This window comes from Diospyros lotus, chromosome 1, assembly GCF_014633365.1.
Source record: "Diospyros lotus cultivar Yz01 chromosome 1, ASM1463336v1, whole genome shotgun sequence".
Lineage (NCBI taxonomy): Eukaryota > Viridiplantae > Streptophyta > Magnoliopsida > Ericales > Ebenaceae > Diospyros > Diospyros lotus.
This window is the reverse complement of record NC_068338.1, coordinates 44535979-44655965: the sequence shown is the minus strand read 5'-3', so window position 1 is coordinate 44655965 and position 119987 is coordinate 44535979. Positions and strand designations below refer to the sequence as shown.

At 37.2% G+C, this 119987-nt stretch overlaps 10 protein-coding genes across 16 annotated transcripts; 5 read left to right on the top strand and 5 right to left on the bottom strand.

Moving 5' to 3' along the window:
• Positions 1–6055: 6055 nt before the first annotated feature.
• On the top strand, positions 6056–8451 carry LOC127793905 (uncharacterized). The gene is made up of 2 exons (XM_052324686.1): positions 6056–6755; positions 6806–8451. Exons 1-2 carry the CDS (start codon positions 6056–6058, stop codon positions 8449–8451), a joined length of 2346 nt encoding a protein of 781 aa, XP_052180646.1.
• An 11345-nt stretch (positions 8452–19796) lies between these two features.
• Positions 19797–22994, top strand: LOC127812728 (oligopeptide transporter 6). The gene is made up of 6 exons (XM_052353255.1): positions 19797–20350; positions 20740–20837; positions 21025–21594; positions 21675–21933; positions 22044–22226; positions 22303–22994. Exons 1-6 carry the CDS (start codon positions 19889–19891, stop codon positions 22915–22917), a joined length of 2187 nt encoding a protein of 728 aa, XP_052209215.1. The 5' UTR covers positions 19797–19888; the 3' UTR covers positions 22918–22994.
• Positions 22995–27135: 4141 nt separating this feature from the next.
• LOC127800277 (MAG2-interacting protein 2) lies at positions 27136–60268 on the top strand. Of its 2 annotated transcripts, none has more exons than XM_052334808.1 (12): positions 27136–27796; positions 27893–27941; positions 28564–28737; positions 36487–36679; positions 36791–36993; positions 37539–38541; positions 39190–40166; positions 46242–46330; positions 54546–54905; positions 55700–56897; positions 57066–57331; positions 57434–60268. In XM_052334808.1, the coding sequence occupies exons 1-12, from the start codon at positions 27704–27706 to the stop codon at positions 60047–60049; spliced, it is 7221 nt and encodes a 2406-aa protein (XP_052190768.1). In that variant the 5' UTR covers positions 27136–27703; the 3' UTR covers positions 60050–60268. The 2 variants fall into 2 exon arrangements, with proteins under 2 accessions (XP_052190768.1, XP_052190758.1); XM_052334798.1 differs by having other exon boundaries at positions 36791–37002.
• Positions 60269–60777: 509 nt separating this feature from the next.
• LOC127804137 (uncharacterized) lies at positions 60778–63747 on the top strand. Its single transcript, XM_052340947.1, has 3 exons — positions 60778–60975; positions 62200–62359; positions 63146–63747. The coding sequence occupies exons 1-3, from the start codon at positions 60897–60899 to the stop codon at positions 63390–63392; spliced, it is 486 nt and encodes a 161-aa protein (XP_052196907.1). The 5' UTR covers positions 60778–60896; the 3' UTR covers positions 63393–63747.
• Positions 63748–64397: 650 nt separating this feature from the next.
• LOC127804059 (uncharacterized) lies at positions 64398–68148 on the bottom strand. Its single transcript, XM_052340818.1, has 8 exons — positions 67925–68148; positions 67167–67311; positions 66914–67082; positions 66186–66456; positions 65532–65797; positions 65228–65443; positions 64713–64818; positions 64398–64508 (listed from the first exon to the last, which is right to left on the bottom strand). Exons 1-8 carry the CDS (start codon positions 68073–68075, stop codon positions 64444–64446), a joined length of 1389 nt encoding a protein of 462 aa, XP_052196778.1. The 5' UTR covers positions 68076–68148; the 3' UTR covers positions 64398–64443.
• A 1209-nt stretch (positions 68149–69357) lies between these two features.
• LOC127789967 (uncharacterized) lies at positions 69358–76029 on the bottom strand. 2 transcript variants are annotated; one of them, XM_052319105.1, is made up of 7 exons: positions 75698–76029; positions 75462–75608; positions 74627–74725; positions 70918–71109; positions 70611–70730; positions 70229–70300; positions 69358–69968 (listed from the first exon to the last, which is right to left on the bottom strand). In XM_052319105.1, the coding sequence occupies exons 1-7, from the start codon at positions 75938–75940 to the stop codon at positions 69744–69746; spliced, it is 1098 nt and encodes a 365-aa protein (XP_052175065.1). In that variant the 5' UTR covers positions 75941–76029; the 3' UTR covers positions 69358–69743. The 2 variants fall into 2 exon arrangements, with proteins under 2 accessions (XP_052175065.1, XP_052175073.1); XM_052319113.1 differs by lacking the exon at positions 70229–70300.
• A 599-nt stretch (positions 76030–76628) lies between these two features.
• LOC127811861 (vacuolar protein sorting-associated protein 26B) lies at positions 76629–87314 on the bottom strand. Its single transcript, XM_052352052.1, has 12 exons — positions 87202–87314; positions 87012–87059; positions 86844–86918; positions 86279–86353; positions 85428–85500; positions 84673–84717; positions 84400–84511; positions 81305–81371; positions 79148–79192; positions 78438–78493; positions 77731–77906; positions 76629–77278 (listed from the first exon to the last, which is right to left on the bottom strand). Exons 2-12 carry the CDS (start codon positions 87012–87014, stop codon positions 77100–77102), a joined length of 906 nt encoding a protein of 301 aa, XP_052208012.1. The 5' UTR covers positions 87015–87059; positions 87202–87314; the 3' UTR covers positions 76629–77099.
• Positions 87315–88702: 1388 nt separating this feature from the next.
• Positions 88703–90748, bottom strand: LOC127790570 (AAA-ATPase At2g46620-like). The gene has a single exon (XM_052320146.1). The coding sequence runs from the start codon at positions 90360–90362 to the stop codon at positions 88914–88916; it is 1449 nt and encodes a 482-aa protein (XP_052176106.1). The 5' UTR covers positions 90363–90748; the 3' UTR covers positions 88703–88913.
• Positions 90749–95183: 4435 nt separating this feature from the next.
• Positions 95184–101653, bottom strand: LOC127813512 (uncharacterized). The gene is made up of 5 exons (XM_052354517.1): positions 101315–101653; positions 98320–98620; positions 96401–96559; positions 96024–96322; positions 95184–95738 (listed from the first exon to the last, which is right to left on the bottom strand). The coding sequence occupies exons 1-5, from the start codon at positions 101510–101512 to the stop codon at positions 95508–95510; spliced, it is 1188 nt and encodes a 395-aa protein (XP_052210477.1). The 5' UTR covers positions 101513–101653; the 3' UTR covers positions 95184–95507.
• Positions 101654–113249: 11596 nt separating this feature from the next.
• LOC127792524 (metal-nicotianamine transporter YSL3-like) lies at positions 113250–117618 on the top strand. Of its 5 annotated transcripts, none has more exons than XM_052323048.1 (8): positions 113250–113606; positions 114193–114574; positions 114848–115020; positions 115251–115348; positions 115440–115574; positions 115680–115869; positions 116003–116117; positions 116353–117618. In XM_052323048.1, the coding sequence occupies exons 1-8, from the start codon at positions 113604–113606 to the stop codon at positions 117282–117284; spliced, it is 2028 nt and encodes a 675-aa protein (XP_052179008.1). In that variant the 5' UTR covers positions 113250–113603; the 3' UTR covers positions 117285–117618. The 5 variants fall into 5 exon arrangements, with proteins under 5 accessions (XP_052179008.1, XP_052179033.1, XP_052179016.1 ...); XM_052323073.1 differs by lacking the exon at positions 113250–113606 and adding an exon at positions 113652–113888; XM_052323056.1 differs by lacking the exon at positions 113250–113606 and adding an exon at positions 113652–113932.
• Positions 117619–119987: the final 2369 nt, after the last annotated feature.

Here is a 119987-nt window from a genome sequence, read left to right as displayed (position 1 = left end):
ATATTTATATTCATATTGAGTTGTTAATTAAATACTAGTATTAGTTTAATTTGAATAAGAAAATGTTTATTTATTTGATTATTTATAATATCAAATTATCAGGTAATACTTCACTATTTATATTTTTGACGAGTTCATTAATTTAAATTAAATAAATTAATATAGTTAGGGCCATGCATTTGGGTCTATACCCATTTGAAATGAATTGAATTTGTTAGATATTTTTTACCGTGGTGTGGTCACTGAGGTGGGTATGCTGTTTCATTTTGGTACTTAATTAGAAAATAAGAAACAATGTTGCCTGAGAAGATAGCATGTGTTACGTGCTGTTTAGGATAGTTTTTATTCCCCAACAAAATTACACCTTAATAGTAACTTAGCAAATATTAATTATTGTGATGAGTTTTTATCTTCTTTTAACAAATTATTAGGATTAAATATATTATTTTCTGCTAATGATGTTTTGTTAGGTTTGTACGGTAATGGTAACAATATCCAACAGGGAGTGAATTGGGTTATTTAAAAATATTGATTGAACTTAAAAAAATTTTCAATGAAAAACGAGATTTTAGTGTAAGTGAGAATTATTAAAATGTTTAAAACAATAAAGGAAAAGAAAGTACAAGCAAACAAGAGACAAAATAATATATAGTGGTTCGGCTTAAATCAAGTGTAATTCACTAGTTTAGCTTCTCACTAAGAATTTTTCAACCAATTAACTAAATACCTCATATCTCACCAGATAGGCCCTCTAGTAATAACTTATAAATTTATAACCTCTTATTTAGACAAACAAACCCTTTAACATCAAACTAGGTATTACAAGTTCTTGCTTAAACAAACAAGTCCTCTAGAAACAAACTAGGAAAATAAAAAATAATAAAAGAAGAGGATCTAAGAGTAAACAATCTTAGTTACAAGATTTCTCAATATAAACACAAGACTTGAACAAGATAATACAAATGATAAACAAAGCCTTTAGAGAGAAAAATGAAGAACAAATGAAATAATGAATCACTTGAAGAATAAACACTTGTAAGCATGTAATGATTTCTCTTGGTTGTCTTGATTCATCAATTTGATCTCTATTTATAGAGCATCTCGAGCCTATTAAAAAATATAGCCGTTGGAGACTTAAACAATGGAGAATCTAGCTGTTGGAAGTTGTGTGGAACATAAACTGTCGACATTTGATGAAGAACTATCGACAATATTGAAGAACTATCGACATTTTTTATGCAGAAGCTGTCGACATTTAGAAACAGAGAGCAATGTTTGAAACTGTCGACATCTTGAAACAAACTGTTGACAGTTTGCCAAGATAAAAATTCACTGATTGCTTTGATGATACAATGCACAACATATTTATATTAAAAAATATTCACATTTTCTTTTATTTATATTTTATCTTCTATTTACTTTAATACATAAATGTAAATAAGAAAATACCCCTCATTTGGATTCAATAAAAATATCTAGAAAATCAAAATCCATAACAATAAGAGGGTAGAATTTGAGTTTTAGTATAAATTTAGAATTTTGCGATTTTATCACCTCCTAGATATACACTTTATATTTCTTGAAAAATTCGTTAAAAATTATTTTAACACTAATGAATGTTAGTTATTAAAATACCGGAAAATAGTTTTTCAAAATGAAAATATTTTTATATATGTCTCCTTATAATGTACTAAAAATTATAGATCATTTAGTTTTTATTTTCACATATATACTTGAAATTGATTTTTGTTGAAAACCATAAACTTGACTCATGACTTGGGGATCAAAACTAAATGATGTTTTTCATCATCAAAACTAATCACAAAAGTAAAACATTATGTTTTAGCCCACTGACAAGACACGAATTAGGAGCTTTGCGTATGAGAATTTTAAGTTACCTTCTTTTTGTTATTTTCAGTCTATTTTTAATTTTTAGTTTTCTAAAACAATGAAAATGTATTTATTTTGTCATTTTTAAAATACCTTTTCAAAAATAAGAAAAAAAATTATAAAAAAAACTCAAAATAACAAAATATTGTTTTGTTTGTTTTTAGTCAAAATGATCTCTAAATTCAAAATATGGAAAATACAATATATATTATATTGTATATATAATATAATATATATACAATATATATTATATATATTGGCTCTAAAAAAGAAAAGGGAAAAAAAGAAAAAAATTAAACTTAAATTTTAAAAATAAAATTATATATTTATTGAAAATTTAAAAAATATAATATATCTATATTATAATTAAAAATATAGGAAAACATATAATATATTATTAAGTATATTATATATAATATATTATGTATAATAATATTTAATATAAATTATCACTCAGATATCAATTAATCAAATTTATTATTTTATTTTAATACTAAAATTTTATTAAAAAGAGTTAATTTTATCATTTAATAATTAAATTCATTGAACATAAAATAATTTTTCTCAAAATTCTAAAATAAACATATTTTTAATTTTTAATTTTAATAAATAATTTTTTAAAATGATAAAAAAAACACATTTTCAATTTTTTAAAACAGACTATCAAAATAGAAAATTAAAAATAAATTTAAAACTCAAAACTAAAAATTAAAAATGTAAAGAAAACGCAACATAATATTTTTATTTTGTGCTAATTACTAAAAATTTACTAAACTGTAAAATCTTGAAAATTTGGGTTAATTTAACATTTTTAACATTTAATTTTTTAAGAGTAAATTGGTGAAATAGATAAATAAAATATATTTTTAATTATTTAAAAAAAAATTAAAGTATAGGAATAAATTAAATTATTTTACTCATTTAATTTATGTGTTAACAGAAGAAGAAGAGGAGGAGAAAAAATGAACGTGAAACAAATGAGCAAAATAAATTAATCATCTTATCTATTTATATACACACACATATATATATATATATACAATGTGTATAACATTTTTTGACTTCCTAAAGGAGTTGTCGGTCTCACTATTTTATATATTAGAAATAATTTTTTATTTTTAAATAAAAATTAAATAAGGATAATTTTAAAAAAATAGTATGAATTTCTAAAAATATTGTATTTAAACCAAACATAAAAATATAAAAATAATTCTCAAAAAAAATACCCAACATTTATAGGAATATTTAAAACTAATTAAACATAGAATTACATAGATCCTTAATTTTCAAGAATATTTTCAAAAATTATGAATTCCAAAAATCTAAAACTTCTCGCGTCCCAAACCATTCGTAAAGGTTTCCCCACTTCTTTGAGCTGCCTTTCTCTCTTGGGAAATTTGTAAAAATAAGATTTTCGGTACTAAACTTTTGAAAAATAGGACACTTTAAATTTTTTTGCAAAACTAAGACTTTTAAATGTGTATTTGACAAAAATACTCCCGCTTTTCAGTTAGCTCTCTTCTTAATTTTCTTTTTCAATGGCATTTCTTCTTCCTTGCTAATTAATTTGTTAAGAAGATTTTCAAAGTTCGCCACACACAGCGACTGTGCGTCTTGCTTTCTCTGCCTAAATTGTTATTTTATTATATATATATAGATTTTTTTTCAATGACGTTTTTTCTTTCTCATTGATTAATTTGCTAATAATATTTTCAAAGTTTGCCACATACAACGACTGTGCATCTTATTTTCTCCACCTAAGTTGCTATTATTCTTTTTCAATGGCGCTTCTTTTAATTTGCTGATTAATTTATTGAAAAAAATTTCAAAGTCCGCCACATATAGTGGCTGTGCGTCTTGCTTTCTCCGTCTAAGCTATTATTCTATTATATTTCTTTTTTATTTCTTCATATTCTGCAAGTTCTCCATCAAACAAGCACAAAAGTTGTCCAAATATATCAATTTTAGATATCGATTGTAGATATTTGATGTAAATATCGGTTATTGATAGATATAGGTTCAAAGATATCGATTATTGATAGATATCGGTTCAAAGATATCGATTTAAAGATATCGGTTGTAGATTTCTGTTATAGAATACAATTGTCCAAATATATTGATTGTAGATATTTGTTATAGATATTGAATGTAGTAGATATTGGTTGATTAAATATATATCAATAATAACAAAAAATGTATAGAAACATGAAATAGTTTCTATTATAAAGTTGGAGGGTCCCATAAAAGTGAAGAAAAAGTTACAGAAAATTAATGCTATTTTGAACCAATATCTATCAATAATCGATTTCTTTGAACTTTGAATCGATATCTATCAATAACCGATATCTTTAGGGAAAACATACAAAATAGCATTAATTTTCTGCAACTTGTTCTTCACTTTTATGGGACACTCCAATTTTATAATAGAAACCATTTCATGTTTATATGCAATTTTTGTTATTATTGATATATATTTAATCAATTGATATCTACTATAATTGATATCTATAATAGATATCTACAACCAATTTCTTTGGATAACCGTATTCTACAACAGATATCTACAACTGATATTTTTAAATTGATATCTATCAATAATCAATATCTTTGAACCTATATCTATCAATAATCGATATCATTGAACCGATATCTATCAATAAACGATATTTTTGAACTTATATTTATCAATAATCGATATCGTTGAACCGATATCTACATCAAATATATACAATCGATATCTAAAATTGATATCTTTGAATAACCTTTGTGCTTGTTTGATGGAGAACTTGCAGAAGATGAAGAAATAAAATAAAATAACAACTTAGTTGGAGAAAGCAAGATGCACAGTCGCTGTGTGTGACAGACTTTGAAAATTTATTTAGTAGATTAATCAGCAAGGAAGAAGAAGCACCATTGAAAAAGAATAAAAAAAATAAAATATAATAGTTGTAAAGGTGAAGAAAGCAAGATGCACAATCGCTGTCTGTGGTGAACTTTGGAAATATTCTCAATAAATTAATCAACGAGGAAAAAGAAGTGCCATTGAAAAATAATAAAGAAAATAGAATAGAATATCAGCTTAAACGAAAAAAGCAAGACTCACAATCACTATGTGTGACGAACTTAGAAAATCTTTTCAGATGTGCACACTTTCATTTCAACCCAATAGATACTTAACATTTAGCATAGCTAACTCTGTTATCCATCCCAACTTGCCAATTGCTATGCTTTTAACGACTCTGTCATCTCTCTATCTTCTCCGTTCCTCTAAATTGTATTGATTCAAGTTGCTAGCTTTAGTCTAGGAATGAATTGAAGTGTGAACTTAGTTGATGTGTTGATTAATTGAGATTGGACATGATTGATGTCCAAGAGACCATAGAATTGAAGTGTGAACTTAGTTGATGTGTTGATTAAATGATATTGGACATGATTGATGTCCAAGAGACCATAGAGAAAGAAAATGATGAAGTGGAGGAACTTTTGTAAATTGTATTATGTTTGATTTTTTTTTTAAATTTATTGTTTGTTTTTAATTATTAAGTCATAGTTCATGGATGATAGAACTTGTGATTATGTTTGTTTGAATGCGTTATGAATTTATGTTTATTTTTATATTTAATAATTATTTTCTTATAATTTTTTATATTAGAAATTATATTTACAAAAAAGTCTCTATAGATATTTTTTATTTACGTATTTTCCCTGCCTTTTTATTTCTTATTTTTTTTAAAAATGTTATTTCTCTACCCGTTTCATATCTATTTTCTTTTTTTATTTTCGCGCAACATAGACGACAACTAACCTTAAGTTTTACCAATGGCTGCAGAGAAGCAGAGGAAACCAAGGCAAGTTGGTGCCAAGTGGAAGAATGGAGTTGTCGGAGGAATGGAAGTCGTTGTGGCCAATCTCCTCCGTCTTCTCGGCACCTCTCTTCCTTTCATCCGGGCTCAACGCTCGCGGAGGCGGTAATTCTTCTTCATTCAAGTCGAAGCTCGGACCTCTCATATTCATTCCGTCTCCAGAAACCTTAGCGTTGCTCTTCTCGTCTCCATCTCTCTCCCCTTCGATTCCTCCCTCTTTTCCTGACCTTTCTCTTTCCCGCTTCTTGTCCACCCCACCTTCCTTCATCATCCCATCCATCGCTTCATCCATTGCTGCCACTATGGGTCCCCAAATCTTCGACCACCATTCCACTGTATTCAGACACAACCATCTCCAGCTGCTCTCCCGGCCTGCTACAAACTCTGTCATTGCCTTCTTCCCCACTGGAAACAACTCTGACCAAATCGGGTTTGTTGAGGTGTCTTTTTTGCAAGATTCTAAGTTAAATGTTAGAGACAAAGGAAGAGATGGTCAGATTTTCACGTCAGACAGACAATTTAACCATCGGATTGAGAGATTGTTGGTTAATCCTTTGGCATATTCTGGTAATTCTTCTACTGTGGGGTATCTTTTGGCTTGTACAATGTACTCTGTTCATTGGCTTAGTGTTAGAATTGGAGAGCTTGGTGTGGATACTGGGAAAGCTACTTTAAGTTTTTTGGGTAGTAAGTTGTTCAGGAGTTGTTCTGTTGTGTATGCTTGTTGGAGTCCACATTTTCCTGAAGAGAGCCTGGTACTGCTGGAGAGTGGTGAAATGTTTTTGTTTGACGTAGATTCTTGTTCTAATGGAAGCTTTAGTGGGAAGAAGCTGAGAGTGCCGTGGGAAGATTATGCTAGTTTGGGTGATGGCCAGTGGCTGAGCTGTGAATTTAGTTGGCATCCAAGAGTTTTGATTGTCTGCCATTCAAGTGCGGTTTTTCTTGTTGATTTGAGATGTGAAGGATTCAATGTGAGTTGTTTGCTGCAAATTGATGCATTGGGTATGAATGCTCCAGTACAAAAGATCAGTTTGTTGCATTCTCTAAGGCAGATTCTGATGATTTTTGTTTTGTGGTGGCCACTAGTTGTTTGTTGCTTGTTTTTGATGTGCGGAAGCCACTGGTGCCATTGTTGCAATGGACACATGATCTTTCTAGCCCATCTTACATCAATGCGTTTCCATTGTCTGATGTGAGGTCACATTACAAGAATGATCGTTTTAAGTGGGCTTCTGACTCAGGCCACTGCATTATATTGGGATCATTTTGGCACTCTGAGTTTAGTATTTTTTGCTATGGACCAACCCTTGGAGGAACTGTTGCTTCCGAAATTTCAAGATTTAGCAAATCATATTATGCATGGGAACTCCCTTCAGAGTTCTCCCTGTCTGGTCGTGAGTGTCACTGCGGTAGCTGTCTTTTGAGAGAAGAGTTCTCAAAGGATGCCCTTCCTGAATGGATTGACTGGCAGCAAAAAAAAGAAATAGTTTTAGGGTTTGGCATTCTTGACAAAGGCCTTCATGCCAAGTTGTCTGAACCAGACGAGTTTGGTGGGTTTACCCTGATTAGGCTGATGTCCTCCGGAAAGCTTGAAATGGAGAAATACTGTGCCTCATGGGAATTCATGAAAGTGCTGAAGGAAGGGCACAAGGAGTCATCTCTTCCAGAAGGTACTCTTCTGTATGCTATGGGCGATCAAGGTTATAATTTTCCCAAGAGATTTAAATACCTTAAACTTGACTACCTCTATGCGTATATGAAAGGTAATCTCGACAAACTTCTGTTTACAAAAGCGAAAAAGCGTATATATGGTCAGTTCATGGCATCTGGCTTCAGTAGTTTAAGATCATATCCTGCTGTTCTTGATATGCTTAAAGACATCCGACTACTAAGCAGCATACACGAGGTTGCTTTGAAGAAAATTTATGCAGGCTTCCCTGCCAATCTTAAGCAGCTAGCTTTTTGTTGCTACTCGGAGCTCGATGAAGTCCTTGTAGATGATAAGAAGGTGTCCTTGGAATTTCTAGATGTTCCCAGCCAGCCTCAGTTGCCTCCTTATGTCTTCCGGAGACCTTCATCCCGAAGCAGTAAGTGGACGCATAAAGTGCAGCCTGGTGTTGCTTTGGTGGGTCCGGTTCTTCCTACGCCTGTTCTGCTTAGTCTTCACAAGCTACATAACAAAGAAGGCGATGTCCTCTCTGCTAATGTTGAACTAAGGAACCAATGCAATGAAGTCATACATGTGGCTAGTGAAATGTCTTTAACAGGTGCTGCCACCGTTGTTCACAATGACCATGCTGTTTCCCTTGCTGACGACACAGATGAAATGCCTTACAGCACGATAGATAAACCCACTCTGTTCTGTTTACACAAACCGGCTGCTTTTGCTAACGAGCTATCTACAGCGGGATCGGTAGAGGAAAGTTTTGTTGGTGGCGATGAGAGATTTACAACCTTTATTTCCAAAACACCTAAAAGGGAGCTTGTCCCTAACTCTGAAATGGAGATGGCGGGACCAGAACTGTTCAAATCTCTGTCGCCAGTAGAGTTGGAGTTTGATGATTGTGCAATGCCTTTTGGGCCAAATGAACTGAAAGCTTTCAAATTGTTGAGGAGACAGTACTCAAATTTTTTACACGGTTTTAGTGCATATCAAGAATGTCTTGATAGCTCTAACTTCCAGAGACGGTATATTTGATATTCAATTTTTTCCAAGCTAGAACTAGAGAGATGAAAAATGGTATATTATATCATAAATAGACACTGCTTCTATCAGTCATCTCAGTTTTGTCAGCAGTGACCGGATCTTGTATCCGGAGCTGGCCCAACCAATTTGGGGCCTTAGGCAAAAAAAATTGTCTCTAAAAAATATTAATTTTTTTATAAAAAATAAATTATGCATCTTTTTAAACAAATATTTTATTAAATAAAAAAAATAAAATTTAATTAACTACTAAATATAATAATTTTTTAACGACAATAAATTTTAATTAAAATATAATGTCCAGAAATAAAAAAAAAGGTCAAATAATCTACTATAATAAATAAAGAAAAACAAAAGTATGTGTTGATAGCATTAAAAAGATAAAATTCATCAATAATGAGCAATTTTTTATTTTATAAATATGTGTTGAATTATATTTAGTCTTATGTAAAATTAATTTTTCTTATTTTTTGAGAGCTAGTCCAACAATCACAATACAATAACTCAGATCATAGATGACAGATATTGAACTGAATCCTGAAACAAGCAGTGAGTGTGTTGTGTGCAATGACCGTCGAATCCCACGCACATATGAGAGAGAGAGAGGGGGGGGGGGAAATTGGGAAGGGAATATGGGTTTTATGGGAATTGGAATTTGGGAACAATAACGGTAAAAAAATGAAAAATAAAGAAAAAGGAGAAGGGAAGGTAAAAAGATTTATTATGTTTTGTATTTAATTTTTTAATAAAATATTTATTATTAAAAAAAGTAAAAAATAAAAAATATATATATATACATATTACAAATTTTTAAAATTATGGGCTTTTCAATTTTGGGGGCCTTATGCCCAGCATATTTGACTTTACTGTTGGGCCAACAATACTTGTATCATTGGTACGTCGGTGTACACAATGTATATTTTCTCAAATATGCATATGAATTAGCTGTAATAAGGTAGAGATCCCCAAACTCTTTTGATCTTTGCTTTAATCGGTTCTGAAACTTGATAATAAAAAGAAATACTTTTATTAGAATTAAAAATAAAAAGTTTGTGTATTTTTGAGCGTCTAAGCCACTGGGGTCATTAGCTTTTGTTTGTGACATTTCTGGGTGCTTTTTTTAATTTATTTTTCATTCAATAGTTTTATAAAAATTATTATTTTTTGTTTACGTGAAACAATTTATGTATTTACGTGAAACGGTGAACATTTCTGTGTGCTTGTTTGATGATTCAAAAATCGAAAGGTCTAACAATTCTTTGAGATCATTTACAGAAAAAAACAATTCTTTGAGATCAAACCACTAGGATTGTGAGGGTCTTGACTTCAACTTAAACCATTTAATGTATCGAGATGAAAATCAATGTATCTCCTTTCTGATGGTCATTTTTTTTAGTGCAATTTTTTTTGTTTCTTAGCAGAGACAATAAGAGGCACTGTGAGCAATTCATCTCTGCTTCCAGAACAGCAATTAGTCAGTCGAAATTGAGTTTTTTTGTACTTTATTGTAGTAATTTGAGAGCCAATTTTGTTGTTATTGTTACAAAAGTTAAGTTATAGTCTGGGATTGGGATGCTTGTACCCATAGGGCTGCGATGGGGTTGAAAATTTGTACTCCTCTATGGCATGGGCAGATACGGAGAGTTGGGGTAAGGGATGGGATGAGCAAAACTCAATACTTCCCCATCCCATTGCCATTCCTACCGCTGAGATGAGACTGAAACATTTCTTACTCTATTTATGTCACGGCAGATTTCTATAGCAAAATTGTGCTAAGATTAGTCAGTTCTTTCCCTCATTGTCTTTGTCCAGTTTCCTCTGTATTTTTTCTTTCAACATACATATGTGCAAAGATTCTTTGTTTATAATGATTGGGGTTGACCCCAAAATTAGATTTATCCTGTTAGCAATGTCTTTATCAAACAACTTCAAGAGAGTATACAATATTATGAATCTCTTATCTAAATTCCTTTTGTATCCCTATACCAATATGCCTGCACACATATATACACGCACATACGTATGAGTGAATTGTAGCTGAAGAGTTGGTTATAAAATACTTTAGACTTATGTCTTTGACCTAGTTGGCGAAGACCTTGTACTTGATACAGAAATATATGATTTAAGCCAAAGTCAATGCGCTACAGGTTTGGTTTTCTTTAAACACATTGGAAAAGATTTTGATGTTCAGTTCACAACATGCTTCAAGCTCTCTATTAGTCATTCTTAAGGAGAAGACGTTGTTGATTTATATGTACATATATTTAAGTACATCCAAGAGAATATTCTCTCCCTATCAACAAATTATATTGTGCAGATAGTAAATTTGCATGTAGAAGGACATGAACAGTTGAAAAGGCTTATTGAAGTTCTGTTTTAGTGGTTTAAATGCAATGTGCAATAAACTTGAGAAAAAGAACATGAAAGATAAAATAATACTGGAATTGCTCTGTAGTCCCCTGCCCTTGGACATCACCCTTAGGATCCAGATTGCATAGCACTCAAACAAGCTTCAAAAGCTTGGTATTATATTTTGAGCTACCAATATTATTAGCTTTAATATTCAGTAAGGTATTGATAGGATATATAACTTTCTTGCAGCAGGTATTTCTCATTTTGATAGGGTTTAAATGCAAATGTTTATGGCTGCTTCACTTGTAGGTATTTTGTTCATAATTGATGAACATGGGAGAAAAGCTCTGAGCTTGTGTCCATTTTCAAAGTTCTCTTTAGAGTTCAACGTTAGATAGTCTTTAAGATGTTAATTATTAAACATTTTCCATGCTCTCAATGTGCCAGAACCTTGAGTTTCTTGTTTGACGTGTTGAAAATTGTTAAACTTATTCAACCACCTGCCCTGCTATGTCCTCTTCAGACATTGAAGAGTTTTACATCCTGAATGCTCTAAGTTACATGTTACTAACAATTTTAGGTGGACTATTAATGGTATCTGAAAATTTCATGGATACAATTGTTCTCTTATTTTCATCGGAAACATTTATTAAAGTTGTGTCAGTTTCTGAATATAGTTTCTTGAAGGGAAACTCAAGGAAAATAATAGAGGAACAAGTCTACAAAATGAGATCGTGTTGGGTTGAACATGTGGGCTGGGTTCCTCTCTGGTGTCTCAGTCCTCATACAGACACTCTTCAAGCTCCTTCTCTAGAGCATTTTTACCCCTTTAATAATTGAGTAATTTCCTATTCTTGAGATGGTTTTGGCCCCCGGTGGTTTTGGGGGGCTTACTGATTTCCTCTCTCTCTCTCTCTCTCTCTCTTTCTCCCTCTCCCCGCCCCATGACAATTTTATTTCAATTTTTTCCTTCTCCAGGCATTTATGGTGATCTTCTCTTTTTTTTTTGGAAAGAAAGTAATATTCTTATTTAATTGGAACAACACAGTCATTCACAAGCTACAAGATTCTAGAAACGGCAATATAAAATACATTGCATCCATAAACGTTCTCTATGATTCCATTGATTCTACCAACCCTGGTGTCATCAAATCGGAAAAGAAAATTACCTGTCCTACGAATCGACCATCCCGCCAAGTACGTTGATCATTGAATCCATACGATTTTAAAGGCAACCCATAATTCTTGTAAAAGAATCATACTTCCGAAAATTTGTTCTTAAGGTGAAATTCTGAAGAGAAAAAATAAAATATAATTTCTTTAAAGAAACTTTTTCTTTGCTTTAAAATAGTAAGCGTTAATGTTTTGCTCTTTCTTCACTATGCACAATTGCTCAGACTTTTTCCTAGATGTCGGCATGTTTTCCTTATACTTGAATTTAAGGCTTGTTAAATTGAGTTTTCTAGTTCAGTTAATGTAATAGTTACATTAATGTAATAGTTACAGGAAAGGATGATCCTTTCTAATACAAATTTAGATTTTGGAGCATTTCTTGATTTTTGCATCTCAATCGTGGATTTTCTTTTAAAAGATCATTCACCAGATATGCAATTATCTAAAGAGTTAACCTGAACGGGTGGTTTAATATTATTGGAAAGTTTGTGGACCATCTTGTTCTTCATTTCCATGTGGAACCTTGGTGTGAATCCACATTTAATTCAACTTGGGAATCTAGTAGATAATGCCAAGCTCAGTGGGGGATTTTTTTTGGTGTTAATCCAGATTTACAATATTGTTGTCTCTATTTGGGGTGAGTGGTAATGGGTATAGCCAAACTATTGTAATACACCTGTTTTGGAATGATGAGAATACAACAATAATAATCACAAACTTTAATCCCACTAGGTAAGGTGAGTGGTTATGGGTTTACCCAAACAATATCGAAACACCTTTATGAGTATACAATAATAACAATCACAAGCAATAATTGCAGTGGATGGGGTGATGCGTATTACACAAACAATTTTGTAACACACCTATCTTGGAGTGATGCATTTTAACAACAATACTAGAACTTTTACCAAAAAAGAAAAGAAAAGAAAAGAAAGAAAAACACTGTATTTAACACAATAACTTCTTTACTCTTCCAAAATTGGGAATTGGACTCTACAAAACCCATTACTTTGCTGTACTACAACAAAGTCATTTAGCATGTGCTGGAACCCTCTAGATCTCGTGTCTTGGTCACTAGGATACAGGTTGCACTGTGATACAACAACTCTTGTTTTTCCTAGTTTCCTTTAGGCCAGGTACATTAGGAAAACAGATTCACTGATCCCGACCAATCAACTAGCCTAGTGGCAATATGTTTAAGTGAATTTCAAGTGACAGTTTGGTATGAAATATATATATGTGAAGGGAAAATCTTTGGCAGGGAATGTGCTTGGAAAAAATGACTTTGAATAGGAAGTTGAGGAAGCTGTAATTTCAGGATTTGAACATTCAACGAAACCATGTCTATTACACGTGAGAAGGGCAGTCCATTATAACTTCTATAGATGAGATATTTCTGTATAATTTTTTTCCTGTAAATTATTTCTATATAAATTTTAAAAAAGGGCTCCATGATCAGTATTATGGCACCAACTTATACATATTATAGGCAGATGGAAACTTGATACATTCTGCTTTGGAGTGGAGGTACGGAAATCATCCTCCAGCCACAAGTGCTAAGCTAGATGACACCATACAATAGATGAACCAATAGTTATATAAAACATGGGTTTATATAGGCAGATGGGAACTTGGTACATTATGCTATGGAGTGGAGTTAATGGGAATCATCTTGCATTCACAAGTGCTAAACTAGATGATGCTATACAATAGATGGATTGATTGTTGGTTCATGGTTGATACCAATGGTTGAACTTTAACCATGGGAATTTATAGTATTATAAATAATACCTTTTATAGGGTTGAAATAATGTGAACTGATTCTCTTCTCTATGATTTTTGCTCAGGAGAACATTTGCCCGCATCAGGTGGATGTGTTCATTTGGACTTCTTTACGTTTGGGTGATCAGAAAAATGTTATGCAAAGCAGGGAGGTCAGTGTTTGAGAAAGAATTGTAGAAGAAACTTAAGTGGGAGAAGGAACAGCGTAAACAACAACAACATATCCAGCATTTATCCCACTATGTGGGGTCGGCTGTATTATGTAAAATATAAAATAAGCAATTGAAGTATGAAAACTGTTTGGAGTAATTAAGGTGTATAATATGAACTTAGATTTAGCTGGTTTTGATAGGAAAAATTTCTGCATACTGTGGACTATGGGACAAATAAATGGCACAAGTCCCTGGCCTTTAGGATGCACTATGGTGGCATATGAGAGGAGAGGTTATCTTTCTATTTCCTCTCCTTTCTATGATTGATGTTTTTTCTTTAGCTCCTCATCTTACTGTGGGAAACCATGTATTTGAAGTTCTTGAGGGAGGGAATTTTAAGTTAAATTTGATTAGCAGGCAGGCAGCTGATATCACAAACTTATCTGTGTGTGTGTGTGATCAGAAGTTAGAATAATTTGTTATCTGTATCGATATCTTAAATGTTTGAATATTGGCTGACAGATAAACCCATAGTGCGCTTCTTTCTTCTTTGGTAACCCATAAAAAAGGTGCAACACGAGGGTCACTTGTGATAAGTGTGCAATGCGTGGCATGGTGGGCTGCATGGGTGTCATGAAAACAGGGGTGTTGCACATGCCCTGTTGTAGTGCACAAAAACAGAGATGTTGCATGAGACGTGCATAGGCCATGTAAGACCAAGTCTTTGCTTATGTTTTTGTTGAATAACAGTGACTTTTACAGTAGGAGTCGTGGGTTAAGGGCCGCATAAAAATAGCTAGTTGTTTTTTTCCATTATTTCTGATTCTGTCTGTTGTGGGAAATATCCACTTTTGATTCCTGTAATGCATGGCTGTTAAATAGCCAGAATTGTTTTGAATTAAGGGATGATGAATTAAGTCCAAACTCTCTTTCCCTATTCTTTCTTCTTCCTTTCCTCCAGTTCAGCAAATTCTTTTATCAACTTGTCATACCACTGCTCTTACCAAAACATGCAGGACTTCGGACTAAGAGTTCCTGGGATCACCCATGTTGCACTACTTTTTAGGGGACAAGTAGATAAGCCCATGACCCACATGTTACTCATTTCGTGAGTGTCCAATTGGGTTTTACATACAAGTTCCTTTTTAGTGAGTTTTACAGTCTATTATGACCTTAGTTTTGGCATATTGTATAAAATATGATATATTTTTGCTGAATATATGAGTGAGAGTAATATTATGGCTGTCATTTATATTGTAGAAATTATCCACATCTATGATATATGAAAATGCCTCGAGGGTGCTGTTTCAATGATTTTGAAGTGTTTCCTATACTGAAACACCAAAAAAATATTTTTGGGTCATTTTTGCAATTTCAAAAAGTGTTGAAGAGGTACATGTTAAGATTGTTCATGTCGTTGAAGTACATCGCAACAAATGTGGTGGATAGGAACATAGTGCCATAAACGTTTTTTTTTTTGTGTTTCTTGGCGTTTCAATTCCAAAAGAGCACTCTTGAGGCAATTCCATACATCGTGGACATTAGATGTTGGTTATGTACTATTTTTATTGTTAATTTGGGAGGTTTTACGCCAAAGATATGTGAGATGATTCTACTAGTTGTTCTCACATTTGTTGCATTAATGTTTTCTGACTCTTAGCAGATAAAGAGGGTGTTTAGCTTATCAGTTTGATCGCTTATAAGCTGTATTAAAAAAAAGCTAGTAGGGGGAGCTTTTGCAAAACGCTCCTTATACATAGGTTGCGTTGACTAATGAAATTACCATTTTACTCTCGCCATTTTTGTTAATTTCCAATCATGTCCTTCTTCTTCAATCTTTGTCTCCCGTCGCTTTACTTCTCCAACTCTTCCGACCGCTATCATCGACAATCGCCGTCGCCCCTACTAGCTGTTTCCTATTGGCCATTGCCCCCATCTGCTTCAACTCTTTCTCAGTCGCCCCATCAACAGCTATCCGCCGCCACCCCCACCCTCATTGTCAGTTGTCTGTGCCCCCATCTGCTGCACATATGTATATATATATATATAAGAGTAGCAATATATTATATGTATATATATAATACATAAAATAATATTATATTAATATATTTTTAATAATTATATATACTTTACATCATTTAACACCATATCTATTTTAGTTTTTTTTTTTGTTAAGTTTTAATAGTTTATCAGTTCTTTCAAACCAAACATATGATTATTAATTGATAACTTAAAAATATATTTATTTAAATATATTATCAATTTAAATATTACTCAATTTTTAACTTAAAAGTTAAATAACTTAAAAGTTTATGAAAAAAATGGGTAAGCCACACAGCCTCAAAATGGTTTCCAAATAACAAAATGTATAGGGAGCTTAAATGTCTTGATGAGTGGAGTTATGGGCAATTGACAGGGTACTGTATCGATCCCGTACTTAAATTTGTAGCGTGTTTTTACAATGTATGCTATTGTTACTCATCTTATCACTATTATGCACGATATTATATCAGCTCTCATGATGATTTCCTCTCGCTCTAGCTTGTTTAGCATTTCTCAAGGAGATTTGATGTCAGCATAGGCGATTTTTGGCAATATTTTTATGGGAGAAGTTAATCACAAAATTTAACGGTAAGATTTAAACACGGGACCCCAATCAATTATATAGCCATTATAGTTCAAAGGTTTCTTAGGTTCTAACTCGTACTCACCCTCAATCGTTAGGTTATGTCCGTTAGAGGCTCTCAGTTTGATATTTCTATTATATAGGATAGGGACTGTCTATGAACACAAATTATATTATTATGTTGTTATACCATTGCATTAGGGATTACTATTGGTATAAATTCTTTTATGTCTTCCTATTGTATTGAAGGAGATCAGTTTGTTTCGATTTTTAAGTTTTAATTTTACTATTTAATTAGATAGATGTTCATTCCTATTATTAGATAGATTATAGTTTACTGTAAATACTTATTTATTTCACGAATATTTATGTGTCAAATGAGCTGTGACTAAATTTTGATTAATGGATTAATTTTATAATAAAATTTAAAATTATAAAATTTTAATTTTGTATTAATTTTACATTATCATTAAAATTTTCATAATTAATATGATGTATTCATTCTTAAATTTTTAAATAATTAAAAGAAAAATTAATAATATTCATCATGTAAATTTTAATAGTGTTGTAGAATTTAGCTTAATAAAATCAGTTATAAAACCCATCTGAATCGCCCAGATAGATGATCATATCAAAGCCCCCACTGCCTGCCTGCGCGACTTCCGACATCAACGCGGAAAGGAATACGTGTTAGTGTTACTGCAGGCCACGGCAACCAACAATGACTCAAAAAAGAAAGCTCTAATAACAACACTTGCACTAGCCAATAGCCAATAGCCACTAGCCAATAGCCAATCCAATAGCCAATAGCCACTGCCAAACCAGAAGAGGGAAGAAGGGCTACCATTTAGGATGACAACTAGAGTCTACAGCCAAGGGACATAGGAATGTAGGCTCCCAGGGAGAGCTGATTGATTTTTATTTTTTTTTAAATAACTCAAATTTTGACTTTAATTAATTTTAAGGACTGGGTGACTTTTTCTCCCATTTCATCGATCGAACTTTCTAAACATGAGCTCCATTACAGAGTCAGAGAAAGTTACATAAAAGGGGTAAAAAGACAAACTTGCCCCCTTCCCTTTCATGGAAACCCCCCGCTTCTGCTTCCCTCATCTCCTTCCTACGGCTGCTACACTAGCCTCGTCGTCGCCCTCGCTTTGCCTCGCCGCTACTCCTCCGTCGTCTCGCCAATCGCTACTATAGCAGATCGGTGAGGCGAGGTGACGATGACAGCGAGGCACAGTAATGAGGCGACGGAGACGTAGTGGCAAAACCAAGGCGATAAAGGCGACGAGGCTAGGGCAACGAGCATGGGAGGGGGATGGGAGAAGCAAGGGTGGGGGGTTTCCATGGGAGGGGAGAGGAGACAACAGGGCGAGGGCAAAATCGTCTTTTTGCCCCCTTTCTGTAAACTCGTCGGGCCTTCTAGCATTTTCCTCTAAACATATGTATCATAGGTTACTAGTCTTAAATATGTAACTAGTGGAAAAAAGTGATACTATTGTAGAATTCAGAGTGATAAGGGATATTTTTAAGTGAAAAATATTTTTTTGTCATAATAATATGGGAAATATTTATTATTTTTGTGAACTATTTTTTAATTACGAAAATTAATGTTTTATTATGGGTACAAAAATCATTGTTTAGGTAATCTTTTCGTTAATTTTGTTTTCTTAATTTTTTTGGTTAAAAATTTTTATTTTTATTTTGTGAAGATAAGATTGTCTTGTGTGCGTATATATATATATACAGATATAAATATTAGCAAAAATATATCATAATTGTCAATATCGATAAGGTATTAGACTTCTTACTCGTTCAAAACATATTAGCAAGGTATTGGTTGGGATTTATGAAAAAGAATAATATAATTTAAAAAACATATAAAGCGATAAACATAATCAATTTTTTAATTAAAAGTAATATAACATAACATAACCATACATACCTTACAAATACTGCATAAATAACCACATATATATATATATATACATATCCATGTTACTGAAAAGTAAAATAAAAATTAGAAAATCAGATTTAATTTTGGATACCTATTAGTTTTAGTCAAATTTTGTTATATCAACAGAAATACATCTACATATGTACAAGACATAAATATTATTATTTTTTCTTAAAAAGGTATTCTTTTGTATTAAATTTCAAAAATTAAATTATTTATATTGTACTCTAAAAAACATTGAGAGAGAGAGTAGACAGATTACAAAATCTACACTTAAAAGTAATGTAGTTTAAATTTTTAGTCATCTTCTAGGTGTTTTTTAATTAAAAAAGGATATTTATATTTTAGATATATAATTTTTATTTTTCTATCTAGATGTATATAGGATATATGTATCTAAATGTCTGGATTTTCTCCTTCTTATCCTTAAATTTGACAATATATATAGTACCTTATCTATTATGCTTTATATTTTTGAATCTTCAAATTATTTTATTTATCGTACTATCTATTTCTGTTTTTCTTATTTAATAACTTCAAAGGTTAAATGTAGTGGGAAAAAACATAAGTGAGGATATAAAATAATTTTTTGAACAAATTAAAAATTATTATTTTTTGAATTTTTGTACAAATTAGTTTAATAATAGTAATAGATACGTAAACTTTGTTGATTTTGTTTTTCGACCAAGGCGAGTACATAGACATAAGTAAAGTTACGCTATGGAAGCAAAAATAAGGGGGGGGGGGGGGGGGGGGGGGGGTATCCATGAAAATGAGAAGTAAAAATAGAATAGTAGACCAAAACAAAGAAAAGGGTATCTATTTCAGACTCAATCCGTAGGTTTCGGAGTTATTTAATTTAATAAAAAGGAAACAAAATTACTTTGACTTGTTCAAATGTTGTTAGGTGTTGGCCAAGGTTTAATGGCAGCATTAATTTGAATAGTGCTGGAAGATGGTTCCAACTTGAAACTCTCCTCACATGCAAAATTAACGTTGGTTCTTTTTTAGCTTTTTGATTTTTTTTTTTCTCTTTCTCATTCTATGAAACTACCCGAATTTCCGTTAAGATTCATACGTACGACCCGATATTCCAGCGTAATTTTCAAACCCAATGGTTGTTTTTTTTTTTAACTTTTATTTGAACTACAGCACAAGCCAACCTGTGAAAAAAAACCAAACATGGTATCTTGCTGCTTTTAGAATCCTTAAAATCACAGAATCCTAGTTGCATCCAAATATATAAATTTCTCCCAGTTGATGAATCGTGATCACGCCAGGATTCTCTCCTTTCAAACCTATCCTTAACCAGATTTATATATATATTATTCCTTGTATCTTTGCTCCGCGGTAGTGCATTTCGAACCGCCGCCAGACTGTAACCATATGGCGGATTTACGGGTAGACGATGAGATTTCTGACGAGTGTCCGGTGAAGCAAGTGGACCTCACGGTGCCGAAGACCGACGACCCGACGATGCCGGTGCTGACGTTCAGAATGTGGGTTTTGGGGCTGACTTCGTGCGTCTTGTTGGCCTTCGTTAACCAGTTCTTCTGGTACCGAGCGGAGCCGCTGAGCATCACGTCGATCTCTGCCCAGATCGCCGTCGTGCCGGTCGGCCACCTGATGGCTCGAACCATCACGAAGCGGGTGTTTCTGGAGGGGACTCGCTGGGAGTTCACGTTGAATCCTGGTCCGTTTAACGTTAAAGAGCATGTTCTGATCACGATCTTCGCCAACGCCGGCGCCGGCAGCGTCTACGCCACGCATATTCTCAGTGCCATTAAGCTCTTCTACAAGAAGCACTTGACCTTCTTCCCAGCGTTGATCATCATGGTTACTACACAGGTGAAATAATTAATTCTTATAGTTTTTCATGAATTTGGATGCGAATATATATCCAATGAAATTTTTTTGATTCCGATTTAACTGAAACAAGACTGAAGCTATCAGAGTAGTGGATCTAATCCCTCTCTTGCTTCTGTTCCTAACATAAATAGTTTAAGACACGATTCTAACATGTGCTGTTTCTTTTTCTTTTTCTTTTTTTTTTTATCGGTAAGTAATATGTTGTTTTTGTTCATTCGTTGTATGTACGTTGCATAAGATTGAGACGTTCATTACTGTTTACAGCTAGAATGTTGATAATTTATTCACAACCTATTTTTGTATAATAATTCTTTTTTTTTTTAAATTGAATTGGGAAGAAGCAACTAATTACTTGTACACGAATCTAGGTTTTGGGGTTCGGATGGGCAGGGCTTTTCAGGAAATATCTAGTGGAGCCGGGGGAGATGTGGTGGCCTGGTAATCTGGTTCAAGTCTCATTATTCAGGTACGTACGAATGTCCAATGTTGTTGCTTTTGTGAACTTTAATAACCAATCTTGAGACATCAATTTGTAATTGATGCCCCGGGGGGGTTAATATATACATAAGAAAACAAACATATGGATGTCCAATTTTGTTGTTTTTGTGAACTATAATGATCAAGTTTAAGACATGAATTTGCAACTGATGCAGGGCTTTACATGAGAAGACAGGGAGGCCTAAGGGTGGGACAACAAGGACTCAATTCTTCCTCATGGCCTTCATCTGTGGTTTTGCGTACTACATTTTTCCCGGCTTTCTTTTCCCACTGTTAACCTCGTTCTCTTGGGTCTGTTGGCTGGCTCCCAAATCGGTACTAGTCCAACAATTAGGCTCTGGCTTCCAAGGCCTCGGCATTGGCAGCCTAGGCTTTGACTGGTCTGCGATTGCATCATATCTCGGGAGCCCTTTAGCTAGCCCCTGGTTTGCCACAGCCAATGTTGCCGTCGGATTCTTCTGTGTGATGTACGTTTTAACCCCCATGAGCTACTGGCTCAATGCGTACAACGCCAAAAACTTCCCCTTATTCTCCAATGACCTTTTCATGTCAAATGGTTCAGTATACGATATATCAAAGATAGTCGACTCCAACTTTCGTCTTGATGTGACTGCCTATGCAAAATACGGGCAGTTACACATGAGCACCTTCTTTGCCATGACATATGGCTTTGGATTCGCCACGCTCTCTGCAACTCTTGTCCATATCCTACTCTTCCACGGAAGGTAATAATGCAACGTTTATATCGTCGATGAACAGATAACAATTTAGGCCGTAGCTGATTTGGCCTTTTTGGCAACTGCAGAGATTTGTGGAAGCAAAGCAGAAGCTCGTTCGGATCACACATGAAATTGGACATACACGGCAGGCTTATGAAGGCGTACAAAAGGGTCCCTACTTGGTGGTTTCTCGCCATTCTGGCGGTGAACATTGCTGCTATCTTGTTTGCTTGTAGCTATTATAGTAACACAATTCAATTGCCTTGGTGGGGTGTTCTGCTGGCTTGTGCCATTGCCTTGTTCTTCACTTTGCCAATTGGAGTCATCACTGCCACCACAAACCAGGTAAAAACCCAGTTTTGGTCCTTTTGGCATCCAAATGAAACGAAATATGTCAATGTTTTTTTGGTTCAACATGATGCTATACTAACTGGGTACTATTTTCTTTTGAACAGCAACCAGGGTTAAACATCATCACAGAGTACATTATTGGTTATATGTATCCAGAGCGCCCCGTCGCCAATATGTGCTTTAAGGTCTATGGATACATTAGCATGACTCAAGCTTTAACATTTCTAGCAGACTTCAAGCTTGGCCACTACATGAAGATTCCACCAAGAGCAATGTTCATAGCACAGGTAAGTTGTTACTGTCCATTATGCCTTGCCAGATTAACAGAAATGGCTAGTATATGCTAACTCGATAACTTTTTAGGTCGTGGGAACGCTTGTTTCAGTTATTGTCTACCAATCAACTGCATGGTGGCTGATGGGAACCATCCCCCACCTCTGTGACACCGAATTTCTGCCTCCTAACAGTCAGTGGACATGCCCAATGGACCATGTATTTTACGATGCCTCCGTCATCTGGGGCCTTGTCGGGCCACGCAGAATTTTTGGGAACCTTGGTCCGTACTCGAAAGTCAACTGGTTTTTCTTTGGTGGTGCCATTGCCCCTTTGATAGTCTGGCTAGTTCACTTGAAATTTCCTAAGAAGAACTGGATCCGGAAAATCCACATGCCAGTCTTGCTAGGCGCCACGTCGATGATGCCCCCAGCTACTGCAGTGAATTACACCAGTTGGATCATTGTTGGGTTCTTGTCTGGCTATGTTCTTTTCAGGTACCATCCAAAATGGTGGGAACGGTACAACTATGTTCTTTCTGGAGGGCTTGATGCGGGGACGGCGTTTATGTCAGTGCTGATCTTCATCTCTCTGCAGCTGCCTGGAGTTCAGCTCAATTGGTGGGGTGGTACTTCAGATAAGTGCCCGTTGGCTTCTTGTCCAACTGCCAAGGGAATCTCCGTTGAAGGTTGTCCAGTATTCTAATCTTAGAGCAACATCGATTTCACCCAGCATTTCACTTGATTCTTTTTAAAAAAAAAAAAAAAAAAAAAATTGTCTTTGTAAATAACTAGTTTATTCATTCGGGATTTCATTTTTATGGGGATACTCATAAACATTTGTTCTATTGTTCTTCTGGGTAATTAGTAACTATATGATGATTCTGGTCTCTGGATGGAAAACTGTGTTGTTTTATTAAAAGAAGCTGGTTATGGCTGTAATCTGAGTGCTTTTTGTTTTCTGTTGTTTCAACACTATGCCACTTGGATCATCATCGTTTCCCTTCCTTTTTCTTTCTTCCCCTTATTTGTTCTGATTGCAAGCGGCGATGAGTAATTAGAATCAATAGATTAATTACGAATTAGTTAGGATTAGATAAGCCTGTAAATAAGCATGCAATGTTATCCACTGATTATTCTCTCTTCTCTCTCCCTTGGTTTTGCTGCTTCTTCTCAATCTCTTCGATTTTCTGCAATCTTTTTTGTTGTTCTACATTACTTCCATCTCTAAACGCATCATGTTACAGAAAAGTTAGAAAATTTGTGTAAACAAGGAGTGTCATTTGCTGGGACGCCTTTCTGGCCTACCTTTTGCCAGCAGATTTAGAACATCCGCTCTCTTTTGGCACTATGTGCAGACAAGTACTAGAAATAGCCTCTTGGATTTTGTGCCATGAGCATCTTGCTTGATGGAATCTTCCCTGGCCCTTTACACGGCCACTCGTATTTCACTCCGGATAAAGCTGGTCAATAACATGAAAAACAAACAGAGACGAACTAGTTAGATCCTCTTCTAGTGCTAGCCAGATCAAGTCACGGGCTTACAAAAATACATGATGGTTATAAGGTGGGCCCTCCAATTTTTGTCTTGTTCCTAAACAGTAGCCGTAGCTTCAAATTAACAGAAGGGGAATTCTTTCAATTCTTTTATCTAACCAATCAATAAAACTCTATTCTCATGTGACTTGTCTTCAGATCACATGATTTTCTACCCATCCGTCATAGATGCTTTCTTGACAAATTTCGAAGGGCTAAAAACTGTTTTATAATGTGATTTAAGAAGTGAATAGAGTCAGCCAAGTTTGGCAATTTCAAGAGCTTAAAGAAAGTGCAAATTGTAATGCATTGAAACCTGTAAACGCAACACCATTTTTGCTGGGTTTTGGTACAAAAGAAGAAATGCTGATTGAACTTATGAAGCTATGAGCCCTTTTCAACTGATGGGAGGGAAAATAGCCAATGAGTTTGATCAGTTTGACAGGAAAAAACGAATCGAAAATGAGTTACCATGGCCATATGATCAGAGAAAGAATCCTGCTCACGGCTGTTGAAACCGAATCTTGAGGGGAGTAGGAATAGGAAACTGAACACACAAATCTGAAAACGAACACATAGAAACAGACCCTACAAGACAGATGCAGGAGAAGTAGGAACTGGAAGTACCACATCTGGGCACCGCGAGGACTTGTTTCCTTCCATATCAAGCAAGGAAGCATACAAGAGTGATATTGATTCGGCTCATCCCCAATCTTGTTGTCGAGTAAAAAAGAGATAAGTCGGATCAATATCACGCCATGTGTACTTCTCCCGGCAGTTCTTCTATATCTCTCTTACAATGCTTCGGGGAGTGCAGGCTCCTTTGTTTCTATGGAAGAAGGAAAGTGGATGGCTCTCCTGCAATCAGGGACTAAGATAAGGAATGAAAATGAAATGATAATCACAGAACATCTATATCTGTGTGTGTGTGTGTGGAACAAATTATCAAGATCAGATCGAGATTGGCTCAGAATAAGGAGGTGATTCGGCTTCAAAAGCGCCATTGGAGCATTTGATATCAAGCTATAAGTGTGGTTTTTGGGACAGATGAGGCCAAGTTTGGAATCTTGCAGGTTCAAGGTCAGAATTCATCATTTTAATATCATCACTAACATTTTCCTCTCCCGTTTTATCTTTTTTTTTTTCTCTAAATTTTTGTCAGGTCGGAACTTGAGTTAATTTAACATCTACTCATCAAGATAAACTATTTTATACATTCACGTGGAACAGATTTTTTAAAATATTCTCAAGATTATTACAAGAAAAATAATTGTTAATTTCATGACTTTCGTGCTCTTAAAAATAATTCATTTAAATAGTTGACGACAATATAAAAACTTCTTGTTTTATAAAAATGGTTAAAGAAATACAAGTTATAAAAGAATAATGTTAGTTTAGCAAGCAAGGGTGCCTCAAAAGAGTGAGGAACAAACAAATGAAGTTGTTTGGCACGGTGTGAAAGGAATGTGAATACAGAGGGCCAGAGGCAAACAAATGTAAAGTTCAAACTGCTTTAGTTGTGGCTCTTTGCCAAAAAAACTCCATGGCATCTTTAGTTACCACTGATGCTGCCGCTGGATCTGCTAAAATTAATTTTTTTTTTTTTTTGGGTGTCTTTTATTTCTTAAAGAATTTTAAAGTCCCTCCGACATGATTGTTTGACGACTTTGCGTTTATTTTTATTTATTTTAGTCTCATTCTCACCTCCTATTAACTCTTTTTTAGAGTTGTTAAGAGGTCATTTAAGTGATATTCTAACAAATTTAGATTGGAAGCAGATTTATTTTATTGTCTTCAAAGGGGTAAAATTTATACCTGTTACAGGTATTTCTCACTCTATTCTGTGTGGGTTGGACTTAATGTCATGATTTGGCCCAAACGCTCAAGGTCCAATAAACATCTAACTGAGCTCGTATAATGTTGGAGCCCAGCCTCAAACGTCAGGATCAAGCGAGCTCCCGGTGACGCCTCTAACTCATCAACATATTCATGCAAGCTCCCAGCTATGTTCTGAGCGAGTTCCCAGCGATCTCTGTAGCCCGCCGGGTCAGCTTATAAGCTCACATTATTGAAAGGGCATATGTCGCGGTATATCGGCAGGCTAAGGGTCGTCCTGACTGGATGGACTATTCAGGCCCATTTGAACGACCCATGCCAATCCCATTCTAGCCCTCTCGCAACAACATCATTACATCCGTGCTTGGGTTTCCGGGCGTCCACCTCAGATCCCATCCTCATTAATAACAGATCCCATCCTCATTAATGGCGGATCCCATCCACATTAATGAGGGTCTCGTCGACACCTTGCTGCGGTAGGGACGCCCCCGCCGGCTATTCTATCCCATCGCCTGTGCAAGTACGGAGCATGCAGAAGGGGTCATTCTGATATATATATCGACTAGCCCTCTTGAAGGCCGGGGTATGTACTTTTTTCTGCCAACTTACAAACACCTGATATACTTGCTTACTTGCTCACTAACTTGAGCTTCGGAGTACCTTGTAGGGGCGGGCTAGCGGCTTAACAGATCGGATTGGATACTTCACTATTCCTCTCTCGGATCTACCATATCGGTGCGGGCCAACAAATCTCCGTCGACCAATTCTGAACGTCGACAATACCTTATATGGGCTCTTTTTTGTAGTTTAATTAGAGAAATTATAGTTTCCTGCTTCTTAGATTATAGTTTCTAAAACTTAGAATAAGTTGTGAACTTGTTTGTTGCAACTTCTCAGAGATTGTAGTTAAGCAATTGTGGTATTTGATACCATAAGCTGTAAAATAGCTTATTTTTGTATAATTGTCCATAATACACTTAGTAATTATAGAATGATAATTTAAAAATTAATTAGTGTATATGTATAAGTTTTAAGTGTTATAACTAACGAATTATGAGAAGATAGACGTTTGATTGTGAGAGAGAAGGAGATGGGGAGAGAGAGAGAGGAAGAGATCTAAAAATGAAGATTGTTGTGAAAAAGAGAAACGCTTGATTGCGTGAATAAGAGAGTAATTCTTTGTTAAAAATAAGAGCAAAATTATAATAAAAATATCATTAAAATGTGACTGTTAAATCAAAAGTTATAGAAACTAGGGTACCCTAGTTTTGAAAATGTCAACTTTTATCATTCTAAAAGCTAATAGAAGTTATAAGATATAATTCTATATAAGTTAAAATAAATACTATATTTTTATTTTTTTAAAACTAAAAATTAAAAATTATAACTTTTAAGTTGCAGCTTACAGTCTCGTGGTCTCAAAACGTATGAGAGAATCTCCCCAATGTAAACCACGATTTATTATAAAGGGTTTTATAAATTGTTTAATTATTATTATTAAAAGGTTTTGTAAATAAACAATCAAGCAACATTTTCTCTTTTCTTTTTCGTAGTGACCAAACGCCATTTTCTTCTCCACCGGCAAACACGAAAACACGCCATTTTCAGTTACATTGCATTTACACCTTTTCGGCTCATTTTATTAACTTGGGATTGCCATAGCTACTCGGATAGTTTTCTTCCCAATCTCCGTTTTGTTCTGATCACCAGTTGCTCTATCATTTCTGATTTCTGGTTTCCCGAAACCAGATCCCCGTCTCTGATCACTGTTCATCGTCGAACTCGTCAACGCCGTCGCCGACTTGCAGAGATTTGTTTCCCGACGAGAAGGCTGCCGATCAGAGCTCGCGTCCGCCGTTGCAGCAGAGAAGGAAAACGCAACAAAGTCGGAGACACGAACATGACTGTTGATGCGGCAAGGGTTTAGCAGCTTGAAAATCGAACCGCTTCGGACCTGGGAAGTGGGAACGTACCGGCCCAATTCGGTTTAATCTTTGCGTAGCCGGTTCAAGTTTACCGAACCGGTTGCGAGTTCATCTCTCGCTCTAGTGTCTTCGCAATGAATTTTGTGCATTTCGTCTAGGGTTTGAGATCTTGGGAAATTGGGAAAAGATACCGACATGGAAGAAGGCGTTCGAGAAGTTCTCTACGAGACACGTTTTCACGCTTCCAGGCCTTACACTCCCAATTACCCTCCCCAACAACGTCGACAGGTCTCTCTCTCTCTCTCTCTCTGCATTTTTATACATACTTGTGACATTTTATAGATTTGAAGCTCCTCCGTCTGATTTTGATGTGCAACAATTCAGGAAAACAAAGGCGTCAAAGGGAGCCTTCTTTCGTTGCTTTCAACTCGAGGTACATCCAGTTTTCCTTTATCAAGCGTATACTCTAGTTCAATTGTCGAATTGTAAATGAATGCATTCGTCTATATGGTTGTCCGTGTATACAAGCGCACGGATCATATAGGTCAATTTTTGCTTGTTTTTTCTGTATCAACTGTGGTGTCGTACAAATGGGCTCGTTTACCCAAGAAGTCACGATGCCGAACGTTTGGCATTTCAACATATAAAGGTAGATTGGGGACAGGGTTCAGTGATATCAATAGACTCTCTACCTTGTTTGGATTAGTATGTCAATTGCTGTAACTTTTGATAAAATTTGGAGAGAGGAACTGCCAATTGTTCTTGTAGGCATTCCATGCATATATGTATTGTAGCATCACGTCAACTGCCATCACTTTTTTGAGGATTTTAATGCTATTAATTAGTTCATGGTTAAGTTGTTAAGCATTTTTGGGCAGAAAAGGAGATCAGCGGCAATTTCAGGGTTCTCTTCCAGCCAAAATGATGTGCACTGTTCCTTTCTATTTGTGTATTGATTCATCTGAAACTGGTTTGCCTTTGCAAGTTTGCAACCATATATATATCTGATAACCAATTTCTTTTTTTTTTGTTCTTCTGGTTGATATACGATGAAGGTGTTAGTCAACTTAAAGAAAAATTGAGTGGAATCCGGCGTCCTAAAAAGTTGCGGAGATGGATATCTTTGTTTATATCTCCAATGGGGAAACATGTGGCTGTGGCAGTTGGAAATCAAATAACAATCTTGCAGAAGGATGATGATTACCAGGAGCCATGCGGCATTTTCACTAGTAAGATTCACTTGCTTATTTCATGGAGCTAGGTAATACAAGCATGCATAAGAATATTATGCTGCAATGCAACACTGTGCATCATATCTTTCATGCTTCTACTTTTTGCTCTTGGTGATAATTCAGTATTCAGATTGATCCTTGGTGCCTTTCTCTTTTCTGATTTTTTTTTTTTTAATTCTTCAGTGTGAGGTGGATTGTCCTATAGTTTAGTTCATTGTTCCTTAAAGAAAAGAGATTTAAAAGATTGGGCAAGTACCCCAAGGTCTGTGGGATAATTGCATGGGTGAACATTTTATTTCGGACAGGTACAAACGAGTGAACATGCCTACTGTGGTTTTAGAGGCAGTTGTTTTGATGAGGATCGCTGGGAGTGAACAACCATCATAATGCATCCTTGAATACATTATCATCTGATACAACCATATGAAACATTTCTGCTGCCCAATTTTGTAACTAGGATTATGTCATGACCCTAGGAGCAATAAAGGGGTAATATGGTAATAGGCTTATAATAGTTGTTAGGAGATATTTTACAAGTTGTTAGGAGCACATGGGTGCTGTTAGGAATCAATTAACAGCTAGCTAAGGCCTATATAAAGGCTACTTGTAAGAGGTTGGATATGATATATGTGAAATGAAACTGAATTTCCTTTCCTTCTAATTTCTCTATCTCCCTCTCATTTCTTCTCTAATTCCTCTCCCTCTTTCTACTGATTTCTTCCCCCTCCAATTCTTCAATTCTGATTTCTTTCCCAATTCCTATCACAACCCTAACTAACCCTAGGGATGTGACAGATTACCATGACACCCTGTTAAAATGAATTAGAAATGGGTAGTAGTTAATAGTTATTATCATCTCATACAACTACACTTGTAAAAGAAATATAATATTCTTATATCTCTACCAGCCTTTGTTGTAATTAATACTATAACAATTTACCACATAACTAGTTGGATTTAATTCTTCAAGTTCTCCACTGATGAACTTGTTTTATAAGAATAGGCACATGTTTCCATAATATAAAGTTGATCTAAGAACAAACATGATTTGTAAATTGTTTCGTGATTCTCTTCAGAATGTCATTAATGCAACTGATGACACCAGCATGCTGAGTCTTGCATGAATGCCCAAGAATAAAAGATAATTGCATGTATGGAATGAACTAGCTAACGCGTACTTGTCATATCAAAATGGTTTACTGTTGAAATTTTAGTATGTACATTAGTGTTATTACTTAAAACCCATATTTTGATACGTACATACTATTTGTTGTGATAGTTTTGAGACATTATTCGAAAATACATTGGTAATAGTACATAGCACACCAATTAAAATAAAGGTATTGCTATCTGGTGCAAGATTTATGATTATCTTATAAGATCACATAGAAGATATGCGTCATTGTGTTTCCCATGCTACATCATACTATTATCAAGACATAGAAAGAGAATTTGAGGTTGTACCAAGTTGGACTGGGAATGACTAGTAGGACACCAAAATTGAAGTGCCAATATGCTATTGAAATATGGAGATTCACTTCAAGTGTTTAACAATTTGCAATTATAGACAGATCTCTTAGAACTGTTAGAAAGCAATGCCCTCTATCTCCCTGGAAAAATGGCCATCAACGATGTCTTTTCTCTTGGTTGTTTATTTCTTAATTCGTTTCTTGCTTCAAGTTTTTCTATCTACAGTTTGATTTAATGTGTCCCAAGTCTTGTGCAAGTTATTTGTGTCTGTGCTTGTGTGAGCATGGGATATGTGTAACCCCTCCCTCTACCCAGAACCAAAAAAAAGAAGAAGTTATTTTATAGCATATCTTAATTGTTTATTTTACCAGCAAACAACCAATTTAATTATCTGAACTGTCAGATTCCTGATCTAACAAGCAAAATTGAGAATAGCGAGAGAGAGAGAAGACTTGAGAGGATTTGGAGGGAAAAGAAGAGAGAAATTTAGGAGGGAAATGAATTGAGAAGGAAATTGATTTTCTAATTTCATTCAACATACCCATTAAGGCGCTCCTGATCAGTTATATATACTGATCAAGCTTGTTTGGGTGCCAAAAGTCGTTGGGTCTCGCCCATGTGCACGAACAAGTGGCCACGTGCACTTACAAGTGGTTATCGCGTGCGTTGGGGTGCGCTTCACGCGATCCAACATGCTGGGACATTCTCCCCAGCTAAGCTCAACGATTTATTTACATTTTAATAGCCCCATTATACTATTATCTCTACTTAACAGCTAGCTACCGTGACAATCCCGACCCCTTAAAATGTTTCTTGTCCGCAAGAAATATGTAGCAAGCTTGCCACATTGGGAAATTGCTAGAGAAGTTTTGGTAAGTACTCCCAAGTATTGTTGTCGGGATGAAGGGAAGACCATTGAACTAACACCTGGATCATAGGAACGCCATTGTGGTGTGTCACCTGTCTGTCCACAATGGCCATGGGAACTGCCTCTAGAGGTACGTCTCCCACCATAGGAGGTAAGTTTGGGGTAGAGCTTTGGTTGCCCACTGATTTCTTCAACAAGGATACATGAAAGACTGGGTGTATTCTTGCCTTAGTAGGTAGTTCCAGCCTATGGGCCACAGCTCCGATTTCCTCCATAATTTTGAAAGGGCCATAAAACTTAGGATTCAACTTTGAAATGGGCTTTTTCGTCAATGCCTTATAGTGTTGTGGATTGAGCTTCAAGTAGACTTCATCCCCTACGAAAAATTCTCGTTCGCTCCTCTTTCGATCAGCTTGTCGTTTCATTCGGTTACATGCCTTGGCCAATTCAGCTTTTACCATTCTTAATACTTCTTGTCTCCGTTGGAGGTAGGCTTTGACTGTAGCTACTGTTGTGTGACTTCCTAGGACAGGAAGTAAGTCCGGTTTGTAACCATAAAGGGCCTTGAATGGAGTCATCTTAAGTGAGCTGTGGAAGCTAGAATTGTACCACCACTACGCCATTGCTAACCACTTGTGCCATCCTTTGGGCTGCACAAAACTGAAGCACCGTAGGTAACCTTCCAGGCATTGGTTAATGCGTTCGGTTTGGCCATCCGTTTCAGGATGGTATGCTGTAGACATTAGGAGTTTGGTTTTGAGGCTTTTCATAAGCTCTTTCCAAAACAAGCTGGTAAATATTTTGTCTCGGTCAGAGACAATTGATCTGGGAACACCGTGTAGTTTTATCACATTATCCAAGTAGATTCGAGCCACTTCCTGAGCTGAGAACGGATGGGTTAGGCCGATGAAGTGGCTAAATTTTGTGAATCTATCTACCACTACCAAGATATAATCCTTCCCTTCCAATTTTGGTAGGCCTTCAATAAAATCCATAGTAACATTAATCCAAGCGCGATCTAGAACTTCTAGAGGTTGAAGCCAGCCGAGATGGGCCACTGTTTCATGCTTGCATCGTTTACAAACCTCACAACTCAAGACATATTCCCATACATACTTCTTTAGTTGCGGCCAAAAAAATAACTGTCTGACTTAGTGGTATGTGTTTTGGATACCCGAGTGCCCTCCGATGGGGGATCCATGCAACGCATGAATTATCCTATCCTTCAGTTCCTTACAATCACCGATCACCATCTTTCCTTTGTATCTTATAACTCCGTTAGTAAGTGAGTACCCTGGTTTGCTGGTAGCGTTCGCCGTTAGCTGTTCTAGGAGATCTTTAGCCCATCCGTCGTTGTGGTAGCTATTAGTAATTTCCTGGAGCCAATCGGGAACCACTCTAGACATAACTGCAGCCATCCCTTCTTCATGACAGCGGGATAACGTATCTGCTGCAACATTTTCTTTTCCTTTCCTGTATTGGATCACATAGTCTAAGCCTATGAGTTTAGACATACTTTTTTTTTTTGTAATTGGTTGTGCAACCTCTATTGTAGAATGTATTTCAACCTCTTATGATCTGTTTTGATTATAAACTTTCCTCCTTCCAAATAGTGGCGCCACCTCTCTATTGCCATTAGCACTTCCATCAGTTCTTTCTCATAGATGCTAAGGCCTTGATGTCTTGGGGCTAAAGCTTGGCTAAGAAAGGCTAAGGGTCTTCCATCTTGAGTCAATACCGCCCCTATGCCGGTGTTGCTTGCATCTGTTTCTAACGTAAAGGGCTTATCAAAATCAGGAAGCCCTAATGTAGGCACGCTGCCCAGGGCTGCTTTTAACTGCTCAAAGGCCTCTTCTGCCTTAGTGCTCCATTGGAATCCATTTTTCTTTAACATTTCAGTCAAAAGTTTACTTATGGAGCCATAGTTTTTCACAAATTTCCGATAGTAACCAGTAAGCCCTAAGAACCCCTTTAAGGCCCATATGTTTGTAGGTTTGGGCCAAGCCATAACCGCTTCAATCTTCTTCGAATCAGTTCCCACACCTGCTCTCGAGATAATGTGTCCAAGATACTCGACTTGGGGTTGTGCAAAGGCACATTTCAACCGCTTGATACATAGCTGATTGAATCGCAAGATCTCAAATGTAGCCATAAGGTGGGTAAGGTGTTGGTCAAAAGAAGGGCTGTAGACTAGTATGTCATCAAAGAAAACCAACACAAATTTTTTTAGGTGGGGTTCAAAAATTTGGTTCATAGGAGCTTGGAATGTAGCTGGGGCATTTGTGAGGCCAAATGGCATTACAGTAAACTCAAAATGCCCATGATGAGTTCGAAAGGCTGTCTTGAAGGTGTCATCAGGATGGACTCTAATTTGGAGGTATCTAGCCCTTAAGTCTAATTTGGTAAATATGGTTGCATGTTTGAGTTCATCAAGTAGGTCATCAATGATGGGAATGGGAAATTTGTCCTTAATAGTGATGGCGTTAAGCTGTCTATAATCAACACAAAAGCGCCAAGTACCATATTTCTTTTTTACTAATAAGACAGGGGAAGCGAAAGGGTTGTGGCTTGGGCGGACAATGGATTGATCTAACATTTCCCTTACCATTTTCTCAATTTCTGATTTGAGTTTAGGCGGATACCGGTAAGAACGGATGTTGACAGGTTCGGCTTGGGGTATGAGATGTATAGTATGGTCCAAAGAACGTTTAGGAGGTAAGGTCTTAGGTTCTATGAAGAGATCTTGATATTCATTCAGCAATGAGTCTAAAAAGGTCAATTTGTGTACCTGTTGCGTTGACCTTGAGCTTACTGTCTGGAATTGTTCCCCTCGCTGATTGCCGGCCTCAATGGAAAATAGATGAGCCACCTGTGCCCACTTCTTTCTGAACATTTGTTGTAATTTCTTGCCCTTCATCAACTTGCATGTTCCTACCTCTATGTGGCCTTGCAGAACCACTCTCTTCCCCTTTTTATTCAACGTTACTTCCATGTTATTAAAATCAAAACTAATGGGATTCACTTCCCACATCCAATCCACCCCCAACACAATATGGTAGCCCCCAGATCAGCCTGGAATTCTTCCCCTTGCATCTCCCACCAGAACCCCATGCAAGCTGATTTGCTGAGAACTTTATCTCCATTAGTTACCGTGACTGATAATGGTTGTGTTCTCACTGTTGGCCACCCCATCCTTTCAGTCGTCGTTTCATCAATAAAACTGTGGGTACTCCCACTATCGATTAACACCATGAGAGAATTATCGTGTACCTTTCGTTCTACCTTAATAACTTTGCTGTTAGCCACTCCTTTAATAGCGTGTAATGATATAGCTCCACTGCCTCCGCCCTCTTCTTCTTCCATTGCTGGCAACTCTTCTGTTTCATCCCCTTCCTCTTCTCCGTCCAACAACAACAGTTGTTTCCTACACTGATGCCATGGTGTGTACTTTTCTCCACACCTAAAACACAGTCCTGCTATCATCCTTTGCTCTAGCAGCTTGTCTCTGCTCAACGTATTTAGAGGGGGTGCCGGTAATGTGGAATACCTGACAGTAGGACCCGTCCTCATTGTCTCTCTTCCTGGTGGTCTTCCACCTTGATATAGCATTCCCCCTTGGACTCCTCTAATATGTCCCTTTTGTTTCCTGAGCAACGCATCAAACGTCATTTCCTATAGGTAAGCCCCCTCTGCTGCCTCAGGAACTGTCTTGGGTCTAAGTACTTGTACTGCTGATCGTAGCTCCTCATTAAGTCCTCCTATGAAGCTTGATACAAAATAATCTTCAGTGAGACCGGGGTTCTGATTGAGCATCAGGAACTTGAGTTCTTCAAACTTCGCTTGATAGTCCATAACTAAATCTTCCTGCCTTAAACGATTAAATTCTTGCACTATATCCAGCCAACCCCGTTCCCCGAATCTTTCATTGAAGCCTTTGGTGAAGTCATCCCAATTATAGTTCGCTCTTACCTTGGACCATCCTTGGAACCACACATCTCCTTCATCATGAAGATATGCTACTGCCAAGGCCACCCTCTGATTCTCTAGTACTTGGTGGATCTCGAACAACTTCTCACACCTTCTCAACCACCATTGCGGTTTGGTACCTTTGAAGGTTGGAAGTTCCAGTTTAGGTACTGGAAATCCCCGCCTCCTTTCCATTACTGGTTCATCACCTATCATTGGCTCTTCTTCAGATTCGACAATTCTCGCGTGCCGGTGTGGAATACCAATTCCTTGTAGGATTGGTTCTGTCTGTTCTCTAGGTGAAAAATCAGGGGAGATCCTTACCTATGGTTGATTTGCGAACATCATCATAAATTGTTGCAGCTGGTCCCGCAACAAATTCCCTTGATCTCGAACTTCCTGCAATTCCTCTCGGATTTGCAGGCGCATATTCCCCCTGAGTCTATCGGCCAGAGCCTCTAGCTTATTATCCACCGTCGATCCTATCCTTTCTTCCATTGTTTCGACTCTTCCTTGCATCTCGGATACTGTCGTTGTTACCTGTTGAAGTTGCATCTCCATTTGATGCATCCTAGTACCATCCGCCATTGATCTGATCGTCTTCAAGCAATCTGGCCCGGAGCTTGCTCTGATATCAATTTGTTAGATTCCTGATCTGACAAGCGAAATCGAGAATAGCAAGAGAGAGAGAGAGAGAAGACTTGAGAGGATTTGGAGGGAAAAAGGAGAGAAATTTAGGAGGGAAATGAATTGATAAGGAAACTGATTTCCTGATCAGTTATATATACTGATCAAGCTCGTTTGGGCGCCAAAAGCCGTTGGGTCTTGCCCATGTGCACGAACAAGTGGCCACGTGCACTTACAAGTGGTTATCGCGTGCGCTTCACACGATCCAGCATGCTGGGACATTCTCCCCAGCTAAGCTCAAAGATTTATTTACATTCTAATAGCCCCATTATACTGTTATCTTTACTTAACAGCTAGCTACTGTGACAACCAATTTTGCCAGTTACCTTCACTTGCTCCTCCATCAGTACATTTTCTAGTAAGTTTTTCCATTTCCTATCCAACCAATTTCTTGCTATTAGGAATCTGTATATTATTCTCTTTTTCCTGCAATTAGAGCTCTATCATACTTCTTCTTTATAATGTCATTCATTTTAGTGTTTCCTTCAAAAAAAGTCCATGCCATTTATGGAGACTGGTGATGTCTCTCCATATGTCATCAAAACTGAACTTGAGAGTCCTAAAGTATTTGCAATTGTCTACGTAAAAGCCTGCTACCTACTTGTATTTTTTAACTTGCATTGCTTTGGTCATCTATTTAGGCTTACAATTTAGTTGCCCTTGATATAGCCATTATATATTATAAATGAATGCACATGTTAGGTGCATTTTGTTCATATCTAACCATTATCATGACTTCTAATCTGTGCAATCAGGTAGCAGCACTGGCACTTTTACTTCCGGAATTTGGTCAGAATCCCATGATGTTCTTGGACTTGTTGATGATACTGATATACTTTATTTTATAAAAGCCAATGGCGAAGAGATAACCAGGATTAAAGAACAAGCTTCCTTACGAATAATAAGCTTAATTGTGCACAATGATTCTGATACGAAAAAATCTTGCTTGTAAGTTCCATTTTACTGCCAGCAGCCCTGCACTGAGTGGCCTTTGTTTGTGACTATCATCTCTTCTGTCTCTTTGATCAGTTCTTTTGAGTGGATAAAATTCTTTTACAGGTGTAAATTCGTTGTTATCACGTCAGGTGGTTGCCTTCATGAAATTGAGGTCAGTCGGGATCCAAGTGCCTCCATTTTATCTGCACGCAATGGCTCAAGAGTGAAGGAGTTTCCTGAGAATGTTTTCTGCTTAAATTACCATCCAGAACTTTCTTTGCTTGCTGTAGTTGGTGGCGCTGTTAGTATCCCGTTGGCCTCTAGTGGTAGTGCTGGTGCTCTTATGCTTCTTATTTCCTTTTGTTTTCTTTTGTTGCTTTATTGTTTTATATCTCCATGTGTGATTGTATGATAATTTGATTTCCCCTTTTGAAGGTTTTCAGCTTTGATAGACCTCTAGCTGACTGAATATTATATCCTGCATGCATGTGATATTTTGGTTGGCACCAGAAAATTAATGGTCTCAGTGACAAAGCTCCTGTAATAAATTAGTGACATAACGCAATGATGTTAATTTTTTGAGTGTTTCTTTGAAATGGTAAGGAACTTCAGAAGTGTATCAGCATTACTCCAGAGTAATTAAAAGTGTTTGTAAGATCTGGGTAAAGTAGCAATTAAAGTCCTCATGTCCAAAATTTCTATTTCCCTCTTGTTTACTAAAATTCTTTACTTGGTACTGAATCTTGTTTGGAAATATGGAGAGGATGATTTACAATTATTTGAAACCCTAGGCTTTTTGAAACAAGAAGTTTGTTTCATCAGAAAAATTATCCTCATAAAGTTATTAAAAAATCTTTCGTTTTCTTGTCAGGGACTTGCAGTCTTTCTCTTTGGCAAAGAAATAGGAACCTAGAATGGAAGTCTCTGGTTTCTACTCAGTTTGAAAGTTTATTCTCCAAGACAAAAGATTTTGTAGGTAGATTAACATATCCGAAGGTTTCAATCTCACCAAAGGGTAAGTTTGTTGCTGTTCTAGATTTGAGAGGACATTTGACCATTTTTAACCTGGATACCGAACAGTCTTCTCTCTCAAAGCTTTATTATGGGGAGAACTATGATTCACAAGAGGCTGATGAGTTGTCAACTAGGGACAGGGAATCTATGAATGATATACTGGATTTTGCTTGGTGGTCTGAGTATATTCTTGTTCTTGCAAAAAGTAGTGGCATTGTAACCATGATTCACATCCATACTGGTGTTAAGCTATTGGAGAAAGATCCTTTATACTCTATGCCTATTTTGGAACATACACAGCAGTTCCCAGGACATCTTTTCCTTTTAGAAACTACATCATCTGAGGACAACCAAAATTCATCCAATAGGAACGGGGTAAGTGACCAGCAACATTTGGATTTGGTTAATGAAGATAACTACAGTCAAGTTGACGTTGCTAAACTGCAATGGAGGTTATTGTCATTCTCAAATAGATCTGTGTCTGAGATGTTCAATATATTACTTGGAAATCAAAATTATCAGACTGCACTGGATTTTGCTACTAGTCACGGATTAGATAAAGATGAAGTGCTAAAGTCACAGTGGTTGCATTCTGTCCAAGGAGTAAATGAAATAAATATGTTTCTTGCAGTAATCAAGGATCGAGTTTTTGTACTTTCAGAATGTGTGGTTGGAGTTGGACCAACAGAAGATGCTGTGAGGGCTTTAATTGCACTTGGACTTCACCTCACAGACCAGTATAGATTCTCTGAAACAGGGACCAATGAGAATACCCAAATTTGGAATTTTCGCTTGGCAAGGCTTAAATTGCTTCAATTCAGAGACAAGCTGGAGACATTTCTCGGAATAAATATGGGCAGGTAATGGTGCTTTCAGAATTTATTTCTTCCCTTGTACAAAAGTAGCATAGTCAGCTTCTTCCTCCATGTACATATTTTAGTTCAGGGTTATGTAGGAGCCACATGATCTGTTGATGCTACACCAATCAAAAGCTTAGATATGACCATCTGATTATATACTACTAGTATCATGCATTTTCTCTTTTCTTCTTTTGGGTCCCTTCTGAGTGTGTCAATATTTTCAGAGCAAGATGAGTTTCCATGTGTATGCATGGATGTGTTATGCATGCATGTGCGTAACAAGGCAAATCTGCCTATATACTAGGTAACCTATTGTCGGTTATAGATGTTATATTCCATATAGTCAGCACTCTCTTTGATATTGCTAATGTTGTCCTTTGTATGTTTTTGGCATGGATAAGGAGCAATATTTGTTCAATTTGTTGTATTCCTTGAAGGGGTTCCCCATATATTTGCTGATGAATATATTTGAAAATACTTTTAAGCTATATTCAACAATGACATCCAGAAAGTGATAGATCTGGTTCCTTTTGTGTACGTACTTTTGTAAGACTGACAGAAACTTGATAATGGTTTTTCCTGTCTCGTAGGTTCCCTTTCTCAAATGATTTCTACTGACTCACAACTTAATGGCTTAGCATTTTGCAGGTTCTCTGTGCAGGAGTACAGCAAATTTCGCTGTATGCCTATAAATGAAGCAGCTGCAAAACTTGCAGAAAGTGGGAAAATTGGGGCCTTGAATCTTCTTTTCAAGCGTCATCCTTTTTCATTGACTCCTTTTATGTTGGAAATTTTAGCTGCTATCCCTGAAACAGTTCCAGTTCAAACTTATAGACAGCTTCTTCCTGGGAGTTCTCCACCATTAAGTGTTACTCTGAGAGAAAAAGATTGGGTTGAATGTCAAGAGATGGTAGCATTTATTAATAAGCTCCCTGAGAGCCATGAAACTGGTATTCAGCTCAGAACTGAACCCATTATGAAGCAATGCGTTGGTTTTTCATGGCCATCCACTGATGAGCTCTCCATATGGTACAAAAACAGAGCTAGAGATATGGATAGCTTAAGTGGGCAGCTGGACAACTGCCTTTCTTTGATTGATTTTGCTTGTCATAAAGGTATTCACGAGCTGCAGCAATTCCTCAATGATATTTCTTACTTGCACCAGCTCATTTATTCTGATGGCAGTGGTAATGAGGCAAGTTTTCACATGAGCCTCATCACATGGGAACAGTTGTCTGACTATGAAAAGTTCAAAATGATGCTTCACGGGGTCAAAGAGGAAAATGTGGTTGAGAGATTACATGAGAAGGCAATTCCTTTTATGAAAAATAGGTTGGATATTATGATGTTGAATTCTAGAGTTGTAGTGATGGATGATCATTCCACTACAGAAAAGAAGGTTGACTCGTTTCTGGTTAGATGGCTGAAGGAAATTGCTTCAGAGAACAAATTGGACATTTGTTTGAAGGTAATTGAAGAAGGGTGTCTGGACTTTCAAAACAATAGCATTTTCAGGAACAAGGCTGAAGCAGTAGATTGTGCCCTTCAGTGCATATATTTATGCACTAATACAGATAGATGGAGCACCATGACCTCAATTTTGTTAAAACTTCCAGAAATGCAAGGTAATTGTTTTTCCCTCATGCAGAGATGACTTTATATGACAAATGAGATCTATTTCTCCACAACTAGTTTGATAGGCTGATCAACGTTCAGTTAGTATGTGTGACAGTCATGACCTGGGAGCAGTCTCTTGGTCTTTCTTTTCCTCTACGTGCTGGTGGGTGGAATATATCATCTTATATCTTGCACATATGCATGAAATATAGAAACTTTTCCCATTTTTTTCTTTGTTATTTTGTTGCAGGACTGAGTCACACCAAAGCAATTACTAGCAACTTCAAGAACTTTCCAATTCAGTGCTGTTTGCTCATTACATCTATAAAACATTATTATTGTGTATTACCAACCTGTAGTTCCTACTACTTGTTGTAGTGTTTCCCTTGATAGATGTTACATGCACTGAAAACTATGCAATCATTAGAGTACAGTTCTATGCTAGTGGATACCTATTTGGTGTTCTATTCTCAGAAGGCTTCACCATATAGGCACTGCCAGCCTCAGCCTATTGTAAAGCGTGGTGGGGGGTTGGGATGATAGTTCTCTGTTATTGGTATAGAACCAGATGGACTCTGCTTGCTGCTAGTACTCTGGACAGTTGGGGAATCATCCCTTTGCATTTGTCAGGGAAGACGTTGCCCATAATGCTAAGCGGATGTCTCTGTGATGAAGTCTGGCATTACTTAAAATTAATCTTCCTCAAGTGTAACTTTATATTTGAGTAAAATTGAGGACTTCATAACAAGTTCACTTTAACTAAAAACCTAAGGCTATGACTGCTAGTTTTATTTTTGGATTGTAAAAAGAGCTTGAAATCCTTTCTTTTCACACTCGCCAAACCCTTTAATATTTCAAGAAGGTTACCTTTTAGCTTTAGAAATAAAGGGTGTCTAGGGCTTTCTATTTCATAAAACAAAAACTTAATATATTGTAGATTTTACCATGAAATGTTATAACTTTTTAAAACAATCTTCATGTCCTTAGGCATGTCTATTGTATATTCATACTCATGGATGTGCGTATCTGTTGTGTGTCCTAGACATAGAGAAAGAGGAGATTAAGCAGTAGAGAAGAAGAAGCAAAAGCAGAGAGAGAGAGAGAGAGAGAGGTGGGGTAATTTTTTTTATTACATCATAAGCCTACTTATAGGCTTAAATATCTAACTAAAATGTAATTAACCTAACTACGAGGGAGGGAGGATAAAGTCTAAAAATCTAAAATCCAAATAAAATAAGATAAATAACTTAATATCCTATAATAATTATGCCGGCTATACTTATCCTAACGTAATAAAAAAAAAAAAAAGTCATGAAAATCTTAAATCTAAATCTAAATGAAACCTAAATTTCTTATCATTCTCCCATTCTTCAAAAAAAAAAAAAAAAAACACACAAACTTGTGCTTGTGTTGTGTGTAGACATGTGTAGCAGGTAGTTGAGTGCCGTTGTCAACACCAACTTGTTCAAAGTGAATTTGCTGCTGCCATGACTTGATGGCTTTGACGATGAGGATTGTGATTTTTCACCATTGCTGTGGTGATGGTGGCTCCAATAGGTTCTGCAAGGCTGTTGATTTTCTGCAAGATGGATCAATGAAGATATTACCCATGCTGAGTGCTGTTGATGGCTGAGAATTGTGGGGGGTGACTGCTTCACAGTCATGGTAAACTGGTGGTGGATGATGGTTGTTAGTGATGGTCAATTTCGATTACAGTGGTTGTTGCTATGTTGAAATATTATTCCAGAAAATTTTGAGTTTCTGGCTGCTATTCTAAATCTGTTGGTGGTTATGCATAGATAGCATCTGCTATTACTGAAAGTTTTAAATTAGTTACTATTGATGTTGAAAAGGAAGGAGGCTTTAAATCCGTGCTTGATGGATTGTTGGAAGCTTAGAATTGATGTTTGCAATATGGAACAGAAAAAGGATTGCAGAAAATAGAAGAGAGAGAGAAGTTGAGAAGAAGAGCAGAAGCAAAAGCCAACAGAGAGAAGGAGAGAACAGAGAAATTTCAGGTGAAAACATCACAATTGTAAATATGATCAAAGGGGTAATTGCAGATAATATCAGAAAACTATTTATTGGCTGAAATCCTATCCTAACTGGAATATAATTAATTTAACAGGTAATTGTGTTACCTTAATATGTATCAGACATAGGTATGACACCCAAAATGGAGTATCCATCCCTTTAGATATTCACCAAATAAAAGATGAAGTTATTTTAGGAATTTATTTATTTTGCATAGTGAGGGAAGTGAGGGAAATTTTATTGTGTTCCAGTGTAGCGGGCAGGTTGATGTGGGTGCATATATAATGCCTTTAAAGTAAAATTAGTTTTGCTATTGATTGTGACGCAGTGTGTAGCGTGTGTGTGAAAAAAAATACCAAAATAAACTCTTGAAAGAACAAACTTCAATGGCCGAAGCTTGGCTCTCAAGAAGACGCAAAAACAAAACTGTTTTGCTAAGAAAACCCAAATATGTTACTGAAATTTGTATTGAGAAAACTTAATTACAAACTCTAGATTCTAGGCATATTTATAATGTTTGGCTAATCCAAATCCATCTAATATTTGTAAACAAAATCCAACTAGAATTCTAATAGAAATAAATCCTAATTAAAATTCAACTAGAATTGTAATAGAAATAAAAGCCTAATCAAACATGAAATAAAATCCTAAATCAAGTAGAAATATGAAGTAGAATCCTAAATCAAGTAGAATCCTAAAACATATGAAGTATTAAAATATTGTTTTGGCAATATTGTTCCGGCGTGGTCAGGTCGGCCTTGGGCCGGGTCTTGATTGGTGATCGCATCATTCACCTCCACTTGAGAAGAATTTGTCCTCAAATTATGATCCGGGTATGACAACTCAACATCTGGCAAATACAAAAAAAAAGATTAGCAACATTGAATGTTTTGGAAATATTCATATGATTAGGCAAATCCACAACATAAGCATTATCATTGATCTTCTTTGTAATCTTGTAAGAACCATATTTCTTTAACTTGAACTTGTTCTGCTTTCCTGCTGGAATCCGTTCCTTCTTCAAGAATATCATGACTTCATCTCCAACCTCAAATACCTTATACTTCCTATGCTCGTCAGTTGTCGCCTTATACTTTTTATTTGTGTAACTTTTGCTTGACATCTTCCTAAACTGCTTGAACTTTTCTGCCATGGGAACATGAGCAAAGACATTCTTCCCCCTCTTAGCCCTATCTTTGTTGGCATGGGTCCAACCATCACCATGTTTGTTGCCATCTACCTCCACTGTATTGTTACTGTTAGATTGAGGACGCTGAACATTCAATCTTGAGTGCTTCTCTAATCTGATAAATTTTATCACAGGTCCTCCTCTCATCAGCTTTCTTGATTTTGACTCCTCAACAGCTTTCGAATTCATTTGTAGATTTTTCTTGTCTGGAGAAGCATTTTTTTGCAACTGTTTTGAATAGAGGCTTATTCTATGACTACCAGCAGTCTCTCTATCACCTAAAGTATTGATGCTTGAATCCTTCTTTGGTCCAAGCACTTGATTAGCTATAGTAGCAGCTGCTGCAACATTCTTAGTTTCGGAATCTAATTTCGTATTAATACCGAAAACAATTGCACTACCTAAGTTAACTAGCCTAGGAGATCCAACACCCTTATCCACAAAAAGACCCCTGTGACCATCTTGTTTTTGTAATCGCAAAGGTGAATATGTTCCTATTGCCTTCAATTCAACCATACCAGAACCTGAATCAACTGTAGAAGGATCTGCTACCATAGCCTCCATCACCTTTATAGTCGCAAGCCAATCAGAAGAAACACCACCATCCTTGGATTGTGAAGTTATGCCTAAGCCCTTGGGAATGGAAAATAGTATGAGTCAATAACCTTGGAGTTTCTGTCATGTTAGCAGCATAAACCAGACTTGAGTTTGCAAACGTCGAGGTTGTTGGGACAACATAATATTCAAGATCAAGCTCCAAACTCACCAAAAAACCATTCTTTAGTTTGTATTCATTGTTTCCCCAATAGTTGTGTTGCTGCGCATTTCTCCTAACCCCTTTACCACTAGGGTTGGCTATCATACGATCAAGATCATCCTTATCGTCGCTATCATCCATCATTGGTCTTCTAGGATTAATGAGGACAGGATTAATGGCTGGTCTTCCCAGTTTAACGTAGCCGACTTGATTCACGCCATTAATTTAGTTCCGATTATCTTTAACTCATTGTAAAACGCCCAATTGGTTGCAGATTCGCTTCAATTGTTGTTGCATTGTACAAGTTATTTCCCGTTGTTCTTCGATTGCTCTCCAAATCGCGGGCAGCCCCCAATCACCTTCACAAGGTTGGTTGCTATCGTTAGCTTCAAGATTGGCCATCTGATTGGTTGATGAACCACTCTGATACCACCTGACGTAACGTGTAGCACATGTGTGAAAAAAACACACCAAAATAAACCCTTGAAAGAACAAATTTTAATGGCCGAAGCTTAGCTCTCAAGAAGATACAAAAACAAAACTGTTTTACTAAGAAAATCCAAATAGGTTGCTGAAATTTGTATGAGAAAACTTAATTACAAACTCTAGATCCTAGGCATATTTATAGTGTTTGGCTAATCCAAATCCATCTAATATTTGTAAACAAAATTTAATTAGAATCCTAATAGAAATAAAACCTTAATTAAACATAAAATATGTTCCGGCATGGTCGGGTCGGCCTTGGGCTGGGTCTTGATTGGTGACCTCATTAGATTGATAGGATAATATTGACTCCTCTATCTCAATATTCTCCTTTCTCATTATTAGTTTCATCTCTTTCTTCTTTTTCATTATTCTCCTTGCTCATTATTGGTTTCTCTTTCTTCTTTTTCTTCCCTTGTTTGCCTCTTCCTTTATTCCCTGCATGGTCTCTCTTTCTGTTTTTTTCTCTTTTTCTTATCTGGCTTCTTTGATCTATTTTGTTTCTGTCTATTCTATTTTATCTCTTTATGTATCTGAGCTCATCTAGTGAGATAAGGCTTGTGATGATGTATTCTTTCATCTTTCCTGTGGGTTTCCATCCGTTTTTCTTTGTTTTCAGTCCTCTATTACTTCTACATCATTTATACGGTGATGATGCAGTATGCTCATATTGTAAGTTACTTTCTTAAATCCAATACCAAAAACAAATTATACATGTTTGTTGGCACTACATTTTTTTTTTAAGAGAAGATTAACTTGCATCATTCTGTTACATATCTAACATGACCTTGCTTTTAATTTGGTCAATTACCACCTTGTGGTATGCATGGAAAGTGCATCATTCTTGTGTAGTCTAGATGCAAAGTGCAAAATGAGCTGTTTTTAATTGTTTCAGTAAGATGACTGAAAAATACAGATATGCATAACCCACTTGGTTTTCATGAAGATGTCATAATCTTGTATGGTTCAAATACTGTTTAGCCAAATTGGTCCCTGAAGCACACCCACTGATAAATGTATCAAGGTTTGGTAAGTAGAAGCTAAGATAAAAGAGCTTCGACCAATTTAAGAGCTTTTGCATCTAAATGACTTGCAGGAAAACTTCAAGTTTAATGTCTCTATGATGTATCCTTTTCACGTCACTAATTATTTAAAGGTCTTGTACATTTTAAGCTCTTCTCTTCTAGATATGTGATTAAAGAATTACCAATAGCTAAAAGAGAGGAGCATATTCTAATACTTGGATAGAATTTAGGAATTCAGAAATTTGAGGTTGAGTTGCAATTAACTACAAGTTTTATGTTACTTGTTTCTCTCTTTCTCTGTGTGTTTGCATGTCTAGTTAATTATTAGATTGAACAGATTTGGTCAAGATGGATTTGGCAATTTCTGTTCTGAAATCTAATAGAAAATTTTAATACATGGATACAATTTAGAGTTCAGAAATTTGAGGTTGAATTACAAATTTACAATTCACTACAGGTTTTTTGTTATTTTGTTGCTCTCCTCTTTCTCTGTGTGTTTGCACGTCTAGTTATATATTAGATTGTACAGATTCAGTCAGCATGGATTTGGCAATTTCTGTTCTGAAATCTAACAGAGAATATATGGAGTTTACAGATTCTGAAGAATGTGTCGAGGAACTCATAACCAGAACTAAACTTGCAGAGGGCCATATTGAAGCAGGAAGGCTTTTGTCTGTTTACCAGGTTTGTAGTTATTTTTTTGAGTAAGGATTTTGATTATTTTGTTTTTGATATAAAATTGCTACATCATCTGTTTCTTTCTTTTGTTGTTGTTGTTGTTGTTGTTCTATTTTTTTCCCTTGCTCTTTTTCTTTGGTTGACGCCAGAAAGCAACATTAAGTGCTGATAAAGGTCCTTTGAAATTGGTTCATATGAATGATCTATTTTATAGAAGAAGGTGTAATGCCTTGATATGCATATCCATTTCAACCTTATAATCTGGCAGCGTGTAGATTATGTGCAACCTTTACTAATTGTACAATTTAATGTGAAGCATGGCTAATAGAGTGATGTTGTGTCTTGGGGCCTCTATTGTTATTGTTATATAATTATGTTGTAAAAAGGAACCTAGAATGGTAAGAAAATCTGTTTTTTTTTCTTTTCGTTTTAGACAGACTTGAACATGGATATATTTTATCAATGGTTGTTGAGAAGAAAATGAAAAGAAGGATTTGTAAGTTTGATAGGCCATCGGTGCACTGGACCTACCAAAGACGCCACAAACAGCAGCATGCATGAAGATTAGAATAGGGAATCAACTCATGCAGGTGTAACAACCAGCATGTGCGCATGGGGGGTAGATTTGTAATCCACATGCTAAGAGAATAATTTGCATGTGGAAGGGAATTCGGTTAGAGGGGGGCAGAGGACAGGTACAAATAGCTGAGAAGAAGAGGGAGAGAGTGGCTGATTTTTGGGTAGAAGATTCTGGAGAGTAAGGGCCTCTCGAATGCCCTGGATTGTTCTTGTTTTCTTGCTGGAAATTACTGAAAACTATTGAGATTTGGTTACAAACCTGGTTAGCTATCAGGGATCTCATTAATTTGGTATCAGAGCCCGACCGATCTTCATGGTGAACTTAACAGAGAGAGTGGGTGAATTAGAGTCGAAGCCATGAGAGGCGACATCCAGGCGATGGAACGAAACGTGGCGATGATGGTAGAGCAGTTTGCTTTCATGCGAACCAAGTGGGACGAGCAGGAGCGAGAGAGGAAGAGCAAGACCAAGACCAAGGAGCAAGAGGGACCCTCGGGATTCACCATGGATTCTGAAGTAACCCCTGGGATTTTGGGAGGCTGTGACTTGGAAGGAGGAATCAGAGATGGGTATCGGTCGGAATTACGGGGAAGGAGTCTGGAGATGCCCATATTCGAAGGGGAGAATCCCGACGAGTGGATTTTTCGAGCTGGGAGGTATTTTGTGGTCAATCAATTAACCGAGGAGGAGAAGATCAAATCTGCTGCACTATGTTTTGAAGCTGCGGCTCTGGCTTGGTTTCAATGGGAGTCTAGGCAAAGAGGAATTCGAAGCTGGGAAGGCTTGAAGCAGGGAATTATGGCCAAGTTTTGCTCCACTCACAAGAAGGGTTGGAGGAGCGTTTCTTGGCTCTTTGGCAAGAGGGAACTGTTAAGGAGTATAGGTTGCAGTTTGAGATGTTGGTTGCATCCGTGCCAGATGTTCCGGAGGCGTTTTTGGAAGGCCAATTCCTAAACAGTCTCAAACCGAAGATAAGAGCGGAGATCAGGGTGCTGTAACCTCAGGGGCTCGATCGAATCATGGTGGTGGCACAAAATATTGAGGATAAGAATGCAACTCTTTAGCATAGTTCTGAAAGGCGCGAGGCGCAAAGGGTCCTGGAGCCTGAGGCGCGAGGTGCACGAGGCGAGGCGCACCTTTGCGAAGCGAGGCGCACCTTTTAAAAAAAAACTCAAAATCTTGTAAAATCATAAAAAACTATCAAATTATCAATAATAACACATGCATATCACTAATGTTTCATTATCTTCAAATTCTAAACTAACAACATCAAAGTTAATTCATTCATCATGCAATTTCTAAACTAGAAACATCATCAAAGTTCAAACTTAAAGTCTCAAACTCAAACAAGTACCAATCGTCGTGCAAAGTTCTAAACAAACATATGAACACTACAAGTCCACAATCAATAAAGATGTTTTAATCATCATCATCATCATACCCTTCACCAAATTAAAAATCATCATCTTACGGTGCCATATTTTGCTCATCCCTGATTCCCTGTTATTTTTCTTCTTTTGCATGTACTCTCCAATCTCTTGTTTTATTAATGGAGGACATTTTGGAATAGCTTTAGTATTCTCCACAATCAATAAACACTACAAGTCCACAATTAAGAAAATGCTTTCATTTTGAAAAATGCTATTTCTCTAGGTCTGGAAGATTAGCGCATTTTTTCTAAGTCTGGAAGATTAGGGCATTATAAGGAGACATATAAGAAAATGTTTTCATTTTGAAAAACTATCTCCCGGTATTTTGATAGTTAATATTCATTGTTGTTAAAATGATTTTTAATGAACTTTTCAAGAAATAGTAAGTACGTATTTTGAGGGTGGTAAAATCGCTAAATTCTGAGTTTGTACTAAAATCAAAATTCTATTTTCTTATTGTTATGGATTTTGATTTTTTAGATATTTTTATTGAATCCAAATGGGGGGTACTTTCTTATTTACATTTATGTATTAAAGTAAATGGAAGCTAAAATATAAATAAAAGAAAATGTAAATAAGTAGTGATGTATACATGCTGAAACTGAGAAGAGGGGATGCTGGAGAAGAGAGGAAGAAAGGATGCAGCAGGATGCAGGCGTGGGTTTCATAAGGCGCGCCTCAGCGCCTCACCTTGCAAGGCGAGCGCCTTGCAGAAACTGCCTCGCCTCAGCCTAGGCGCGCCTTTAATAACTATGCTCTTTAGAACTGTTATAAGGCAGCAAACCCACCAAAGAGTAGCTACCCTTTGGCACCATCGGTCACCACCCGATTGTCCTTGGTACTAGGGAAGAGTTTGGGTTCCTTCCAGAAGCCGGTGACCCAAGCAAGACCCAGGTATCACGCCTCTGTAAATGTTGGGAGCTTCCCTTTTAAACGCCTTAGTGAGGCTGAATGGAAGGCCAAGCGTGAGAAGGGCCTTTGCTTTCGTTGTGATGAAAAATAATAGGTCATAGGTGCAAAAACAAGGAGCTCAAAGTTATGATGATCTATGACGAAGAAGTAGGAGATGCTGTAAGAGAGGAGGAAACATTAAAAGGGGGCGAAGAGGAAGAGGAGTTGGGGCGTGGGGGAGAAGTGATCGAGCTATCCATGAATTCGGTTGTGGGATTGACTACACCACAAACGATGAAGCTAAGGGGACACATAGAAGGGCAACCGGTAGTGTTTCTTGTGGATGGAGGAGCAACCCACAACTTCATAGCGTCCGAGTTGGTGCAACGTTTGAGTTTGCCGAGGACAGAAACTGTTGGGTATGGGGTGATAATGGGGACCAGGATGGCTATGCAAGGAGCAGGAATTTGCAAGGGCGTGAAACTGATCCTTGATAACCTGCAAATAGTGGAAGATTTTCTTCCGTTGGAGTTGGGGAGTTCTGATGTCATCCTTGGCATGAAGTGGTTAGCTTCGATGGGAAAAATGAGCGTGGATTGGAGTAATCTGACCATGAAGTTCCAGGTTGGTGGAATGGCGGTGATTTTGCAGGGTGACCCGAGTTTAAGTAAGATGTTAGTCTCCTTGAAAGCTATGATGAAGGCATTTAAAGAAAATGGGGATGGAGTACTGCTGGAAATAGGAAGGGTGGCTGCCGAGTTCAATGAGTTGCAGGTGGGTCTGCCTAGGGGTTTGGAGGAAGTTTTGGCTGAATTCAAGGGGGTTTTTGCCAACTCGGAGGGACCCACCAGAAACAAGGACCATGCCATCAACCTCCTGCTCGATACTTCTCTGGTTAGTGTTCGGCCTTACCGCTACCCTTATCTTCAAAAAAATGAGATCGAGAAGATGGTACGTGAGATGTTGGCAGCTGGGATTATAAAGCCAAGTGTTAGCCCCTATTCTAGTCCAGTGTTGCTCGTGAAAAAAAAGGACGAGGGGTGGAGGTTTTGTGTAGATTATCGGGCCTTAAACAAGATAACGGTCCCCGACAAGTTCCCAATTCCAATCATTAACGAGTTGCTAGATGAATTACATGGGGCTACGGTTTTTTCAAAGCTGGATCTCAAATCTGGTTATCATCAGATTCGAGTCAAGGCGGGGACGTTCCAAAAACTGCATTTCGAACATACAGGGCCACTATGAATTCCTTCTTATGCCTTTTGGATTGACGAATGCACTGGCCACTTTCCAATCCTTAATGAATGACATATTCAGGGAGTATTTGAGACGATTCGTACTAGTATTTTTTGACAATATATTGATTTACAGCCGTGATTTTGAATAGCATTTGCGCTGTGTTCTAAAGTTGTTGGCTGAAAACCAGTTGTTTGCAATCAAGAAAAAATGTTCATTCGAGCAATTGGAGGTTGAGTATCTAGGCCACGTCATTTCCCAACAAGGTGTGTCGGTTGATCGCTACAAGGTGCAAGCCATGACGGATTGGCCCACACCCATAGCTTTGAAGGAATTGAGGGGGTTCCTCGGTCTCACGAGATACTATAGGAGGTTTGTAAGAGATTATGGCAAGATGGCGTGGCCCCTCATGGAGAGATTAAGAAAGAACAATTTTTTTTGGGATGTGGAAGCTAAGCAAGCCTTCCAGCGACTCAAGATAGCGATGGTATCCTTTACGGTTTTAGCCCTACCAGATCTCGATCAACCATTTATCATTGAATCTGATGCTTCAGGGCAAGGATTGAGGGCAATCTTAATGCAGGATCACAAGCCCATGGCATACTTTAGCCACGCTCTTGAGCTGTTGGAGAGAAAAAAATCAGTTTACGAGAGGGAGCTAATGGACATAGTGTTTGCAGTTCAAAAGTGGAGGCATTACCTTTTGGGAAGAAAGTTCATTGTTAGAACATATCAGAAAAACTTGAAGTTTTTGTTGGAACAATGAATGGTGAGCCTGGAATATCAAAGATAGATGATGAAGCTGATGGGGTTTCACTTCGAGATACACTATCACCCTGGGTTGGAAAATAAGGCAGCAGATAGTCTCTCGAGAATCAGTCACTCGGTAGCCCTATTAGTCCTAACGGTTCCAAAGGTGATTCAACTAGATCAGCTGGCCCTAGAAGTGGAAAAAGACGCCTACCTGCAGGGAATTATATGGGAGCTATAGCCGGATCCTTATTTCCAATTAGATTTCCAGCTAGTGGATGACCAACTCCTTTACAAAGGGCGGTTGCTCTTGCCTAAGGGTTCTTCCTTAATTCCATTATTACTCCATGAGGGTCACGATGGAAGTGTTGGAGGCCATTCAAGGTTTTTGAAAACGTATAAACGAATTGCAGCGAGTGTGTATTGGCCCGACATGAAGTGTGACATATGTTAATATGTGAGCCCGCTGTGATGTTTTCCAGCAAAATAAGTATGAATCCTTGACGCAAGGGGGACTTCTACAGCCTCTTCCTATTCCAGATCAAATTTGGGATGATATGGCCCTAGATTTTATTGAGGGTCTACCAAGGTTGGGCCATATGAATTCTATACTGGTGGTGGTGGACAGACTTAGCAAATATGGGCATTTCATTGGTCTCAAACATCCATTCAAAGCAGGAGTAGTAGTAGGGATTTTCGTCAAAGAAATAGTGAGGCTTCATGGCATGCCCCGGTTTATTGTTTCGGATAGAGACAAGGTATTCATGAGCCATTTTTGGGAAGAGTTGTTCTGGCTCCAAGGTACTAGACTTCATCGTAGTATTATGGCCTACCACCCGCAAATGGAGGTCCTCAATAGCACCCTAGAGACGTACCTATGCTGTTTTGCATCATTGAGGCCTAAGAGATGGTATATGTGGCTGCTATGGGCTAAATTGTGGTATAACACCTCATACCACACTGCTTCAAAGGTAACTCCTTTTCAAGCAATGTATGGAAGGGAATTGCCAGCTTTGATCAGATTTGACAGGGGAACTACTGTCGTGTCTGCAGTGGAACAACTATTGCTGGAGCCAGATCAAGCCCTGGAAGAACTCAAGAACCAATTGTCGAGAGCTCAAGCTATCATGAAGAGGGGAGCTGACTGGAAAAGAAGGGATATTCACTTTGTTGTGGGTGACCTCGTCTATTTGAAGCTAAGCTCCTACTGAAGGGAGACCCTGGCTGTCCATCCTAATGAGAAGCTGCCTCCTAGGTTCTATGGGCCATTTGAAATTGTGTAGAGGATTGGGCCAGTGGCTTACAAATTGGCGCTACCAGCACATTGCCATATTCACCCTATTTTTCATGTGTCACAGCTAAGGGAGGCAAGGGGAGAAAAAGAAGCAAGAGTGGATATTCCACGCCAACTGAATGCAGATTTAGAGATAAGGATTGAACTAGAAGCGGTGCTGGGAGTTCGGCCTGGAAGAGGTACTAATTTGCCTGGGTTGGATGTCCTAGTCCAATGGAAGGGTTTACCCCCATTAGAGGCAACCTGGGAGCCCTACAACATGATTTAGTAACAATTTCCTACTTTTCACCTTGAAGACAAGGTGAAAGTGCGGGCGGGGAGTAATGATGGGCCATCGGTGTACCAGACTTACCAAAGACGCCACAAACAGCAGCATGCATGAAAGTTAGAATAGGGAATCAACTCATGCAGGTGTAACAACCAGCATGTGCGCATGGGGGGTAGATTTGTAATCCACATGCTGAGGGAATAATCTGCATGTGCAAGGGAATTTGGTTGGGTAGAAGATTCTGGAGAGTAAGGGCTTCTCGAATGCCTTGGATTGTTCTTGTTTTCTTGCTGGAAATTACTAAAAACTATTGAGATTTGGTTACAAACCTGGTTAGTTATTAGGGATCTCACCAGTGCCCTGGGGCAACTTGATATTGTTACAGTAATTGTGTTGCAAAAACCAACCTAGAAATGGTAAGAGTAATTGGGTTTTCCATTTTGCCAGATAGGCTTGTGCAAAGCTATGCTTTTTCAGTGCTTGCTGTGGGAAAATGGATAGAAGATTTTACAGGTTTATGTACTTCATTTATGTTGTATTTACTTAGGTTGTGTTTGTTAAAATGAGTAAGATAAAGTTACATCAAGATAACTCTTCTGTAACCCCCAGGGCATAGGTCGAGCGGTTGGATGAGTAATATACCGGTGTCAATCCGATGGGTTGCGAGTTCAATCCTCACTCTACACAAGGGCCAAAGGCCCAATCTGCGATTTATCTCCCCTGGCACGAGCACCGGGGGCTGCGCAAAGGCAATCATCCCAAGATAACTTATCTATAAGCTCTAAGATAACTTATTCGGCCGGGGGGGGGGGGAGGGAGAGATAAATTTATCTGGAAAGTTCAAGATAAGAAGTCGCATGACTTCTTTTTAGATAAATTTAACAAACACAATGGAGAACACTTTTGTCTGGAATACTTTCCATATTCTACTTTTTTTGATCTATATCTTGTTTAACAAATACTACCTTAATGTGATGTGGGAATAGGTATACCCCTTTGGTACCTTCTTCTAAACATATTTACTCACAAAAGAATATTAAATATATATAAAAAGAAAGAAAGAAAGAAGAGGTGAGTGAAAAGAATCTTTGAAATTGCTTGAACTGATGGTGTCGCAAATGATTTTATTAGGATTGTATTTCTGTTGGAACCTAGAGAACACATGTTCATTGATAGAGATGATTGGTGAGCTAAAATCTATGTAGCCAACTCCACTTGGTGGGAGTAAGGCTTAATATGTTGTTGCTGCTGTATTTTTGTTCCAAGAATGATTATGCATGCTCCCGTTTCCCCTTATTATTAAGTAATTCTACATGGCTTCTCACAGAAATGTTATTGCATGGCATTAGGAGTGATACATGTGCTTATAGTTTGCTTGTACTCAGAGAAGTGTTGTTGAGGCTATTTATTTTTCTTGGTTTTTAAGCTTTGGTTTGATCTGAGGTCTTCTCCTGCCACATGTGTACAAGAAATTGCATCCACTATTAAACTTAATAACTAGGCATCACTAACCAGATACCTTTTAAAACTTGTGTACCCGGTGATGTATGAAATTATTAATCTAGGGCTGCAAGTTTGCATGTGGCAGCTTTTTCCTGTGATTTGCTCTTTTTCCTTTGTTGTGACTTGTCATAAATATCCTCGAGTCAATGCCTATTCACATAGTGATGATCTGAGGAAATGAAAATTCTGAGATGCCACCATGTTGATATTTGCTATCTATTGTATATAATGATTGTGGAGGTAAAATCCTAATTTGTTTTTGATTTTCAGGTCCCGAAGCCAATTAATTTTTTCTTGGAGGCACATTGTGATGGAAAAGGTGTAAAACAGATACTTCGCCTCATCCTTTCCAAATTTGTCCGTCGGCAACCCAGCCATTCTGATAATGATTGGGCAAATATGTGGCATGATTTGCAGAGTTTACGTGAAAAGGCTTTTCCCTTTCTTGACCAAGAGTATATGTTGATGGAGTTCTGCAGAGGTCTGCTTAAAGCTGGGAAATTTTCACTTACTAGGAACTATTTAAGAGGTACCACTGTTGTTCCACTGGCAACAGAAAAAGCAGAAAATCTCGTTATTCAAGCTGCAAGAGAATATTTTTTCTCAGCTTCAAGTCTGTCTTGCTCAGAAGTAAGTACTGCACAGACATTTATGAGAACCCATATACAGATGGATCAAAATTGTACTCACTACTAATATGTGGCAATCCCACCTAGCCACCAAGATTTTTTTTTGTTAGCTGATTGAATAATTCTTTCTGCTCTTGAGAGAGAACAGGGAGTTGGTTGGATGGGATGGACTTAACAAACAAGTTGAAAGTTTGGCCTGCTGTTTGGTCTTTATCTCAAAGACTGGTATTTAGATAAAGGGAAGCGTTAACTTGAATCCACAAAACTTTTTTTTTCCCTTTTAATTAATGGTTTCTGAATAAAAATAAGATTGTAGTTGATCGGGAGGCCATTTAGAGTGTATCAGTACTGAGGGTTTAGATACTAGTTGATCAATCAAACTGCTTATATAAGTATGAAGTTTTATAGCTTTTCTTTTTAGGATTAGAAACTGACATCATGTACTTGCTCATTAATGTCTCTAAATTTGAGGCCCTTTTCACCTCTTTCAACTTGTAAATTTGTTTTTTTTTTTTTTGGGAGTGGGGATCTATTTGATAAATTTACTGTCCTTTTTATATGTATAAAGCATAAGAATCCAAGCAAGATTCATAAAGCAGGCTTTCTTTCTATTTCTTTTTATATATGGATAGAGATTTACTTTTGGTTTCTTTTCCATCTGATTGATTGAAGTTCTTGTCTAAATAAAGTGTCAAATAAACTTAAGTTCACCATTTTATAGTATAATTATTTGTCCTTCAGTGCCCTTGAGTGAAGCATACTCCCATCTACTAACTTCATTGGACCTTCTTTCAGATCTGGAAAGCTAAGGAATGTCTAAACCTCTTTCCAAGTAGCCGAAACGTCAGGGCAGAGGCTGACATCATTGATGCACTTACTGTCAAGCTCCCGAGTCTTGGTGTGATCCTTTTACCTGTGCAATTTAAGCAAATAAAAGATCCAATGGAAATCATTAAATTAGCAATAACAAGTCAAGTTGGAGCTTACCTAAATGTTGATGAACTTATTGAGATTGCCAAACTCCTCGGGTTGAGCTCTCAAGATGACATATCAGCTGTCCAAGAAGCCATTGCAAGAGAAGCAGCTGTTGCTGGAGATCTGCAACTGGCTTTTGATCTCTGCCTTGTTTTGGTTAAGAAGGGTCATGGTTCCATCTGGGACTTGTGTGCTGCAGTGGCAAGAGGCCCTGACCTTGAAAACATGGATACAAGTTCTCGAAAACAGCTTCTAGGTTTTGCTTTGAGCTATTGTGATGAGGAATCAATTGGTGAATTACTGCACGCTTGGAAAGATCTAGACATGCAAGGCCAATGTGAGACATTAATGATGTTTTCAGGAACAGAGCCTCCTAAATTCTCAGTTCACAGTTCTCCAATTGTCAGTTCCTCCAGACAGGTTGACGGAATCAATTTTGATGATCAACAAGCATATATAAAAAATACTAAAACTACACTTTCAGTTGTTGCTAAAGAGTTATCAAATGATAATGGCTCTGATTGGGAAACTGTCCTTGAAGAAAATGGTAAGATTTTGTCCTTTGCGATATTGCAACTTCCATGGTTGCTTGAACTGTGTCACAAAGAAGAACATGGTAAGAAATTGATTGGTGGATCAGTTTTGATAAACAAATATGTTAGCGTCAGAACACAAGCAGTACTGACTATTCTATCCTGGTTGGCAAGGAATGGTTTTGCTCCTAGAGATGATCTGATTGCATCTCTTGCAAAGTCAATAATGGAACCACCTGTTACTGACGAGGAAGATATCATAGGTTCCTCATTTCTATTGAATCTTATGGATGCCTTTCACGGTGTGGAAATAATAGAAGAACAGGTGAGAACAAGGCAGGCATATAATGAGGTGTGTAGTATTATGACTGTTGGGATGATATATGGTTTATTACACAATTCTGCAGTGCAGTGTGAGGGTCCTAATCAAAGGAGGACACTGCTGCTGAGGAAGTTTCAAGAGAAGCACACACCACTCAGTTCAGGTGAACTGTTCTGCTCTCGATGAATTTACATGGTTTACATGGGAATACTTTCTGTCTCTGCTCTTTCAGTTTTGATGCTCAGTGTTTCAGAGAGTTTCCATTAAATGTTATTTTATTTCTTGTCATGCTATCCTTGTTTTGCTTCTGATATCCCTTATTTTGAATCAGATGAGCTAGAGAATATTGATAGAGCACAGTCCTCATTTTGGAGAAACTGGAAACTGAAATTAGAAGAGCAAAAACGCATAGCTGATCATTCCAGAGTGTTGGAGCAAATAATTCCTGGAGTGGAAACTACACGCTTCTTGTCTGGGGACATTAACTACATTGAGAGTGTTGTTTTTGCCTTCGTTGAATCTGTGAAGTTCGAGAAGAAGCATATTTTGAAGGATGTATTGAAGTTAGCTCATACCTATGGGTTGAATCGCAAGAAGGTATGCAGGTTTTTGCAGAAATTTGTGATGGCTTAAAGATAACTATTGCAAACAGTTTAATTTATCAAACAATTTCATCATTTCCATTTCATTTCTTCTCAGGTCCTATTAGCGTATCTCAATTCTGTTCTTACTTCTGAAGTTTGGCCCCTTGATGACATCACAGCTGAAATTTCAGAATTTAGAAATGAAATATTTGCTTGTGCTGTGGAAGCAATCAAAATCATTTCGTCATATGTCTACCCTGCAATTGATGGACGTGACAAGCAGCGCCTTGCTTTCATATATGGATTGCTTTCTGACTGCTACTTGCAGCTGGAAGTAACAAATGAATTAGTACCTGCACTTCACCCTGATCCTGCATGTGCAACTGTTGGAATTGCTGGTTTTTACAAGGTTATTGAGCAAGAATGCAGTAGGGTGTCTTTTATTGAGAGCCTGAACTTCAAAAACATTGCTGGATTAGATGGCTTAAACTCTAAGTACTTCAGCAGTGAAATTTATGTTCATGTTGTTGAAAATAGCGTGGAAGCACTGGCAACAATGGTCAAGAACCTTATCAGCATTTACAAAGATCCAATGTCTGAGGGTCTCATATCATGGCAGGATGTCTACAGACACCATGTACTTTGCTTGTTGGAATCTCTGGAGGCAAGAGCTAAAACACAGGTTGAGCCTGAAAGCCTTAACAGCATAATAAGTGGGCTTGAGCAAATCTACGATGTTAGCAGAAAGTACATCAGAGTCCTGGCATATCAAGATACTTTGGGCATAATAAAGCGATTCTTTACAGTTATAGTTCCCCTTGACAAATCGTTTGAGAGTTTATCTAGTGATACAACATGGCAGGGCAGTCTAATCTTCCTTTCAAATTTTTGGCTGAGAGTGATTGATGATATGCAGGAACTTGTGAACCATGAACATCCAGAAGAAAAATGTAATGTAGAGGGTTTCATGTGTTGTCTTAAGATTTTCACAAGGCTGGTTGTAGAGGGGCGAGTCTCTTCAAATAAGGCTTGGAAAACTCTTATTAACTACATTAACTATGGCCTTGGAGGTGCATTTGCTGTCGATATTTTTCTTTTCTGCAGAGCAATGATTTTTTCTGGGTGTGGCTTTGGAGCCATTGAGGAGGTATATTCTGAAGCAGTTTCAAAATTTCAAAATGACTCAAGATCAGTTGCGAATACTGATATCCATTTTGAGAGAATTCAGGACCTTTCTCATCTTTATTCAAGTATATTGGAAACCATTCTACAGGAGTTTGCTGCTGGATCTCTTGAACACCAGAATTTACATCAGTTGATATCATCTTTGAGGACAGTAGATGGTAACTCAGAGAATCTGAATGGGGTCAGGCATGCTGTTTGGGGGAGAATGATCGAGTTCTCTGATAACTTGATGCTACCGAGTCATGTTCGTGTTTATGCTCTGGAGCTTATGCAATTTATAACGGCTTCAGATAGAAACATAAAGGGATTTTCTGCTGAGCTGCAATCAAATGTGTTACCCTGGGAAGGATGGGATGATTTGAGGAGAACAAACAGTGAGACTGTTGCCAACCCTGATGTGGCAGCACAATCAGATGCATCTAGCCGGTTGACAAACACTTTGGTTGCACTTAGATCGTCACAGCTCGTTCGAGCCATCTCACCGAGAATAGAAATCAGCCCCGAAGATCTCTTAACTGTGGATTCAGCGGTTTCTTGCTTCCTAAGATTATGTGAAGTTGCTACTTCTGAACCCCAGATTGACGCCTTGCTGGCCATATTAAGAGAGTGGGAGGGGCTCTTCACCATGACGAAAGATGAGCAAGCAGGTTCTGATGAAACAGCTGATGCTGCAAATGATTGGGGAAATGATGATTGGGATGAGGGATGGGAAAGCTTTCAGGAAGAACCTGTCGTTGCTAATGAAACCAAGAATGATGACTCTCTTTCTGTCCATCCTTTACATGCTTGTTGGCTGGAGATCTTCGAAAAACTGGTAGCCATGTCCCGAGTGGAAGACTTACTAAACCTGGTTGATCGATCCATAGTAAAATCTGATGGAGTGTTGCTTGATCAACAAGGCGCGAGTAGCCTAAGCCAAACCTTACTCGGAATAGATTGCTTTCTAGCTCTGAAGGTGGCGCTGTCATTCCCTTACGAAGCAATTCAGCTGCAGTGCTTGGATGCAGTCGAGGACAAGCTGAAGCAAGGAGGGGTATCGGACACAACCAGCAAGGACCATGTGTTCTTGATTCTTGTTCTATCATCCGGGCTCATATCGACGATCATTTCTGGGCCATCCTATGGTACAACTTTCTCCTTTCTCTGCTACATGGTTGGAAATTTCTCTCGCCAGTGTCAGGAAGCTCGATTATCAAGCTCCAGACGCGGTGGGAGAAATGAGCACGACAACCGTGCGACCGACTTCTTAAATCTTTTCGGGAGAATCCTCTTCCCGTGTTTCGTGTCAGAGCTTGTGAAGGCAGAGCAGCAGATTCTAGCAGGATTTCTGGTCACAAAATTCATGCACAATAATGCTGCTCTCAGCTTGATCAACACTGCAGAGGCCAGCCTCCGAAGGTATTTAGAAAGACAGCTTCAAGTATTACGAGATGACGAGCCTTTGGGCTTCGGGGAACCATTGGCAAATATTATAAAGGGGTTGAGAGGCGGAGCAGAAAACCTGGTGCAATCTGCTTTGTCTTGTCTTCACTCGGGACCAGTTTGAGATGGTCACAACGCAATGCTTTGTGTATTCTGTAGAATGAAATTTGCTCTTAAGAGGTTGTTTTGTAAAGAATTCATTGCAAAGAGGGATAGAAGAATATTTTGTTTTGCTCGTCGTAAAGAGATTTTGGGTAAATTTCAGTTAGATGTTGTATGCTTTTAGTATTTATGGTTTATTTTTTTTATTTTTCTAAGAACCCTCCCCTCTTTACAAGTTCAATGCCGTGCTCTCCCTCTCCCTTTCAAATCGAGGTGACATTTTTATCTACATACACGGACGGAATGGTAAGGTTAAAATTGTGGTACGGTTAATAAATAATTTTATTTTTAGATTTAACAATAAACAAAAATAATTTAAAATAAGAATTAGTCAAAATATAAAATTATTGAATCACTTCTTTAATAAGGATGGGTGGGCCGTGGGCCTAGCTAGCCCCTGTTCTCTAAAAAATTATTTTGACTGTCTTTCAAAAAAAATTTATGTCAAATAAAGGGATAATTTGGATGTGAAAATTTTTTTATGTATAAATAATATATGATTATCCACTTAATGAGGGGTTAGGTGAGAAAACACTCGCTGTTAATTTATCTGGATTCTGGACCCAAGAAACCTCTTATCTAATTCCATAAAAAAGGACAGACACGTGACGTGGCAATGTTATGTTTCGTAACCTTCTTTTGCTTCCAAGAATAAGTATGAACCGTCCACCACCTCCATTCAGATCTCAATTTCCCCTACTCGCGTCACTGACCGTACACGTGTCCCACCATTGCAACCATCTCTCTCTCTCTCTCCATCTCCAGTCCAGCTCGGCGTTTGAATTCTGCAATCTGAGAAGTGGGAAGACATGGAGAGATTACCAGTGGATTTGTGTCTGAAGATCTTCTGTTCGTTGGATCACCAGAACCTCGCAAATGCTCAGCAAGGTCAGTACGTTGTAGTGCCACCTATTTTTGGGATTAATTCTAGATGTTCCGATTTCGCTAGGGAACGTTTCGAAACCAGAACTTGATTCCTTTGCCTTCTGCTTGGATTGGATTGAATAGCAATGAGGTCTGGCCAACCTTACTTGGAATTTGGCTGATCAATTTTGATTTTGTTCATCGGAATTGTTCGTGTGATATGTGGACTTACAGTATATTAGACACTTGCTTTACTGAATTAACTTCAATTCTATTTTATTTCTCCCAATTCTGTGATCCGAGATCGGATGTGTGTAATGTTATAGGTTTGTTGAAAACTTTAGTGAGAGAGATCGATCTGTAGACACCAGAGTACTGGTTCGATCGGAAAACGTTCGGCTTCCTGCAACTGTGCCTTGCTTGATCCCTAAAATTTATTATTTGAATGAATTTCCGATTAGGTGTCTTTGAGTCAGCTATGTATATTTGATTTTTTTTAATTGGAAGTTGTTTATGCGTTCTTCATGCAGCCTTAGGGTTGATTATGGATTTACAGTATCATAGGTGACTGCGTGTTAATTTCGTTATACAATATTTTACTGCATTAAGTTCAATTGTGATTTAACTGTCCCAAATCTGTGATCATGGATTGCTTCGTGATATATATCAAACTGAGAATTTCTTCCCTGGTGGGATGGTGGGAGGTTCTGTAGTTTGATGGTTGTCCATCCCGAAACTATTTCACTCTTTTGGAATTTCTGATCAGGCAACTTATATAACCTAGAAAGACGTGTGCGTGTGTGTGTGTACATGAGATACATATGCTATGCATTTGATATTTTCACATACGCTCTTCCATGACACTAAAATTGCATAGGGTCAGCTTATTATAGTCCAATTTCTTAAATTAACTTGGTCTTTGAAAACTCACCTGTCTTTTCACTGATGCTATTCAATATTCATTGAAGACAAGACAAAAGGTTCAAGTGGACCATATTGTAGTATTTTAATGGCGATAAAGAGTGTTGTATATTGTATTTACCCCCCCCCCCCCCCCCCCCCCCCCCAAAAAAAAAAAAAAAAAAAAAAAAACTGGAGAGAAAGTGTCGCTGCAACTGATTATCTTCCATTTTCTTCACTATATTTCAGTATTTGCAGGTGGAGTCGCCACTGTGTAATTACTGAAAATAGTTAATGTGGATGTAAATAAATTCTCTTTTCAAATTGGTATTTTTTTTTTTTTCAAAGTTTGCAGGAGGTGGAAATTGTTGGCCTCAGACAATATTATATGGTCCAACCTATTTGAAGAGCGATGGGGAAGAGATCATGCTGCATTCTATGCCCCTACAGATTCCAAGTCATGGAAAGATGCATATGAAGTGCAAGATCGATGTGACCGAGTTGGACTGTAAGCTGAAATTTCATGCTTTTACTTTCTATTATTGACAATTTGTTGCTTTAAAAAAAAAAAGAAATCTAATACTATTTATAAGCATAATAAGTGTTAAGTTACTGCTTCCTAGTTGTGCCACGTCAGCATGAAACCGCGAGTTAAAACAGCAGTTCTTTCAAAAAAAATAGCAAAGAGTTTCACTTAGAGCAGTAGTTTGCTAATAAATTTGGTTTGAGTAGGATTTAAATAATTTTTTCCACGAACTTAGTTTTAAAAAAGTTAAAAATTTGTTTGGGTGCATAATGATTTGCTAAGCCCAGACACCAACTGCTCTCTGGACTGCTGATACACACTCTTCATCTGAATTTACAGAAATCACCAGGATTTTCATTCTTGTCAAGGTGCTCGTACAAAATTGTAAGCATAGATAGATAACACATTCAGTGGATCACCAAGACCCGAGGCCTAATTTATCGAGGGAAAGGAAAATAAATTGCTATTTCTTAATTCACCTTTTCAACTGGTGTCGGAACAAGGAAATGATTTTTTTTTTTTTTTTTCATCCAGGTTCTTATCATTTTTCCTTTTCTTTCTCTTTGGCTTTACTTTTTCCTCCACAAATCCAAGATCTCTGTAGAACCTAGAGGTGGCGAAAGTCAAAATATGGAAAGGTTGAACACATGAGATAATCGTTGTCCCGTTGTTCTTCCTGCCTGCCTTCAAACATTTTCTACATATAGTTTGATCTTAGCCTTCTTAAGCATCATATATTAATGTGAATTAATTTGGTTGTGGCTCCAGAGGATTGAAGATTATCAGAGAAGGTGGAGACTATTACCTCATCCACCAAGGTGAAATTCAATTCCATCTGGGCTCAAAACGCCAGCGCAAGGGAACAAATGGCGGTTTACTCAAGTCAGAAAAAGACTTGCACGGAGAAGGATCTCTTCTGGAGGAACCCAGCCCTGGGATTCTTGACAAAATCCTGTTCTTCATTGGGGACTTGGAAGCAGCCTCAGTATGTGCAAAACGTAGCCGGGAGGTCTAAAATGGTACTCAACCATGCATCCTCCATCTTCTAACTTAAAAACATTTTTTGTTTCTCGTCTGTATACGTGTACACTGGTGTCGATGTCGCAAGGGCAATTAGGATGTTGGTTTTATGTTTATAGGATAATGGAAGCACATCCCTTCTTTTGGTGGTATCCGAGACACAAACTTCAAATACCTTGAGTCCATCAGTCTCTTGGAAACCTCAACTTCATGTTTCAAAATTTGCAGCACTGACAGTGCTTGTTTCTCTCAAGAAAAGATGCACCGAGTTTTGTTTTTTCTTTTCCTGTTCAAAAGGGTTAACCCAATGCCAAGGGGCCCGAGGGCCTCATCCAAACTCCTACTAGCTCATGAGGTTATGCTACCTGCTTATACATGGTTGGCAGCTATCCAAGTCCCATTAAGACACAATACTTGAACTAGAGAGCTGGTGAATGTCCTCTTAAGTCAACCTTCCAGATCCAAGCATGCGAGTGAAACATGGTATCCCAACGGGCAATGCTTACCAGATATGCATAAGCAAGGCTACTAGTAACTTCGATTAAAAAAAAAAAAGCAGTAAATATTTGTACTCTCCACATGATAATCCACTAGAAGCTTTCTGTAAAAGTATCATTACTCATTAGTGCAGCTCTACTTCACTAAAGATGAAAGGTTTAAGAATGTCAGGAACATAAATAGGGTCCAAATACGTGTCCATACAAATACGATTGAGTGCACGCACCATACAAAATTGGGGCCAAAAAATGCCGTAGAAATAATACATTAGAAAAGAAAAAAAAAACATCAAAATTATAACAGAGAAGAATAAATTCCGAATGATAAAAGCTGGCAGAGGCAATACGCAACTCGTTTCCCCATCTTTTTGATATTTTTGGAGTTTGTACTACTGCTTCCCGTGTTCTTTTTTTCCGTACGCAGTGTGAGTTTAACCATTAAATCGAATGTCCCCTGAAATTAATCAATCCTGCACCAGTTTATGCCTTGAGTCAGGTTCCCCCCCCCCCCAACGGGGCGAAAATCTTAAATGGCCCTATTTTCTGACATCAGGCAACTGTCAACGGCTCTTCTTCAGCATCCTTCCCCTCCAATGCAGTCCAATTTTCGATCTCTGTAATGAACAAAAGACCAATTGGCGGTTGGTACGAGTATACCTCTTATTCATCTTGGTAGGGAACTAAAAACACCTCTAATTCGTCTTGTTTATTGTGAATTTTAGCTAGACTAAAGACGTGTAAGTTCATGAATCATGGACCAAGATACTAAAAGATGACCACTTCTGTTGGTTCTGCTCCAATTAATAAATTGCACTTACTTGACTTGTCAGCAGCAATTGCTAAGAGGCGCCTCTGCAAAATAGATGCCACGAAGAGGAAAATTGAGCACATGCCGAACATAACAGCGATAGGGAACGCATTCACCTTCGAACACAGAACAAAATCAAATTAGGACCCAAAAATAATAATAATAAAATAACATAGCATCACTCTCTTAAATTCTCAAATGAGGCAAAACAAAACGACAAAAAAAAAAAATTCTAGCCTAGCCAAACAAGATGAAAAATTGGACGATGGTTGGATGACCTTGTAATATATTATGCATGAGTAGCAAGAAAAATAAGGCTAGGAAAGAAGAACTAGTAGCTTAAGGTTTCTATTGCTCTAGGTGGCAAGATATAATTACTGGTGCTAGGAACCCATGGCATTCCAACGAAGGTAGGAAGAATAGGACATAGATCCAGGATGTGTTTGAGTTCAATTCAAGGTAATCCCACAATCTAGAATCAAATCCAAGGTGAAGCAATGAGACACCAGAAATCAAGTTACCTACATTGTACAAGACAACACACACAAATATGTTGAGAGGAATGCGGAAGAAATTCATGATAGTGCTTCTGGCCGCCTCTGGAATGTAATGGGACCTCATCTTCATGATAGATGGCCAGAATATCCCCACACAACACTCAAAGGTACAGAAACCAAAGAGCTGCACACGACCCGCGAAAGAGATGCTTCCACCCTTCACATTAGAAGGCTCAACCAAGAACTGTCCCGTAACAATAAAGTTAGACATGGCCAGAAACGAAAGATTTCAAGATACATAGAAGTTGAATAAACTGAGATTGAATACATACAGATGTCACAACAGGAAGTAGGAGAGACATGGCAGAAATTACAAATACGATCTGCATGTAGCTCTCGACTTTAGTAGTTGCACGGGCCAACAAGCGAGATGCAATCAAGCTTCCCAACATGGATGCCAACATGAAATTTGCAAATATGAAACCATGGGGAATTTCCTCTTCATTTGGACTCAAGGCAGGCGTCCAGAGGAACACAAAGGTGTACATTGAACCCTCAAAGAGAGATTGTATTGCACCCAATAATGCAATTTTCTCATCTAAACCACATTAAATTATTATTTCAGAAGGTTTAAGAAAGAAGAAAATTAAAATTAAATAGATAATGTGAGAGATAAAAGGACAACAGAAGCAGCAACTGCAAGGAGAAAGAAAAAAGAGAAACTCAAGGAAACAAATGGCTGAACCAAGCAACTACGTGCTGTAAAAATAGAACAGAAAACGGGACTTGTTCACTTTTTCCCTTGGTATTGTTCTGCGAAGAATGGAGTTAATCACTGGGGTAAAATCAAGAGAAGGTGAGTCCAGAATACCGGCGTTTGTCTGTTGCTTTTCAGTTCCTAGAACCTACTCCATGAGTATCATATTCTAAGATATTATTTATGGTGAATAATAACTAAATAAAACATAAAGCATGTGCAGGCATACCTGAAGCAATGGCCACAGCTGCAGCCTTGAATTGGGTAAGCAAGTCCTTGTTCTCTGAAGGATCTCCATAGTTCTCAGTCCATGATGATAGAATAATGAGCATCCCAATTGCGAGAAAGCATGCCGCGGCATCGAATGGTGCCACAGCCCCAAGATTCATGCTGTCGACAAGCAGGTCTCCAAACAACCCAGAGAGAATAGCTACAAGGCCATTGCCAAGAAATATCGCCTTGGAGAATGTTAATGAGAGCCATTGTTGGTCAAACCCTCTCTGAACAATAAGAAGAAAGACATTAGATATCAGAACGAGACACTAAAATATCATAGGCAAATTGCACATAAACTGTTTATTTGGCTTTGTTTTAACAATTGATGAGTGACAGAGAAGAAGAATTAGAGATGAATCAGCTTGTAGTTCAAATCTAATTGCAGATTCAGAAAGTGAAAAACAAGAAAAGAAAAGCATGAACAAGACACAGAAATGCGTTGTGAACCAGAGAACAGGATAGGGAGAAGAAGCTTGTTTAAGCAAACAAATGACGCTGGCTTAGATAAGAGATTCACATCCTTAGGCAATTTTGGTGGCACTATATTAACCAACATTATCACACAAATATTCCGGTAGTTTTTCCAAGCATCAGTGTTTACAGCAACTATATCAAACGATTGGTTCACATGCCATAATCCCTACTGTAAATTATAAGAGCATGGGCAGAATGAATCTTCACCTTAAAATGTTCTGCAACAAGCCAGGACTCAAATGCTGAGAAGAGGAGAGAAGTAGCTATACCACCCAAAACACGACCCAACATCAAAACTTTGTATTCAGGAGAATGCTTGGTAATGCAGCTCAGTATGTAGCTAATGCAATAAGTCACGCAAGCTCTCTTCCGACCCCTGGATTCAGTTTATGAAAGTGTTAAATATCATGAAATGGTACAAAGCAATGAGAAACATGCAAAGCTCAAAAGAAAATCTCACTGTTGGTCAGCTAAAGACCCAACAATTGTCCCGAACAACATGGAAGATCCAAAACCTGCAATGAAGAGTTGTCCAATCTCCCCTTTCCCGAACCCATATTGACTGTATAGATAGTACACATAAGGACCCTGCAACCAATCCCCGGCTATTGCCGCACAAACACCAAAGAGATCAAAAATACTAGAAGATATATGGCAACAAGGCAATGCATTGGACTCAAAACATGTAATTCATTACACTAGGCAGGGAAAGATATTGATTAAATTCTAAGAATGGCCGATGAATTCACCTAGGCTGTGGATCTAAAGGTAAGCCTAGTTGCTTGGCAGAAGAACTAAACAGGCAGAGGAAGAAAGATTTTCAAAATCTGACATTCCAAACTTTTTCATGAACTCATATTAGCATAAGAACCAAACAGGCAGAGAAAGAAAGATTTCAAACCTGACATTCTTTCGATTTTCTGAACATTTTCATGAACTCACATTAGCATTGAATAAGTTTTACAAGAACGATCACAATCAACACAGAATGATAAAAGTACACCTAATCGTGTGATCCTAATTCCACCTACTACGGCCGGGACCGTAATTAAGAAATTCAATTAATAATCTGTTCGATCACCAAGAAAAAGTACACTCGCGCGCTTTCACATTTCCAAACAATTACACCTCCAGGCTCGATAGAGCGTCATCTAACAATGCAAACGCAAATGAAAGGAGCTAGATCCGTGGATTAGGATAGGAGGTCAGATTACGTACCCATCATGAGAGAATAGACGAGAAGGTAATTGTTCTTGAAGGAATTGAAGGTCTGAGAGGTGTTGATGCGATCCTTGTTGTTCTTGCTGAGCTCCAGAACCGCCACGACGATTCCAAGCAAGCCGAACACTGTGTAATAGAACAGTTCCATTGTCGGATTCGATTCAGAGTTTCAGAAAGAGGGTGGAGAGGCTTTCCGATCTCTCTCCTTCGCCGCTTTCAAATCTGCTAACAGAGAAATGATAAGAATGGAGAAGCCGTTGCTGCCAAGTACGGTCCATTCGCGTGAACAGCTGGTGCATGTTGAAAGGGTTAGTTACTCCAGCGCCCCCTCAGTTTTCATTTATTACACCCCCCCCCCCCCCAGTTTGATAATCCAACTCCAAATTGATGTATCAGTATCATGCTGCGCCAAACGCCCCTCGGAGATATTTCGAGTGGTTGAACAAATGATATATTCGTGTCAGTTTAGTAAGTAATGAGTTTAATGTTCGCTTTATGTAGTGAGATGAAACCTCACATTTGTGATTTATCTCTCCTGACGTAATCAAAGACACAAGCACCGAAAATTACGCAAAAATAGTCATTCTAAAGGAATGATGTCAAACTAAATAAATTCTAAGCAATTTTTTATTGTTTTATTTTAGCTACATTTCATGTTTCTTTATAAGAGGGAAGATGTTTGGAAACAGAGTAATTTCAGTTATTATTAATAATTGTTAATAAAAACAAATAAATAAATACTATATGTGTGTAAAAGAATTTTAAATAAAAACTTACTCTCAAAAGGTGACGCCAATTGGTGGTTGTAGTTCAATTTTTATTCTTTGACAAATTTTAAATAAAGATGAGCAATAGTAAAATTATTTACATTAGATTATAATTACTTTGATTTTTTAAGCGAAATACATAAAAGAAATTCTTCAGTATGCTTGTATATTTCTTTCCTTCCAAACATGCTAGTCCCACAATAATTCATTTAATTTCAAATATGAGGCGAGGTCAGGTCAATTAATCAGAATTATTTTTGTAATAATACATGGGCATATTATCTTTTGTTTTTGCCCGAAACAAAAGAACAGTGTGGTATGGTGGGAGGGTCGAATCTGTAATGTGCAGCTCAACTGAAAAATTACAATCTATCTCAAAATTTGTGATGCATAACTCTCCACTTTTGGTCATAACTCATTTATAAGTAAAAAAATTATAAGTACTAGATCAAATTCACCCAAATCCTATCATTAATTTTAAATAAGCCCAAATAATAAATTTTTAAAATTAATTTTTATCATTAATTTCAAACCCAAATCCTATCATTAATTACATAAGAATTTTTAAAATTTCAGCCTCCCCCAATATAAATTCCTAGATCCATCCTTTATGGTGGCCTGGCTTCTATTTTTCAGTAACTACTGAATCTCATAATAACTAGATTCTTTAAAGATTCATTTAATAGAAACAAATATCAAGGGACTATAAATAAGAAAACAGAAGGCATTCTAATTCTAAATCTCAACATCCACCAGACCAGATATGAGTATAAGAGGAGGCTATATGTAATGAAACTGAAAAAAGATACCCAATTGGTGAGAGAGGTACCTAAATTGAAAAAGTACCTCCTTTTACAGTATATGAGTATAATGATCAATGGTTCAGAAGGCAATTATCTGTTTCCCGGATGCTCCTGTTGGTGAACCAACAAGACCTGGAAGTTAATTGCCATCATGGCCATATGGACAAAAATCACAAATTTGATAAGTTGATTCCAGTTTTCATTCATATGCAGTGAAATCCGTGATTGTCCTCTAATCTCCCTTGCTTAAGCTGTCAATGAAGTCTTTGCCATATCTAAAGCACCCTTGTAACTTTGATTACCGCCTATGAAACCGCTGATATGGACGAAGGTACAACCAGGGATCCCTGCCACCTTGGAGAGCTCTACATCGGTCAAACCCCTCCATGGAGATGGCAAGGGTTTCCGGCTCTCAAATTTCTCAGTCGACACTGCAACTGCTTGCACTCGCCAATTTCCACTCCTATCATCCTGCAAGATTTGCACATTCCAAGGCAACAAATATCCAATTTGAATATGCAGCAGAAGAGAAGAAATATTTTGAAAATTTTTCACTCCGCGCAACTAAGCACAACCAAATTTGGCTTGGTTGAATGTTTTGACTATCTCATACACGCATATTAGCTCATACAGAACAGCTCCTAGCTCCAATTTTCTTCTCTGCTATACTGGCACTCAGTATTTCAACCAATGAAAAGCAATGAATTAGTAAAAGATATACAGGTAGGAACCTGATAGATAACATATTTGATTGGAGGATCAATCTTCAGCTCCTCCTCTAGCTCGAATATGTGAAGCTTCCACTGTTGAGCACATAAACTCCATTAAGTGCTTAAAAATGGAGGCTGAAATGCAACTATTTTTTTTTTTTTTTGTTTAGCCTGGGAGAGAATATAGTATACATATAACTAAAAACGCCCAGCCACCTTTTCATCTTTTACACATGAACACAGGAACGTTATTTGCAAAAATAACCAATAGCCTATGAAATATATTCAACTTAAATCAGGGAACCATGGCCAGATGATCAAGTGTCGAGTCAATAATCAACTACAGGGGGCAAGGGTAGCAGAATGGGCCCATTACTGAGAAAATAAAAAAATTAGTACTTACAGGGCAGGATCTGGACAGCACCATAATTTCTCCACTCGGATCAACATCTTTTCTTGCTGCTAGACACTCCTTGACAATTGATCGAGCTGGTAACCATGATTTCACATGAAAATCGATAGCCTATGCCAAAATTTTCAGACTTTCATTATTACGCAATTCATTTCAAAACTGTAAATAGAAAGCTGCCTTTTTTTTTATAGAACTGTAAATGGGATGCTCAAGGTTTAAATAAATGTTTTCTGAAATCAAGCTAATGACCTAAGAAACAATTTTGTCAAGGAATTTCTTAAGAAAACCAAAACCATACCTGTAGAAATTCATTCCCAGCTATTTGCATTGCATGTTGGAAAGCCTCATTCTCCCTCTCAGGTGATTGATCAGGATCCATCCAATCAAAATTCAATCTTCCAAGTCTAGATGATAAATCTGTATTATTCACGTATCTTGGAGGTTGATCTGTGTGAAACTGATTAGTTCCATTATCAATAGCATCAACTGCCTGTCACCGGAAGCAGCATCCATAAAATAAAGTTGGGTTAATTAGCAAAATCAAAGAAAGAAACACTTATGATTCTAACTCCTCTAGACTCCAGAGTGGTACCACTGATGCCCTACTTGACCTGATCTCCCCCATCCCCACTCTCATGAGTCATAAGTAAATGTAGTAAAGGACAGAAGGTCCAAAGTACTGATACTAGTTTCTTGCACCACCGCCAAAAGGGCATATGCAGGTTCAAATCCCATAAAATCACCAATTTCAAAATCCTATTTATAATATTAACAATTCCCAAATATCACCACTTTTCAGTTTGAAATACCATTTTCAGGAGTTTCTTGCCTAAGAATGGTTACAGAGAACAATTTTTCCTGTTTCATGAGACATGGTATGTACGGATTTGCAATACCACATTTTCTTCCTTATGCAACCCAACAGATAGGATTAGTTGGAGTTCCATTTGGGGCCGGAGTTTGATTTGAAGTGGGTCATGCATGTATATGCACAATTTTAAAAGACAAGCTAGGTTGTTTTTTATTAAATTGAGAACAAATTGGTATATTTTTATTTGTCTTAGTGTCACTTTAGATCCCTGGCTTTAGGTTGTCTTTGATTTTAGCATCCCAGAAATTTTCTTTAATTTCTATATTCATTCATATTTCGCATAAATCAGGGTCAGTTTATGATGTAATCCAGTGTATGAATGTACTGTAATCAGGATGGCAGGATCCAGATTAGAGTTCCACGGGGGGCCTGTGATCCCCGTAACACTGACACACAATAACAAACCACTACTCACCAGCTTGCTATAAGATGACTTTGAGGCCTACTTCTATGATTTTACTGCAGTGGTGCAGGATGTAAACTAGAGCAATTTGCTATTGTTAGGTTTATGTGTCTCAAATGGGTTGCTTTATTTTATCCATGTGACATTTAAATGTGTATATAATATGTTCTAAAGTTGTTCTTAAGTGGGCTGAATTATTATGAGGGCCGCATGTTTCATTCTCGATTGGGCCGTGTGTTTCTTGATGTGGGCTGAAAGCCCTTGTCTCTTGGCTCATGCGTTTATCTCTTGCTGGCCCGGTTTTGCCTGTTGCTATATAAGGGCTTGTGTTGCCCTAATGTCATTAGATTGTCTTCTCCCCATTTCGCACATCTGAAACCCTAATCGGCGCCTCTTTGAAGGGAGACACTTCTCTGATGAATCTATTGTTTGATTGTGTTGGTTTTTTATGAAGAAAGAAGAAAAGGGAATGAAAAAAATACCAAAGCAAAAGTCATAAGACCAGTTTTGTTGTACGGCTCAGAATGTTGGGCAGTCAAATACCAACATGAGCAAAAGACGAGTGTAGCGGAGATGAGGATGTTAAGATGGATGTGCGGCCATACAAGAAAAGATAAAATTAGAAATGAAGTTATTCGTAATAAGATAGGAGTAGTGCTAATAGAGGAGAAGATGAGAGAGACTAGACTAAGATGGTTTGGTCATGTGAGAAGGAGACCAAGAGACACTCATGTGAGGAGAGTTGATGAAATGGAATAATTAATCAAAAAAAGAGATAGAGGCAGACCTAAGAAGACTTTGAGGGAGACATTAAAGTTTGATATGAAGTGTATGCATCTCAATGAAGATATGACAAAAAATAGAAATACATGGAAGTCTAGAATTCATGTAGCCGACCCCACATAGTGGGATAAAGGCTGGATATGTTGTTGTTGTTGTTGTTGTGAACTCTAATTTATACAACTAAAATGTAAATTGAAATGAGCATAAAGAGGAGAATAATATGGCATAATATCCGGCCAAAACAACTAACAAACAATATTAGATATTTGCTAATTTATTGGTTATGGATAATCCTAATTTATTTTGACTTCTTCAAACCACATCAGTAGCTACTAAGTCAAAATTCAACACTCCTCCTTGACTTTGAGGCTGTAAATGTAAATTTTAAATTTTGGCATGTCTTAGATATAGGCATATGGGCATTTTATGGTTTATGGTTATGACTCATGAGGCATAGGTATGGTTATGGGGCATAGGCATTTTTGGGGGGCATAGGCATGGATATGATTTTGAGTAGAGTTAAAATAACTCCTCCTCCAGTGTTTGACTATTCATTGCTGCTTTAGCTTCATTTTGTTGTTGATTTTTGCATAGCACACTTGAATATTCTATCACATCCTAGTACCCAGCATCACCCGTTGTTGCATTAGCTTGACCAGCATTGATTAAGACTACACGTGCCACTGGTGAAGTCTCTAATGCTTTTTTGTAGTATATTACTGGAACTGTTGCGACTACATTTGTCGTGAAAGCCCCTGCAACTACTGCATCTACATCACAAGTAACAAGTGCAAGATCAAGCTTTTCTCCTTTGGCACGCAACCCAGCATACATTCCTATAGCTTTGAATCTCTTCGTAGTTGTTACTCCACCGGGAATCTGCTTCCACAGCCCTTCAGGCAGAAATATTGGCGATGAATCCATTTAAAATGGTTTGTAGGGTTTTGTGTATTGTGTAGGATAAGTGAAACATGTTTTGGGTTGTATTTTGACTGGCTCAATCTCATAGGTCCCTCAAGAAGAAGGGCTCTGATACCATTTGTTGGTTTTTTATGAAGAAAGAAGAAAAGGGAATGAAAAAAATACCAAAGCAAAAGTCATAAGTTTTATTCAATCGTAAACTCCAATTTATACAACTAAAATGTAAATTGAAATGAGCATAAAGAGAAGAATAATATGGCATAATATCCATCCAAAACAACTAACAAACAATATAAGATATTTGCTAATTTATTGGTTATGGATAATCCTAATTTATTTTGACTTCTTCAAATCACATCACCAACTACTAAGTCAAAATTCAACAGATTGATCGGCTTGTTGGTAAGATCTATTGGTAAGTGTTGGTATTGTTTAATCTATGTTGGAAATCGCCTAAGACGTGAAGCATTGAAACTGATAAGAACGCAGATACTTGCCTTGATCGCAAGATCAGGTTGAACAAATTCTCTCTTGTTCTTGAAAGTGTATTTGTTTTCAGTTTGTATTCAATACTGTTGTACTTGTAGATTGATCTTGATTTCTTTATTGTAAGCCGATGTAATCTCTTGTAATTGAAACCATTCATAGTGGATTGACTAAGAGGCGAAGCCTCTGCCGTGAGTAGGATTCGTTTGGATCCGAACACGTAAAGCTTTGTGTTCTTGTGTTTCTATTTTACTGCGCTTGCTCTTGGTTGGTTTGGCCGATTGAACAGGGTTGCAATATATTAACAGCTATCCTAATCCAAATTCAACTGAAACAGTATAGGGAGGTGTTGACAGAGATAATCACAAATAGGACTGCCAAGTACAAAACAAGAAAGAAGCAAATAAGAAAAGATTATTCACTCAAATCATTAGTAAACAAAAACAGATGCTCTAAGCCTCGAATCATCAGGGAATATAAAGGAGATAAGGATGACTCCTTAAATAGCTGATATTAAAATGTAGAAGCATTATTATTAATTACCTCTATAAAGTTTTTATACACTTCAAGATGGAGCCGATGAAGGTCTGGGTGTCCTTCATTAAGGTGAAGCTCTTTTGCAATTATCTCCAGACCATAGTGCTAGCATAATAACAGAGAATAATAGGTCAGTTGTGTTTTAGCCACCAAAGGCATAGTTACCCATCAAACTCCATTTACAGAAACATATATCTTCAAACTTTAAGTGAAGGCTGTAAAAGGTCAAAATCTTTATAAGCGATTAAACAAAAGCTTAATTTGAGAGTCACCCGAGTATGCCAACCCTTAATTACTAGGAATGCCATCCTCTCTGACAGTGTGATTGGAAGAGTGGGATGAAATGATAATGGATGGAAAAGATTCTCCTTGTTTGGGAGAGACAATATGGTAATGGAATGGAAAGGAAATACTTCCCATTAGTTCTCTTCCAAGCCCTGCTTTTAGCCTCCCTGAATTGGAGAATGGATGAAATGGAAATGAATGAAGAACTTAATTTTGTGTGCGCCTCAATAATTTTTTTTAGGAGTTCAAATTTACCGTTGACTCTCATCCTATCTTTTCACTAAAAAGTATTAATAGTCAGTTGTTGTATAATACCTTTCAATTCCATCCATTTTCATTCATCTCCGGAACAAGGAGAAACATTTAACATTACGCTCCATCCTATACTCTCCCAAGCAAGAAGAAAATATTTTCACACTCCATTCCAGTTATTTCCATTTCATCGACTCTCTCCCAAACAAAGCCCAAAATTTCAAAACTAACATTCCTTGTGGTAAAACTAAAGAGGAGTCGAGTTGGCTCTTAGATTTTCTTACTGGGAAATTTGGTCGATCACCTTGTAAACAAGGCCAGCGCTACTGAGCTTAGTAACGAACCCATGCCCGAAAACCTCGCCAAAACCTTTCTGGTGATGATCGTAACGATCTCTGCTCGGGTCATACACGCCGCCCACATCAAGCACTGCATCAAGGGCGTCCAAAACCTTCCAACAGTTCCATCAAACGTCAATTCATACTCAACCAATCAATAAATAAAATACAAGCATTCATGGATCGGAATTCGGAACGAGACCTGGGGGTCTCTGGAACGAACGATTTGAGAGCCGTAGAATTTGTGGGTGAGACGGATCATGAAGCAGCCGAGAGCTTCGTCGCAGTGGAAGCTGCCGTCGTGCGTGCCGACTCGCTTGGTTGCCGGAGCGGCGGATGTTGAGAAAGAGAAAGGGAAATCCACACGGTAACTGAGGCGCGTGGGAAACGCAATGGGGCTGAGTTTCGGGAACGTCCGGCTCAACCATCCGCCGGCGGCGAGCATTCTGTTATCTTTATTTTTTGAACGCTCAGAAGTCAGCAACTTTTCGAGCCAAACGAGTTCTGTTTGAACCCTACAAAGGGTTGGGCTTCTGTTTTTAAGTTTAATAATGGATTTTATTGACCGTGATTTAAATTTCTTGCGGACGAGTCCGCAAATAAATTCTTTATTGATAAAATAAATAAATAAACTCTTTTTAAACTCAAACTTTATGAACATTAATTTTTTCTTAAACTCGAAACTCTTTAAATTTACTATTGGTGAATTTTGAGATTTAAATTCAAACTTTATGAAGATTAAAAGAAATTAAGTTCTAATATGATTCACTATTATATGATCTAATAAATGAATGAATTAATAATGTTATTAAAACTTAACGAGATATCGTTTAGACCTCTAAATAATTTTTAAATATTATCTCGTCCTATAAATCTCAAACAAAATTGGCAACTGCACCATTGCCACCCTCATGGGTGGGAGAATAAATTAAACAAAATCATACATAATATCTTTAATTGTCCAGCCATACCCTTTACCGATTGAGCTAATTTCTCGCAGTTCAACTGAAATAGACCGACCGGTAGCTTTCTTATCAGAAGAAGTTCATAACTCAATTCAACCACAAGCTTTTCTCAGTTCTAAAGCTCATCAATTCTAAAAGAACGGGGTACCAAATAACCAATGCAAGTACTTGGCTGTCAATAAACAACTAGAATAATGCCAACAAACAAATAATCACAAGCCTTTTAATCCCAACATAAGAGTCAACTACGTATATTCTAGACTTCCAACCAACCATCTCGACCTATTTGGAAAGCCACCAAACAAGAAAACGGCATCCTACAACACCAACAACATATCAAGCCCTTTGATGCTGCTCTGCCATTGTATCCTATGTTAAAATAAATTAACAGTTTGCAAATGGTATCCCAGCACCAACAAGCGCCTGGCACAAATCCTCTATGTAAAGAGCACATCTATACAAATCTGATTATTCGGTATCAAAGGGGAAGATCACTGATAAGTACTAATCTAATGCACTGCCTCTTGACAAATGTCGTTGATATGAGATTGTCATAAACATGGATAACTGTATGGTCTCATGAGGCAACCTAGTGGTCTTACTCTTTGGCGGATGGGACTCCAATTGAGTAAAGAAAAATCAGGAAGTTTCTGCAAGACGGTATAATGTGATTTCCTGCTGCTTAAAATACCGGCGATCCTCTTCGTCAACAAGAACAAGGTTCAAATAGTACTTCACACTGAATTTGTTGTTGATATTGCGATGTGTTGGTGTCAATTCATAGGGGCTAAGGAATAGTCTGATTGGAATCGATTCACCTGTAGAAAAAGTGAGCACATATTTCGCATCAGAATTCGTGTACAAAAAATATGGCTGGCAAATAAGCTTCTGATTCCTAACATTTTCTAGGAACAACTAAGGCCTATCCTGCATCATTTCCAAAGACGACTAAATTCTTAATATATGGAACTGAACGGGCACATGTTGAAACATGCCTCCCAGAGCATTATACAAACAAGTATGTTTCTGTTAGGAGTTCTCTTTGAAAACGGAAACAAACCTGAAACCAATTGGAGGTAATAAATCTAAGTGCTAGTTTAAAATATATATATATATACAAAGAAAATAAAAACCACCAGCTATTAGTTTTTAACCACTCGTTAGTGGAGTAGAACATGGCAGTTTGCTTTAAAAACCAGTCAGTTCATGAAACAGTTTTTACTTGTATGCCCTTCAACAGCTGGAACTTATATGATGATTCTGATCTTACCTCTGACTGGTGCCCCATCCATCAACTCAAACTTTGCAAGCGTCTCTGTCTCAACGTGGGTGTTGGCCCCTGATCCTGTGGATTCTCGACGTCTGATCTCAAGATCCATGTTTTTTAACTTAATTCTTACAAGAAGAAAATATATCTTTCCTATAATAACATCTTTCAGATGGTACCTGTGTAATGAAGACCAGAGTCAGCCAAGAAGAAATAATATCTTTCCTATAATAACCTAGCATTTTACTAAACTTTCAGAAATCAAAAGGAACAAGTAAACTCCTTCAAACATCAAAATAAGGGATGGCTTATACAGAAAAATCGTCTAATATGATGCCTAATATGCATGGCTTAGAATTAGATTACGGAAAATAAACTATCCTAAATTAAAGCACCAGTTTTAGATGCTCAACACATTGGTAATGGTATGGGATACGTGTATGACATGTCTTTATTAACATGCAAAAGATTTTCCAGTTCTCTGATGAACATGCTTATATTAGTTTGGGGATGTCCTTCAATCCACAAAGAAAATAGAAGTACAGGTTATCACGCCCAATGGTTCCTACAGTTCTGAATGAGATGAACAGCCAGGAGATCACCTATCGTTTTTCAGGCTTCAGTTTTATAGTGTCAACTGGGTATCTAATTGTAACAGTAAAAACCACAGGATTATGTAAATCTTGATCGACAAATTCAATCTCACTTACTTGCTTTTGTTGTACTCAAATTCAATGTGAAGGCAATCTTCAATTCCAACTTCCATCTGCAAGGCAAAAAGTTAAAGATTGAGAACATACAGCAGGAACTTTGTAATACATCGTGCCTTCCAATGAACAAATGCTAAAAATTATGTTAGGGCTGAAAATAAGAGTAGTCAAGTTGTTTCATCAGCTTCCGTGCATAAACACTCAATTTCCTGTGTCATGATGCAAACGAACCAATAGTTTGATAGGACCGGAAAGAAGAGTTGGCAACTTAAATCATCAGCTTCTCTAGCTAACAGTCAAGTTCCAGTGACAAGTAGTATGGGCTTGATGTCAAAATAGATTTCTTATACAGTAATTGACTACACAAAAATCAAAAAGGAAAGAGGCCATCCATTGGCTGGTTTCACTCTTCAACACCCAAATAAGTTTTTTTTTCTTTTCTTTTGGGGGAGTTTCTTTTTTTTTTTTTTTTTTTTTTGGGGGGGGGGGGGGGGGGGGGGCGCCGCCACAGCTACAGCTAGAATGGGTAAAGGAATCTTTCTGCCAACCAATAAAGTTCTCATAATATTGCTCTTTTTGTGTTTTCTCTCCAACGTGCATGGCTTAACATGTGCAACTTTATTTATTGGTTTTTGTATCCGTGACAAAACATATTATAGCCAAAAAAAAGACAAGTGCCAAAATAAAAGATACTACGTATCAACACTGACCTTAATACTATTATTAATTGACGGAGGAGGACTATAATTCCGAACCTGATAAACAATAACCAAAAATCAGAATAATAACATGCTAATTAATAACGTTGGGAAACTGCATAGAAAGATACAGTTGCAAGATCCACACGAGTTGAGCACTGCCAATAAATCTGATTAAAAGTATAGCATGACATATAGTAATTGAAACTATTTTTGATGTGATCGAATCAGGAATCCATCTAGATTTGGGGGGAATCACCATACCCGCATATGATGGAATAGGAATTCCTAGGGAATGTTTATTCTTTGTTCCAAAGATGCAACCAAACATAACTCCGTTTCATTCTCATTCCCATTCCCTCCACACCCATTCCAGTGAACCAACGGTCCCATTCCAGTGAACCAACGGTCCCCTTAGGAAAAAGAGTATCTAGCAAACCCTACCTACTTACTGGCAAATCAATTAGGACTTAATACCAATGGTTGAGTTCAGCTCGACAAACCTTCCTTCACATCAGTTGCTATGAATAACTTTTTTTATCAAAGGATCTAGAGAGAGTACCAAGAGGGTTTTGACAATAACTTGTCACTGATGATAAAAGGAAGTGATGAAATTATAGAACAGAGACCAAGCCCAAGAAAGGTCCACTGAAGATTTAAGCGCAAGAAAAAGCCTGCAAAACATATATGACTAACAGATAAGTTGGACATAGAAAGACTTGGAAAGGAAATAGGGGTGTGTGTGTGTGTGTTGGGGGGGGGGGGGGGGGGTGTTGTGTAAGGAAATAAGCATGAAGCTGTTAAAAATCTCTGTACTTAGATGAGAGACTTGTAGAATCTATCAGAAGGACCTCCTGAAGAGACGCAGAAAGTGTAGTTCAAGAAGAAAGACCAATCTTATAAAAATTCCATGTTAGATATCTTCTTGTTCTGACAACATCGCAGAAGGAACTAGGCCTACCTGTTCATGATGACGTCTCATTAATTGGTTTCATTGGGAGGCAGGACCACCAAAAAGGTGTTGATCTAATAGCAGAGACAGTTCTTTGGCTGATGGGCCAGGATGTGCAACTGGTCATTTGAGCACCAGGACTGACCTGGAACAGATGCTCAGGCAATTCGAGACTTTAACCTCATGAAAAAGAAAAAAAAGAAAATAAGGATGGGTTGGATTCTCAGTGAAGATGGCTCACCGAATAAATGTTGGTTCAACTATACTATTGATGCCTTCAAGATTTGAGCCTGGTGGACTGAACGAGCTCTATGCAATGGGCTATGGGACTATTCCAGTTGTTCATGCTGTGGGTGGACTACGAGATACTGGTCAGCCTGTTGATCCTTATAATGAGTCAGGACTTGGTGGACATTTGATCCTATCATTTATGATCATACATCCAAGTTTTCCTTTGGATCCAAGTTGCTTTTCAACCCAGGGAGATTGATGTAGAAGTAGATTTTTGTTTATTAGTGTTTTTATTTTATTTTTATTTGTTTGCTTATGGTTAGTATTTAAGTTATTAGGTTTTGGAAACTTTTGATTATATGAGCTTTAATAAGTATTCATGCAACTAGCATGTGACTTCTAAAATAGATAGATTCCAAAGATTAGAAGGATTCCTTTGTCATCGATGATTAGAATTTAATTATTTCTGTAACCTTAGTATAAATATTCTTTTGAGACACTTCATAGGCAACCATTTTACTTCAATTCAATTTTTGAGGTTTTCTTAAACCCTAATTTTAAGATCTTTGTTCCAGATTTGATCTTATGTTGTTTTAGCCCAATTTTTGCACTTGTTTTTGTTGATTCTTCCTCCCACACTGCAGCAAAGGGGCAGCAAAAGAACCCACTAAGTACCAACACAGTTCCAGAAGATGGATACAGGACCCTGTGTCTCAGGTCAATCTTCTGGGTTCGGGCGGCCACAACATGCTACCTTGTTAGGGCACAGCCAGGGCATTACAGGCTGCATGCATTTTCACCACTATATATTCAGAGTAGAAGACAATGCAAAAATCATTCCCCCAAAACCAATGCAATGAAATTTCACTCACAAATTTAACAGATCAATCTTCTTCGCATATTTCTTCTTTCACATAAATACTCTGCCCATACATGAAAAGTCAAAAAATGGTCAGCCACAGTGAGAGACTTGGAAAGAAGATTACCATAAAATCATGATATTCCACAATGCTCCCAGCATAGCCACGGTTGATTGTGACTTTTAGGACATACCTGCAAAAACATAGTTTACTACAGTTCAACATCACACCATGATGGATGTATCGGAATGAATTCCAGGTGGAAGGGGTCATTACTAACCCACAGTGCAATGTTTCCATTTTCTTTCTAAAATAATTAGAAATAAGCTACAACTTTTTATGGCTACAAGTTGTTATTTTGGCGTTTGTAAAAGGACCATCTACATTCTATCATGGAGCACCTGTACTTGGACAATTTATTTTTGGTCAATTATCCCTTCACAAAACAATCAACCACAAAAAGGAAAAGATGTTAGTGTTGGTCCATGGCTATGTTACCTAGAATGTCTATTGTTCCAGTACATGGAACAGGAACTGAAATGCAGTACATGACATGTTCTAAAATGTGGTATAATAGGGGTAAATACTGTTAGAACTCAATATACTTTCAAAACAAATCTCTTTTTAACAATCAAATATCCAATGAAATCATGTCATTTAATTGTTGTTTCTTCAAATTAATTCAACAAACATATTTCTTGGAACATGACGATCAACCTCTTTTGCAGTAGTTAATATTGAGCATATATGTTTCTATCCCTCCTAAAAGAACAATGTATTAGAAAAGTTAAAAAAGAAAAAAAGAAAAGATGTTGGGATTGCTAGGATCCCTGAATTCACTTTTTTGGAACACATCTGTACCATGTCTCAGAACCTGTGTATCAATTTTTAGTATCTACAACATTATGATTTTTTAGTACCACAAGTCCAGTGTAAGAGATTGAACAATGTCTAAATCATTCAATAGAGGTAAAGGGCACTCTCTAGAGTCTAGATCCATGAAACAAGAAAAACAACAAAAAGGAACAAAGTTTTCCTGAAGTATGATGGCTGACTCTCAAAATAAGACCACTTCCCTCAACAAAAAACCGCAGTTCAAATGAAATTGCCTTTGCCCCAAAAAAATCAAAAGATCTTTCAATCCTTTGAACCCTAAAACTTACATATGTTTGATATTCTTCAATATTTCTAAAAGGAAAATAAGAAAAACTATCATTTCTTAGCTAAAATATCAAACTGTCATACACAGCCTAAATTGTGAATGAAATTAAAATCAATCGTGGTATGCAACTACCAAGAAAGGCAAGTTGCAGCAAATAAATGAGGAAAATCGAAATTACTCTCTGAAAATTTAAGCAATGCAGTTAAAGGAAAATTGAAGTTAAACAGAAAACAGAATGTTGGTAGCAGTGAGACTAGAGAATTTGCACAACATTAATGCAATGGCACATTATGGCCTGGAAAGATCTAACAGAGATCTGAAAGATTTATTTGATTCACAAGAGTCAGAAATGATCCCAGTGAGTAAGAGTTGAAGTTTATAATTAACTACCAGTGAGTTAGGTTGGGACATCTTATTAACTCCGAAGGGAATGTGAGCTACACATTCTATCGACGCGTAAGTTCAAATGAAATAAGGCAAGCATTAAAAAAGACGAAAAATCATAAGGCAGTGGGACCAGATAATATACCAATAGAAGCATGGAAATGCATGGGAGAAGAGGGCATCTCCTGGCTAACGCAACTATTTAACGCCAACCTTAAATCAAAAAAGATGTCAGATGAGTGGAGGAAGAGTACTTTGGTTCCTATATATAAGAACAAAGGAGATGTTCAAAACTGTGAAAATTATAGAGGAATTAAGTTAATGAGTCATACCATGAAACTCTGGGAGAGAGTAATAGAGCAAAGGCTCAGAAAGGAAACAAAGGTGTCGGAAAATCAGTTTGGTTTCATGCCTGGTAGGTCAACAATAAAAGCTATATATTTACTGAGGCGTCTAATGGAAAGGTACCGAGATCATCAAAATGACCTACATATGGTGTTTATAGATCTAGAAAAGGCCTATGATAGGGTCCCTAGAGAAGTATTATGGAGGGTTTTAGAGAAGAAATGAATCAAAATAGTCTATATACAAGCCCTTAAGGACATGTATCATGGTGTAGAGACAAGGGTCAGAACATGTGAAGGGGATACTGAACCATTTACAACTACAATAGGACTGCATCAAGGTTCTGCACTAAGTCCATACTTATTTGCCCTAGTAATGGATGAACTCACTAAAGATATTCAGATAGATGTGCCATGGTGTATGCTATTTGCAGACGACATAGTGTTGGTGGATGAAACAAAAGAAGGAGTGAACACTAAGCTTGAGTTGTGGAGAAACAATTTAGAATCTAAGGGATTTAAATTAAGTAGAAAGAAAACAGAATATATGGAATGCAAATTTAGTAAAAATGCAAGAGTGGATGATGTTATAATAAAATTAGAAGACCAAATCTTACAAAGAAAAGACCATTTTCGATATTTGGGATCAGTGATTCAAAAAGATGGAGAAATCCACGAGGATGTCGCACATAGAATTAAGGCAGGTTGGCTAAAATGGAGAAATGCATCGGGGGTGTTATGTGATGGTAAAATCCCATTAAAATTGAAAGGAAAATTTTATAGAACAGCTATAAGACCAGTCTTGCTGTATGGCTCAGAATGTTGGACAGTCAAATACCAGCGTGAGCAAAAGACGAGTGTAGCGGAGATGAAGATGTTAAGATGGATGTGTGGACATACAAGAAATTATAAAATTAGAAATGAAGTTATTCGTAATAAGGTAGGAGTAGTGCCAATCGAGGAGAAGATGAGAGAGACTAGACTAAGATGGTTTGGTCATGTGAGAAGGAGAGTAAGAGACGCTTCTGTGAGGAGAGTTGATGAAATGGAATAATTAGTCACAAAAAGAGGTAGAGGTAGACCCAAGAAGACTTTGGGAGAGACATTAAAATTTGATATGAAATATATGGATTTAAATGAGAATATGACAAAAGACAGAAATACATGAAAATCTAGAATTCATGTAGCCGACCCCACATAGTGGGATAAAGGCTGGATATGTTGTTGTTGTTGTTTGAGTGACCCAATAAGTAAGACAATACATCACAGGACTGGGGAGATATACCTAAGAACTAAGATAACCTAGAAAAACTCAATGTTGGATAACGTACCTGAGCCGCACATTCACCCCATTGTATGTTTCATATGGCATTTCAACCGTCGAAAACTCAAAGGGATACGTCTTCCTTTCATATATTTCACCCGGGATGTCCAATTCACGAACTATAAACAATTAAAAAACAGTGAATGAATTAAGGACAGTTTTGTTATGAAAATTGTTGGAAAATACAACAGAAAAAAGAACATGCTATATTCAGATAATGATGGAAATATTAATAAGGCAATCAAGGGAAGTAATGAGCTCTAAGAACTAGTTTACTCACCAAGGGAGGTAAAGTCATAAAAGTTGCCTCTGTCAAAATACATTTCTGCAAAAACCCCAGAAAAGGATGTAACTGAATTAAAAATGCTATCTTGGATCTACTTAACCATTAGTAGTGACATTGGCATATTCAATAAAATATAATAAAAAGAAGGAATCAACAAAAAAAGAAAATACTAAAAGTGCATCATCAATGGCTGAGTTTGACTACTTGCATTGGGGAAATCAACCACTATTCTTTAGTAGTAAAAATTTTGAAACAACAAAATGAATTAAGCTATTCTCAATTTCTCATGACATTAAAAAGGGCATCACCAATTCACAAGCTTCCCACTTTGCGAGATTCAAAGGAGGGTCATTTTTATATGCAACCTTACCTTTACTTTGCAAAGATATTATTTTCAAGAAACCTACCAGTCACAAAAAGAGTAAATTTACTGTTGCTACCAAAGGCTCGCCCTCCCTCAAAGACATTAAAAATGTAAATAAATTACATGTTACACTAAAAAAATCGACCAATGAAAAAGATAATGTTGAATGGTTGCGAAAGCAAGCAACTATGTCTCAAACTCTATAAGCATGCCTTTTATCATCTTTTCCTTTTTAAGAAAAAAAAAATCTGATAAAGAGTTTCTAGTTGAAGGAAAATGATTTGGCCAACAAAAAAAAAATAAAGCAATTTATCATTGATTCATTATATGCTATGATTCTTTTTGACATGTGATGTATCATAGTAGAAACTTCAAGTAAACACACCTATCTGACCAAGGAGCTCAATCTTAATCCCATTGTGTTCAACCTTCTTCCCCTGAAATGGTTCTATAGATATCTGAAAAATAAAGAATCAACGAACAAATTGCATTTCCTCCAGTCAATTCTGCTAGCTTGGAAGAGGAAACATTATGGCAGCATTGCATAAACATTTCAGGAAAACAAGGAAATAATAGAAGATTCTGGAAATATAAAGAAAATTTTTTAGAGCAAAGACTATAGCTGATAAATGTTTATATAATCTGATTTATTAAAATAACCCAACACGTTCAAGTACAACATTACATAAAGGATAGAAGTCTTATTATCAAATTAATGTTAATATTGACAGTTGTACATAATTTAAATTGTTCGTAAGATTTAAATCAAATAAGGTTTAAACTTTTAAATGATCAATAAAAATACAAAAAAGTAGATAAAGCCAAAAGCTTATTTAAATTGTCTGAGCAAAAAGATAAATATAAATATATAAGCATATTTTTTATCTTATCATTCTCTAAAAAGATCAAGGATAATGTGCATATTCTTATTTTTAACTTTGTTAAATTCCTTGATAATTCAGCATATCACTTTGTTCTCAATTATTCCTTCCAACAAAAAGAAATAACTTGTTAGTTATGCCTGTTACGTGTCAAATAACTGGTTTCTCAGAAATGGTTAGTAGTATTTAACTGAGTTTTTGTATGGTACAAAATTTCAAATTTCAGTTCTGTCAGTGCATTGTGTTGATTCGCAAAGCAATAAGGATGTCTCTAATAGAGAAGGAAGAGAGACAGCATTTAGCAGTAAAGCTAGATATGATCAACAACGGTAACTATACTACTAGACCAAGTTACCTTCCCAGAAATGTTTTCTTGACTTTGGAAGAGTGGAACCGGTATTGTTTGACCATTTTCCTTCTTCATTGGGACCTATGCAAATGAATGCACAAAAAATAAGAAAGATCATTGTGAAACCATTAAGTAACATCACACCAGTTGTAATAAGCCCAAATAAACTGCCAAAGATCAGTCTAGCTGCAATTCTCTGGTAAGTTCTCTTTTGTTGCAAGGTACTGAGCCCATCTGATCACAATAGCAAATGGCTCCAAAATCATCAATATGAGTGCACGTATTCCCTCATCATGCATAATTACAACCGAAAAAGTCATCGCCAAAGAAACCCAATTATTCAATAACTTAATCTATGAGCATCGGTTCTAGCATATGAGGTTTTGTTCTCAGTCCCATAATTAAAAAACAGCCAAAAAAACTTGAAGAGCTTCACTCGCCATTCCACACTGACCGAAGTCCCAATTTCTAGAATTCCCTAATTCTACTTTACTGACCTCACGGCCATTACAAAGATCTACTGCTGCTGCTACGCTGCAAGCACTGAAAGCAACACAATAGGAGACCCTACCTTCTTACGATTTTTTTCATCAGAAAATGTGATTGATATGCCGCAAGCAGGCTTGAAAGCTCCGAGAAGATAATTCTGAAAAAGGAAATTTCCCCCATCACTTCGAATTCGAAAGACGACAACATAATTAGGCCGGAGTCAACCCAAGTAAACAAGTTATAGCATTACCATGCTGTTCAAAATCAGATGCCAATTCAAAATCCTTGCCTAAAAACCCTGCCAAATTCAATCTCCAAAATTTCAAGTCCAGCACGATATCAAAAGATGCAGAAACAAACCCTAAATTATCATTTCCTGGAGAGAAAATTTTTCATTCAAAGATCACGCATATGCATATGGAGAGATAGATGGTTCCTACCAGAGAGAGAGAGAGGATTGCAACGATGCTGATCTGAGTAGTTGACGGGAAGAGATCGTGAGAGAGAGAGAGAGAGAGAGATGAAAGAAACAAGACGGACGCCAGGCTGTTCAGGGTCTGGACCCAATGTAGCCTCTAGCGGCTAGCCCAATTTTCCGAAATGTTGGCCCAACACAGAATTCAAGACCCAGTTACTGGAGTGGAGCCTTAGTTTCCATGCTGTGAACGAGAGATAAAAATCTTAATATAATGATGATATATTACGTTATCGTCTTAATATAATATTATTATAATTTATTAATTAATGTTATGTATTCATAATTTGAATATATATAATACATCATGATATTTTATAAATTTTAAATTATTCATATCAAACAGGAGACCGTAATATTGCTTTTGATTTTTTTTCTCTAATTAAAAACAAAACATATTTTTGGAAAACATATTTTTCTTATATTTGCACTTCTTCTTCTCCATTTTTTCTCTCCCCCTCTGTGAGTGAGTGTGACCCAATGGATAGCAATTACCTGTGAATTGATTATGAAAACTGATGTGTAAATCTAATTGATGTGTAAAAACCCAAAAAGATATCTTCAGGGGAAAAAAAACATAAGACAAAAATTTAACTTAACCATTGAATTATTTGTACGGAAATATCCCAAACCGCCTCTCTGTCTTTGGAGAAACACACATAAACATTTCAAATTTATTAACACTGTTACGCTATAAAATTAATGATTGATGGCTAATTATTACAAGTATTTAGGGTTTGTTAAAGTCAAGGATAATGACAAGCTTTGATTCTCGCATTTTGTCGTAAACTAAAAGTCTTAGACTTTACGCCCCTCATCTTAGCCAAAAATTGAATGATTAAGCATAAACAAGTATTAATTAACTTTACAAGCAACAATATTCTTGTCCCGTTATAATGGGCAGTGGAGTGAAACATTATTGTACCTCTTCTAATAATAGCTGTGAAAAACTAACTAAATTAATTCTAAAATTAAATCTTACATACATCAAACTTATTGCCGTTAAATTGATTTTTTTTTCATGTAATTGTCTTAAAAACATGTTTAATATGAACCATCCAAACAATGCATCTTGGTTAATATATAGAAATAAATACACTTTATTTTTTGATAAAATATATTTATTGTATCTTATTTTTAATATTTAAAAAATATTATTAATTGATTAAATAATTTAAAATACGATATATTTATCACCAACTAATAATATTATTTAATTATTAAAAATAATAAATAATAAATACACTCTAATTACAAATAAAGTATATTTATTGTCGTTGACAATGATCAACATTACCCATTTTATAGATGCGTATAAAGTGAACATAAAAAATATTAAATACTTAACAAAAGTTAATTGATAAAAAAAATCATGATTAATTATTTAGGTTAAACTTACTCAAAATAATTCAAGAAAAAGGCTAATCGATCTAAAATAAGTTGGTAATAAGTTGAATGCGCAAAAATAAACTTGTTTATTGTAAAATACAGCTTCTTTGCATATTAAATAGAATTGCACAATATCTTATTCTTGCCAAATATTAGCATAGCGGTCAATTATCACTGTTAATGGGTTACATTACAACTTACAAGCCATCCAATTCGGAGCTCCAAAAGTGAAAACGAGTTAATATCCACCCAAAAGCCTAATCAACCTATTAATTATTATGTTCCTAATTAATTTTCTTTTTCTGCTGCATCCAAATCCGAGGAGCTCTTTCTGCTGCTTCTCATCCTCAGAAGTCCATAAAAGTTCTTGAACTCCTTCATTGTGTTAACCCCTTCTCCACAGAATATGGATCCGGGTTCACCGCACTCTTCCACGACCCGTCTCGCCGAGCTCTCGGTGAGTCTCTGGCTGCCCTGACCCGAAAGCCTATTGCGTTCGCCGTTGATCTGCAGTGCGGAAATGACAGATTTTAGTGCCCGACTCGGTGAGGTCCGATTCGATATCATGATCTCCCCGATTTCGGCCGGACTCAAAGTCGACCCGGTTTGAATTATCTCTTCCACTTGGGCGAAAAGCTTGTGCTCTTTAAGGCCCAAGTAATTATTGGCTAAAGATTTGAAAGATGCGAAATCGCATAGAGGGAAGTGCACGTGAACATCAATCCTTCCTGGTCTCAGAACCGTTGGATCAATCTGATCATTGCCGTTCATCGTGAACACCATGACACGTTCGTCGCCGCAGCAGGAGAATATTCCGTCCATGAAATTGAGAATGCCGGAGAAGCTCACGGCCGTTGATTTCTCGGCCAAGTGTCGATCGAGATTTTCGATCAAGATCATTGACTTGTTGCTGGTCTGCAACAGTAGCATCTTGAGATCCGAGTCGTCGCTGACTCTTGATAGATCGATGTCGTAGATGTCGTAGCAGAGGAACTTGGCCATTCCAGCGACGAAGCTCGATTTTCCGGTGCCGGAAGGGCCGTACAGGAGGTAGCTCCTCTTCCAGACGCGGCCGACGCGATGATAGTACTGCTTCGACTTGAGGAACGTTTCGAGGTCGGACTTGACCTTGTTCTTAGTGTCCGGATCCATCGCCACCGTCTCGATTGTCGCCGGATGCGTGAACGCCACCGATCTCCACCGGCCGTTCCTCTCCGGCTCCGCCTCTGCGTTTACGTACAATCTCACCTCCTTCCGCCGCTGCTCGATCTCATCATACACCGCGTGAATGTGCTGCAAGTACGGACGGAGAATCCGACGCTTGTCGCTTCGCCGGACCTTCAGAACCAACGCTCTCGAGCCATCGCCATCGCACTTCTCGTTCCTCCAGTATAACCTAGCGCTGAGAAAGGTGTCGGTTACGGTCTGGTTTGGATCGAGAACCAGGCTGATTTCGTTCGACTTGTTACCGGACAAAAGTTTCACTGAATCGGAATCTTCCACGGAAGCCAAAGAATTCAGGTACGCCAACACTTTCCGGTGAAGCTGATTTTCCTGCATATATTCGTTGAATTGCGAAATCTTGTAGAACTGGTAAACATGAAAGCTATCTTCAACCGATCGCCACCACTTTGTAACAACATACAGTAGAGAAATCCTGTACAAAAATCGAAGAACCAAACACACCACCACCACGATCGAACACCCCAAAACTAGAATTTGGCGTGTCAGGAACATGATTTGACAACTTAGAAAAGAACTAAATCACGGACCAAGTACAATAATATTGGAGAAAATCATCGGAGATGTAGAGAATTAAAAAAAAAAGTCTACTTTCTGGGCATCCATCCATACATATAAAAATGCCTATATATATGGGAAGATGGGGCTTCCTTAACAAAGCCTTTTCAAATGGAAGGATGTGTTGAAGCTCTGAAGACGGCTATATAGCAGTATCAGTCTGAACGAATGAGAAGTCTTTAATTAACAGGTCCGAGAGGATTATGGTGTTGTTAGCAGTTCATATATGACTTGGGAACATGGACTATTTCTCATCTTTGTGAGAACTTTTATAATATGTGTACTTTTCAACTTTTTGCAACTCTTGATTTAGAGAAAGTATAAAATGTACGCCACCATGGTGGGGGCTCTCCATTGATACGTTTGGTATCTACAATTGAAATCTTAGGTTCAAACTTAATGTTTTGTGATTATTTTAGCGGTGGTTTAGGCTACTTTTCACATATTTAAATATAAGAGAGTCGATGATATTATCTCAAATAATTTAAATAATTAATGTGCCAGTGATGATTATATTAAAAGCTAGCATGTTGTGTAAAATTTACCTGTTAACTCACATCTATGGCTTGTTTAGTATGATTTTGTGTTTTTTCATGTTTTTGGGAGTTCTAGTATTTGTTGTTTTGAAATCAGAATCATGAAATTGAAAGTAATTTTTTTTATTTTCATTCGATAATGTTTTCAAAATAAGAAAAAGAATATTTTGTTTCCAAAAATCAGGTATTTGGAGACATTGTTTAATTATCATTTAATAAAAAAAATCAACAAAGATAAATTTTCACATGTAATAGAACTGGACAAATGAAACGCCTTTATAGATTTTCTTGATCAATCACATTTGTTATTTTCTATAGATTGGGGTTGCATTAAATCCTCTTTAGATCGCATCCAATCTGGTTCGCTGACCTGTTTATTTTTATTGCTCATTATCTAATGAAATCTCAGCTTTTCCCCCCCCTCCTGCTTTTAGTTTAATGCAGAGCCATTAAGGGCATGCTTATTTCTTTAAACATGCTTCTGAATAATGAGAGTTTAAGGCCATTAGTTTAGCTGATACACACTTGGGGGGACATGTGCGATCAGAGCACCATATATAGATCTCCCTTTACAAATAATAGTAATCAATAATTCATCACTGGGAATGCATTATGCCTCATGTGGGCATTCCGTTTGTGCAGGGATCTTTTAACAACTTTTCTGTGTGCCAATCACAGGGCACACCAGCGCTGGCCGAACCCCTTTTTCTGTTTGGTCTTTTCCTTTTTGGAGATCCTTGAAACATGCATAGGGTAGGCTAGTAGACTCTTAAAGATGAGGGAACATATCGCTTGATATCAGCCTACAGTAATAGTGAGAGAATATAATTAGTTCTTATATATTTAAGATTTTTAAAGTTTTCAGTATGTAAATTTACATACAACTGTTTTTCTGTTTGTTAGGTGTACATAATTTATGAATGATTATTTATGTTTAGGTGAGTTTTTACTCGTGCATTGGTTGTAGGCTCTCAATAATAATAAAATAAACAAATAAAATTATTAAATTTTAATTTTGTTAAACTATTTTGATTAGTGGGTGTTGATGTATTTATTTATTTATTTTTTTAGATAAATTGCACCTTGACTCTTATAGTTTGGAAGGGGTGTTTTTTTAATTACCTTTTTTGTTAGCTTGGAGTTTAATATCATTAACAGACTTGTTCAAACAATGCTAACTTTAATAAGTTTCAAATGTCAAATTTAAATTTTACAGGAACCATATTAAATTAGGGCCCGAGAAGTTAGAATGAAATTTATCTTATTCTTTTTAACGTCACTGATAACTGAATACAATAAAATAAATTATTTATATAAAAAACAAATCACATAAATCTGGAATAATAAATAAAAATTACAAAATATCTCCATAAATTCAGGTTGAAGTTACCCAATTCCTCTCTTAGAAGAGGAAGAAGCCCTTCTAAAACGTGGGACTATTATTTTAGGCATGTCTTTTAATACCTCCACCCCCCGGCACAGAAAAAAAAAAAAGAAAAAGAAAAGGAAAAGATTCTTTTAGCGACACTCCATTGACGAATTGACCATGTGGCAAGCAACATGGTTTCAAATCATATATTATATGGAAGGCCACAAAGTCGTCTAGTTTGAAAACATGGGCCTTTTTGTGTTTCTTTCCTTAGCGGCGAATCGCGGTCGAACCATTCAAAAAATTGGCGTTGATAAATAAAAAATCTGGTGGAGGGGCATGCTTTAATATTTACCGATTCAATTCAATATTGATGGCGAATTAGGAGCAGCCAGCGGCCCAACTAGAATGCTGCCTTAATGAGGCTCAGGCACTGCCATTTCAAATGAATTGCTAGCGAACTCACATTGATGATACGGTATTCAAGTATATACTGGAGCCTGAAAACATGTGTGGGACCACCCTTAAAACATGGTGTCATGATGCCCATAACTTCACCATCCAAGGTCAGCCAGCTACAGTAATCATGGCCTCTGCTAAACCATCATTGTATGTGTGCGCGCGCGCGCGCGCATATGTCCAACTAATGCATTTATTGAAGCTGCACGTAAGACATCTCACACCCGTATGAACAAATTACAAATATAATTGGTACTGATGATCAATTGTCCCTATCGTCCCAACCTTGGACCTTTGAAACTTCCGAATAGTCAACATTTACGGCCAGCGTTCCTCCTTCAACCTATCCTGGTTGGATTCGTTTTTTAGTGTGTGTGTGGGTGTTAAATAATTCTTTTGGTTTTTGTTTTTTTTTTTTTATTATGGCTTTAGTAGTTAGATTCTGATTTTAGAATTGGGTAATTTAGGATTGTGTTTCATTTTGACTCGGGAACTGTTCTTAAAAAGTCTTTATCACAATGTATACTTCAATTTCAAGAAGTAAAAATTAAATTTGATCAGCTGAAACATTGTCTATCAAAGTCAAAATTTCATGAAGCAGTGGCGTTCGTTCTTAATGTTTCTGGTTCAAACAATCAACTAAAAATTATAAAAACAAGAGTCATAAAGCTCACATTAGTAAAGTGATTTGGAGGCAGAACTTGCTGCTCGCTGCTCGTTTAAGCGTTCTTGTGAATATTTTTTTGTAAAATTTATATTTTTACAAGAATCACTTTAGAAAAAATATTTTAACATCTGACAAGAAAATATGGCAAATCTTTTATGTATGTTTGGCCGCAAACAAATATTTTTAATAATAAAATCATCAAAAGAAACGTTAACGAAAGTGTTTATAAATATCATTTGGTAACAGATAAAATTTTAAATGTCTTATAAAGATATTTTATCTAAAAGTAATTTTATTTTCTCGATCTACCATTGTTTCTGCTCTCAGTGTATTATCTCAGCGAAGAACATGAAATGAGAGCAGGCCTTGGACGAGGTGTCTCCGTTTCCTATTTTTTTCGCAAAGGTGTTTTAAAATTGAATAGATATTAATTATGACCAACTGTAGTTGTCTATAAGGGTGCAAATGAGCCAAGCCTTGCTTAGTTCGGCTTAACTTAACAAATTTTATCACAAACTCAAGCTTGAGTCGAATCTGGAAGTTTAGCTCAAGCTTGAGCTCGATTAGCATGGCTTGATCTCAAGCTGGCTCAGGCTTGGTTCGTTAATTTGATTGACGAGCCGAGTTCAAGCTCAAGCGAGCCCCAACTTGAGCTTGAGCTCGGGCTAAAATGGATCAAAGTTTAACTTAAAAAAAACATAATCAATTGATTTATAATAAAAATAAATATCAATCTGATAATCAACAAATATACTTAAATGAACTCAAGCTGATAATTATCAAATATAACATCGACATAATAATTAAGTAATAATAATTTCACTAATTATAATAAGCATAATATCATTTACCATATAAAAAGATAATTAAATTACTTATTTAGTTATTTTTAAAATACAAACATAATCAAAATTATAACATATTAACAAATATATTTTTAATTCAACTTCAAATTAACTACTCTAAATATCAACCTCCAATTCGAAATTGTAATATTAATTAGTAATCATAATTATATATCAAATCACATATATCAACTTACAAAATACCAACATATCAAAAGTTTCCAAGAATCACATACCTTGTTTTGTTTCATGTGGTATAAGAATTTCAATGATGTTATCCTATATATAAAAATATAAAAAATAATATTTTTTATCAATATCAACTAATAAAGTGTTCACGAGCCTATAAGCAAGTTAGTTTACGAATCTCTATTCAAGAGCTCACGAGCGCATAATCGATTCAGCTTATGAGTCTTTATTCGAGTCAACTCACAAACTAACAAGTCAAACTTTACTAAGCTCAAACTCAACTTGTTTATAAATCGAGTTTCAAAATTAGGTTCAAGTTTGTCTTTCTTTCTTTTAACAAACGAACTTTTATCGAATCAAGCCCAAACGACCTGGCTCATTTGCACCCCTTGTTGTCTCCCTCCAAGGACTGGCTTCGACTCAATGAAACGAGTGAGTTGAGGAGAAACTAAGAAACAGAGTGCCGCCAGTTTCAAACCGCAACGTAGGAGAATCGAAGTGTACGGATGTTTTAACTCACCATTAAATGAATATAAATTTACGAGCTTAAAAGGAAATTGGGCTCAAACCACACGCCTAAAAAGCGAGTTTACTGGGGCTCTATGTGAGAATCAAAAAATAATAATAATAATAATAATAATAAAAGATGAGAAGAACAACAGACTAGGGGGAACCCCAAAAAAAAGCATTCCATTTATAGGAATTACTACTACTCCAACGATGATGTATATCAAAATAGAAAGGGATGGGAATTCCAGTGCTCGATCAAGAATTATAACTTAGGCAAAATCACAAATGGCTTTTCCTCGAGCTATGAACAACATGAAATATATCGCGTACAATTCAATATGCCAGCAGTCATATATCAAATTTGGATAATCTAGAAATCTTAAGAATGGCCCAATGCCGCCGCCGCCGCCCCCCCAACTTGAAGACCACAGCTTCTGTTAGCAAATTAATACTAGGGCGTAATTATACAACCAACCAAAACTCCTGCTTGAAAGGGTTCGGAGGAGGCTACTCTTCCTGCGGATCTTCAGCATCTGGTTGATGGTTCAAAATTTGGGAAACCACCAGCTTAGAAAGCTCACCGATTGCTGCCTGTACGTTATAATCACCTGCCTCCCGATTCCCAGACCATCCTGGCGATTGATACTTTAGCCTTTTGTATTCGCTTGCAGAAACCCTCGTCTGTTTTGAGGTGGCGATAACTTTTTCAAGATCAAACTGTGACAATGGCCTTGGTTCCTGCAAAATGGGGAAGGAAACAACGTAAAAAGAGCATGACATATTTGGCAGTATCTTTGATAATTACCAGACCCCTTGGGTTGGGAACCCATTTGGTGGACCACCAAAGGAATATATAGACTTATGTTATCGCAAGCGGATGCATAGTTTTAACTGATTTTCTATGCAACTTTTCTTGATTATCCTCCCTACGGATATTGACTAGGGACCCATGAAAATGCAGCATACTGTCAAGTACTAGATGGTGGGACCCAAAAAAATGAAAAGTAAAGGAAAAACACTTACAAGTGACGACTTCTTCCCTTTCTTCTCAGCATCAAGTAGCTCCCTAATGGGAAAATAGGCTGCTTTTTTACAGAGATCAAGGAGATCAGAACCAGAATAGCCTTCGCACAAATCAGCTATATGGTCAAAGTCAATGTCTGCTTCAACCCTCTCGCCCTTCAAAATCACTCTTAGTATCTCCACCCTCTCTTGGTGGTCAGGCATGCCAATCTCAAAGGCCTGAGAAAAACGGCGAAGGATAGCTTCATCAAGTTCTGATGGACGGTTTGTTGCAGCAAGAACCATCACCCGAGCATTCTCTACAGAATCAATAAAATGATCAACATGTGAGAGAATTTTGGAACAATACTGTTGTCATATATAAGAAGTAAACTCACGGTCTGTGGTGAAACCATCCCATAAAGCCATGAACTCAGTCTGCATGTTTGTCATTGTCTCATGGTCTGATGTGCGACGCTGGCCCAAAAAACTATCAACCTCATCAATAAATATGATAGCAGGCTGGAGTTTATAGGCCAAACTGAAGACAGCAGCCACTACAGAAATTCCGTACAGCATTAGCAACATGGTCATAGGGGATAAAGGCTTGGTATGTTGTATGAGAAACATGGATTACAGTATACAAAAAAACAACAATTGAAATGCATATAAAAGAGAAAATGACATTAGGTGCGTAAAGATCAATTTACAATATGTAAATACATTACTGGGTCCATCATCCAAAGAAATTATTTTTGCTTTTTTAGTTACAGTTTAAATGATTCAAGGGGATAAACTCTTTTCATATTTCATAGCTTCTTACAAACTGATTTAGATATTAAATTCATCAGCATTAACACCATTCTACATGTATCTTAGTGGTTCTTAGACAAATAATAATAGTACTATATGCTCTAATAGATTGCCTCTTACGTCAGAACAAATGATAGGGTGTCTGAAATCAGTGGGGCAAAATGTTTGTCCAACTGGCAAAACGAAAGATTTGCCCTTGTGTTGGTAACCCAATAGAAGCATAGCGCACAGGTGATAGATGTGTACATTAAATGTTTTACAGCTTAATCTCCAACACAAGGTGTTTTTTCTTTTTCTGACATCAACTAGGAGAGAGAGAGAGAGACAAATCATTGTGTAAATAACCTAACAGTTAGCAGTACACGCATCAATGAAATTTAATAACCATTGCCAACTTGCAACATAATTACCAATTTTAGAGTATATATTATATTCTAGAGACTAAAAGCTGATAGCCAGAAATATTTCTTTCAAGTACTCAACATAATCTTAAGGTGGTTTTCTTTGTGCCTGAATGGTCACGGATATGAATTGTAGAAACAATTTGCAACATAAGGGCAAGGTTGTGTCTAAGAATTACCCTTCCCTAACCCTCACACAGTGGAGAGCTTAGTGCTCTAGGAAATCCCTTTAGGTACCTTAACTATGAATAAATGATGAATTCATCCTGATAATATACCAAGCATACTTCACGTGCACAATTATTTAATCACAGGTTAGCACATTACATATTTATAGTGGTAAGAAAATATAGTGAATTAGCAGTATCTCCTAATCCAACAAGGGTGCATTTGTAAACAAAGTAAATGAAGTTTACATTATTGGCCAGGCCATGAGATGCCAAAGAAAGTTCTTGCTTGACAAGAAATCACACAATAGCAATGATGGACATGCTGTGATCAGATACCCACTGTTGAAGATGGTCCGCTTAAAACTAGCCTAAACCATGGCATCTTAATACTGCTAATATCTCATAGTTTTGAGCTTCTACAGTCATTGGATTTTTCGTGTTAATTACCTATGCTTTATTGGCAAACGAATTTAACACTATCAGTTCTATTTCAAGCTTCTATAGTCATTAGACTCACAATTCACCTTGATTTTCCTGGGCAAAGAAATTGACCCCTATTCAGGTGCCATCTCTTCAATCTTCTTTTGTCATTTAGATACTCACAATCTGAATAGTTTTTCATGGCAGATAATGATGTCAAAAATCATGATGCATGCAGCAAATGATGTTTACTTTGAGAAACTATCAAACATTGGTATTTTACTCATTTTGAAGCAACCATGTTGCAGAAGTAATACAATAAACAAGTTTTATGCACGACTAACTAGCTATTTCAGATTGATAACACATATCCTCACATGCCAAGTGTAGACATGGGTGCTTTTCAAATTGAGAAGAATTAGATATAATCAACAGACAAATAAGAAGATTTTGAGTTATCTCAGACAATTTACAATGATAACGTCGTAGATAAAGGAGAATTGAGGACCATACCAAGCTTTTGAGCATCACCAAACCATTTGCTCATTAGATTTGATATTCTCACATTAATAAAAACAGCTCCAGATTCCTTCGCGATGGCTTTGGCAAGCATGGTCTTTCCAGTGCCAGGTGGTCCATACAACAATACCCCTTTTTGGGGGCTGAAAAGCTTCCCATGTGCAAATAGCTCAGGCCTCCGCAGTGGAAGAATCACCATTTCATATAAAGCTTGTTTAATAGTTTCCAACCCTCCAATAGAATCGAATTCCACATCAATGTGGTCAGGATTTATTACATCACATGCTATTACATCCTATTAACAATCAAAGAACATCATCAAAGTCAAAAAAGTAATTGATAAACTACCTAAGTAACATTACACGGTCAAATATATGGATTTTAGCTCGCTAACGATCTTGCATACATGGTAGAGGTAGAGGTAGACCCAAGAAGACTTTGAGAGAGACATTAAAATTTGATATGAAATATATGGATCTAAATGAGGATATGACAAAAGACAGAAATACATGGAAGTCTAGAATTCATGTAGCCGACCCCACATAGTGGGATAAAGACTGGATATATTGTTGTTGTGTTATGCTACTTGGGCACTCAACTGTAACACCTGAAGTGACTCTCTGCATTGATGTATCATACATTTGCATTGATATGACACACAACAACGTATCAACTGCACAAATGTCACCCCAAGTGTCAAGGTTGAATGTCCAAGTAGCATTTCTGTAAATATATTTATAAATACAAGATGTAAATTAGTACAATAACACCAAGCTAAAATTCTAATACAAAATTGAGAACTTAAGATTTTTTTGCCATTGATTGTAGCCCTTGGACATAATCAACATGAAAGGAACAACTGAGTAAGATCAGCTGTAGAAACTACAAAGATCGTTTAATGAAAGGAGCAGAAATGAATGCCTCTAAGTTACTTCTCACGAGAGAGAGAGAGAGAGAGAGAGAAATAAGCAAACAAAATAAAGGACTAAAATTTTCTCTAAATTTCTTAAAACAGTTGGTTTAACCAAAATCAAATTTCCAACTGTTAGAAAATCAAAATAGAAACTAGTGTGAGATCTTGCTAAGAGGCACAAAGACACGTCTTGAAGATAGTTGGAGCTTCCCACTATGCAAAAAATCAAACAACTCGTCTCTGGGATTCAACTTACCTCAGATTTGATCTTATTCCCTACAGATTTGCACTACCAATGAAAATCAAGCACTTCTCAACCTCGGACCTAGATGCCCAATAAAGAGTAGTGTTACGGATATTTTAGCTATGTGTATTCATCCCTTTTTTTTTTGCCAGCCCTCTTATATAGAGGTGAGCTATTAACTAAATACAGGTTACCTGGATGTACTTTAACAAAAATAAAATACATGTATGTAAATACTGACTAGATTCAATGTTACAAGTATGCACGCACCCACAAGTTGACTATTCAATGATACATGAATATAGATAATACCCAGATGCATAATGTATTAATCATGAAATGCAAATAACCTGTTTAACACCAAATACAGATTTGCTCATTAATAAACTAATTTACTAAATTTAAATCACTTTCTACCATAACATAATCTAAACTCCAACTAAAAATAAAAACTCAAATACTAGCATCTTGTGAACTATACAGAACCATCAGTTTTTTTAATAATCTAGCGATCCACCTCTTCAGAAATCAAGATTAATACATAAATATTCATCAGTAATCTTTGAAATGTTTTATCTTTAGATCACATGCTCTTAACAATTTTCTCAAATGCAAGCCCATCATAAACAAATAGAAACGACCAGGATTCAAAATGTGTCACAAAGGAAGAAGTTGTAATTTCCCAGAAGTCAAACTTCCCAATTCATCAAGCAGGCATAAAGCCATGAAACGCATCTGAGCACTGCTCTCATCATACAAGAAAGGAGATATACGATTGAGTTACTTACCAATCATTCAACATTAAAAAAATGTCCATCAGAAAATTAAAAAACCAAATCATTGTTCAGCTTGTCAAGACTGTAGATACTGATCAAAACATATCTTTCTTTTCCATTCAATGACCCAACTAGACAAACACAAATCCCGGTGAACTTTTCCTCCTCCTCAAACCCTAGTTTTTCTCTTTGTTGTATTGTTCGCAAACACAAATATTTCACAACTTTCCCAAGGTACAAGAACGGCTGCCTCAAACTCAGATATAATCTTTTAAATAAACGCAACCACACAAAAATAACAGAAATCTCTATCCATGACCAGATATCCTACAAAGCTATTATTTATCATGTTGTGCCTAATAATTTTTCATCAAATGTTCTTTCATCTTCCTGTAAATCTTTACTACAAATTTCTTCTATTCCACCACCAACCCTTAATCCCTGGGCAGGATCAAGGACACGAATTTTAGCTTGCCAAAGATCTATAAGCATGAACATATATTCAGCAAAGCTATTATAACCCACAGCCTGAAAAATTTTCATCAACTTTTTTTTTTGTTGGTGTTCCTCTTACCACTTTTACTACAAACCATCCATACTAATCATATTATAGAAGCGTATTATATAGAAGCATCTATCAGCCTTCTTTTCAGTTGCCTGAACCACCTTAATCGTGTCATTCCATCTTATTAAAAGCAACATTGTGACCTTATCCAAATTCTTTCTCTTATCTAGGTTCATGTTGTTGCATAAATTATAAAACGTACACATACACACACACACAAACCACTGATTACTGACAGTACGAGTAGTCATGTTCCATTGTTTCAGGGCCTTTTCCTTGGTGCAAACCCAAAACCCAGTAGGCACCAGATAATTGATGACTATACATGTGAAAATTATCATATTGAAATACTGATATCTAATGGTATCACTAGCCATCCTCCTCATGTATATTCGACTAGTCCTAAACCCTAAGCCCAATAGGGATAAAAAAACAAAAAAAAAAAAAAGTTTAAGAAGATAGAAACAGATAGTAATTCAATAAAAATCGACCTCGTAGGGATTGGTTTGGATGAGAGGACGGCCCAAACGCTTCGCAATCTGCTTCTTCTGTTCGAGCCCTTTCTTGGAGGCATCACGGTTGGGATCAAGCGTTCGAAGCCCCACGAACAAGACCAGGCAGCTCAGAGCCGCGCTCGCTGCGTACGAAATCAGCTTGTACAAGAGCTTCGCCTCTGGACCGCCGTCCATCTTGTGCAACCTCAACAATATCTATATATATGCGTGTATATATATATATATATATATAAATATATATTCCGACTTGCGTCTCTGCAACTCTATGGAAAAGCTAGGGTTCCAAAGAAATAGAAGAAGGGGGGCAGAAATAGGATACGACAGAGCAGAATACGAAAGATTACTTGGCGACGAGAAAACAATCGAGAACCCGGAACGCCGTGAGTGGATGTGCAGCAGGACATTGAAAATACGAATATGCCCTTCTCCAAGCCGCTCAAAGTTGGGCCGAAAGTTGTGAGCCCGTCGGCCTGTGAGCATGGTCCAAAAGTTACTGCTATTATTATTTTTGTGTTTGTAATATCTGCTTTGCTGGTGAATTATTATTATTATTATTAACATTGAAAATACGAATATGCCCTTCTATAAGCCGCTCAAAGTTGGGCCTGAAGTTGCGGGCCCGTCATCCCGGCGGCATGGTCCAAAAGTTGAGTTATACTAAAAGGTCATGCAGTATTAAAGAGAGACTTATAAAAAATAGTCGAAAAAACCAAAATATCATCGCCGAAAATATAAATTTTCAATGGATGCCACCGTCAGTGTCAGCCCTCGCCTCTCTCGCTTTTCCCATGGCCGCCGTGCCTCGCCTCATATCGTTGTAGTGCCTCGTCGTTGGATACAGTGACGGGCGACGAGGCGAGGCACTGTTAGGCGAGGCGTTGCGAGGCGGTGCGGCGATGTGAGGTGAGGCGCGACGGTCGGAGGCCATAGGAGAAGCAAGAAAGGCTAGAGGCGAGGGCTAGGCGTGCGGCCATGAGAGAAGGAGAAGAGCAGAGAGGCGAAGGTTGAGCGGGGACAATTTTATCTTTTTACTCCCTTTCGTTAATCCCATCTGTCACCCTCTCTGGCTTTCCAAACTTATTCTCAAAAGTTACTACTTTATTATTTTTGTTCTTGTAATATCTGTTTTGCTTATGAATTATTTTTGGCCCAAAGTTACTACTAAGCCCTTTTAATCCACAGAGGAAGAAAATTCATTTGTAACATTGGGAATTCTGTTTAGATATTAGGATATTTATTTTCACCAATTGGTTGAAAGGAAGACAAACTTCCGCACAGTGATCTTTCAAGTATAAAAATAATATTAAATTAGGCAAATAGTATGTAATTTTATTTTTTCCAATCTATACTCCTTGCTTCATAATTTTCCTCAAGTCTCTGACAACTCTTCCAATTTAAGTATGAGAGAGCTTGTGTAAGGGCCCACTCCCGAATGTGCCCACTAGCATAGGACATTCGAAAGGAGGTCATCACAAGGAAGATATAGAACAATACCTCATAATAAACACACACATTTATCTATTTTCACGCAGTGGAATATCAATAACTTTCGTTACAAACCAATGTTGATACATCTAGGCTCTTAGGCCATACAAACCGAATATGAGACTTTAATGTAAAACAACAATTTAAAATCTCATCAATCTACCTCACCAAAACGCAACTAGGATCTCCGAGTTGAGTGCATCTGTACACCACTACCCTTGGGTTGTAGTCCCACTGGACTCGCCCTTAATGACTGCTTTACCTTTACCTGGAATGGCATAAGAAGATCAAGTGAGCCACAAGGCTCAGCAAGTTCTAGTACAAATGAGCAGTATGAAGAAAGAGAAATCATGATGACACCGAGAGGAGTGTACAACGACTTCATATCAATATTCAATTATATAAGTCGGAAATCATATCTCATAAAATTATAAATTTCAATTTTTTGTTCATGTATAATCATACAAGTGCATACATCATAAGTATAAATCCCATAGGCTCATAAGCCACGATGCAAAATATGCGTTAATCATCATATCAGTAAATCAACACATAACATATCGAGCACAACCTGCCGGGCTATGGCTACCTCGTCCCGTGTCAGGCGCTCCTATGGTACCCTTTATTTCCGCGCAAAATAATAAATGCGCTAAGAACATATATATATGAGCATCATGTACATGTATGCATCATGTATGCATTTACCAGCAATGTAAAATTTAAATTCTCGTTCTCAATATACATTTAATACCATTGAAGAATGTTATGGCAAACTTTGTTATTTTTCCACCATACAATCGCTCTAATACATTAAGTAAATGTTTAATTAATATTAATAAAAATTTTCGGATGGGTACTATAGCGGGGTACTATACGGATACGGTATGGTACTGTAGCAAGATACTGTATGTATACTGTACGAATACGGTATTATACTATAGCGAGATACTATATGGTATTGTATCGAGATACTGTATAGGTACTGTATGGTACTGTATCGAGATACTGTATTGAGATACTGTATAGGTATTGTATGGTACTGTATCGAGATACTATTAAGTACTGTATTGAGATACTATATAGGTACTGTATTGAGATATTGTATAGGTACTGTATGGTACTATATTGAGATACTGTATAGGTACTGTATCGAGATACTGTATAGGTACTGTATGGTACTGTAGCATCCGAATTTTTTCACACATTAACTTGATATTTTTCCACAATTTCATGGGACATTCGGGTATAGACATTAATTATCCAGACATCATTCACATATAAGATATACCAATAAATACACTACAATGAGCAATGAAGGTGAACAAACTCCCATCATAATGAAGGTGAAAAATGCCATTCACAGAATAATATTGGGGTGAATCAAACCCCTTTTGAGACATCAAATAGACTCACAATATTTAGGAATTTTATACTATGTAGATAGAAAAAATTTAATAGAGATGCTACACATGGAAGGGGAGAAAAATAAAAGAAGAAGAAGAAGGGATACTTGCCTGAGGATGAATAAATCAAGATGAAGCACCCGCACAGAAGCTCCAATTGCCACAGAAAATTTAACAGAATAGAAGCAATAGAGGAGAAAAAGAATGCGTATCAGATGAGGAAGAAGAAGAAGAAGAAGAAGAAGAAGAAGAAGAAGAAGAAGAAGTCGGGAGGGAGAAGAAGAAAATGAGATAAAGAGGAAGAAAAAGAAGGTGTAAAAAAAAGAAGTGAAAGAAGAAAGTAGGAGTAAAAGGAAAAAGAAGAAGTAAAAGGAGGAGTGAAAGAAGAAAGAAGAAGTAAAAGAGGGAGTGAAAAACAATAAAGAATAAGTGAAAGAAAAGGTGAAAAAAGAAAAAGAAAATGGGGGTTGGGAAGTAATGATACGTAGATGGTGGGTGTTTATTTATTTATTTATTTTTTTTGTATTGGGCTTAAGCCCAAATAAATGGCCCATCTTCTATTTCCTTAAAGGCCCAAGCCCAACTCTTAGCCCACTTGCCTTAAATAAATTGAAGCCCAACTCATTATCTCATCCATTTAATTTAAACCCATACATACAAGCCCATAGATCTATTTCAACATTAAGAATCAATTTTGCTCAACTTATATAATAACTAAAATAAGTTAATATATCATTCTAAAATTCTAGACCCAATAATGGGTCGTTATAGCTTGTCCTTTAGATATTTGAGATAATCTTTTACTTAGTTTATTATTGACACATCAAAAAGTTCCTCCTCACGTCATGAAAGAAGAAGACTGACCTTCCATGCCAACTTATCACCATCCGTGTTAGGCAAAATAGGTAGATATTTGCTAATGCTGTGGAGTTAACCATCATATGATTATATATATATATAAATATAATTTTTGAATCAATCGTTCAAGTATAATTCACCAATCAATTTCTTAAGTAACTTGTTATTTTCTAACCAAAGGAACCGTCGAATTGTGGCCTGTAACGGCAAGGGACGAACTCTGACGATCGATATATCAAAGGGCGATTGATACCTACAAACATTCCAACGTTCAAATAAGTCAATGAGTCAAGATGACATAATATGAATAAACTAGAAAAAAAAAATATATTGACTCTGAAAAAAATCAGTTCATATAGAATGATGAGAAGTTTTCTTACATGGGTCATGTGTTGACAAGGTGATGGGACTGAGTATCTAATGCCCGTGAAGACTCCCAAGTGATAGCCTGGCATCGACATAACCACTCGTTAATGTGGATAGAATCTGACATAAATGAGGATGAAATTTGTCATAAATAAGGATGGATCTCGAGCCAACTTATCACTATCCGTGTTAGGCAAAATAGGTAGATATTTGCTAATGCTGTGGAGTTAACCATCTTATGATTATATATATATATAAATATAAATATAATTTTCGAATCAATCGTTCAAGTATAATTCACCAATCAATTTCTTAAGTAACTTGTTATTTTCTAACCAAAGGAACCGTCGAATGGTGGCCTGTAACGGCAAGAGACGAACTCTGACGATCGGTATATCAGATGGCGATTGATACCTACAAACATTCCAACGTTCAAATAAGTCAATGAGTCAAAATGACATAATATGAATAAACTAGAAAAAAAATATATATTGACCCTGAAAAAAATCAGTTCATATAGAATGATGAGAAGTTTTCTTACATGGGTCATGTGTTGACAGGGTGATGGGACTGAGTATCTAATGCCCGTGAAGACTCCCAAGTGATAGCCTGGCATCGACATAACCACTCGTTAATGTGGATAGAATCTAACATAAATGAGGATGAAATTTGTCATAAATAAGGATGGATCTCGAGCGAACTCACGAATACTCAACATGAGACTATAATGATATTGTTGTAAATTGGTGTTGGGCAAGATTGAGCCTCAAGCCCAAGATCATGGTTGGACTAAGGGTCGAGATTGGGGCGAAGATTGATGATAAGGCAAAAGGCTCATATTGGACAATTGGGCGTGGGCCAAAGGCCAAAATTGGGCGGTACAGTCCATAACTTATTTATTTATTTAAATTTCTTTAGTAACTTGCTCCTCCATTGGGTAAGTCAAAGGTTGCTTCAGCATTTTTCCTTGTTAATTTTTTATTTTTTATTTTGCATAGTTAAATTAAACTCAATTTTACTTGATTATTATTAAATTCAATTTAATTAAAATTGAAGTGATGAAATTAGTAATGGAGGGAGTTCGAGTGTAATTCGTCATTTTTTTTAATTTTTGATGAATTTTTTAAAAATATAAAATTTAATTTTTGAATGAAAAATGGCTGCTGTGTAATTATTATAATTATAAAAATTGAAGGATATATTTGATCAAAGTTGAACTTTATTATATAATTGATACATAAATAAAACTCAATTCTTTTTGATAATTTACCCTTTTCAATATTATACCATTATACCAAAATTCTTATTCATATGAATATTATCTAAAAATTAAAATAATTAAACTTCAACTATTAAATAAATTTAGTTAAAGTGCAATATTTCTTGAATATTTTTATATGATGTGTATTTATTATACTTTATTTTTAATCATAAAATACATTATTTGATTGATGAAACATTGCAAAACATGTTATATTTATCTTTGACTAGTAAAATTATTTTATGGCTGAAATAATAGTGTAATAAATACATTGATGTGGCATTACCTAAAATTACAAGAATACCCCTACGCACTAGTGGCCTCGCTCGCCACATGGATTGCCCGAGAGGCTGACACATGGCAAGTCAACAATCTTGTGCAGAGTTTGAAAGATCCAAGCCGGTCCTCATTAGGTATAACAAGCTCCACAGCTCTCTCACTCACTACTACTTGCTTTACTCTACTGATTTGAGCGTCGGAGTCCACCCCGGGGGATCCGAGCCCCGGCCCTCCATTGTCTTGCAGGTCCTACACCCGAGGTCCGACATCCCCAAGTCCGAGGTTCCATTCCCGAGGTCCAGTCGCAGAGGTGGCACGTGGTGGTCGGTCCCAAAAACCATCATCATTTGGCGCCCAACGTGGGGCCGACGTCCAGACTCGCCAGCCTCTTCTTTCCCTACCTCGCGCTTCGGACTTCAACTCCTCACCTCGGACCTCGGTCTTTCCACCAGTATCACACGACTTTCGCTCCTGGCCATAGTTAACTACATGGCTCCTTGAAGAGACGTGACTCGTAGCCAAGCTAGTGCCAATCTAGAGGCCCAGCCACAAAGGAAGAATCCACCACCTCCGGCCAATCTAATGTCAGATGACCGACTCACCAGGCTGGAAAATTAGGTCCAACAGTTAACTGAGTTGTTGACTGATTATCTACTCCAGAATGAACAACATCGTCAGCATGTGCCCTCTCAGCGGGAGGAGCACCAGTCACCTCCTCTTACTCAGGAGCCTTGTCAATTGCCAGTCGAGCCAAGAAATCCATCCCTCTGAGGTGGCAGGATCTACTTCTTCCTCCTTACGAGAAGGAGGGACTCCGTAGGAGGGGCGATTGCGTTTCCTGGAAAGGCAAGTCCAGGAACTCAAGAGGGGAAAGGAAGAGCTGCCTCATCTCGGCTCTAACCAACCCCTGAGCAAGTGCTAAGGTGCAACTTGGATTTGATGGATGAGCCCCGAGGCCTGGCACGAATTCGACAAGCCGCGTATAATCAGCGCATTGCTAGATACTACAATCGACGAGTCCACGCTAGGAGTTTTATGCCAAGAGATCTTGTACTGCGACGGTTTGACATGAGTCATCCTCGGGACGCGAATAAACTAACTCCAAATTGGGAAGGACCGTACTAGGTGATGGAATCCTTAAGTCTGGGGGCATATCGACTAGAAGACATGGAAGGTAAGCCCTTGAAGTATACCTGGAATGTGCAAAACTTATAGAAGTTTTATCAATGAGCAGGGGAATTTCCCGAACCTCTTTGTACTCTTTTTACGACTAATGGTAAGACTTCAGATTCTCTCCATCAAATAGCAATCTCACAAAGGCCAACATTTCGCCAAAGAAAAATCCAAGGGTCACGAACCCTAGGCCGTCCCCAAAGGTGGACTAATGGCCACGGAAAAACTCATCCAAGGGTCATGAGCCCTAGGCCGTCCCCAAAGGTGGACTAATGGCCACGGAAAAACTCATCCAAGGGTCATGAGCCCTAGGCCGTCCCCAAAGGTGGACTAAGGGCCATGGAAAAAACTCTAGCCAACACCCTCCTTCGCGTGGGAGTGGCTAAAACCCAAGGGTCACGAGCTCTAGGCCGTCCTCAAAAGTGGACTAAGGGCCATGAAAAAAACTCTAGCCAACACCCTCCTTCGCGTGGGAGTGGCTAAAACCCAAGGGTCACGAGCCCTAGGCCATCCTCAAAAGTGGACTAAGGGCCATGGAAAAAACTCTAGCCAACACCCTCTTTCGCATGGGAGTGGCGACAATCCAAGGGTCAATAGCCTTAGGCCGTCCCCAAGACAAAGAGGGACTAATGGCCGGAAGAAACTCAACACCCTCCTCGGTGAGGGAGTGACGAAAATCCAAGGGTCAAGTGCCCTAGGCCGTCCACAAGCCAAATATGGACTAATGGCCGGAAGAAACTCAACACCCTCCTTCGCGTGGGAGTGGGGACAATCCAAGGGTCAAGTATCCTAGGCCGTCCACAAGCCAAAGATGGACTAATGGCCGGAAGAAACTCAACACCTTCCTTCGCGTGGGAGTGGCGACAATCCAAGGGTCACGAGCCCTAGGCCGTCCTTAAAAGTGGACTAATGGTCACGGAAAAACTCTAGCCCAACACCCTCCTCCGCGAGGGAGTGGCTAAAATCTAAGGGTCAAGTACCCTAGGCTGTCCACAAGCCAAAGATGGACTAATGGCCGAAAGAAACTCAACACCCTCCTTCGCGTGGGAGTGGCGACAATCCAAGGGTCACGAGCCCTAGGCCGTCCTCAAAAGTGGACTAATGGCCACGGAAAAACTCTAGCCCAACACCCTCATCCGCGAGGGAGTGGCTAAAATCCAAGGGTCACGATACCTAGGCCGTCCTCAAAACTGGACTAATGGCCACGGAAGAAACTCAACACCCTCCTTTGCGAGGGAGTGGCTAAAATCCAAGGGTCATGAGCCCTAGGTCATCCCCAAAAGTGGACTAATGGCCGGAAGAAACTCAACACCCTCCTCTGCGAGGGAGTGGCTAAAATCCAAAGGTCAAGTGCCTTAGGTCGTCCATAAGCAGAGGATGGACTAATGGCTGGAAGAAACTCAACACCCTCCTCGACGAGGGAGTGATGAGAATCCAAGGGTCAGGAGTCCTAGGCCGTTCCCGAGCCGAAGGTGGACTAACAGTCGAAAAAAATTCAAAGTCCAGCACCCTCTTCTGCATGGGAGTGACTGAAATCCAAGGGTCAAGAGACCAAGGGATCCCAGCCTGATCAGGGGAAATCCCAACCTGATCAGCCAGACTAAGGGATCATAGCCAAACCAGGGGAAATCCCAACCTGACCAGAGGAAATCCTAACCTGACCAGGGGAAATCCCAGCCTGATCAGCCTGACCAGGGGAAATCCCAACCTGATCAGCCAAACCAAGGGATCCTAGCCAGACCAGGGGAAATCCCAACCTAATCAGCCTGACCAGGGGAAATCCCACCTGATCAGCCAAACTAAGGGATCCTAGCCAGACCAGGGGAAATCCCAACCTGACCAGGGGAAATCCCAGCCTGATCAGCCTGACCAGGGGAAATCCCAACCTGATCAGCCAAACTAAGGGATCCTAGCCAGACCAAGGAAAATCCCACCTGACTAGGGAATCCCAACTTGACCAGGGGAAATCCCAACTTGACCAGAGAAAATCCCACTTGACTAAGGAATCCCAACTTGATTAGGGAAAATCCCAACCTAATCAGAGGAAATCCTAACCTGACTAGGGGAAATCCCAGCCTGATCAACCAGACCAAGGGATCCTAGCTTGACCAGAGAAAATCCCAGCTTGACCAGGGGAAATCCCAACCTGATCAACTAGACCAAGGGATCCTAGCCAGACCTGGGGAAATCCCAACCTGACTAAGGAATCCTAGCTTGACCAGGGGAAATCCCAACTTGACCGGGCATAACCAAGTTCGAGGTGCAGGCTACAGATCCGAGGCCAGGAATACCAAGTCCAAAGCTTCCACTCGCAAGGTCCATTTGTCGAGGCGGCGCATGGTGGTTGGTCTCACATATCATCATTATTATTTGTCGAGTTAAAAATACTCTTATGCACATTGGGAAAAATCTACAGTCAAATAACTTTAGAAATTAAGTTACTCCTAGACTCAGCGTGATTCTCAGCTCAGCTCAGCTCAAGGAGTGGGGGGCAAGTGATGCGGCATTACCTAAAATTACAAGAATACCCCTACGCACTAGTGGCCTCGCTCGCCACATGGATTGCCCGAGAGGCTGACACATGGCAAGTCAACAATCTTGTGCAGAGTTTGAAAGATCCGAGCCGGTCCTCATTAGGTATAAAAAGCTCCACAGCTCTCTCACTCACTACTACTTGCTTTACTCTACTGATTTGAGCGTCGGAGTCCACCCCGGGGGATCCGAGCCCCGGCCCTCCATTGTCTTGCAGGTCCTACACCCGAGGTCCGACATCCCCAAGTCCAAGGTTCCATTCCCGAGGTCCAGTCGCAGAGGTGGCACGTGGTGGTCGGTCCCAAAAACCATTATCATACATATTATTTAAAAATAAAATATGTTTATTAGTTACCTAATGCTAACCATTAAAGTTTATGGCACATTATTTTCAATCGCAAAATCATTTTATTAGTTAATAAAATGTTACCAAATACTATGCATTTATCATAAAAATAATGTGTCTTTTTTTAGCTGCAAATAAAATGTAATTTATATGCATTGTTGAAAAATAAATATATTTATTACACCTTAACCGTTAAATTAAATTGTTAACATTAGTATAGTCTATACTTGTATATAAGTAAATAGGACATTTTGGTATATGAAGCCATATTAATAAACTGAAATTTTAAAATACTTTTTATACTTTTTTGTTTCAATAATAAAAATAAAACTTAAGCATCAAAATTTGATCTCGTGATCTCACAAGCATTGGTGGAGTCACATAGAGACGGGGGGGGGGGGGGGGGGGGGGGGGGGGCACTGCCCACCTTAAATTTCTCAAATTTTTCCTGTTAAAGGTCTCACCAACTCTCACATAGCATATATCTCAACTTTAATTTGCTTAAATATTTTACTCAAGACACATATATTTGGCTATGAATTGATTCCTTAATTACCATCATTTGTTTTGTTTCTAGTGCTTAGCCTTTATTGTTTGACTTTACGAAAAATAAAATAAGAATACTACCTTTATAATGTAATTTGATGAGTTTAATTGAATAGAAATACAATTATCGTAATATTGTAAGCTTGTTTTCTTTAGCAATTTTTTTTTTTTGACATTTTGAAGGGATTTTGAATTGAATTTCAAGGTTTTCTTAAAGGATTTAAGGGCTTAAGGTTGAAATTTTTTTTGAAAATTTTGAGGTTATTTTGAAGGATTTATGGATTTATTTTTTTTAAAATATTTAAGAATTAAGATTGCGTTCTCTTTACTGTTTTCAAGTTATTTTTAGTTTTCGATTTTCTAAAATAATTAAAACGCGTTCTCTTTACTGTTTTTAAAATGCATTTTTGAAAATAAAAAAAATAAATTGTAAAAAAAACTCAAAACAACAAAAAGTTGTTTAAAGTGTTTTCATTCAAAACAAACTCTAAACTCAAAACACATTTATTTATTTATTTATTTATTCATATTTTATTATTATAATGAGCAAAAATATTACAAAATTCATTAATTTTAAAATGTATATATATTTTCAATAATATATTAACATTAAATAATTCTAATTTAGTGAATACTCAAATTTATTGAATAAAATATCATTAAAAATTTATTTTCAAAATTTTAAAGAGAACGCGTTTTCTAATTTTCTGTTTTAAGAAATAGTTTTTTAAAATGACAAAGAGAACACGTTTTCAATTTTCTAAAAACAGATTATCAAAACAAAAAACTGAAAATGAATTTAAAATTTAAAATAAAAAATAAAAAAGCAAAGAAAACGCAATCTAATTTTTTTTTGAACATTTTTAAGAATTTTAGAGTTTCAATTTGGATGATTATTAAAATATATATTATTGATGTACGGACTGACAATAATTTTAAAGGATTATGAGGGCATAATGATATTGCATAAAAATTGACAATAACAAAAAAAATTGATATGCATCTAATTATTCTTATTACTACTGTTACAATAGAAAATGTATTTTCTATTATGAAACTTGTCAAGACCCAGCTTACACAATCGAACTAGAAATCAACGATTAAGTAATAGTTTAGTTATATATATTGAAAATGATATATTTAATAAAATTGATAATGATATCATTATATAATATTATCAAAATATAAAAACGCATCAAGAATAATTATAATAATTTATCGATATATATTTTTAATATTATGCATGTAATTTCAATTTTTTTATTATTTTTATTTTTACCCACCCAACTAAATTTTGTTGGCTTCGCCACTGCTTACAAGTATAACATATTTAATCTAGTAATTTGTTAACTTTAACTTTTGTTTAAATTTTGTCTTAAAAAACTAAAAACTAAATCACAGCTATCAATTGTCACCTATTAAATTTTTATTTAAATATATTTTATTTTATATTTATATATACATAACACAAACTACACTTATAATATATCATTATATAAATGTCGCAAAAAAATCATAAATAAGGGTCTAAATAACATTTCTACACTTTACTGGTTATTACACAAAATATTATCCATTAATTATTAATCCTTCATTAAATAAACTTTCAAATGAACGACGACATATTTAACCACCAATTATATTTTTCCAACACCACACAGGAGAAGGGCAAATCCATCTGTTTATTGGAAAGATTCGAAGAACAGATTGTACTGCAAAAAGCGAATTGAATTTTACATTACATCACCGTTCCACAGCCACCCATAATGCATTTGGATGCACAGCTTTCATTCTCTTAGCGAGAAAGTGGGTAGAGAGAGAGAGAGAGAGAGAGGGAGAGACTTGGAGTCAACGAGAGGCAGAAGGAAATCCTAGCCCACCATCCGTTCGACTAAATGGCGATACGAAAGATGGCTTGATTTGGACATTTAATGTGTACTACAACTACAACACCACCTTGGTTATTGTACTACCCATTTAGTACACGGGCAGAGTCGATCAGTTGCTTTGATAACCATGGTAGTATTAATTTCACTTTGATTTTCAACAGCTATATATATTCAGTCTATTCAGATTGTTACTGCTTGTGTCTCAGCCATTGCTCTCTTGTCTTATCTAATATTGCGTTGCGGGATCGTGGAATCTGATACCTCTTCAGCGCTTTGATTTTTTTTTTCCTCCTGTTTTTGTGGATTGAACTGTTTGTTGCCAGATTTAAATGCCAAGGGTTTTGGCTTTTTCTAGTGAGACGCAGAGTAACCCAAAGACACTTTTCTTGACTTTCATACGAGAGCTACCTTAGTGAGATCATAGATATTCAGTTGTTTTGCTTCTTCGCATTGCTTGTACGTGCATATATGACATTTTTTCCTGGAGTTTTTCTGATATGGTTTCTTAATACTAGCACAAGTATCTCTACTTCCTCAACAATTCCTGAATCCAAATTATCTAAATTTGTTCTGAATCAACTGTTACATTATCTGTTGTTGCAGATATTGTTAGTTTCCTCTTTTTAAGGCTTTGTTGTCTCAAATCAATAAACAAACGGCCATTCTTATTCAGCTAATCAAACCCTTTACTTAAGATTTGTTCATTGTTGAACCAGAGAAGAGGCAACGCTTTGATCAACCGAATGGGGAACGTGGGTGAGGAAGAGCTGAGCCAGATCCGGGGAGAAGACCCAGAGGTCAGAGATGTGCCGGAGGAGATAAAGAGAATTGCTCCGTGGACCAAACAGATCACAGTCAGAGGAATTGTTGCTAGCTTACTAATTGGGATTATTTACAGTGTGATAGTGATGAAGCTCAATCTCACAACCGGGCTTGTTCCCAATCTCAATGTCTCGGCTGCTCTTCTTGCCTTTGTGTTCATGCGGACATGGACAAAGCTGCTTCAAAAGGCTGGAATTGTCTCTACCCCGTTTAGTCGGCAGGAGAATACAATAATTCAGACCTGTGCAGTTGCGTGTTATAGCATCGCTGTTGGAGGTTGGACACCAAAAAAAACTCCCCTCCCCCCACCCACCTCTCTGAGAACCCACAGCGACTACTTTTCGAGTCTGCACTGGGTAACCTCACGGGCACCCATGTGTGCGGGCTCGCCATTAGAGAGGTTTGCACTGGTGGTAGAGGGCCACTTTAGCCCCTTACCGGACCACTTTCGGGTGTCTGGTTTTTGTTATCTTCGTGTCGTTCATTCGGTATTCAGATAAGATGTTGCTAAGTTGATGCTATTATTTTTCGGTTATTTGTGGATTCTAGGTGGTTTTGGATCCTATTTATTGGGATTGAACAAGAATACATATAACCAATCTGGGGTCGGGACAGAAGGGAATCCACCAGGCAGCTACAAGGAACCTGGGATTGGTTGGATGACTGGTTTCCTTTTTGTAATTTGCTTTGTTGGGATATCGGCTCTGGTCCCTCTAAGGAAGGTACGGTTATTTAATTATATTTTCTTTGTATGCAAGAGTTCTTCTTTCTTTCTTTTTTGACTAATTTGAGGTGATTATAATTGTCAAGTTGATGTTCATCAAAATCATTGAACTGTAATTGGTGAATTCTGTCAATTCTGAAGTCACAATGATCTCAAGCTCTGAAAGGTTTATCATTTCATGATGAATATGTTTTCCTTTGTAATTTTTGCACTTTTGCTTGTTTGCAGATCATGATAATTGACTACAAATTGACTTACCCCAGTGGAACTGCTACTGCAGTTCTCATAAATGGTTTTCATACTTCTAAAGGAGACAAGACTGCCAAGTAGGCACCTCCGTTCATGAATCTTTGGCCTGCCAATTAGTTCCATACAAGTTTGAGTAGGAATGACTCAGTATTGTCATGATTTCTGCAGGAAACAGGTTCACGGATTTATGAAGTTCTTCTCTTTTAGTTTTATCTGGGGTTTCTTCCAATGGTTCTATTCTGGGGGTGAACAATGTGGATTCTCTAGCTTCCCTACGTTTGGGTTGAAAGCTTGGAAACAATCGTGAGTGCTGAAAATTTGTTTTCTGGTCTTCTCAGGCCTTTTATTTTTCCCCTTCAATTGAAGCCTTCAACCATCATGTATATGACTTTTCTTTTTTTCTTGCAGATTTTACTTTGATTTCAGTATGACTTACATTGGAGCAGGAATGATCTGTTCCCATCTTGTCAACTTGTCTTTGCTTCTTGGAGCGGTGCTCTCTTGGGGCATAATGTGGCCGCTGATAAGCGAGCGGAAAGGAGAATGGTTCCTTAAAACATTACCAGAAAGCAGTATGAAGAGCCTTAATGGATACAAGGTAATTGAATGAAAAATTTAATTTTCATCTCCATAAGCCAAAACTCTCTCATATGCACCTCCTTAGTATCTGAATACTGGGAGCAGAAAAGGAAAAGAAAAAGCACTTAACTCTTTCCTCATCTGTGCTCCAGGTTTTTATCTCTATTGCTCTCATCTTAGGAGATGGACTCTACAATTTTCTCAAGATACTTTACTTTACCGGTCAAGCCATGTATGGTAGAGTGAAGAAGAAGAACCCTGAAACATGTAAATCAGCAACTCTGTTATATATCTCCTCCATTTGCCTTCCATCCAGCGTAGCGCATCTTGATTCTCCAGTCATCAGACATAGCTCTCTGCATCTGATGTCGGGGAGCTGCTATTTTAGTTTGTTGTTTAGTTAATTAACAGAGTGGTAAACTAGAGAGTCAGTTTATTTATTTATTTATTTTTTTCATAACGTGCAAAATTTTACTGACCTGCTCTTTTTATCTGACTACAGTTCCAGATGACAGTAATCAGCCCACTAATGAACTCCAACAGGATGAAGTATTTGTCAGGGAAACGATTCCTTTATGGGTAGCATGTATTGGCTATGTGTCTTTCTCCATCTTCTCCATCATTATGATCCCTCTCATGTTTCCTGAGCTTAAGTGGTACTATGTTCTCATTGCCTACATTATTGCACCTTCTCTTAGCTTCTGCAATGCTTATGGTGCTGGCCTAACTGATATGAACATGGCCTACAATTATGGGAAAGTGGCCCTCTTTGTGCTTGCGTCCATGTCTGGCAAAGATTCTGGTGTTGTTGCAGGACTCGTTGGTTGTGGCGTGATCAAATCCATCGTTTCCATTTCCTCTGATCTGATGCACGACTTTAAGACCGGCCATCTCACCCTCACTTCTCCTCGATCAATGCTTGTTAGTCAAGTCATTGGGACGGCCATGGGCTGCGTGGTAGCTCCTCTCACATTCTTTCTCTTCTACAAGGCTTTCGATGTTGGGGACCCGAATGGGGAATACAAAGCTCCCTATGCCCTCATATACAGGAACATGGCAATTCTAGGTGTTGAAGGCTTCTCTGCCCTGCCCCAGCATTGCTTGCAGCTGTGTTACTGTTTTTTTGCCTTTGCCGTAGTTGCCAACTTGGTAAGAGATGTCTCCCCCAAGAAAATTGGAAAATGGGCTCCACTGCCTATGGCCATGGCTGTGCCTTTCCTGGTAGGGGCTTACTTTGCAATAGATATGTGCGCGGGCAGTCTAATTGTATTTGCTTGGCACAAGATCAACAGCAAGAAGGCCGGTTTGATGGTTCCTGCAGTGGCATCAGGTCTCATTTGTGGAGATGGGTTGTGGATTCTTCCTTCATCAATCCTTGCTTTGATCAAGATTCATCCGCCAATGTGTATGAACTTTCTTCCATCCAAGACTTGAGGAAAGGAAAGGTAAGAGTTGGAGAGTAGGGCAAAGATAAGAGCAGAGAGCATTATGGCCATTAATGATAATGAGTAATGGAGTAGTTTCACCAGCAACTGATAGTGTCAATGCAGTTTCGCACACAGTTTGAAAGTGATTGTGATGCCTAATTTGGAAGAAGAAGCTTATTCCAAATTGTGGTTTGCCATGATGAGTTGGGGACACAGTGGTTTAAAGCACAAAAGGTGCAGTTTCTTTATATATGAAAATGTAAACGTGTTCTCCCCCGATTATAATCATAAACACCGTACTGGCCTTCTCTGAAATATCTATGCAGAGGTTTTTGTGAGTTTATTTGGTGCATGTGATTTCTGAGATATCATGTGAATTTGGTGAGTTAAAACAAATTTGAAGAGTAATGATTGTGGATTCTCATTGATATTATCAAAAAATTATAAACTTGCTCAAAATTAGGGAGATGTTACTTGGAATACACAAATTGAGGGGTTTTAAGTGCTACAGAGTGCTAGTGGAAGGGGGTAGATGTAATTCTATCATACATCTACCCCTTCTATATATAGATGGAATAGATTTGAATGGTTCTAGATAGATCTCCTTTCATGTCAGATTATATTTTTCTTTTTAATCCTTTTTCAGGGGGCCTGTCTTGTTTGAAAAATAGACAAGCAGATGACTTCATGATAAGACTCCAACTCACAAATTAAACAAATTTATTCTTATCCTCAGTTCTCTTGGACACATTATTTTTCCTAATCCAAAAAAAAAAAAAAATGAAAATTCTAGTTATTAGAACAACTTGGAACATGTGGACACCAATTTTGGACATTTTAAGAAAGTCTTGCTAGAAGTTATATGAGATAATGTAATCGGCTCTATACTTTTAAATTAAGGAATAGTATGATATGAATTATTTAATTAAATAACACATTATCTAAACTTGAGGCCACAGGTCTCTACGTGGGGAGCAACTCCCATAGCTACACTTTTAGGTATTTCTAGGTTTAGGTATAGAAATTTAACTATGATATTATAGTTGAAGTTGATAAATATAAAAGGAAGTATAACTCACAAATTTTGTGTCCATGAGAGGTAATATTCTTTGTTAATAGCCAAAAGTAAAACCAAATTGATGTTGGTGGAATTTGGAGGGTGCTCATAGAGATTGTATAAAAGATGTTAAAATTCTTATGATTGCGATAAAAGGTCATTTCAAGTTGTGTTATGCTTGAAAAAAAAAGTATATAGAAGATATTTAAAAGTAGGGGTGTTCAAAAAAATCGGTGCACCATGAAGACTGGGCAAACCAAACTGAACCAAACCGATCCGATTAGTTTTTTTTTTAGCGGTCGAAAACGGTTTAGATTCTGTCCAAACCGCGCGGTTTGCAATTTGGACAGTTTGCAGTATGACCAAGAAAATAATAAAAAAAAATTATAAAAAAATATTATTATAAAAATCTAATAATTGGCAGCCCATCCTATTTATTTTTTACACTATTTTGTCTTTATTTTTTGTTTCTATTTATTTACATTTAATTGTCTTTATTTATCAATATTTGTGTCTTTATTTACCATTTTTAAATATCTTTTTTAGTGATTTTAAATAGCATTTCAAACCGCGGTAAATCGCACCAAATCAGACCGCAAATGCGGTTTGATTTGGTGCAGTTTGGCCTAACCCAAACCAGACCGCGATCTGATTTGCTTGAAAAACCACACTAGCGGTTTGGCTTACTGAAAATGATTCAGATCGGCCAAACCGTACCGCGAACACCCCTATTTAAAAGTTTAGTATTATATTATTATGGGATATTCTAAAAAAAATCAAATTTAAACATTTAAAAATTTATGAAGTATCTTAAAATGACCGAAGACCTGAATAACTCCGAAGAGTCTTTTGAAAACCCTAAAGAGTCTTCGAGTCAGTTCAGCCCTTAGGCTATTATAAGTCCAAACTCATCTAAAAAGTATTCTAGACTCAAGTTACTCGATAATTCTAAAAAATATTCAAGAAAACTTATTAGGGGGATAATTTTCGAGGCATTCCATCCTCAAATATACCTTCAAACCCTTTGGCCTTATTCATTGCTTCCTACCTTGAAGAGTCTTCAAGCCATATCAACATGCCAAGTGTCACGTGGCCCCCCACCATCAATACCAATAAATACCCTCAGCTATGTGACAAATGGAGATGACTTAGATATGGGACCTAAAAACTCTAGCCCAAGTTACACCTTGAACCATTGGGAGACTACTCATCAAGAAACTCCCATCCAAAGCCATCTAAAGACTCAGAGCATCCCTTTGCTTTTTTAGACAAAATATTGAGATTTGCCCTAAAGAACATGCTTTCCCAAATAGTGAATTGAGTCACATTCCACTTAGGCACTTGTTAACCCTCATTGTTGTCATGGGATTTATCTCTCAACTTCTTACTGGACTCTACCAAACTATTTTTTAGGGCATATAAATTTAATTACTGTATTCAGACAATAATATATATAGATTTCATATTTATAATGTAATTGTTATACTTGTTCCTTTTATATTTTACAAAAATATATATAGAAAATATTTTAAAGACATAATCATGCAAATTTCTTATCTATAATGTAATTTTCCTACCCTTTCCTTTTAGGTATAAGGGTGGCATCGTTGTTAATTGTGACACATGATGTGACTCTTTTGGTTGTCTTTAGTT

Excerpts from the sequence above, each read along its gene's own strand:
- LOC127793905 (XM_052324686.1), top strand. The coding sequence starts at position 6,056 with ATGGGTCCCCAAATCTTCGACCACCATTCCACTGTATTCAGACACAAC. Across the intron at positions 6,756-6,805 it reads GCTGCAAATTGATGCATTGG|ATTCTGATGATTTTTGTTTT; the intron begins GTATGAATGCTC and ends TCTCTAAGGCAG.
- LOC127812728 (XM_052353255.1), top strand. The coding sequence starts at position 19,889 with ATGGCGGATTTACGGGTAGACGATGAGATTTCTGACGAGTGTCCGGTG. Across the intron at positions 21,934-22,043 it reads TCACTGCCACCACAAACCAG|CAACCAGGGTTAAACATCAT; the intron begins GTAAAAACCCAG and ends TCTTTTGAACAG. Across the intron at positions 22,227-22,302 it reads GAGCAATGTTCATAGCACAG|GTCGTGGGAACGCTTGTTTC; the intron begins GTAAGTTGTTAC and ends ATAACTTTTTAG.
- LOC127800277 (XM_052334798.1), top strand. The coding sequence starts at position 27,704 with ATGGAAGAAGGCGTTCGAGAAGTTCTCTACGAGACACGTTTTCACGCT. Across the intron at positions 27,942-28,563 it reads TTCGTTGCTTTCAACTCGAG|GTGTTAGTCAACTTAAAGAA; the intron begins GTACATCCAGTT and ends TATACGATGAAG. Across the intron at positions 54,906-55,699 it reads CAAGTCTGTCTTGCTCAGAA|ATCTGGAAAGCTAAGGAATG; the intron begins GTAAGTACTGCA and ends ACCTTCTTTCAG.
- LOC127804137 (XM_052340947.1), top strand. The coding sequence starts at position 60,897 with ATGGAGAGATTACCAGTGGATTTGTGTCTGAAGATCTTCTGTTCGTTG. Across the intron at positions 60,976-62,199 it reads CCTCGCAAATGCTCAGCAAG|TTTGCAGGAGGTGGAAATTG; the intron begins GTCAGTACGTTG and ends TTTTTTTCAAAG. Across the intron at positions 62,360-63,145 it reads CGATGTGACCGAGTTGGACT|AGGATTGAAGATTATCAGAG; the intron begins GTAAGCTGAAAT and ends TTGTGGCTCCAG.
- LOC127804059 (XM_052340818.1), bottom strand. The coding sequence starts at position 68,075 with ATGGAACTGTTCTATTACACAGTGTTCGGCTTGCTTGGAATCGTCGTG. Across the intron at positions 67,312-67,924 it reads CGTCTATTCTCTCATGATGG|CCGGGGATTGGTTGCAGGGT; the intron begins GTACGTAATCTG and ends GTGCGGCAATAG. Across the intron at positions 66,457-66,913 it reads TTGTTGCAGAACATTTTAAG|AGAGGGTTTGACCAACAATG; the intron begins GTGAAGATTCAT and ends CTTATTGTTCAG.
- LOC127789967 (XM_052319105.1), bottom strand. The coding sequence starts at position 75,940 with ATGCTCGCCGCCGGCGGATGGTTGAGCCGGACGTTCCCGAAACTCAGC. Across the intron at positions 75,609-75,697 it reads TTCGTTCCAGAGACCCCCAG|GTTTTGGACGCCCTTGATGC; the intron begins GTCTCGTTCCGA and ends AACTGTTGGAAG. Across the intron at positions 70,301-70,610 it reads TGCTGTCCAGATCCTGCCCT|TGGAAGCTTCACATATTCGA; the intron begins GTAAGTACTAAT and ends TGTGCTCAACAG.
- LOC127811861 (XM_052352052.1), bottom strand. Across the intron at positions 86,354-86,843 it reads ATGAAAAAAATCGTAAGAAG|GTCCCAATGAAGAAGGAAAA; the intron begins GTAGGGTCTCCT and ends TCATTTGCATAG. Across the intron at positions 84,512-84,672 it reads TTATGACTTTACCTCCCTTG|TTCGTGAATTGGACATCCCG; the intron begins GTGAGTAAACTA and ends AATTGTTTATAG.
- LOC127790570 (XM_052320146.1), bottom strand. The coding sequence starts at position 90,362 with ATGTTCCTGACACGCCAAATTCTAGTTTTGGGGTGTTCGATCGTGGTG.
- LOC127813512 (XM_052354517.1), bottom strand. The coding sequence starts at position 101,512 with ATGGACGGCGGTCCAGAGGCGAAGCTCTTGTACAAGCTGATTTCGTAC. Across the intron at positions 96,560-98,319 it reads TGGTGATGCTCAAAAGCTTG|TGGCTGCTGTCTTCAGTTTG; the intron begins GTATGGTCCTCA and ends GAATTTCTGTAG. Across the intron at positions 96,323-96,400 it reads GGATGGTTTCACCACAGACC|AGAATGCTCGGGTGATGGTT; the intron begins GTGAGTTTACTT and ends TTGATTCTGTAG.
- LOC127792524 (XM_052323048.1), top strand. Across the intron at positions 115,021-115,250 it reads CTCTGGTCCCTCTAAGGAAG|ATCATGATAATTGACTACAA; the intron begins GTACGGTTATTT and ends GCTTGTTTGCAG. Across the intron at positions 115,575-115,679 it reads TTGAAAGCTTGGAAACAATC|ATTTTACTTTGATTTCAGTA; the intron begins GTGAGTGCTGAA and ends TTTTTCTTGCAG.